The 144,179-nt window shown below is 41.0% G+C and overlaps 6 protein-coding genes and 1 long non-coding RNA gene across 13 annotated transcripts in view; 2 read left to right on the top strand and 5 right to left on the bottom strand.

Annotated features, from left to right (window-relative positions):
* ankdd1a (ankyrin repeat and death domain containing 1A) overlaps positions 1-9,240 on the top strand; it is a 37,418-nt gene extending 28,178 nt beyond the window's left edge. For 5 of the 6 annotated variants that reach the window (XM_085409349.1, XM_085409332.1, XM_085409323.1 and 2 more), the window contains 5 exons: positions 92-190; positions 2,520-2,615; positions 5,812-6,004; positions 7,637-7,768; positions 8,417-9,240. In XM_085409349.1, coding sequence (XP_085265475.1) covers positions 92-190; positions 2,520-2,615; positions 5,812-6,004; positions 7,637-7,768; positions 8,417-8,679 — 783 coding nt within the window. In that variant the 3' untranslated portion in view covers positions 8,680-9,240. Of the gene's footprint in view, positions 1-91; positions 191-2,519; positions 2,616-5,811; positions 6,005-7,636; positions 7,769-7,962 lie in introns of all 6 variants that reach the window. The other variant, XM_085409339.1, reaches the window with a different exon arrangement.
* LOC146679225 (uncharacterized) lies at positions 3,570-5,803 on the bottom strand. Its single transcript, XM_085409378.1, has one exon. It carries the CDS (start codon positions 4,559-4,561, stop codon positions 3,593-3,595), a length of 969 nt encoding a protein of 322 aa, XP_085265504.1. The 5' UTR covers positions 4,562-5,803; the 3' UTR covers positions 3,570-3,592.
* A 362-nt stretch (positions 9,241-9,602) lies between the features above and the next one.
* LOC146679223 (hatching enzyme 1.2-like) lies at positions 9,603-21,069 on the bottom strand. The gene is made up of 10 exons (XM_085409390.1): positions 20,944-21,069; positions 20,667-20,697; positions 20,392-20,457; positions 20,089-20,238; positions 18,784-18,901; positions 18,473-18,651; positions 16,737-16,818; positions 15,903-16,027; positions 10,132-10,180; positions 9,603-9,820 (listed from the first exon to the last, which is right to left on the bottom strand). Exons 1-9 carry the CDS (start codon positions 21,004-21,006, stop codon positions 10,137-10,139), a joined length of 858 nt encoding a protein of 285 aa, XP_085265516.1. The 5' UTR covers positions 21,007-21,069; the 3' UTR covers positions 9,603-9,820; positions 10,132-10,136.
* Positions 21,070-65,897: 44,828 nt separating this feature from the next.
* il16 (interleukin 16) lies at positions 65,898-81,606 on the top strand. Its single transcript, XM_085409303.1, has 9 exons — positions 65,898-65,950; positions 66,751-66,847; positions 71,061-72,161; positions 73,481-73,626; positions 73,861-74,026; positions 77,346-77,447; positions 78,924-79,155; positions 79,477-79,605; positions 79,762-81,606. Exons 3-9 carry the CDS (start codon positions 71,259-71,261, stop codon positions 79,926-79,928), a joined length of 1,845 nt encoding a protein of 614 aa, XP_085265429.1. The 5' UTR covers positions 65,898-65,950; positions 66,751-66,847; positions 71,061-71,258; the 3' UTR covers positions 79,929-81,606.
* Positions 81,607-81,935: 329 nt separating this feature from the next.
* stard5 (StAR related lipid transfer domain containing 5) lies at positions 81,936-97,557 on the bottom strand. Of its 2 annotated transcripts, XM_085409432.1 has the most exons (6): positions 97,102-97,557; positions 94,349-94,398; positions 92,537-92,669; positions 89,023-89,140; positions 86,263-86,356; positions 81,936-86,177 (listed from the first exon to the last, which is right to left on the bottom strand). In XM_085409432.1, exons 1-6 carry the CDS (start codon positions 97,189-97,191, stop codon positions 86,027-86,029), a joined length of 636 nt encoding a protein of 211 aa, XP_085265558.1. In that variant the 5' UTR covers positions 97,192-97,557; the 3' UTR covers positions 81,936-86,026. The 2 variants fall into 2 exon arrangements, with proteins under 2 accessions (XP_085265558.1, XP_085265549.1); XM_085409423.1 differs by having other exon boundaries at positions 92,537-94,398; positions 97,102-97,196.
* A 405-nt stretch (positions 97,558-97,962) lies between these two features.
* On the bottom strand, positions 97,963-140,905 carry tmc3 (transmembrane channel like 3). Its single transcript, XM_085409455.1, has 22 exons — positions 140,726-140,905; positions 138,204-138,350; positions 132,376-132,451; positions 131,487-131,568; positions 130,503-130,609; positions 127,197-127,295; positions 126,722-126,864; positions 126,147-126,294; positions 125,997-126,040; positions 124,456-124,603; positions 123,350-123,459; positions 122,811-122,889; positions 119,960-120,214; positions 119,268-119,396; positions 112,120-112,187; positions 111,629-111,757; positions 108,139-108,249; positions 106,958-107,083; positions 106,705-106,783; positions 103,325-103,367; positions 100,700-100,973; positions 97,963-99,155 (listed from the first exon to the last, which is right to left on the bottom strand). The coding sequence occupies exons 1-22, from the start codon at positions 140,845-140,847 to the stop codon at positions 98,153-98,155; spliced, it is 3,522 nt and encodes a 1,173-aa protein (XP_085265581.1). The 5' UTR covers positions 140,848-140,905; the 3' UTR covers positions 97,963-98,152.
* Positions 140,906-142,702: 1,797 nt separating this feature from the next.
* LOC146679219 (uncharacterized) lies at positions 142,703-143,379 on the bottom strand. Its single transcript, XR_014912593.1, has 2 exons — positions 142,955-143,379; positions 142,703-142,868 (listed from the first exon to the last, which is right to left on the bottom strand). It is a non-coding gene; the product is annotated as an uncharacterized LOC146679219 (long non-coding RNA).
* Between the last annotated feature and the right edge of the window lie 800 nt (positions 143,380-144,179).

Raw genomic sequence — 144,179 nt, 5'->3', positions numbered from 1 at the left:
AAAGTTCCACAGCCACATGAACACAATGCATAATAAAATGTCCTATAATACAGTAATTTTACTTAATGGTTGTCTGTCATGTGGGCGACAGAGGCAGCAGACTGCACTACACATTGCCTCAGAACATGGCTGGCATGACCTGGCTGAGATGATGCTGATTTCTAGAGTTAGTCTCAGTCTAACTGATAAGGTACCACACACAGCTTCACACAGAATATTATGTACACTGCTCAAAACAATAAATGGAGTACTAAAGTCACACATCAGACCTTAAAAAATATTCATGTTACTTTGACGTACGTTTTGAAATTCATTGAAAACAAGAAGGGGTCAGGGGTCACAAAGGTCAGTGAAAACCATAATCATCAGCCTTTTGAAGGCTGGATGAGATGGTGGATGGTGGTGGGGGGATCTCCTCCCAGATTTGGATGAGGGATTCAGGTGTGTGAAACATGAGGGCCAGGCAGTGACATCAGTGTCTTCATCATTATATAATTGCCAGGTCACTGGGTATTGCCCTGCAACACAAACCCAGGACCGAGTGCATTAAGACAAGCTCTGAGGATTTCATCCCAGCAGTACAGGGTACTGTTGGCTAGCATGGTTAATGATAAAGGAGCTTTACACAACATAATTTACCAATTCAAACCTGCATACACGCAATTCTATCTAGCATTCACACTGCGATGAACTTTCAGCTCTGGCCTGTCTCCTACTATCTGCTCCTCACTCTTCAGACTGTGCTGGGAAACACAGGCTACGTCCACACTAAAATTTGAAAATGGCGTTTTTGTCTGAAAACGCTCCGCGTCCACACTATCGTTTTCAGTCGTTTTCACAGAGTTGTGCGTCCACATTGAAACAGCCGAAAACGCTTCCGTTCCAGTCCTGCGCATGCGTGAAACGCAAGAAGATTCGGCCTGCCTCATTTCCGTCTGCCATTTATTTACTTTTCCGGCTCTTTGAAACGTCGCGGCAAATGTTGAGGAAAAGCACCGAGTTTTTTAAATGGACTAACAATGAGCTGGAGTTGTTGCTGCGAGTAACACAAAAGTACAAAGTTGCAAAAGCGAGTGAGAGTTAAAGAATTTGAAGAAAAGCTCTGGAGCACGTACAGACTGATATTAATCTTTAATAGCGCTGTCAAAACTGAGAGCAAACAAAACAAACGCTGTATAATGCCCTCCGCTATCTTAGTTTGATTGGTCACATGACTGCATCACATCACTAAAATGTGTCATCGTTTTTGAAAAGGCTCGGGATTCGCTGTCCACACTGCAACACGAAAACGGCTTTGGATAGCGTTTTCAAAACGCTGCGTTTTCCTTCACCGAAAACGGCGTCTCAGTGTGGACATGGCCACAGTGTAACCTGGATGTGCTGCAGGTACTCTCTCATCAAACCAGTACTGACGAGGATATCAAAAAGCAATTCTAGGAGAGAATAATGGTCTGTCCCATCACCTGCAGAATCATTTACTTTATGGAGATTGTCTTGGAACTGTAAGAGCAGTTTGGCGAGGAAGAACAGCTAGCAGGTCCAGCGAGCATGTGGTGTGGAGGTTAGCTGGATAACTCAAAGTCAGTCAGTTAAATCGAACAACACATTTATTTGATGTTAGCAACATAAGACCATACAAGCCAAGTCTCCACGGCTCTACTCTGTCCGTACGTACATGTGCGGAGATGGGTAGTCACCGGCGCCAGCCCGTTACAAAGGTATGGTTTCTCTCAGAACAGACACACAAGCATGTAATGGCTGCCACACTATACTCACACACCCACTACGAGACTCCCCCAACTACTACAGTTGTTAAAAGTCCGCTTGTTCATTGTAACTGTTTATACTACGTTACCCATGATGCACCTCGGTATCTGTACAGATGAGAGGTGTGTCGGAGGATAACGTATTTACTTGCATTCCTGTATGACCACACACACCCATATACACACTCACACCCCCTTTACCTGCATGTGAATACTGTAATGCCTCCCTACCAACGCTGTACATCCTGTTGATGTCATCTGCCACCTCCTTAGTAAAGTAGGGCAACCCCCTCTAGTGGTGCTATAACACAGTAAGGTTTGTCTTGGAACGTCTTCAGTACACCTGTTTGATTTGCACCAAAAAAAGGTGAAATTAATTGATTCACTTACACTTCCGAAGACGACAGCTTGATATCCGTAAAGTTTAACTTGTGGTTGATGATCAAGTGTTCCTTTACTTTTTTGAGCTGTGTATTTCACATTGTACACTAACAAAAACAGTTTTCAGTTGGTGCATTGATCCTTCTATATCATATTAATTAAGATCTTTGTTACGCTAGTCTTAAGTAGAATATTTATCTTTTTTCACACCATTTGAAACCTTGATGCGTAGTTCACTTTTTCTTTGTCCGGACAAAGTTAATCTTGTAGCACAGCATCATGATAACTGTTTTAGTATAGATTCAGATCTATGACACTCATAGCTGTGTCTTCTAACAAAGCAATGCTTTTCTGGCCATCTAATGTACACAGCAGGGAAAAACATGTCTGGAAGTGGCAGCAAGAGGAAACCATGTCGTCCTGGTGGACATGATAATTAAAGCTGACCGTTTTTCTAAATGGGAGAAGGTAAGTGTTGCTAACGCTATATTAATACTAAATACACTCTCCTTATATGAAATCTGTGCTCATATTCGATAAATACATTTTCACTCTTTTCCAGCGTATCAGCACCCATGTCCTGTTGAGTTTTTCACATTATATACATATTAATTGTTTTGGATTTTGTAATAAAAAAAAAATCCTGGCATACAGGCATAGTTATAAAGAACGAGAACAACTCAGAGCATACACTATGACTAGGTCTCCAAGATGCTTAAAACATAAGAAATCAGGAAGGGGCATGTAAAGGAATTTCTTTTACTTATGTATTAATCACATTATTTTATTGTATGATGCCTTGGTGCCACTGGATTTTAACATGTCTCACACTCATACAGTAAGACAAATGGTGGGGGTGTAGTAAGGAAGTTGGGGGAAGCAGACGACTCCACAGGAAGAGTCTTTTGTCTCTTTGAGGACTCTGGGAGGCAGCAAGGGAGTGTGAAACAGCTGTGTACTGCCTTTTGTTCCTGGAGATATTTAACTGAGAGCCATGCTGGGCTCAGACTCTGCTGACCGTCTGTCCCGCGGTCATGCAGGGACTTCATCAAGCTTGGTTGTCTGTTCTTTGTGTGTTTGATTAAAGAATGTTAGCTACCGCTCACCGCTCGTCTGCAGGCTTTATTTAAATGGAAAACTTCCACAACAGGCAAAAAAAAGCTTTTTGCTAAAAAAAAGATTCAGAGCAGAAGTTTTTTGCACTGCATTTTAAAATGAAAACATATTGCATTTATTTACAATTAAAGACACAGAGCAGAAAGTGTGTTACTGTTTTACATCCACAGACACACAAGAAAAGAAGCAGGCAACATGAGGTCAAGTTATGGCAATTTTATTTGTGCATTTCAGTTTTTAAAAAACAAGCAAACGTCCCAAGAAGAAGGATGGGGTGAAAGAAAGGTGGAGAGAGGGGGAAGGAGGAAGAAACTATTGATGCTGCTGAGTCAGTTCTTTCTCAGCAGTCTGCTCCAGAATCCCCTCCTGTCCTCGGCTTGCTTTTCTTTTTCTTTTGCCTTCAGTTCGTTTAAGGTTTTGTTGAGCTGCTCCTCGGCATCTTTAAATGTTTCTTTCAGCTGCTGTTTGGCCAGTTTCCCTTTGTGTTTGAGGAGCTCTTTAGCTTCCTTTTTGTGCTTTCGCATTTCTTTCAGTGCGTCTTTGCAGTCTTTCTTGGTCACCGTCATTTCTTTCTTGAATACCTTCACCTCAATTTTCTCTTCTGCAAGTTCTTCTTGCACTTTCATCAGTTCCTTCTTCATGTTTTCAGTGTGACTCTTTGTATCTTCCATTTCTTTCTTTGCTTCCTGTATTTTAATTTTCTCTTCCTCCAACACTTTTTGAGCTTCCAACAATTCTTTCTTCAAATTTTCAATCTCATTTTCTGCCTCATCTTTACGTCTTTTCTCCTCTTCAAGTTGTTGCTTTACATGCAGTAATTCCTTTCTTAGTGTTTCAGCTTCAGCTGTTACATTTGCAGCTTCTTGAGTTGCCAACTGCATTTTCCTTTTTCCCTCTCCAAAAGCTTCCTGCACCTCCTGTAATTCCTGCAGCACATTTCCTGCCTCCTTCTTTGCAGTTTGATATTTATTTTTGGCTTCTTGTGCTGTGCTTTTCTCTTCCTCCAATGCTTTTTGAGCTTCCAACAGTTCTTTCTTCATCTTTTCATTCTCCTTTTCTGCCTGTTGTTTTCCCATTTTCTCTCCTTTAAGTTTGAGACCCACATGCAGTAATTCCTGCAATACTACATCAGTTTCAAACTTTGAATCTTTAGCTTCTCCTCTTGATTTTTCTGCCTCTTCTTTTAATTTGATATTTTCAGCCTGTATCATTTTAAGTTCTTCTTGCAGGTTAATCAGCTGTACTGAATTGTGAGGTGAAGCACTCGCCGATCCTCTTCTCGTTCTCCCCTGATTCATTTTGGCCTTTTAAACAAAGGAGCCAACGTTTTGTAGAGGAGTGAAGTGAAGTTTTCGATGTTTCTTCGTCAACTGTCGTTTGTCCTGCACAGAGATGCTGCTGTAGATGTGTCTCTAGCTGTGTCTGGATACAATGAAACATGCTGGAACTAAGTGCTTGTGTTGCACAGTTCTACTGAACATTCCATTTCATGCATGCTCCGCCCACATGGTCAGGAATGTCAGGTGCTGCATCGCCAAATGCTGCTCCCGTTGCCTAGCAATAACAGCTGTTTACTTTTGGGGTCTGGTTCATTATTTAATAAAGAAAACATGTCCAAGTATTGGGTGCTGAGGCTCAGCGCATATTCTAGCCTGCTGTGTGGGTGGGCAGCTAGAAATCACTGGTGGGCAACATGAGTGAGGAGAAAACTGGAGCAGCCAAGCAGGGAGCTACAGGTTGCTGGTTTGAGTCTCTGTTCAGATGCTGGTGTCTCCTCTCTCTGAGATGTCTGCAAACAGTCCCAGATAAAACAATAAGGATAATAAACAAACACGTGACTAAAATAACAATTATGACTCTGATGTGTTTCATGTGTAGCAGGATGGCCTCTATACAGCAGTCGCTGCAAGCATCCACATCGCCACACTCACTTTTCTTTAAGCAGGCGTGCTGGGCTCCTCCTAAGGAAAGTTTGAAACTTCATTTCCTTCATGCTGGTGAACTTTTTACCAAATATTTTCATCAAAGCTTCTCCATCACTGACAGGGATTGTTTGGATCTTCACACTCATCTCCACCAACCCTAAAAAATGAGTCTCACTTTGCTCATATAATGCCAGGAGTGTCTCCATATTCCACAAAAGTCTGTGCAAACATGTAACAGTATCCCATATTCATATGAATATTATTGATATTATAACAAAAGCTGTCACCAACACAATTGTCCCAAGTGCTTTTTTTATTAGTTATTGCAAATGCTTGATTGCAGTTCTTGCTAGATGACAAAACCACTTATTAGGTTTAGAAGGAAATGACTTTTGGAGGTAGCAAGGGAGTGTGAAGCTTAAGGTGTAAAACAGCTGTGTACTGCCTTTTGTTCCTGGAGAAGGTATTTAACAAACCAGCTAAGTATCTTGTAAATTCTTTGTGCTAGTTTTAAAAGCAAGAGGTACTGAGAGTTTGTTTTCTTTGTACATCATATGCATAAAACGTGATAACATCCTTTTAACTTCGAACGACTCACAAAACTTTCTCCCTGTTGAATTCAGGATCACGGGGGATGTGAGCAGGTAAGAAGACCTCTGAGCTTAAAACAGGACCATCAGCCAGAGACACAGCACTTCCGTTCTGTCTTATGGACCCTCGCCACAAAGCATCTGTGTTATGGGGAGTGGAAGATTCTCGCTCAGCATTGGGACTTTAGTGAAGCACATATACAAGCTATAGAACAACAGTGGACAGGTGAGCAGTGCTGAGTTCCTAAAAAAATTATTGACAGTTTTATTGCTATTTTTATTACCTTTTTTGTACTTGTTGGGTTTTTTCATATATATATATATATATATATAAATCTTTACACAGGAAATCATACAAGTTTGAAAAACTGTAATATAAGGCCTGTAATGTCCAGAACCATAGAAGCACTGTTTCATGGGTCCAGTGATTTTATTGAAAATAAATTCTCAAATTTGGCACTGACTGATTCACTCTACAGCATTCTGAGTACCTGAGGTGATTAACTCTGGTCTAGGTCAATTTTAACCCAGATCAAGAATTCTTTCTACAATTCTACTACAACAAATGAACTACAGATCTATTTAGAATATATGGATAGTCTGACATGAGTAAATGGATGCTTAATCCTTAATATTTCAGAGAGCAGATGGTGTTGTTTTTCTTTTGGTTTTTTTACAACATCACTTTTTTGTAGAAAAACGTCTATTATCATACAATATCTTGTCTTATAATGATGACCTGAAGCACAACTACAACTGCCTATACCTGATACCTGAATCTTGGTTAACCAGAGAGATAAAAGCCAGGAGAATAAACCAGATGTTCTCCACTGAACTACCCAAAGTATAGTCTGAATGGCAGCAGAACAAAATGAGAACAGCCCCGCCAACGCTGGAGACAGAGCAATACTGAAGAGTATATGTAAGAAGGATGCAACACATAACAGAAATGCTCAGTGCCTAGTGGATCTAAGAGCAGACTGCAACAACCTCCCTGAAAGGATCCAGTAACCATCACAGTGGCAGACATGTCAAGCAGAGGGATTGGACAGCACCATTCCCTGCCATGTTTAACACCTACTGGATAGGGAAGCTAACAAGCTAACTCCATTAGCATCCTGCAGCACAAATGAACCAGGTGCTAATGGTTGAGACCCACCCGGAATGTCTAACCGAAGGCTGTCCTGATCCCCAAGGATCCCAAGAAGGGGCCGGTCCCATCCAACTACTGGCCAATAACTTGGCTAAACTGCCCACCAGATTGCCCTCCTCCTGAATGGTAGATACTGTACCTCCGTCCATCCAAACCCACACTTGTCCTTGTTGGACATAGTTGGATATAATTGCTAATCTTTCTCTTTGGGTAGATTGGTCCTCCAACCAAGAGCAGTCTCTCCAAGATGACAGCAGTTTGCAACATGGATTGTAATAAGTTTTTCAGCTTTTGTACACTGTTGCAAGAGTTACATTCTGGGCACAGCTTTTTTCTTTAATTCCAAATGCCAGATCTTTGACACCTTGCTTTTAAACTCTATTTGACTTTTAACCTGTTGAACCTTTTTTTTAATTTAAAGTTGAACTTTAAATAAAATATTAAATTATATAAAATAAAATATTGTTTCATTTTGTTGGAGCACTTAAAATGTAAGATATCAGGATGTCATTCAGCTTTGCTTACTGGCCAAGTACCTCGCTTGCTTAACGCTGGTCTGTGGTTACAATACAGACCCAGTGGACTATATGAACTAGTTAGTTACTGTGATTCTATAAATGTTCTGATGGTATAAGAACTGTCTACAGTGACTGTGTTTAACTAAAAGTTCAGATGGATAATGCTTGATATAAATCTAAATTGAAGGTAAGAAAAGCTTCAAAGATCATGGTCACCGGATGCTGTTAATCTGGCTTCATGGAGTGCTCGTAGCTGGAGAAAACCCTACCAAAGGCCTCTATGAGGGGTTGGTGGAAATCTCCCGGACAGATTTGGCAGGTGAGCTAATCAGGGAGGTCACTTCCTTTCACTGGTCAGACTATTTGTCAGTTTTAACAGTCATACAATATTAGTTAACAATATTTCTCCACAGAAAGACCAATAATGCCGTAAGACTGTTTTTCTGTTTGTTCACTGGAATGTGTCTACTTTTTTTTCTTTTCTCTGTTTTCCTCTTCTGGTTTGTTATCCAGAGTTCATCCGACAGAAGGCAAACTCCCAGACCAGCTCTCCTAAAATGTGCTGCGTAATGTGACGGCAACAAGTTTATGCTTATCATCGAGCTATTGTGTTAGCTTTGTTAAAACTTTCTTTATTTAAAGAAATAAAAATGTTATTTTCTATAAATAAAATTACATGATTTGAATTGTGAGTCACATAATGGTTTACATTTTTTAATGAAAGATAGGTGTGTAGCAGCCAGGGGAAAGTTGCTCTCTATTTATTTCTTTTTTTTTTGCCGTGCAATTTTGTCAGGTTTTCTCTACTGCAGCACTTGAACTGTGTTTACCTAGAAGGGCTGTAACAACAGCCTTGCACTGCTGCAGATTTCCATGTGCTGCATCCCATGCCAGTTATCCACACACAAAGAAAGGACAAGACAAGCTGCCCCTAACCTACCCAAAATGCCCCACGCCTGCTGCTTAGGTGTGGGATTTTGCTTCCTCCAAAGGTCCTTGAGGTTCCTGAGATTCCCTAAAGCGCAGATCGTACCTCCCAACATGGGCCAGCTCGCTCCACATGATAGTGCATCCGAGGAGGCGTGGACCCCCCTGCGGAGGCGTGGACCCCCCCTGCGCATGGAGAGACCAAACCATGAAACTGGCGACTCCGGGCACTGGTGCTCCATACTCCTTGCAGGCCCCCTGCATCCCAGACCCCAAACCCCAAGACCCTCACACCAACACTAGTTCACTGGATCTAAGACAGAGCCCAGCTCCTAACAAAAAGCGCCCCTCACAATGATGCTTTACAACACTGCATCTGATGTTTTGTGTTGCACTGGATGGATGCAGCTGCTTGGCCATATAAACCCATTCCATGAAGCCCTCTATGCACTGTTGTCGAGCTAATCTGTAGGCCACATGAAGTTAATATTTGCCTCTCTGCCCTTTGTCCTCCCCTCAAACTGGCTGTCACTCCCTAAGCCGTGGTCTGCTGGAGGTTTCTTCCTGTTAAAATGGAGTTCTTCCTCCACACTGACTCCAGGTGCTTGTTAACAGGGGCTCATCTTACTGTTGGGGTTTATTGTAGGGTCTTTATCTTAAACATAAAGCACCATGAGGCGACTGTTGTTTGGATTTGGTACTGTATAAACAAAATTAAAGTGACAGTCCAAAATAAAGTCATTTTAATGAAATTCTTATTTACTCATTGTGAATAAAGTACAGCAGTACATAACACATTTGATTGATGATTGGTGGTTGATTTATTTAAACTAATATAATCATCCTGCTGCAACCAGGTTTCTGTAAGTCAGAGTAAATCAATTTGTTGATCAATTATTAATTCTTGTACTAACAGAGAGAGCAAACCCCAAGTTAGCAGTTCAGTCAACAGTAAAGCAACATGGAGCGAAGGCGGTGTGCATTTCACTTACTCTTTTGACTGGCCTTACTCTTACTTTGAGGAGAGTAATACTGGGAAAATAATATTGTTTTTCTCACTGAAAGCCATTTCCACTCTGTTTGACTGTTACTTAAGTAGATTAACCTTTGGTTTTATATCTTTTTGTCAGGAAAATACTAGTACAAGACTGAGTTCATATCTTTACTTGTTAAATGTGTATTTTTGACCTGTAGACTTGTAGGATTTGTGGAATAAAGAAACAAACTTACTAGAAATGAAAATGAACGTTTATTTTTGTTCATTTTTTAGTATTTCATACAGCTGACTAGCAATTACACAAGCGTGATTGGGATTAAGTCAACGGACAGGTGAAAAGTATAGACAATGATACATTTTCATTTCTCATTTTAAACAAAGCTATTTCAGGCAAATTTGAAAAGCATAAAATTCAAGCTGCATCAATCTCTCCCATCTCTTGGTTGTCTGTGGAAACAGAAAGAAGATGTTACACATATGTAGTATCTGCACAAAAAAATCACAAACACAGGCTGTAAATTGAGGAGATGTGTTCGTCTGGTGTTCTGGTTTATATGCCTTTCACTCATCCCAGCTACATGCTTCTGACCCTGATCAATTAAAATATATGACATTTCATTGTTTTTTGTTTTAAACCAAATGTTTCCACTAAAGTTATCCTGACAAAGCTTTAATTGGTAAAATAAATGTATAGGAACATGATTTTCTATTATAATGAAGTAAACAAAATTCGAAAACATCCGAACTTATTTACTTACTTTTTCTAGAACAACTTGTTCCTTTGCACAGGTATGGGCACATTTGAGCCTGTCAAACAACAAACAGAGAGAAATCTTTAAACGCTGCTGCATTTCTTTAAGACACCACATGAACATCTGAGTTTGATGAACAGTTTGATGTACTATATCTATGTTGGTGTTTACTAGTCTCCATGATTGTTCTGTGAAACTAGTGGAGGTAGAAAAGTAAGCCGGGGGCTGAGCAGATAGGTTGAAAGAATTTAAGGTCTTCAGCACACAAAGCAGATAATTAAATAAGCATGCTCTCATGGTTATGATATTCTGAAGCATATTATTATCTATAGACAATAATACCAAACAGAAATTGCTTCCTCTTCCCTCCATTTTGCATCACCCAATGTCAGTTTTGTGTACATATTTGATCTTCAAACACGTTTTACCCCAGTGACGTTGGTTTTTCTGCTTGTTTGTTAACAGGATTCCAGGTTTTTGTGCTTGTCCCAACTTTTTCTATTTATATAATTATTATTTGAGGAGGAGACAGCTTCATAGTACAGTTACATTTTGTTTGAATTTTGAAAACCTCTCAACCTTTAAGCACAAATGGGTGCAGTAGTAGGTTTGGAAACTAAAGGTGGTGCAGAAAAACGGCAAGTAGACTGGCACTTATACAGTGTTTTTGTGCTCTGATTGAGCACTCAAAATTCTTATTAGCCAGTCGCACAAACATTCATGTAAATGCTCTTTCTTATACTTAAGTACCAGACACACATTTGCACAAATTTATCAATAGCGACTCAGAGTTCAGTATCTTGCTCAAGGTCATTTCAAAATACTTCTTGGTGTTGTCTCAGTCTGGAGTATCACTTCCTGTTCTATCTTACAGTGGTATTTTTGCATTGCTTATCTGTGTAGCCAATTTAATTAAAAACTTATAGATAACGTCTTATTTCATAGTGTAATCTTCCTGCGCTTTATCCAAAGCACACTCTGTTGAATCACCCACTAATTATATTTACAGTGTTCAGTCACTGTGTCTTTAGGGATTCGCTAGCTTAGCATTAGCTCTTCACCTGTCTCTCCTACTCTTTCCTGCTCAGATGTTTAGTTACCCCTTGGCCTACTTTACTAATAACTATACTTGTTATAAATGTAGCTTGTTTGTAGCTCCGGAGGCCCCGTCAGTTCTCTTCCATCGGATTTTCCCGAGCAGTTGGGAAAACATGATTGCTGAGTGATGGTGAGGAGGAAGCGTAGTCCTAAATAGAAGCCCCCGGTACACTACCAACCCAACCATGTGTTGAAGCATTTTTCCCCACATGGCGACACACCTGGAACATCTATACATCCATCCATTTTCTTCAGATTCTCTGGGGCCGGGTAGCAACCTAAGCAGAAAAGCCCAGACCTCCCTCTCCCTAGCTCAGGGGTGGGCAACTCCAGGCTTCGAGGGCCGGTGTCCCTGCAGGTTTTAGATGTGTCCTCGAACCAACACAGCTGATTTAAACGGCTAAATTAGCTCCTCAACCTGTCCTGAAGTTCTTCAGAGGCCTGGTAACGAACTAATCATGTGATTCAGGTGTGTTGACCCAAGGTGAGATCTAAAACCTGCAGGGACACCGGCCCTCGTGGACTGAGAATGCCCACCCCTGCCCTAGCTGCCTCCTCCAGCTTGTCCAGGGGAACACCAAGGAGTTCCCATACCACCCAAGAGATATTATCTAGAGTTGGATGTCTCGAGACTGGTCTTGGTCTCGAGACCACTTTTACGTGGTCTTGGTCTCGACTGACTTTGGTCTCGGTCTTGGTCTCGCTGTTTCGGTCTTGCATTCTCAAATCGACATAGTGTTCGGGAGATTTGGAGTCAACCATCAGCGGAGCGGGGGGGGTGGCTTACTGGGCTTAAGCCCGGGTCATTTTTTCAGAAGCATGGGGTCTTTTGGAGTGTAATTTGTTAGTTAGATGCCTGACTGACAACTGTATAAAACAAAAACAACACACGAAGTTAGAGATGGACCGATCCGATATTACGTATCGGTATCGGTCCGATACTGACCTAAATTACTGGATCGGATATCGGAGAAAAATAAAAAATGTAATCCGATCCATTAAATATCACGAAAGCACCTCACAAAACTTGCAACGTGCCGTAACTCACCTCAGAACGTTAGCACGTCGGAGCAGTATGCATCACGTGATAGAGCAGCTGTGGCATGCCGGACCTGTCGGTGGTCTGGATAGCATGTGGAGCTTCGCTAGCAACCCGGCATTTCATCTCCGACAAAGTTATCCCCGAGAGAAGTAAAGCAAGTGTGTAAGTCCATCTCTGAATGTTTGTAAAGCATTCCCACGTTAAGCTTAACAAGCGACTGCCTCCTCTTGCTGCTACTTCAGTCATGAAACTGATCAATGATCAGCTGATCGGCTTTTCTGTCGGGAGTCCGTCTCTCTTGTTTGTTTTTGGCCCACTTTGCACCAGAAAGAGGAAACCAGCGGCTGAACAACAGCAGCACGTTTAAGCTTGATCAGCTGTTGTTAGAATGTATTTAATATTACTTTCTACTCGAGGATCTTTTTCTACGTAGCTGACGCTGGTAACTGTGCAGGGGCGGAGCTAGCAAAGTTTAGCCAGGGGGGCCGATAGGGCATTAACAGGGAAAAGGGGGCACAAAGACATACTTTTCTTTCTTATTCTCATTTAAAATGTCTAGCTTTTAATAAATAATTATCTGACACCCAAAGTTTTAATTTGATGTAAAATGAATAGAAGTCAATTACTGTATATAGTGACTATTAAGTCTAATATATACCCTAGTAAGCTATAGTACTTTTTACTTTGGGAAGGTACCATCTGTGCAGTCTGCAATTTTGTTGAAGAAAGATGTTGAATCTATTTAATATTTCTTGAAAAATAATTGATTTCTGTGCATTTTTTTTCACACTGCATCAAATTAAGGTTGATTACGTCGATTAAGCATCATGAGGTGGCGCGTGAGGGGTGGTTCCCTATTTTTTATTTATTTATTTTTGTTGTTGCTGGGAGTTGGAACCCTATTAGTTAGGTTGCTTAATATTTACGCTAAGTACTCTTTAAAATACCAGAATAGGGAGGATGGTGTAGGTCTAAGTTTATTAGATTGATCAGTATTGCTGAACTATGAAATATTTTTTTTGTATACAGGTATAACAGAATAGCTTTAGTGTAGTTGTTGTTTTAAACTTGAGTATGAACTTGCAGACTTGCAAAATGCAGCAAGATATTTTAAAAAACAGTTTTGTTGATTAAAAAACACTATATCGGATTCATATCGGTATCGGCAGATATCCAAATTTATGATATCGGTATCGGACATAAAAAAGTGGTATCGTGCCATCTCTACACGAAGCACAGAGCGCACCGTCGTAAATTCCCCCTAATTTTGATATGATCCGAGCTCAGGCACTAGGCGACTGAGCACAGCACACATGTGAGCGAGAAGCTGCTGCCTGCGAGTTTGCTGCAGACAGAGGAGAGCTTAAGTTTGACCAGGTACCAAAGCAAATCATTCATACTGAACTAATAATGTAAATATGACGGTGTATCACAAAAGATTGATATCAAACTGATCACTTGGTTGCGTTACTTGCTCTTCGAGTGAATCAACAAATAGACAAATAAAAAGCTGAACAGCAACGCTGATTTTTTAGAGTCTTAGCTTTCATTTCATATTTTCAGTTGTTTCCCTCCACGGCTAAACAAACCCTCTCAATCGGTTTCAGTTGTGTACTGATGAACACAACAATGGACATAAGGAGCTTCTTTCAAAGAAAAAACTCAGGTAGATGTTATTTTATATATTATGCTTTGGATGTTGTTCAGTATATCTATGCAAAACAAGAGGGATTTCAATACACAGCAGTATATTCACAGTTGAAACCAGATGTTTACACTTTATGGAAAAAACATAAAAACTTTTTTTTACTGTTAAACATCAGTTTAGAGTAAACTTCTGTTTTAGATAAATAAATATTGAAATATCTTTCGAATTAGTTAAATGTCAGAATAAAGAGAGACAGAGCTTCTATTTTTATCACTTTCATCAAATGTAGGAGTACATATACACTAAGTTTATTGTTAATTAATAAGAAAACTCCAGACGATTCCATTCTGAGCTGAAGAAGCTTCTGATAGGTTCGTAGAGTCCATGTGAGTAAACTGGTGGCACAGCTGTGGATGCATATAAGGCAAAACACAGAGCCTGTTTCTGTGACATGGGAAAATCAAGAGATGTCAACCAAAACACCAGGAACAGAATTGTGGAGCTCCATAAGTGTGGCTCAGTTTGAATACAATTTGGTGCCATTTGCAATTAAGAAATACAGACAGTTTGATGCAGCCCCGACTTTGTTCTGCCTTGCTGCTTAATTAAAAAAATAGTTTAAGGTGTCCTGCATATGTGATTTTTTTTTCCTATATGAAGTCATTCTTTTTTGAACAAAACTCAAAATAGAGCCTGATAATCTTTCAGTCATTTCTACCCTCACCTAATTTCCTTAAATTCCTGTGTGAGAGCTGCTCGGCTCTCACACAGGGGCTCAGCTATGCTCCAATCCCTCCATACTGCGGCCAATCACATGCGAGGATATAGGATAATATCATTATGTGAAAAACAGAGAGGGTGAGAGACGCGACAGTCACGTGGAGCGTGCGTCTGTCCTCTCAGTGAGTAAGATAGTGGACAGCGGTGAGGAGGGCTGTGTGAAAGCAAAAACACATAAATATGCCTGACACCCGTAAACGAAACAGCATCTGGCTGCAGTTTAAAGACTTTTTTTGTCTCGGTCTTTGTCTCATCTTAACTTGGTTATTTCTTGGTCTTGGATTAGGCGGTCTTGACTACAAGTGTAATATTATCTCACCAGTGGGTCTACTCCAGGGCTTGTCCCAGTGGGACATGCCCAGAACACCTCACCCAGGAGGCATCCTTGTCAGATGCCCGAACAACCTCAACTGGCTTCGTCCGATGTGGAGGAGCAGCGGCTCTACTCTGAACCCCTCCCGGATGGCTGAAATCCTCACCCTATCTCTAGGGTAGAGGGCAGCCACCCTTTGGAGGAAGCTCATTTCTGACGCTTGTATCCACAATCTCATTCTTTCGGTCACTACCCAAAGCTCGTGACCATAGGTGAGAGCAGGGACATAAATCCACCAGTAAATCGAGAGCCTCAGACTTGGATGTTCTGACTTCCTGTCTGTTCACACTCTGGTGCTAACCACTCCAAACAAAATCAAACAAAATTGGTGTCAATCAATTGTGCTACATTTCTGCTGGTTTGTGCTACAAAAATTTTCGTTTGTGCCGCTATCATTTTAAAGATATTATCTAAAGTTTTTAGAGAACTCACACATGCACTGATAAACACAGTCCCACCCACATTCCAAGGATTCCCTCTATAAACCACCACTGTGCAATAACTATTTATATGTAAATACTGTCCAATACTGTCCAAGTGCTGCAGAAACTAAAACTCACTTCCTGCAACCTCCATCCGGTCGAAGCAGATGGCTGCCATGACCTCTGTTTACTTGTTTATAAGACAGGAGGGAGGTCTTTACCTTACAATATAAAGTGCTTTGAGGCAACTGTTGTTGTGATTTGACGCTATAAAAATAAAATTGAATTAAACTAATTGAATTTAGAGTGGAGTAGCCAAGAACTGAACCACTGACCTTCCAACTGTTAATCCAGCTTCCTTTTTTCTTTATAAAAAAGGAAAGAAAAAGAAACGAAAAGAAACGAGGTACATACTGCAGGTATAAAGGCGATTCACTCGAAGGATGTCATTGGCACTCATCTCTGTAGCTCTGCCAATGGCTACATTCTCATCGGGTATGGGAACGATGGTTGGCTCCCTGTCTCTTGAGAAGGCAAACCTGGGGTGCAAACACACAGTAGTAAGGCAAATTGTGATTGTAGTCTCAAACAAGTGTCATTATAACAACTACAAAGAGAAGGCTAAAAACATGAAATTATAATATGGGCTTCAGCTTGAGCAATGCAGCAGGGAAAGGTCAGTCAAGAGGATTATCTACCTAATTATTACCTAATTGACTCTGCCAAACAGAGTCCTTATTGCCATTTCAGACATTTAACAGAATGGGATATAAATGTTTCAAGGTTTATCATCTGCCCAAAAAGAGCCCAAAGGCAAAGTCCTGCACGCCATTATTGTCCATCATGTAGCATTTGCTCGTTAGGCAGCAAGCTAGCACTCTGTGACGAGCTAATGTGGCTTTTGTCTATAAATGTGTGCGTTGTAGGCAGCTGCAATATTATTACTGATAATAAAATTATCATCATTATTATTGTTATTATTATTATTGTTATAGCACTCAATGTGTAAACTGTTTCATTGGTTACCACAGCTTTATACTGGTTTGAATTACTGGTTTTCTCAATGGCCAGTGTGGTAAGAGAAGTTGATTACAACACACATGTACACAGGATGTAGAAAATTAAAATCTTGAAAATGAAAGGACTGAAAACAGATAAAACTGTGTCAAATAAAACTGTGTTATTATGACATAATTTTTAAATAAATATACATTTGAAGCATGTTCAGGGAGTGAACTGATATCTTACCTTCCATAGTGCATAACAGAGTTGTAGTCATAGGGAGTATCAAGGTTCCTTGTGTTGATTTTCCTAAAGTTATGCTCCATCCCTGTGGGGGTTCAAACAACTCAGTCAATGTTTGTCTCTTACTCCAGGCTGAGCATTAAAATGTCACAAAAGTTCAGTTCACCCTACAGCTGTGTGAGAGCACCTGGGTAACTTTTTTCCTTTGCACAAAAACAAAGAAATCTATTGATTTGTGTCCATGGACACAAGAGCTTTCCAGCTTTAAAGAGAGAGCTCTCCATATGGACATGGGAGGGCTGGGACAGTTGTAAGTCATTTCACCTTGCGCTTCCACATAGTGACTTGTGCATTTATTTTGATGCTACTTTTACACTTAAGAGGTGTGACTTCTTTTGCTGCTGACTTCCATTTTGAATAATGTTTGCCTATGTTAACCCTTTCACGCATGGTGGTTGCTACAGTTTACAGCTATTTAAAGGCTGTGTTCTTGTATTTGTGTCACTGCTGATGGTATACTTGCAAAATAAACCATTACACACTGATGTGTCACACCCACTGGTCGTTTAATGTTACAATAGATGTATGAAATGTTTCATTGTAATTTTATTATTTAACCCTGTCATGCATGAATTATGACAAACTCAATCAGGATTTATTTGTGTTCATCTTTTCATGCCTAAAGATGAATACAAATACTTAAGAAAATAAATCCTGATTGAGTTTGTCATAATTCATGCATGACAGGGTTAATATACAAAAACTACTCAGGTTTGGACAATAAAATTACTTGGTTAACTTTAATACTTTTTGTTAATATTCAATTCAATTTTATTTATACAGCACCAAAGCATAACAAGGCACTTTATATTGAAAGGTAGACCCTCCAATAATACATACAGAGAAAAACCCAACAATCATATGACCCCCTTTGAGCAAGCACTCTGGCGACAGTGGCTCAGGGAGGGGCGCCATCCGCCGTGACAGGTTGGGGTGAGTGAAGGAATGCAGGTCAAAAGACTAATATACAACACATATCCATCCATCCATTCGCGTCCACTTATCCTTTTCAGGGTCGCGGGGGGCGCTGGAGCCTATCCCAGCTGTCATAGGGCGAGAGGCGGGGTACACCCTGGACAGGTCGCCAGTCTGTCGCAGGGCCAACACACCGGGACAGACAACCATTCACACTCACATTCACACCTATGGGCAATTTGGATTAACCAATTAACCTATCCCCACAAGCTGCATGTCTTTGGACGGTGGGAGGAAGCCGGAGTACCCGGAGAGAACCCACGCAAACACGGGGAGAACATGCAAACTCCACACAGAAAGACCCCAGCCTGATGGTGGAATTGAACTCAGGACCTTCTTGCTGTGCGGCAGCAGTGCTAACCACCGTGCCACCGTGCTGCACACACATATACATACATCTTTTTTTGAAAAGCACAGAGGAACAAAACATTCTTCCAATTCAAATAGATTAGTCTCAAACTTATAAATAAATTTAATAAATAAATAAAAGAATTCCACAGACAGATTTGATTATTGTGAATGTTTCACATTTTGCCCTACATTGTTTGTACTTTGGGTTGTTTGAAATATTCTAAAAAAACATGATTATTGCTCTACTGTTGGTAAATGAACTGTCATTTATGTAGAAGTTTTTTTTGTCATCCTGACCACTTGAAGATTTTTTCTGACTGTTGTTTCTGGCTGTTGTTTGTCATGTGACCCACCTGGGATGACGTTCTCTAGCAAGATGCGTACATGTTGGTCTCTGTCTGAACGCGTCTGTTCATGGTCGAAGCCCAGGGCATGGAGCACCTCGTGTTGGACTATCTGGTGGAAAACACAGCCCTGGCGACTCAGTGACACTATCTGGCCACCCCCACGACGCCCAACAAAAGAGTAACACCTGAAAAAGAGCGGTAAATAAAAATTTTATGACAAACCAGTAAAACAGCTTCCTCACTCAGAACATCCTGCGTTAGATGAAAAGTGTGCCTGTAGAATTCAAGTATAAATGCCTACTTTGTGTTGGACTTACCCATCACGAGACTGAATGTCCAGAAAGTCTCTTTCTCCGCTCTGGGGCCTAAAGCTGACGCACGTGGCTGCTTCAAATGACCTCAGACCTTGCTCGATGACGTTACGTTCCCTGCGGGCTTCACAGAAAAACATGTATTGTGGTTCTAGTTTGTTGTGGCATTATATTCAACTAAGACTGAGCACAATGCTGCTACTCCTGAGTAACTGCTTACTACTTACACTGGCCTATAAATCAATCAAATCTATGTTACTGCCTCAAAATCAGCTGATGTTTTTGTACAACTTTAATGAATTTATAGAAAGCATAAAATATTCTTCATTATGTTGGCTTGAAGCTTGTAAAGATTGGTCATAACATTGAACTGCTCCCCCCCAGTATCTTTGATGTGGCATAGCTAACAGAAATTTTCAGGGTAAAATACATCTGTCCCATTTTATCTACATATCTTAACTATAACTAACTTTGAGTGTTATTATATTGGGATATATCATAGGTTCAATAACAAGACACCCCCAGTGTAATGTCTGTGGCACTCTGGATGCTTTGTCAGGTAATTCCCTGGAGAAAACTTGTCAAACTTGCCAAAAAAAATAAATAAATTTTTTTTGATTGTGACACTGGAAGAAGGTGTAAATTTTATTTGTAGTTTCCTCTAACTAGTTCCTGCACTTTTGAATTAAAGAGCGCCTCTTGGGTTGGATTGAGCCAAAAGCACAATGGAAGGAAAAAGGCATTAGAACCGAGAAAACAGCAATTTTATCTGCAACATTAAGGTCTTCAAAATTGCGACTGAATATCTTGTATCAGTCTCCATGCTAAGCTTTGGCAAAGCTTTATATATAATTTTATATTACATCTATCTGATACAGATTGATGTATATTTAGGTTGTTTTTTTTATATATCGGAGGAAATTTATGTGTAACTGACTAATTCCTTTTTTAATAAACTGTCCTTTTCAGTTTCCTTGGTAGTATTTTTAAACTCTTTGTATTCTCTGTACACAAAAACCTTTCTGTATGTCATTAAAATACTTGTTTAGTGTTTAGTCTTTTGACCAAACAGCTGTATTTGAAGCCCTGAGATGAGAACCCGTTGATTTCTCTTTGTATTTAGAGGACACTAAAATGTGGAATCTCAGAGGGAAAAGGTTTGGGAAGCAGCTTTGCCCACTAATGGAAAAACAAACAAACCCCAAAACAAACCCTACAGACGGAGAAAATCATTCTATTAGTTTTCAGTTAAACCTGAAAAATTAGCAGAAAGCTCAATAAAAAGGAATGTTTCCATGTATCTAGACTTACAGTACTGGTCGGAGATTCGATAAGGTACAACAACTCTGCCATTGTTTTTAGGCCACAAACAGCCTCGAGCCGTACACGGATCAGCGTTCTGTAGACCTGTTGGCACTGCTATGTCTCCAAATATGACCAGAGGTTCATCCAAGTTCTTTCCTGTAAAGTATGGAAAGAAAAACATATTTTCCGTGTACTTTCGATGGTTTCATTAACACATCAACTCAGTTTTTAAGGTTAGCCCTTGGATGTTGTTACTAAAGCTGTATATTTACTACTGATGAATAGGAACTGAAGTGAAGTTGAACATACCAAGATTAGCATTAGCCTTCTCCAGCAGTGTCGAGATACTGAAATCATCACCCTCAGTGTTGTTTCCTGTTCAATATGAAGCACATATGTTTGACTGTTCTATAAGGACAAGGTCACATGTTACAACATCACAAAGACATGTCAAGGAGTCAGGCAAATCCAATATGGACCAATTATAATAAATAAATAAATGAATACAAATCAACATGAATAAGAGCATATCTCATAGTGTGATGACATACAAGTGCTAAATGTAAAAAATAGCAAAATCTTACCGGAGTTTTCAACACTTTTTTTAAAAGGTGCCTGTAATAAGATAAAAGGGTTTATAAGGACTAGTATTTGATTTGTTTGCAAGTTCAAAAATGCTTGAAGATTAAAATTGCAAATTCCAATTTATACAATAAATTAATAAAATGAAAAACAGAAGTATTCTCTTTGTGTTCTTATGTTTTGTTTTGAAGAAAGCTTGTATTCCATTTTAACAAAATAAAACATCTTGGTCAAATCAGAGAGGAAATCTACGTCTGCATACTTAACTACAACGCTTACCTCTATAACAAAAGTGTGGGCGAAGCACAAGAACACGCTGAGCACAGCCGCCTGGAGGATCATGGCTGGTTACTGAAGAAGAGCAGCCGACTGAGAAAATACCTGCTGAAAACACAAGTGTTCGGCTTATATAGTTAGAAAGGCCAGCTGAATTCTGTCCTAATATGGCATGCTGTTCAACCAGTACTCATTACTCAACTGAAAATGACAGTTGTTACTTAAACACGTCTGTTTCAACATATTATGAAATTAGACAAAAAGGCTGTTGCTGTCTTTATATTATGTCACAGTCCAAATATTATAGTTACCATCAATGTATTTAAATCTGTCAAACATGGTGGAGGAGTGTTATGGCACAGGCATGTATGTGCGGCTGTTAGTGGCACGGGGTCAGTGTTCACTGAAGATGTGGTTGCTGATAGAAGTTATAGGGTGAATTCTTAAGTTTACAGCCTTATACTCTGCTAACATTTAGCCAACTGCTTCAAAACTCTCCTAGTGACTAACCAGAGCATGCTGTTCATTTTCTGAAGATGAAATTGGAACAGCCTGAAGACAATCTCAGGACAAAAACCAACCTCCCAGGCTGCAGGAGACTTGGGGTGGGTGAATGACCTAAATAAATATTTTAATAGGTTTGATCAAACGCCCACCACAGCATCGTCCCCCCTGCTGCAATCTCCTTCATCTTCAGGGACCGCCTGTCCTTCATCTCAGGACTTCACACCTCTCAGCTCCCAGCCATCACACCCACCCCAGGCTTCTGTGGACTCCAACATACACACCCCTCCCCCAAAATCCACTCTTTCTATCTCAGCACTTCAAGTGAGGAATGAGCTTCGCAAGATCAAGGTGCAGAAGGCTGCAGGTCCAGATGGCGTCAGCTCCAGGCTCCTGAGATGCTGTGCAGATGAACTGTGTGGCATCCTAGGATATCTGTTCAACCTGAGCCTGTCACTGGGGAAAGTACCACAGCTGTGGAAGACCTCCTGTGGTACCGGTACCAAAGACCTCCCGTCCCAAGGACCTCAGCAGCTACAGGCCGGTAGCCCTGACATCGCATCTGATGAAGACCCTCGAGAGGTTGGTTCTAAACCATCTGCGCTCCCTGGTGAGGTCTTCATTGGATCCGCTGCAGTTTGCTTACCAGCCTGGCATCGGGGTGGAGGACGCCATCATCTACCTCCTGCACCGAGCTCTGACTCACCTGGAGAAGCCTGGAAGCTCTGTGAGGATCATGTTCTTTGATTTCTCCAGTGCTTTCAACACCATCCAGCCACGACTTCTGAGAGACAGGCTGGAGCTATTGGGAGTGGACCACCACATGTCCCAGTGGATACTGGACTACCTCACAGAACGTCCACAGTATGTGAACATCCAGGGAGTGGACATTGAGATAGTGGACTCTTATAGGTACCTGGGTGTTCACCTGAGTAATAAACTGGACTGGAGCCACAAGTGTTGTGCCCTTCCTGTAAAGAGCGTCAGTGTGATGCTCTTTACAGGAAGGGTCAGAGCAGCCGCTACCTGCTGAGGCGGCTGAGGTCATTTGGAGTCCAGGGAGCGCTTTTAAAGACCTTCTATGACTCTGTGGTGGCATCTGTCATTTTTTACAGTGTGGTTTGTTGGAGCAGCAGTTTATCTGCAGCTGAGAGGAAGAGGTTGGATAAACTCATGAGGAAGGCCAGCTGTGTTCTGGGATGCACCCTGGACCCAGTGCAGGTGGTGGGAGACAGAAGGACTGTGGCCAAAATAGCATCTCTGATGGACAGAGTCTCCCAGCCCATGCATGTAGATGTTGCTGCAGAGCTGCTTCAGTGACAGACTGCTGCATCCTCGATGCATGAAGGAGCGTTTCTGCAGCTCCTTCCTCCCTGCAGCTGTCAGACTGTACAATCAGAACTGCTCCCAACAAACACAGATGTTCACATCTGCGCTGTAACTGCAATAAGTTAATTAACCGATTCGCAGTACAACCTGGTTTGCCTCTTATCTGTAGTTATTTTTATTTTATTTAATAACTGTACAGTACTCTCTGTATATAGTAACCACTGTCCTTAATGTAAATATGTAAGAAAAATTGTGTATGTTTCTGTCCTGTGTACTGTTTGTTTGTATATGTGTCTTTTTGGCCGCTGTTACAACCAAATTTCCCCTTGTGGGACAATTAAAGGATTATTCTATTCTGTTCTATTCTAAATTGGAGGTGTCTGCAATAAAGGCACTGACATTTTCATTGGAGTAATGAAAAAAATCAGATTTTTCCTGTTGCTTTTGAGTCTCTGCTCATTTCAGAGACTGCCATTCCTAAACAGTCAACGCAAATGTTTTGTTAAACCCCTTAAATTAAAGTCTTTGCTTCAGTCACATCTTGATTGTTTAATTTAAACTACAAAGTGGTGATGTACTGAGGTATAAGTACAAAAACTGCCCACTGATGAAATTCTTCTGAGGGCAAAACTTGCAAAAGCCAATTTTGTGTTTATATACTTCTCCAAATTGTGGGCACAATTGCATTGTGTCCTGTTTACACATAGTTTTGCAAAAGCAGAAGCAGTGAATATGAGAAAACAGCCATTGCATGCACTACGAATCAGTACACTAAAAAAAAAAAAGATCCTTTGAATTAATTAAATTTTATCCTGCCACCATATTTCCATCTAAAATTTTAAGTTTGCTGCAGGTGTCTCGATTAGTTCAATGAACATGGCATTAACATGGCACGCTCACCAGTTAAATTTCATTTGGTTATGTAGCTTTAATTTATTAACCTTTCATTGAGTCCAAATATTTGGTTTTAGAAAATCTGTCAAGATTTGTGTTAATTTACTGAGCATCAGTGAAAAATACATCAAAGCGAAAACTATATCAACTATTATGTACTTTGTGTCAGTGTCAGTCTTATTAAATGAATTATTAAACAGAAAACATGATGAATATCAATGTTGTTTCGATTATATTCCTTTACTTAGATATCAAAGTTTACCAAAGATAAAGTGCATTATTAATACATCCAAAGAAAAGTAACATTTCTTCTGCAATTGTCCAACATTGTTGTTCGAACTAGTTCTTCCTCTTTCAACCCATTTCTTCAGTTGCTGGTACACCCCACAAACCACAGAATTAACTAAGAGTCATTTTGTGCTGAGGATGTTCAGCACTGTCTTAGATTTGTATCGTTGTATGCTGGTAAAGCAACACTCCTGGCTGTTTCCATTACTGCTGTCTGTGGAGGGGTGAATTTAAGTGCTAAAAGGGGCGAATCAGGATTTGTTAACATGAATATTTCACAGTTCATGAGCACACAAAAACTAGAAAAATGTTGCGTTAGTAAAAGTCACCACATGTAGTATTTTACTCTCCGTTTGGAAAACTTTGTTGAAGCAACCAGTTAAAATCAATATTTGACTCAGTGTCCCACTAAATCTGTTTTAAGCAACACGTAAACGCTAATTTTATTTTTCCTTAACGTCTGCATCATTGCTATACTTTTTTGAATGTTATAAAAATCCCAAGTTAGCCACTTTTATACATAAGCATTTCACGCAGTACTGAAAAATGAAATACATTCATTTTTTACAGCCAATTAAAAAATACAGTTTAAAAATAACTGATGTTTTTATATTTTTTATAACATATTTAATATACCCCAGGCCCAGATGGGCTGCCGACAGAAATTTATAGGGAATTTAAAACTAAACTGCTGTCCCCTCTTTTTGACATGTTTTCGGATTCATTTGAAAAGGGAATCCTTCCGGTCTCATTAAGAGGAGCCCTGATAACTTTACTGCCCAAACCTGGTAAACCGTGCAATAAATGTGGTAACCTAAGACCGATAAGTCTCCTTAATGTGGATCTAAAGATACTTTGCAAAATTTTGGCTCGAAGACTGGAGAGATTTTTACCTGATCTAATTACCTGTGATCAGAATGGGTTTATTGCGGGTAGACAGGGATTTCATAATGTGAGGAGAGTGTTGGATATTCTTCATAGTCAGGAGGGAAAACCGGACACTGCTCTACTATCATTAGATGCCGAAAAGGCCTTTGATAGAGTTGAGTGGCCCTATTTATTTGAAATATTAAAAAGATTTGGCTGTGGGGATAATTTCTGTCGGTGGATTAGACTTTTATATAATGAGCCATATGCTGAAATACTGACAAATGGAATTATATCTAAACCATTTGAAATCAAACGGGGCTGTAGACAAGGGTGCCCTTTGTCCCCTTTATTGTTTATTTTAGCAATCGAACCGTTTGCCATTGTGGTGCGGTCCCATAAGAGCATAACTGGTCTATCAGTAAACCAACAGGAACACAGAATTGCTTTATTTGCAGATGATGTTATTCTCTTCTTGGAAAAGCTGAAGGAGTCTATCCCAGCCTTGTTGGATCTACTACACGTATTTGGACGGATTTCAGGATATAAAGTGAACAAAGAAAAATCTTCACTAATGATACTTAACTCAGAAGAGAGAGAGGGTGCTGGAAATTCTTTCCAATTCAAAATGGTAGACTGTTTTACCTATCTGGGGATTAAGATAGTGCCATGTTTGAGAGACATTGTTGGAGCTAACTACACCCCTATGGTAGACTCAATCACCTCATCCCTAGATAGATGGAAGCCCTTGCCCTTGTCACTTATAGCGAGAATTAATGTTCTTAAGTTAAACATAATGCCCAAACTTTTGTACCTGTTCCAGAACATCCCATTGTCACCCCCTGCTAACTTATTTTCACACCTGAAGACAATTTTTGTACGTTTTTTGTGGAATGATAGACGACCAAGGCTCCGTTTATCACTCTTGTACTTACCGTATGAAAGAGGAGGCCTCAAATGTCCCAATCCACTTTGGTACTATTGGGCAGCCCAATTGAGGACTATGATGTATTATTTTACAGATAAATCCCCCCCGCCTTGGACAAATATGGAAAACAGTTCAGTACCTCTTCCCCTTCCCCAGTACCTATACTCAGCAAAAGTCAAAATGTTGAAAAAAAAGACAAAAAATCCTATAGTCAGAAATATGATTATGATCTGGTATCAGGTTAAAAAGTACCTGGGTGAACCCACCTCTTTCGCACGCTTTAGCCCAATATGGGGTAATCAATTTTTCCCTCCAGGCAGAGCAGACCCTGGTTTTGGGAAGTGGGCTGACAAAGGCTTAAAGACAATAGGGGATCTCGTGGGATCAGAGGGTGAGATTTTGATGTCATTTGAGGAGTTGATTTCCAAGTATGATATCCCATGCAAACACCGATTTAAATATCTACAAGTGAGAAACTTTATTAGATCATCTCAAAATCAGTGTTTGTCAATCCCTCCGCTTTCCACTTTGGAAACAGAAATGAAAAGAGATTGCTTTGGAAAGGGAATAATCTCCAAATTATATAATATGTTAGTAGGGGGTTCCCCTGAATCTTCTTTAGGAAAACTTAATGCCTGGAGGGAAGATTTACAGGAGGACTTATCCTCCGAAGACTGGGAGGAGGCATGTGCTGAAGCACAAACACAAACTACCAATACTCGTCTCAAAGTATTGCAATATAATTGGCTAATGAGGACGTATGTGACTCCAGAAAAGCTTAATAAGTATAATGGTGATATCCCAGACTTGTGTTTCAGGTGTGGAGAGGAGAAAGGGACGTTTTTCCACTGTGTCTGGGAATGCAATAAAGTACAACGGTTTTGGAAAGAGATTAAACAAGCTCTGGATATTATATTGGGTACACAACTAGCTCTTGACCCTAAACTTTTTATTTTAGGGTTATATCCTGATGGACATCTTATGTCTAGAAAGGTAATTACCGCCCTGGACTTATGTCTTTTTTTTTTTTTTTTTTTTTTTTTTTCCTAAATGACATCAGAAACAGCAGTATGCGACATTACGTGATGGCAGAGCTTCAGTTCATCCTTTGTCATTTTTTTTTTTTTTTAATAAATAGGACAGGGGGAATGAATGAGAGAAAGAGGGGGAGAGAAAGAAAGAAAACCAAAGGGGAGAAGAGACGGTGAGAAGGGGGGGGAAGAGAGAAAAAAAAAAGAACTCCTGGGTCACCTGTATGGAGAAAAAAAACAAACAAACAAACAAAAAAAAACAAACAGAGGAGACAGCAAACAACAAAGAGCAACATAATAATAGAGAAAACAAAGCACCATCACAATAAACTAGCTAGTCATAGATATCAATATTTACTAAATAATAAACGATATTGTGCAGCACGCAAGATAGACAGCGCACAGTGTGCTTTGAGGTAGCAGCCAAGAAAGCTTTAGTCCGCGTCTGTGAATACCCATGTGTGCATACCTGTGTGGATCAGCATGCTTGCATTCCAAAGGTTTCTCCATGTAATGATCTGCTAGGGAGTGTGGGGGGGCCACAGCCCCGTCCTCCAGGGTGTGAAGCGGGTATGGAGGAGATCAAAACTCCAGACATCCAGAGGCCCCCAGAACACAAGAGACCATGGAAGACCAACAGAGGGGCAGCCGCGCCACTGTTCCAGTAAGAGCTGAGGAGAGTCCCAGATGAGGGCTCACTCAGCAGCCGCGGAGCAGAAGTCAGGGGGGGTTGCAGTGACGCGCCCGTGAGCTCCGCCGGCCCCCAGCTGTGCCTGAGTGACCGAGCCCCAGGCCGAGAGGCCGGGGGCACCCCACCTCCAAAGGGGCCCGAGCGAGCCCCAGGCCCCAGGCCCCGACAAGCGGCCGCCAAGGAGTGAGCCGGTGTGTACCCGGACGCCCACCCCCAGACACAAAGAACCACCAACACACCGACACCTGAGGGAGTCCGCCACCGGCAGGGGAAGTGGTGGTGGGTGGAGATAGGCCTCCAAACCTTGGAGGGCCTGAAGTGTCCCCAGAGAGGTGGCGTCTGATACCCAACCTGACATATAGACACAGACATACAGACACACACAGACACAAACATCCATTCCCACCCTCATGCTCTCATATGCACTCACTCCACACTCAACCAACGTGGAGACAGACATAAAGAGACGCTGTACACACAATCACACTCCCCAAGCGTACTCTACAAACCGGGTCTAGGTACCCTTGCCCCTGGAGGGGGGAATTGCACCCAGACCCAGGTGGTGTTACCCTTTTCCCTGCGGTGGGGAGAGGCAGACCACCCCGACTCCGCAGCAGCAGGGAGGCCCCACACCCCAGACCGCAGTCGGACGGCCAACTCCTCCTACTAGCCCTCCCGCTCCAGCAGGCCGCAGAGAATGGGGGTGGGAGAAGACTCCAAACCTCCCTCCACCCGCTCATTGTAGTGTTGATGCATGTGTGTTCTAAGGTGCAATTAAAACCCAGGAGGGCATGGAGCTACCTGCCAAGGAGCAGCAGGTAAGCGCATAGTCCCTCCTGCTAGCCCTCAATGACTAAGTGTATTTAAAATTGAGAGGTGGGCAACGACGTCAGGGGTGAGGTATACACCCTGATGGTAAATTGGACTCCGTGATTGTGCCCACCCCCAAGATCCTATATGTATGTGTAATGAGAGTGTGAATAATGTGAATGTCTAAGTTGTGGGATAAAATTGAGGCAGAGGCAGCCAGAAGGGGACAGGGGGGGGGGGGGGGGGTAGCCTCCTCTGCACCCTGGTGACATACCCCCACTCCAAGGCCCTGCATGTGTGGGTGGTTGTGGAGGAGCGGGAAGAGGGAGGCAGCTGGAGATGGGGAGGGAAGGAAGGGAGGGGCAGGTAACCCCTCCCTGGGGCCAGCTCCCCCGCTGACCCCAGTAGGCACTCCCACCCTCCGCGACCCGCCAGGGAAGGGGGGCCCAGGCCCATCCAGACCGGGGCCCAGTGCAGTAGCGCCCCCCGGCTCCACAGAGCCCTGGACAGTCCACCCAACCCCACCACAGAGAAAACTGCACCCACCCCACCATCCACTCATCTTCCAGACTACATAAGACGGTAAACGCCCAGGCTGAGATCTTCCTCCACCTCTCCTGTATCTCCCCCTCCTGCAGAAAGTTCCTGAAGAGAAGAAAGCTCCTGCAAGATGTGACCATCCCCCCCACCAGTTGAAGAGCCCCCCAGGCGGCTCGACGCACCGGCGGCACCCTGCTCCAGGGCCGGGCCCCCATGCACCCACCCGCCCACAACCCCGGCAACACACCAACCAGGACCCAAGCCCCCGAGGCCCGGCCCGGGCCCCAACCCAGAGACGGAGCGCCCCCAGAACCTCACGCCCATCCCGGACCCACCCAGGGGCAGCCAGGTTGCCAGGTCAGTAACCCACGTCCGTCAGCACAGACCCTCCCCTAGCCCCGCTGCACGCAGCCGCGAGGAAACAGTCACCTGAGAGCCAACAGAGCCCCCAACCGGACGTGACCGCTACCCCGGGTTGAGCCCCCCAAGGAAGATGTCTCCGGGGAACCCCCCGACGCCCTAAGCCTGTCCCTACCCCCTCACCAATCACAACAGTGAAGGCGGGACCAAACTATGACCCCCCACCCCCACTAGGTGATGGAGCTGATAAAAGGGGCCCAGAGCAATTGATCTAATGTGGTGGCAGAGGCTGTATCAAGACTAATGTAATCTAATAGATAATTTCTATATTGGTTAGAATTAAGATTATTTTTATTTTTCCAGTTCATGAGGACAGTTTTCTTGGCTATGCATAGGGCAGTGAAGATCATATGGGCTATATTCTTTTCTGAAGTGACATTATCTAAGCTGCCCAGTAGACACACTAAGGGGGAAGTTGGGATGTTACATTTCAGACACTTTGATAAGTCTTCACATATCTCGCGCCAAAACTTTTGCACTGGTGGACAGAACCAAAGAGCGTGGATGTAATTGTCTGGTGTATTGCCTTGACAGTGTGAGCAGTTGTTGGAAGATGTAAAGCCCATCTTGAACATCCGATGACCTGTATAGTGCACTCTATGAAGTATTTTGTATTGTATTAATTGCAGACTGGGATTTTTAATTAATTTAAAAGTTTTTAAGCAAATCTGAGACCAGAAGTTTTGGTCTAAGCTGACTGATAAATCTGCTTCCCACTTTGCAGTAGGAAGGGATATTGATTCATCTAATTTAGAAAGTGTTCTGTATATTTTAGATAATAATTTGGGGGATTTAAGAGTAAGAAAATGTGCCGCACTTAGTGGTGTTTGTAATTCAACTTGACTGAGGTTAAATTTCTTTTTTACTATGGATTTAATTTGTTGATATTCTAAAAACCTTGTCTTGTTGATCCCATATTGTTCAACTAGTCTGTCAAATGGAATAAATTCTGTTCCCTCTAATATATGTTCTAAGTATTTAATTCCTTTACAACTCCATTCTGGGAAATTAATCATATTATTGTTTTGTAATATGTCAGGGTTATTCCAGATAGGTGTACGTTTGCATGGGATTAATGAAGACTCCGTTATTTTTAGAAACTCCCACCATGCTGTTAGAGAAAAGCTGATGTTGATACTTTTAAAGCATTCATGTCTTTTGATGTTTGAGCTAATAAATGGTAGGTCTGAAATCTCTAGATCCTTGCATAGTGCCTGTTCAACATCTAGCCAGGGCTCAACTAAGAAGGTATGTTTTAACCATTCTGAGATGAACTGAAGCCTGTTGGCTAAGAAGTATTGGTGAAAATTAGGCAGATCTAATCCTCCTCTATCCTTGGTTCTTTGTAGCGTTTTTAAGCTAATACGCGGGGGTTTATCTTTCCAAAGGAATTTGGAAATATATGAATCCAGAGATCTGAACCAATCTTGTGATGGTTTGCTAGGGATCATCAAAAATAAGTAATTTCTTTTTGGCAAGATCATCATTTTTATAGTGGCGACCCTTCCCATGAGTGATATGGGTAAAGATTTCCATCTAGTCAGATCGCCTTCTACTTTCTTTAGAAGTGGGATGTGGTTTAGTTTAGTTAAGTCTGAAAGCTTAGGAGAGACATTAATACCTAAATATTTAATATTTCCGGATTGCAGTGGGGCAGAGGAAGAATTATGGAAGGAGCAGTTAATGGGGAGAACTGTAGATTTTGGCCAGTTAATTGAATAATCTGAAACTCTTGAAAACCAGTTTATTAAAGTAATTACCTCAGAGAGGTTGGTTTGTGTGTTTTGCAGAAAAAGCAACACATCATCCGCATAGAGACTGATTTTATGTTCTATGTTCTTACATTTTATGCCCTTAATTGTTGTAGCCTGTCTAAATGCTGCTGCTAGAGGTTCGATAAAAATTGCAAAAAGTGAAGGGGAGAGTGGGCATCCCTGTCTGGTGCCCCTCAGGAGACAGAAGCTGGAGGATGTCTGGTCATTTGTTCTGATACGAGCCGTTGGGGAATTGTATAATATTCTTATCCAGTTTATGAAAGAGTTTCCAAAACCAAATTTGTGTAAAGTTGCGAATAAAAATTTCCAATTAACTCTGTCAAATGCTTTTTCTGCATCTAGAGATAATATTATGGCTTCGATGTTTTTATCGTATGAGTAGTCTATTAAATTAAGTAATCTACGAGTGTTTGTTGAGGAGTGCCGACCTTTTATGAAACCAGTTTGGTCAGGATGAATTAAGAGGGGGGTCATTTTCTCTAATCTTTTTGAGAGAGCTTTGCAGATTATTTTAAGGTCTACATTTAAAAGAGAAATTGGACGATAGCTTGAGGGAAATAAAGGGTCTTTGCCTGGTTTTAGCAGGAGACTAATGTTGGCAGAATTCATATTTGGTGGAAGTCTGCCCTTTTCCTCGATTTCCTGCAACATGCTGTGGAATACTGGTGCCAGAATTGTCCAGAATTCTTTGTAGAATTCTGCAGGGAAGCCGTCTGGACCTGGAGCCTTATTATTGGGCATACTTATCAGGGCTTCCTGGAGTTCACTTGGCGTCAGTGGCGAATCCAGTTCCATTGCTTGACTGTCTAGTAATTTTGGAAGAGTTACGTTGTCAAGAAACAGATCAATTTCATTTTTAGATGGGTTTATTTGTGGTGAGTATAAAGTTTCATAGAAATCCCTAAAAATGTTGTTTATTCTTCCAGGATCATATATTGTGTTCCCCGATAAATCTTTAGCAGCACATATAGTTGTTTTTTCTTTATTTATTTTTAGCTGGTTAGCTAGAAATCGACCTGATTTGTTACTGTGTTCAAAATTCTGCAAGCGAAGTCTTTGTATAAGGAATTGTGTTTTTTTATTAATAGTTTCATTTAATTCTAGTTTTGTTTTGCATATTTTGTTCAATGTTTCCTGATCTTGGTGGGACGCGTAGGCTTCTTCTAGTGATTTGATGTTTTTTTCTAATTCCTGAATATTTTTGTTTTCTTCTTTCTTTTTGTGTGATGAGAAAGAAATTATTTTACCTCTCATCACAGCTTTCCCTGCTTCCCATAGAACAGAAGCAGATATTCCGGGAGTGTCATTAAAGTCTAAATATGAAGTCCATTCCTTTTTAAAGTATTTAATAAAGTCTTCATCTTTAAGTAGTGATATATTAAATCTCCAGTTTTTACTTGGCGTAGTATTATTCTTGTGCATTAGTGTTAAAGATACAGGAGCATGATCGCTGACAGCTATAGGATGAATCTCAGTGTCTGAAATGTCACACAGCAGTGAGCTGCTGACCAAAAAATAATCCAGACGAGAGTAAGAGTGATGAACATGCGAGAAAAAAGTATATTCCTTACTGGTGGGGTGAAGAGAGCGCCATGCATCGCAAAGACCAAAGTCACTCATATACTGTTTGATTATATTTGTGGACTGCCAATTGCGCTGAGTTCCTGTTGTGTTGAGCCTATCCATGTCTTCATTTAGTCCAAGGTTGAGGTCACCGCCAAGAATGAGTGTGCAATCAAGGTGTTCAGAGAGTGCACTAAAAAAACCGTGGAAGAATGAGGGTTCATCAACATTTGGACCATATATACTAACAATACATAGTTTTTTGTTCAATATTGATAGTTTAATAATTAGAAATCTACCCTCTGGATCTATAACTGTATCGAGTACTGTAAAATTAACATTTTTATGTATTAAAATTGCTACTCCCCGTTGTCTAGAATTATAACCGGCTGCAAACACGTTAGGAAACTCAGGTGTTTTAAGTTCATTTAAACCTGTGACAGGTTTGTGAGTTTCTTGTAATAAAACAACATCTGCCTGTAGTTTTTTAAGCTGGTTAAATATTTTTAACCTCTTTCCTCTGGTGCCAGCTCCATTTACATTCCATGTGACAAACCTCAGCATGCCCTTAATTGTGCGTGTATGTCTAATGATGTATGCTGGGTGTTTCGTTTAGACAGGTGGAGAGAGTGTGGAAACATCCCTTGTCTACTGCTGGCAAAAAGAGTCATAGCACTCTCGTGGAGGAAGACCAGTAAACCAAAATACATTAACTGGATTAAGGAATTGTCCACAACTTTGCCTATGGAAAAAATTACTTAGATTATCAAGGGGAAACTACCACTTTTTCAAAACATCTGGGGTCCCTTTATGCAATACATGGGAAATGTGGATCTTGGCAGTATGGTGGATGGGGCAGATGGGGTGTAAATGTTGGTGGTCCTCTGCAGTTTCCTAAATTAATCTCTTTTATACTTGATCTTTAATGCTGTGTGAATTGTACATTTGAGTTTGTAACTTTGAACCATGCACAATAGTGTAACCGAGTTGATGTTGAGCAACCCTTGGAAATAGAGAAGCTTATTATTATTATTATTATTATTATTATTTTTTTTTTTTTTTGGGGGGGGGGGGGGGGTTGTGTTTTCCTTTCCCTTTGTTTGACTAAGTTATTATTTACAGGTCATATAGTTCGTACTTCCACTTAACTGTTGCTCTCTAACACCTTATAAGTGTCTGATTTGCAAGGGAGGGCGATTGACTGTTATACAATAATTTAGCTGCCCTGGATGTCTCCTTTGCTGTGGAAGTACTCCAATTTCTGTATGTAATTCTGAAACGCAATAAAGATATTGTTGGAAAAAAACCAAAAAAAACCAAACATATTTAATATAAATTAAAAACTAAGACGCATAATTGGGTTTGTGAAATCCCATTTCTAAACCTTTAGATTAGCATTTGCAGCTTTGGTGTTTTGAGTCTGGCTGTAACTGCACACTCATTTGCTAAAATCTTGTTAATCACCTGTCATTAGCCAATGATATCCCAGATTATCCTGTTTTCTGCAACATTTTCTGCTGCACTTAATTTCAGTCCAAGGGATTCCTTCTGTTGAATCTATTAAAAATGCCAAAAATAACAGTCTGACAGCATAAAGTTGTATTTTTGCTCCAACAAAGAGCTTTTAGCTGAAAACCTGGTACATCTCAGTGTGCAGTGTGTTCTTAAAAAATCAAAGGAAACTGAACAAGTGGAGGATATATGTGCTATAGTTTACAGCAGATACTGTTCATCTGCTGTAAACTATCTACAGCAGATGAACAGTATCTCAAAGTCATGTCATTGCCCTTCAGCTGATCCATCGACTATTCACTGAAGCCTCATCAGAAATGGTCTCAGTGGAAGGGTGGCTATCAAGAAGCCATACTTAAGGAATACAAACAGGGAAAAAAGGCTGAGGTATACCACGTTACACAAGAACTGAACTGAAACAGAGTTAACGATAAACACGATTAAAAAAAACAAACACTAAAAACTGATAAAAACCCTGAAAACCATGAATTTCACACCCGAGTCTCAACTCTCGCGGCCCGGTACCAAACGACTCACGGACCAATACATGGCCTGGGGGGTGGGGACTGCTGTTGTAAGCTAAAGACCCTACGGTAATACAATAAAACAATGAGAATCCCAGAAATCATATGGCCCCTATGAGCAAGCGCTTTGGCGACAGTGGACAAAGAACAGGAAGAAACCTCCGGCAGAACCAGGCTCAGGGAGGGGGGTCATCTGCCATGAGCGGTTAGGGGTGAGCGGATGAAGAAAGGACAAAGATGTTGTAAAAGAGAGACAAAAATTAATAATAACTAATAATTAAATGCAGAGAGGTGAATGAACAAAAATGAACATACAGCCAATGAAGAGAAGCCAGCACAGGAGAAATCTGCTCTCTTTCTAGTCCCTGTCAGGACTCTTGCTGCAGCATTTTGGATCAGCTGAAGGCTTTTCAGGGAGTTTTTAGGACATCCTGATAATAACGAATTACAGTCGTCCAGCCTGGAAGTAATAAATGCATGAACTAGTTTTGCAGCGTCACTCTGAGACAGGACATTTCTAGTTTTAGAGATACTCAGCTCTTTCTGGGACAGTGGCGCGGCTGCCCCTCTGTTGGTCTTCCTTGGTCTCTTGTGCTCTGGGGGCCTCTGGATGTCTGGAGTTTTGATCTCCTCCACACCTGCTTCACGCCCTGGAGGACGGGGCTGTGGCCCCCCCACACCCTCTAGCAGATTATTACATGAAGGAACCTTTTAAAAAAACAAGCGCGTCCATGCTCACAGGTGTACACACGGGTGATCACACCCACAAACTACACCCTTTTTGGCTCCTACCTCAAAGCACACTGTGTTCTGTTGATCTTATGTGCTGCACAATAATGTTTAACATTTAGTATTTACTGTCATATTCACATATATCATTGTGATGTTGTTTATTATGTTGCTCTTTTTTTTTCGTCTGCTTGTTTTCTTTTTTCTTTCTCAACAGGTGATCCAGGTGATCGATAGATGGATTTTTTGTCTGCTTATTTTGTTGGTTTTTGTTTTTTGCCCCTTATCCCCGTCCCTCTTCTCCGCTGTTTTTCTTTCCCTCTTTCTTTTCCCCAGTCAAGTCTGTCCCGTATTTAGCAAGTGAAAATAAAATAAACAATATAAGGTGAATCAAATAAACCATTATGGCAAGGCTGGGATGGTCCATTTGGTAAAGTAAATCCGTTGGGCATCTTTGTTTGCCTTTAGACAATAATTCTGATGGCAAACGGGACAGGCAAAAGAAAGAAAAAAAGATACTGAGCAACTGGAAGAAAGCAGTCCTACATAATTGTTTAATTTGTGCATTAAAGGACATGTCCTGGTCAAAAATGACTCAAAGGTTCCTCACAGCGTTACTGGAGGCCAAAGTAATGACATCCAGAATAAGAATCTGGTTAGAGACCAGATTTGTAAGATTTTCAGGGCCGAGTACAATAACCTCAGTTTTAACTAAATTTAGAAGCAGAAAGCTTGAGCACTGGGAGTGCTGACTCCCATCAGGCTTCTTCAATGAAAGTTCAGCTTATCCAAAAAGCTTGGGATTGTTTAAAAATCATGCAACGTGATATCCTTGATTTCTTTTTTACATTCTGTCTCTCACAGTTGACGTATACCCACAAACAAAAAAAATGTCATGGCGACTAAAACAATAGAAAGAAACACTTTCTAACTTAAAATCCCTTAATGGCTCTTAGTTTGGCCCTGATAGCTAACTGATAACAGCAGGATTGCATTTCTGGCTTTGACTCCAACTGTACTTAATGCTGCGACTAATAAAGTTTAATCACTGAAAAACTATTTATTGTTTTCATCTGATCATTTTATAGATTGCACATTTTCCCAACCTCAGTGTAGTTGAACATCTGAGGGCTAAAGTTGCAAAAGCCAGTTTTGTGTTTATCTACTTCTCCAAATTGTGGGCAGAATTGCATTGTGTCCGGTTTACACAAAATCAAAGACCTTGCTTCATTCAGTTATTAGTTTTTATCACTCTCTGGTTCTCTTCTCTCTTCTTTGTTCTGTCTTCCTCTGCTCACCCCAACCGGTTATGGCAGATGGCCCATGTGATACTGTGATGCAGTACATGAATAAATATCCCTAGTTAAGGATACACAAACTCATAGTGGCTAGCAAAAAAACAAGGGTTAAAAAAAAGACGGTAACTAAAATAATACAAAGGCTATCTAACTCCAAACCCCCCATTCAGTTTGGCCCTATTAACTGATGACAGCAGGATTGCATTCTTTGACTCCAACTGAAGTGTAAACACTATGGAAATGCAGTTTAAACTCTATGCATATACATCTCCTTCACCAAGTCCACAGAGACTTAAACAAATCTGTTTTACCAAGGCATTTTCTAAGTACGTTAGCTGACTGCTTTTAGCATTTTTTATTTTATTTACTATTTTATTTATTTATATTTATATTTATTTTTTATTTAAAACCTTTTTTTTAAATGGAGAATCTGGATCAGGTTGTGGCTGAGGTGGTAGTGGTAGTTATCAGAAGGTTTATGAATTGGCCCAGACTCCTCTCTCAGACTTGTAGTAGGAAGTGCTCTGAGTGCTGTGCAGAAAGGGGCTACACAAGTGCCAGTCTGTTTGGACTGGCACTTGTGTAGCAGCTTTACAGTCTGTTGAGGAGCTGAGGATTGGCCCATCAACCACTCAGTTAGTAGATGGCTCTGTATTCTGAGCCACAGCTGCTCTCTAACAGTTAAGGACTTGTCTCCATGATGAGAATGTTTGTAACTTGCAGTTTTATGCTGTGTGTTTATATCTAAGGCCAAGCAACTGGAACTTTGTAGTCCACATAAAACAGGGTTTGGCCTGTGATGCTGGCAAGAGAAAAAGACCACAACTCACTATGGTGCCTCTCAGGTGCCCTCTAGTGGACAAACCACAATTGCACATTTCTGGGAAAGTGTGTAAAAGGATAACCACATTGGCACAACACTGCTAGGTGCTCTATAAAGAAGCAGGTTTTTAAATAACAGCAGCAACAGCCTTAATGAGTTTACCTGAAGTGACCAAAATAAAGGAAAGTGGGAAAAGAGAGGAGCAGTAACAGATCAGTCAATCACTCACACACAGAAATAATGTTTCATCCTTCCACTGATGTCACAGAAGTATCCTCAAGTAGAGTAACTGAATAAAGCGATTTTGAAAACGTACTTTTGTTGACGATGTATTCTCAGACTGATCCTTCATGTTGACACTGCTCAGACCAATTCAAGTCAGTTTTATTTATATAGTGCCAAATCAACACAGCCATCCACCCACTACCTCCTGGATTACTATCTACATCAGGGGTGTCAAACCTTGACGCAGTTATGTCTGGCCCGCAAGATAATTTTATATGTCAGTTATTAATGGTGCGTCTGTATGTGGGAGTTGAATCTTCAACACTGCTGAGAATCCATCCAGGCAGAGGTGAGACATTATTTCAATCGGCACACAATGCGGTGAATCTCATGCAAGTAGACTTGGATCATACCATTACCATACCAGTGAAACAAGGAAGGGGGGATGACGTTTGGAAGACAGCCAGCGTAGCGATACAGGCCAGGTACACCCTTTCATGCATAGTGGTCTCTACAGTTACAGCTATTCAAAGGCTGTTTCCGTGTATTTGTGTCAGTGCTGATGGTACACTTGTACATAAACCACTACATTGGGCACTGATGTGTCACTGCATACCCTGCCACACATTAAAAACACGCTGTACACCTAAGTGGACATGCAAAAAACTCTTTGAAAAGTACATGTTTAAAAAAAATGAAGTTCAAAAATCTTTTTTCATGCATAAATATGAATATTGAAAAAAATCTAGATTGAGGTTGTCATAATTCATGCGTGAAAGGGTTAAGAAGAGCAAAACATGTTTATGTTTACAAATTAGCCAGATGCAAGTAGCATCTGTTTATGAAAAGATGATCATTGTAGAGGAATTTTGTTAATTTTGTAATTGCAGAGGAAAAGAAAATCAAGGCCGTCTACCTATAAAAATACATAATGTGGAATAAAAATCCATAAGGAAGGCGGGATCTTTAATTAATTATCTATCCAGTTAATTTTGAAAGTATAATTTATTGTGGTAACATCAAGAAAATGTGGTCCAGAAATTTCATCATCAGTCATCATTCATCAAGATTGATTGTTTCAGAAAATGAGTCCAGGTATTCCATACAAAATCTAGCAGAGCTTTATCTGTAGTTTCACATATATGAGGGATTATGGATGCTAGTCTTAGGATTCCTTCAGCCTTTGATAGTAAAAACCTTCCTTTTAATTTCAAATCTCATAGAAGTCACGAGTTTAATCTTTGTTAGTTTTTTCTAATATGGGATTGAATTTATCGAAACATTGCTGTGATTCATGATGTTCAATATTAATGCCTAGAAAAGTAAGTGAATTTTTCACAGGGATATTTGAGACAGGATCAGCATTACACTCTTTAACTGCTTATAATTCACGCTTTTAAAGATTAGGACAAAGACCAGAAGCTTTAGAGAAGGATTCTAACAGACGAATTGCAGAAGTCTGTGAGTTATCTTTTAAAAACGATGTTGTGTCATCAGCAAGGTGACCAATAAGAATTGTCCTGTTAGTGATAGAAATGCTGCTTTATTTTATATGGGAGCAAAGCAGCTGAGCAACAAGAAGAAAAAGATGTGGTGCAATTGGACACCGTTCTCTGATGCCCCGTTGCACATCAAATCTGGATGAATAGAGCAGTTGGCATTCTAACAGCACTGCAAAAAAACTCCCCAAAGCAATGTCTGTTAAATAAATGGTGTAAAAACAAAGATAAGTGCCAAGATGGAATCATCAAGCAAATCTATTTTAGGTTTGAGAATTAATTGTCAGTAATCAATCCTCGAGTCATACTCCAGGGTAATGCACTAACTGATAGGCATTCATTAAACAGTTGTAATAAAACAGGAGCTAATTGAGGAGCTAATAATTTAAAGACTTCAGATGAGAAGCCATCTGTCCCTATTGATTTTTTATTTTTCAGCTGTCCTTTAGGGTAATAATGAAACATCACATAGATCCTCATCTCAAATTCAAATTCAAATTCAAATTTTATTTGTCACACACACACAACCATACACAGTATGACATGGGGGTGAAATGCTTGTAGCTGTACAATGCCCGACCATTAAATGACAGAAGAAAAGTTTTACAATATTTACAATTTACTACAAAAATTTACAAATTAACGTAGGAATTTACAGTAAAGAATGTGCAAATAGCAGAAGAGATTATAAAGATAAGGATTATAAATTATAGGAATTATAGGATTATAGGAAATGTGTGGTGGTGCGTGTGGTGACGTGTGTGAGAGTCCAGTCCTACACCTGGTTCAGGGCCCGAATAGCCTGGGGGAAGAAGCTCCTCCTCATTCTCTCTGTTTTGGCCTTAAGGGAGCGGAAGCGCTTCCCAGACCTCATCTCAAGTTTGGGAGTGTTTTGTAAAGAGTTTAGAAACGCCAGATGAGTACTTGTATTCAATTTTGTATAATACTTTTCTAACTTATCAAGTAAGAGGAATTCTGCTCTGAATTGAACTCAGGGTTGCTGTAGTCAGACCTATATGGTCAGGACATACAGCAATATGAACAGACTGATGATCAGTTAGGGCAAGGAAAAAATTTTAACAGTATAATATTTTTAGAAAGCAAGTAATAGTCTAGTCTAGAAAGTCTTGTATTGTCCTTATTACTCCATATTTCTATTAAGTCAAATCTATCACTGAAAGGTAGTGCTGTCAGTTTTAATCTCGTTAAAATGACTACTGAAGTTTAAGAATCTGAATCAGAATACTTTATTAATCCCCAAGGAAATTATGTGGTTACACTTGCTCCAAGACAGTAGGAACAGAGCAAACTAAATTAAATAATAAAATATAAAAGTTTAGAAAATATGATTTTATTGCTCAAATAGCTCAATTATAAATTTCCAGAATGTTACAGAAATGAAATATATATGATCAACATTTTACTCTAAACTGTAAAACTTGTTCTTTGTTATTTTCACTGTGTGCAAAAGGGTGTAGCTGTTGCACTGTGTACTGTGCATTAGATGGCGGAGTTGTACAAGGAGCAGAAGTGATTTCCTGTGCTGCTCAGGGGTGCATTTGGGTAATCTCAGTCTCTCACTGAACGTGTTCCTGTGACTGGCCAGAACGTGATGGAGTGGGTGGGAGGTGTTGTCCTAGCATTGTCCTTACCTTGGACAACATCTGCCACTCCAACACCACCTTCAGGGAGTCCAGCTCCATCCCCACAGTATTACGGGCCTTGCAGATCAGTTTGTTGAGTCTGTTGGTACCCTCAACATGCGGGCCTAGCATGCAATAGCATGGCATTGGCCACAACAGACTGAGTGTTGTCCAACAGATGTTAACAGACCTCAGCCACCTCAGAAAATTGAGACAACTCTGGCCCTTCCTGTGGACAGTGTTGGGAAGGTTACTTTTAAAATGTATTCCATTACAGAATACAGAATACATGCCCCAAAATGTATTCTGTAACGTATTCCGTTACGTTACTCAATGAGAGTAACGTATTCTGAATACTTTGGATTACTTAATATATTATCGTGCTTTTTACAACAACGTGAATGTACTATTGCTGTGTGATTTATTACTGTTACTGAAGGTCCGCGACTCCGAACTGTAGTAAAGGGACCTCTGACTAATACGGCGGGGTCCCTGTCGGCTCATAGCCGAAAAATAGCTTTACTTTGTTGTGTGGGTCAACTTTTCTTGCGAGAGACAGAGAGAGGCGTTGAAAGGCTGCTCCAACGGAACTTATTGTTTTTGGAGGAAAACAGGAACACGGTGTACAGTCGAGTCTTAATAGCTTACTTACAACTGGGCTCGTCAGGCTCTCTTCTTGGCTGAAGTGGTTATTATTATATTTACATGCTTCCAGCTCCCGTTTTTCCTCGATGACAACTCGTACCTTTCCACTCCCCTTTTTCTCCCTCCTCGCGCTCACAGACACATAACGTGTATGGCAGTCCATTCTCCCTGCAACACGGACTACACTGCCCATGATGCTACATTCTTTAGAGCTATGCTTGTAGCATTCTGCCTGTTAGCTTAGCACAACAACAACAACGAAAAGGCGCTCTCTCACCCAGGAAACACACAGTCGCAGAGAGAGAGAGAGAGAGCGTCGCCCTGTAACCTTGACAACCGTAACGCTGCCGGCTGGAACAACAGAACGTAGCTGTCAAACAAAACCCAAACAGTCCTGACCCGCCACAATATGAAACAGGAAAGTACTGCAGTGTAATCCATTTATTTCAACAAAGTAACTGTATTCTGAATACCACCTTTTTAAACGGTAACTGTAACGGAATACAGTTACTCATATTTTGTATTTTAAATACGTAACGGCGGCACATGTATTCCGTTACTCCCCAACACTGCCTGTGGAGTGCACTGGTGTTTTTGACCCAGCCCAGTTTGTTATCAGTGTGTACTCTGAGGTATTTAAAGTCCTCCACACTGACCTCCTGGATTGAAACAGGGGACACAGGTTTCCTGGTCCTCCTAAAGTCCACAGTCTTTTAGGTCTTTGTCAAGCTGAGCTGCAGATCCTGCTCACACCATGTGCCAAAGAATCAACCACAGCCCAGTACTTCATCTCATCACCCTCACATGCATCCAACAACCGTGGCAGCAGAGTTATCAGAAAACCTCTGAAGTGGCAGGTCTCTGTGCAGTGGAGGAAGTCTGTGGTGTAGAGGGTGAAGAGGGAGGGGGAGAGGACAGTCCTTTGTGGTGCCCCTGTGTTGCTGATAACCTGTCAGGGAACTAGTGTTGAAGATGCACACTGTGGTTTTTCTGTAAAGCGATCAACAATTCAGGACACAAGAAAGGCATCCACCTGCATGTTGTCAGCTTATCACCCAGGAGTGTCAGCCTGGTGGTACTGAGTGCACTGGAAAAGTCGAAAAACATGACCCTCACAATGCTCACCAGCTGGTCCAGAAGGGCGGAGACAAGGAATGTGTTTCTACTATTGCAGATAGGTGGCAATCTATCCATCATAGCATTGAGGGTGATATTAAAGTCTCCTGGAACTATGACTTGAGGTTATTTCCAGTAAAGTTTATCAGCAAATAGCTGAACAATCATAAATGACCTTTAGGATTTGTATATGTGAGCAAAATGCCACCATTAAAAGTATTTTTTTTAATATTAAAACACCTGCTGAATGCTCTGAACCATGAGAAAACCACAGATCATTACCCCATTAAGTTCTCCAAAAGTTAACATCTTTTGAGATAGAATAAGATTCTTCACAAAAATAACAAGAATATATTTTAAATAGGAAACTTAAATGTATAAGACATTATGCTTTTACAGACATTTGATTCTGTGTCACCTGATTTAGCAGGTGAGTTCCTGTCCAGTGTAATATGCAGCCTCACCTTCAACCCGTGCCTTCATGGCCGCTGGCCACAGCTGCATCTGGGACTTTATCACCTGCTGTGACAGATCGTCAGCAAAGCGGAGTTTGTTTCCGCTTACAGTTGGATGGTTTCTTACAGCTAAATAACTTTCTTGTACGTCATGGTATCAAAACTTGGTTTAGAAGTTTGAATTTTTTCACCTGGTGGTGCAAATCTACTTTCAGTTCATCATCTTCACAGGGTCTTGTAATCTCATTGCAGGTTGGTTTGGGAAACCAAAACGGCATCCAGAGCTCAAACTCATGTCTTTGAGTGGTTCTGTTTTTGCACTTCTGTTACTTGTTTGTACAGTTCATGTTGTGTATGTGGATCAGGCAGCTAAACTGTGATGTATTTGTTTATAAAATCCAAAACAGTCTGATCATCATCCACAAGAACACCTTCAGAGAAAGTGCATGTACATGAAATGATCTTGTGGGCTGGATATAATTGAATGTGACCCGCAAGATATATTTGACAGCCCAGATTTTAAGGCTTTTGCAGCATTTAACAGCTGTGTTAAATTATGCTGGAATTAAATTGTGTTTCTATCGTATTCAAATTTTACTAATCTCTTGTATTACTGTATTACTAATATTCCTACACTTACCAGCCAAAGCACCAAAGGGATCAGATTTCTGGGGAGATGACAAACCCATTACACCATTTTATAATTCAATCAAACTGACTGAGGAGGCTCCAGCAATGTTTATCTCTGAAATGGTATTCATATCAGGTTGTGCAGCAGAAAGCAGGACCCAATCACAGGACATGCTGAATGGTAACAGTGAGTTTATTTACAATGCAAAAAACAACAAGGTGGAAACAGTTCCAATAAATCTTGAATCCCTCTGTGATGACAATCCCAGCTCCAGATGCAAACAATCCATCTCTCACACAGATTCTCCTTCATTCTTACAGAAATATTTACAATGTGCTCACAGCTCTCTCCAACACTCTCCACAGTTTCCTGGATGCAACAAAGCACAACAACGAGTCTCCTCCAACTTGGCGAAATAAAAAAACTGACTATTGCCACTTAATGATCCAGTGTTGACTGAAGCTCAGCCACTCTTTTAAATAGTGCTCTTGTGATCGGTTCAACAACAAGGTGTGGCTTTAGTGCAGGATCCTTTTGGCACCTGACGCTACACAAAGAAGAGGATACAGACACACACACACAGATAGGGGAGGGAGACACAGTGAGGTCCAGGATGGAGGAAAAGAAACACAGAAATGGCAAGTTCAGCCAGCGAGGACAGAGGAACCATTGACCATTGTGACAACCATTATTATTGCATAGGACTGCTAGGGGTTGTCCTCCCATTAGTGTAGTAGTGTCATGGTCCTGGGTCGTTGACCCAGTGTTTTGCGTTTTTTCTGATCTGTATTAGTTTAGGGTTAACCTGAAGTTTGGTGTATTGTCAGCCCTACCTGTGTCTGTCCTTGGTGCTCTGTTCATGTCCCCGTGTTGTGTTGTACATCAGTCTGTTTCCTGTTTTATTTTGAAGGCTCGTGTTCTGGATTTCCTGTTCTGTTCTGAAGGTCTGTGTCTGTTGTTATTGTGTTCAGCTTGTCTCCTCCGGTCCCCATGTGTATTAGGTTCAGCTGTTCTTCCCTCCTGTGTGTGATTACCTGATTACCTTGTGTGTGTATATTTAGTGGGTGTCGGTCTCTGTTCGTTGTCGGCTCGTCTGCGTTCCTCCGTGTATCTCTGCGTTCTATGGTGTTCCTGTCTCTGCGTCTCTCTGCCCCGCACCCCTTTTGTATGGTCTCAGGTTTGTCATTTAGTTCTCCCAGTTTAGGTTTCTTCAGTTGTTTTGTCATGCCTCACTGCCTGTTTCTGCCATTGTCACGTTGTAAATAAACATCACTCGTATCATCAGTCACTGCTGCATTTTGGGTCCTCCCTTCCCTTCACACCACACGGCTCACTCCGCCAGCCGTGACAAGTAGTTGGAGAGTGTCCTAGAGTGAGTGCGCCAGTACCCATTACAATTAAGCATGCTGCTTTTCACACACCTGTTTTAGAGAGACCTTACCATTGTAACAGGCTGGTGCTACCTGGTAACTACCTGTACATGTATGTACATATAGTGTAGAGCCATACAGACCTGGTTGTATGGTCTATTGCCAAATAAAGGTCTGTTGTTCTATCTAACTGACTGGCCTACGAGTCGTCTGGCTAACCTCCACGCTGCATGCCTGCTGGACCTCCTACCTGCTCCAGACTGCTGTTATACTATGACAGTTTATCCATCTATCAGAACATCCTGTTCATCAGTTAGTCATTATAATTATATTTAAAATATATACAGGTAAAAAATGAATATATGTATTAATACAGTTTTCTGTTCCCACTGTAACTGCATCAGCATGACTACAGTCGTGCCAAACTGGCGATGGTTGAAGTAAATGGTGAGAGCTCACTGACGTCATTTTTATCAAGCTTCCCCACTGATGCATTCAAGTGATATGATTATCATCATTATGAGATTCCTAATAAATTCAATTGCCTTACTTGGCCTTCAAACTGGCTGTAGTTAAACCTTTACTCAAAAAGTATCTCTAGACCCAGCAGTCTTAGCTAATTATAGGCCAATCTCCAACCTTCCTTTCATATCAAACATCCTTGAAAGAGTAGTTGTAAAACAGCTAACAGATCATCTGCAGAGGTTTATTTGAAGAGTTTCAGTCAGGTTTCAGAGCTCATCACAGCACAGAAACAGCTTTAGTGAAGGTTACAAATGATCTTCTTATGGCCTCTGACAGTGGACTCATCTCTGTGCTTGTCCTGCTAGACCTCAGTGCAGCGTTCGATACTGTCGACCATAATATCCTATTAGAGCGATTAGAACATGCTGTAGGTATTACAGGTACTGTGCTGCAGTGGTTTGTATCATATCTATCTAATAGACTCCAGTTTGTGCATGTAAATGGAGAGTCCTCTTCACACACTGAGGTTAATTATGGAGTTCCACAGGGTTCAGTGCTAGGACCAATTCTGTTTACATTATACATGCTTCCCTTAGGCAGCATCATTAGAAGACATAGCATACATTTACACTGCTATGCAGATGACACCCAGCTCTATCTGTCCATGAAGCCAGATAACACACACCAATGAGTTAAACTGCAGGAATGTCTTAAAGACATAAAGACCTGGATGACCGCTAACTTTCTGCTTCTTAATTCAGATCAAACTGAGGTTATTGTACTCGGCCCTGAAAATCTTAGAAATATGGTATCTAACCAGATTCTTACTCTGGATGGCATTACCTTGGCCTCCAGTAACGCTGTGAGGAACCTTGGAGTCATTTTTGACCAGGATATGTCCTTCTGAGCCGGTTCAATGTCTACAAGGCTGCAGGTCCTGATGGCATCCCCGGGCGTGTTCTCAGAGCGTGTTCTGGGGAGCTTGCAGGAGTGCTCACAGACATACTCAACCTGTCCTTGGCCCACGCTGTGGTACCGGCCTGCTTCAAATCCACCTCCATCGTCCTGATACCCAAAAACTCCAACCCATCTAGCCTCAATGATTACCCCCCAGTAGCACTCACCTCCATCATCACTAAGTGCTTAGAGCAGCTGGTCCTAGCACACTTCAAATCCTGTCTCCCCCCACCCTGGACCTCCACCAATTCGCATACTGCCAGAACAGGAGCACAGAGGATGCAGTCTCCATCGCACTGCACTCTGTCCTCTCACACCTGGACAACAACAACACCTATGCCAGAATGCTTTTTATAGACTTCAGTTCAGCATTCAATACAATCCACCCCTCACAACTCACAACTGATAGACCTGGGCATCAGTTCCCTCATCTGCAAATGGTTACTGGACTTCCTGACCAACCGCCCCCAACATGTCCGGCTGGATAACCGCTGCTCATCTACCTTCACAATGAACACCGGTGTACCACAAGGCTGTGTGATGAGCCCTTTCCTCTACTCCCTCTTCACCCACGACTGCAGACCTGCTGATGGTTCCAACACCATCATTAAGTTTGCAGATGACACCACGGTGATTGGCCTCATCAGTGACAACGATGAGGCTGCCTACAGGGAGGAGGTGGATCGTCTGGCTGAGTGGTGCGACACAAACAACCTGCTGCTTAACACCAAGAAGACCAAGGAGCTCATCGTGGACTACAGGAGGAATGCTGATCCACATCCACCCATCCACATTAAGGGGACGGCTGTGGAGCATGTGAGCAGCTTCAAGTTCCTGGGAGTCCACATCTCCGAGGATCTCATCTGGACGACCAACTGCTCCAAGCTGGTCAAGAAGGCTCACCAGCGCCTCTTCTTGAGGACTCTGAGGAAGAACCACCTGTCCTCAGACATCCTGGTGAACTTCTATCGCTGCACCATCGAGAGCATCCTGACCAACTGTATAACAGTCTGGTATGGGAACTGCTCTGCCTCGGACCGGAAGGCGTTGCAGAGGGTCGTGAAAACTGCCCAGCGCATCGCCGGAGCACCACTTCCTGCCATAAAAGACATCTACAGGAAGCGGTGTCTGAAAAGGGCTGGGAAAATCATCAAAGACCCCAGTCACCCATCACATGGACTCTTCACCCTCCTGCCCTCTGGGAGGCGCTACAGGAGCCTCCAGACTAAGACCACCAGGTACCGGAACAGCTTCTTCCCCACAGCTGTCAGACTCCTGAACTCTGCCTCCTGACATCTGACCCACGTTAACACATGGACTGAACATACACACACCCACAACCACCTGCACACACACACACAATGGACAACTGTACCCTCAAACACACAATAATAACATGGACTGAACCACCACTCACAACCACCAGCACTTTATATAGCCTCTGTAGGAATTATATCTCACTTATCTTAACTGCACTACTGTATAGCTCTGTGTAAATAGTCATTCTGTACATACGATAATTTTAAATCCTACAACTGTTTATAACCTGCATAGTTCACATTTCTGTATAGCTGTATATCTCAGATTCTGTATAGTTTTTCATATTTATATCCTGTTCATAGCTTGTACTCACTACAGCCTGTACATACTTATAGTTATAGAATATTCACAACATACTTCATACCGTGTACATTATAACATACCATAATAGACCCATTTCTGTAATATACTCACATATCTATACTATTGCTAATATATATTGTAATATATCCATATCATGGCTAAAGCACCTCTGTGTCACGGCGGGGTGCGCCGATGTGAATGGAAACAAAACCAAAAACAAAACACCAGAAGCACACAGGCCAAAAAAAACAAGGGCACAAAAGACCGAGACCCAGCTTCAGGAGGGCGGCCACGAACCCGGCAGAACAGGAGCGAAAGGCGAAGCGGTTCAGGCGGCCGTCCCGGAGGTCGACAGCAAAGCAAAATAGAGTCCAAAAGTTCGGGAGGTCGACCAGGAGGCCAACGGTCCAGCAGGCCAAAATCCATGAGTTCCGGGGGCCGACCCGGAGGTCGAGAGCACAGCAGGCCAGAGATCAAAAGTTCAGGGGGCCGACCCGGAGGCCAATGGTCCAGTAGTCCATAGCCCACGAGCTCAGGGGGCCGACCCAAAGATCGAGAGCACAGCAGGTCACAGGTCAAAGATTCAGGGGGCCGACCCCGATGGCAATGATGTCCAGCAGAAGGCCCGGAAAGCGGCCGGCGATCCCGAGGGGCAAAACGAGGCTCGGGCAACAGCAACACAACCGCAGAACCAGGCGAGGCCGACACAGAAACAGAGGCCGAAGCTGGACCAGGCGGAGGCGAAGCAGGAACAAAACCGAAGGCTGGAACTGACGACAGCGAAACAGGAGTCGAGGGCGAAGCCGGACCAGGCGAAACACAGGCTGAAGCCGGACCAGACGAACCAGAAGCAGAAGCCGAGGCTGGACCAGGTGACAGCGAAGCAGGAGCAGGACCAGGCGAGGCAAAAGCAGAGGCCGGACCAGGTGACGGCGAAGCAGGAGCAGGACCAGGCGAGGCAGAAGCAGAGGCAGGACCAGGCGAGGCAGCAGCAGAGGCCGGACCAGGCGAGGCAAAAGCAGAGGCTGGACCAGGCGAGGCAGAAGCAGAGGCTGGACCAGATGAAGCAGAAGCAAAGGCTAGAGCCGGACCAGGCGAGGCAGAAACAGAGGCCGGAACAGGCGAGGCAGCAGCAGAAGCTGGACCAGGCGAGGCAGCAGCAGAGGCAGGACCAGGCGAGACAGAATCAGAAGCTGGACCAGGTGAGGCAGAAACAGAGACTGGACCAGGCGAGGCCGAAGCAGAGGCTGGACCAGGCGAGGCAGCAGCAGAGGCTGGACCAGGCGAGGCAGAAGCAGAGGCTGGACCAGATGAAGCAGAAGCAAAGGCTAGAGCCGGACCAGGCGAGGCAGAAACAGAGGCCGGAACAGGCGAGACAGAAGCAGAAGCTGGACCAGGCGAGGCAGAAACAGAGACTGGACCAGGCGAGGCCGAAGCAGAGGCTGGACCAGGCGAAGCAGAAGCTGAGGCTGAAGCTGGACCAGGCGAAACAGAAGCCGAGGCTGAAGCTGGACTAGGCGAAGCACAGGCTGAAGCTGGACCAGGCGAAGCAGAAGCCGAGGCTGAAGCTGGACCAGGCGAAGCAGAAGCCGAGGCTGAAGCTGAACCAGGCGAAGCAGAAGCTGAGGCCGAAACTGGACCAGGCGAAACAGAAGCAAGAGCTGAGGCTGAAGCTGGACCAGGCGAAGCAGAAGCGGAGGCTGAAGCTGGACCAGGCGAAACAGAAGCAAGAGCTGAGGCTGAAACTGGACCAGGCGAAGCAGAAGCGGAGGCTGAAGCTGGACCAGGCGAAGCAGAAGCAAGAGCTGAGGCTGAAACTGGACCAGGCGAAGCAGAAGCGGAGGCTGAAGCTGGACCAGGCGAAGCAGAAGCGGAGGCTGAAGCTGGACCAGGCGAAACAGAAGCAGAACCAGGTGACAGCGAGGCAGGCGCAGGTGGTGGCTGGACGGGCTCCTCGGGCCCCCCAGCTGACGCAGCAGGAGGCTGTGTAAGTTGCAACAACACACAGTCTATAGTGGGTGAAATGAGTTTGTATGAGTTCTTAGCCAGAGGTGTGGCAGAACCAGGCAAGGCGTCGTCCTGCAGGCTGAGGCGCAGAAGCAGCAGGCGGTGGTCCTGCAGGCGGCGGCACGGGAGCCACAGGTGGTGGCACTGCAGCCACAGGTGGTGAAGCAGAAGGTGGCCGGACGGGCTCCTTGGGCCCGCCAGCTAACGAGGTGTGAAACTGGACGGGCTCCTCAGGCCCTCCAGCTGACGTGGCGTGAGGCTGAATGGGCTCCTCGGGCCCTCCAGCTGACGAGGCGTGAGGCTGGACGGGCTCCTCGGGCCCTCCAGCTGACGAGGCGTGAGGCTGAACGGGCTCCTCGGGCCCTCCAGCTGACGTGGTGTGAGGCTGGACGGGCTCCTTGGGCCCTCCAGCTGACATGACATGAGGCTGGACGGGCTCCTCGGGCCCTCCAGCTGACGAAACATAAAGCTGGCTGGGTTTTCCCGAACCTCCAGCAGACGAAACGTGAGGCCGGACGGGCTCCTCGGGCCCTCCAGCTAACACTGAAAAAGGCTGCACAAGCTGCACCTCCGTCCCCGGCTCCAAACCGGCCTGGATTGCAGTCCCACAACAGCTTAGCTGAGCCTGATGGCTAGCATTTCCTGTGCAAACAGTCTCTTTACAGCCGGGCTCATGAACCGGAAAAGCAGTGTCAGTTTCCCTAACCTCCGGAGAAAAAACATGAGGAGCCAAAACATAGTCACTCCCTTGCGTTCGTGATGCGGAGCGTCGGTGGTGCGCACGCCGTTTCTTCTTGGGAGTGGAAGACGGCGGAGCGATGGGCGGAAGTCCCTGGTAACTCCGAGGTCCCCCGAGAACCAGTCGAGTTCCCCGGAAAGAGGGCTCGTGCTCCGGAATGAGCCATGGCTTCCACCGGAGCTCCTCCTCCAATAGAGCGCAGAATATTGACTGGCGCTCGTTGTGGTCCAAGTCTATGGTGTCCAGTGCTTTCCCGCACTGGACCGTGGCAAGAGCATGGCGTGATTGTGACGAGGGCGTGGAAACTGGTGAGCTGTGAGGTGGGGACGCTGCAGCGAGTCTCAGCGAGCCGACACGAACTGTCTCAGGCTCGCAAGGCGGCGGCAGTGATTCCTGTTCGCAGTCCTGATGTTGTTGTAGTGAAAAAACAGTGCGAACGAAATCCTGCACATCCTCCGACAATTCTGCCGTGTAGACAGGGTATGCAGACAGGATCTGGCGAAGCCGAACTTTAACTGACTCCTTCTCACTCTCCTGTCTGCATACAGAATAGATGTTCCATTGTCCCTGGAGGATGGTCACACGTGCACTGAACTCAAAAAAATCCTCGCAGATAGCCGCTGGGTCCATACTGTTCGGTTCGTTCTGTCACGGCGGGGTGCGCCGATGTGAATGGAAACAGGACCCAAAAGCAAATGATGACGAGTAGTGTAAGTTTGAACAGAAAAGTGATCCTTTATTAGATGACGGCAGGAGTAAACCAGGAAACCAAAGTAAACTGACAAGACACTAAAAAACAAAATACTAAACGGTACTGAGACCAAAACCTAAACTATGACTGTGGTGGAAAATAACAAGCAAAGACCATGACTAGGCAAGGCAAGGCAAGGCAAGTTTATTTGTATAGCACAATTCAACAACAAGGTGATTCAAAGTGCTTTACAGAGACATTAGAAACAAGAACAAATAAAAAGCATGATTTAAAATTGATTAAAACAAGCAAATAAACTAACTAACTAATTAACAAACAAACAAACAAACAAACAAACAAAACAGTATATAAAATCAAAACAGATAAAATCAGAACAGTAGATAAAATCAGTAGTTAAATGTAAGTTTTGAAATTTAAGCTTAAAGTGTGGATTTGGTGCTTTATTCAAATGCAGCTGAGAACAGGTGAGTCTTCAACCTGGATTTAAATAAACTGAGTGTTTCAGCTGATCTGAGGCTTTCTGGGAGTTTGTTCCAGATATAAGGAGCATAAAAGCTGAATGCAGCTTCTCCGTGTCTGGTTCTGACTCTGGGAACTGATAAAAGACCGGATCCAGATGACCTGAGGGATCTGGAAGGTTCATACTGGGTCAGGAGGTCATTGATGTATTTTGGTCCTAAACCATTCAGAGCTTTATAGGCCAGCATCAGAACTTTAAAGTCTATCCTCTGACAGACAGGCAGCCAGTGTAAGGACCTCAGAGCTGGACTGATGTGGTCCACTTTTTTGGTCTTAGTGAGGACTCGAGCAGCAGAGTTCTGAATGAGCTGTAGTTGTCTGACTGATTTTTTAGGTAGACCTGTAAAGATGCTGTTACAGTAATCAAGCCTACTAAAGATGAATGCATGGACTAGTTTTTCCAGGTCCTGTTGAGACATCAGATCTTTTATCCTTGATATATTCTTGAGGTGATAGTAAGCTGACTTTGTTATTGTCTTAATGTGTTTTTCTAAGTTTAGGTCTGCATCCATCACTACACCCAAATTTCTCGCCTGGTTTGTGGTTTTTAGATGTATAGATTGAAGTTCTCTGGTGACCTGTAATCGTTTTTCTTTGGCGCCAAAGACTATTACTTCAGTTTTGTTTTTGTTTAGCTGGAGAAAATTGTGGCACAACCAGTCATTGATTTCCTCAATGCATTTACCAAGAGCCTGTACAGGGCCTCGGTCTCCTGGTGACATTGTGATATATATTTGTGTGTCATCTGCATAGCTGTGATAGTTTATTTTGTTGTTGTTTATAATCTGTGCCAGTGGGAGCATGTAGATGTTAAACAGAAGGGGTCCCAAGATGGAACCTTGGGGAACTCCACATGTGATACTTGTCTGCTCAGATGTGAAGTTACCTATTGATACAAAGTATTTCCTGTTTTCTACGTATGTTTTGAACCAGTTTAGTACAGTTCCTGAAAGACCTGCCCAGTTCTCCAGTCGTTTGAGTAATATGTTGTGGTCAACTGTATCAAATGCTGCACTGAGATCCAGTAAAACTAGGACTGACATTTTTCCACTGTCTGTATTCAGACATATGTCATTAAACACTTTGGTCAGAGCAGTTTCAGTGCTGTGGTTCTGTCTAAAACCTGACTGGAAGGCATCGTAGCAATTATTCTGTTTTAAGAAGTAACTGAGCTGTTGAGAAACTGCTTTTTCAATGATCTTACTTAAAAACGGGAGATTTGAGATCGGCCTGTAGTTGTTCATTTGTGTCTTGTCAAGATTGTCCTTTTTCAGTATAGGTTTGATTACAGCAGTTTTTAGTGATTCTGGAAACACACCTGATAATAAAGAAAAGTTGACGATCTGTAACAGGTCTGACTCTAAAGTCTTTGAGACCTTTTTGAAAAAACTTGTTGGCAGGACATCTAAACAGCAGGAGGAGGAGTTCAGTTGACCTAAGATGTCCTCCAGGTCTTTGCTGTTAATAGGTTGAAACTGTTTCATGGTGTTTAAACAGTTTTTTGGTGGACACAGTACATATCCTGGATCTGCTGTTGATGTACCAATTGCTTGTCTAATTTTTTGGATTTTTTCAGTGAAGAATTTGGCAAAGTCATTGCAGGCCATGGTCGAATGAAGTTCAGCTGCCACTGACACAGGAGGGTTTGTTAGCCTGTCAACTGTAGAAAATAAGACCCGAGCATTATGGCTGTTTTTAGTGATGATGTCAGAGAAGTAGGACCTCCTTGCATTCCTCAGTTGTAAATTATAATTGTGAAGTTTCTCTTTATAAATGTCATAATGAACCTGGAGGTTTGTTTTTCTCCATCTGCGCTCAGCTTTCCTACACTCTCTTTTTTCATTTTTCACCAGTGTGGAGTTTCTCCATGGAGACTTTTTCCTTCCAGAGATAACCTTCACCTTAATGGGAGCAATAGTGTCCATTACATTTAACATGTTAGCATTGAAGCTATTGACGAGCTCATTGACTGACCCTCTGGGCAGGTCAGGTGTTAATGGGAAGACCTGGTTAAAGATCTCACTACTGTGTTCAGTTATACACCGTTTTGTGATCACTGTTGTTGATATATTTGTGTGGGCTGAGATTTTACTTTCAAAGAAAACACAGTAATGATCAGACAGGCCCACATCAGACACAGTAACCTTTGAAATGCTCAGGCCTTTGGAGATCAGTAGGTCAAGAGTGTGTCCTCTATTATGTGTGGCCTCTGTTACATGCTGAGTCAGCCCAAAGTTGCCCAGAGTGTTACTCAGGTCTTTAGTCCCTTTGTCCTGAGGGTTGTCCACATGGATGTTAAAATCCCCAGCAATAATTACACAGTCAAAATCAACACAGATCACAGACAGCAGTTCACTGAGGTCATTAAAAAAGTCTGTGCAGTATTTGGGAGGCCTGTAAACATTAAGAAACACAACTTTGGATGGGGCCTTCAGCTGTAAAGCCACATATTCAAAAGACTGAAAACTTCCAGGAGATAGCTGCTTACATTGAAATGATTCATTAAATAAGACAGCAACCCCTCCTCCTCTCCTGCTCGCCCTGACCTCACTGATAAAACTGTAGTTAGGAGGGGTCGTCTCGATGAGAACAGCTCCACTGTTACTTTGGTCCAACCAAGTTTCAGTTAAAAACATAAAATCAAGGCTGTGCTCAGTGATTAAATCATTAATTAAAAATGTTTTCCCAGCTAGAGATCTAATGTTTAATAAAGCCAACTTAAGTGTTTTAGAGGTATTACTTGTCCCCTCATGTTTGGGAGCAGTCTGTGGCACACAAGGTATGTTTACTATGTTTAAAGATCTTTTAGAGTGCAGCTCTCTGTGTTTTGACCAGGCCACATGTCTCCTGTCACCTAAAAGTACAGAAATTTTAAAACCTTCTAGTAAACAGGGTCCCAGCTTCTCCTGGGAAAAGTCATCACTGCCATAATCCTCACAGCCCGGACCCTCCACACATCACGCATCAGACTGCGGAGACAGAGCATGAAGAGGAACTAAGGGGGGCGAGGCTGGGCAATGTGACTTCAATTGCTCTGTTGAGGGTGGGGCTCGATGGCGAACCTTTGGCCGCTCTGGTGGGGGGTTTATGGGGGACAAAAAGGGATTGGGACGGGGGGTAGATCTGAGCCCAGCATTGACCCGCTCCATCATCTCCTCAGTGAATTTCAGGTGTGGGGAGGAGGGAGAAAGGGAGGGGGAGGAGGGTGATGGCCTGTCAGGGGTTTGGGGGACTGGGGAAGGTCGTGGTCCCTTGTCCTGGTCGTTGGTGTTGTTGAGAGAGTTGAGAGACTAAGACTAATAATACATAACAGACGAAAACCGTAACTAAGACTGAGGTCAAATAAACAGACGAACCGATAAAGGCAAGCAGAAAACAAAAGGCTTAAATACAGACATGAGTTGATCAGGGGAAATGGCGACACCTGGGGGAACAGCTGACAAACATAACCCTAATGACAGGACCAAGAGAGAGTGAAACTAAATACAATGACCAAAGAACACACGACACTGTCAGAATAAAACAGGAAACACTGAAAACTAAACATGACAACACAATAAGACAGACCTAATACGTGATGAATGAATACAAAACCCCAAACATAAAAAACCCAGGAACAATAACCAATAACTGCCCAAACTAAAGGCAAAATAGGAAATAACACAAAAACTAATAACATATCAAAAAATGAGAAAAAAACAAAGAGAACTCAGAGTGCTGGGTCGGAGACCCAGCCTGTGACACTCTGGATGGATGCAAACTGCATTTCGTTGCCCTGTACCTGTGACATGTGCAATGACAATAAAGTTGAATTCTATTCTATTCTATTCTATTCTATTCTATTCTATTCTATTCTATTCTATTCTATTCAACGCACATATTAAACAAATATGTAGGACTGCTTTCTTCCATTTGTGCAACATCTCTAAAATTAGAAATATTCATGCATTTATTACTTCCAGGCTGGACGACTGTAATTCATTATTATCAGGATGTCCAAAAAACTCGCTGAAAAGCCTTCAGCTGATCCAAAATGCTGCAGCAAGAGTCCTGACAGGGACTAGAAAGAGAGAGCAGATTTCTCCTGTTTTGGCTTCCCTTCATTGGCTTCCTGTTAAATCCAGGATTCAAAATCCTGATTCCTCACATACAAGGTCTTAAATAATCAGGCCCCATCTTATCTTAATGACCTTGTAGTACCATATCACCCTATTAGAGCACTTCGCTCTCGCTCTGCAGGCCCCTCTTCTGTGGAACCAGCTTCCAGTTTGGATTCGGGAGACAGACACTATCTCTACTTTCAAGATTAGGCTTCAAACTTTCCTTTTTGCTAAAGCATATAGTTAGGGCTGGACCAGGTGACCCTGAATCCTCCCTTAGTTATGCTGCAATAGACGTAGGCTGCCGGGGGATTCCCATGATGCATTGAGTTTTTCCTTTTCTCACTCACTATGTGTTAACAGACCTCTCTGCATTGAATCATATCTGTTATTAACCTCTGTCTCTCTTCCACAGCATGTCTTTATCCTGTCTTCCTTCTCTCTCCCCAACCGGTCGCAGCAGATGGCCCCGCCCCTCCCTGAGCCTGGTTCTGCCGGAGGTTTCTTCCTGTTAAAAGGGAGTTTTTCCTTCCCACTGTTGCCAAAGTGCTGCTCATAGGGGGTCATATGATTGGTGGGTTTTTCTCTGAATCTATTATTGTACGATCTACTGTGCAATATAAAGCGCCTTGATGCGACTGTTATTGTGATTTGGCGGTAAATAAATAAAATTGAATTGAATTGAATTACTACAGTCCAACTCCACATATAACCGACACAGATGTGTCTGCATGTAAACAGTTGAGGCAAAACAGATCCATCATAATCATGATCAAATGAGAGGAAACAGAATTAGGATAGTTCTTACTGCTAGGCTGATTTTCACGTTTTCATGTAATTGTTCATTTGCAGAGACGCATGTTTATCTGGACAACACTATAGAAGTGTGGGTCTAAGGCAAACACCAGTAAATGTGATGATTTAACATTCTAGCTGCTCAGCTGATATTCAGCCACTTATGTTCACTCATTAACGTTGGCTTATGTAACGACTCACACTCATGTCACTATGCAAACTTTTCTTCATGCTGAAAGAGAGAAAAACTCATTGTGCCTTTGTTGTGCTTGTTTGGGCCACACAGGGTATGTTACAGAGGGTGGGTAGCATTACCAGAATGGAAAGTTCCTCTGCAGTTATGCTCTAAAACACTTTACATATTACACAGTCAAATTCTGAGAATCAGCACCTCCAAATCTGAAGCCATGGTCCTCAGCTGGAAAAGGGTGGAGTGCCCACTCCGGGTCAGGGACGAGTTCCTGCCCCAAGTGGAGGAGTTTAAGTATCTCGGAGTCTTGATCGCGAGTGATGGGAGAAGGGAGCCGGAGATCAACAGACGGATCGGTGCTGCGGCTGCAGTAATGCGGACGCTGCACCGGTCCGTCGTGGTGAAGAGGGAGCTGAGTGTAAAAGCGAAGCTCTCAATTTACCGGTCGATCTACGTCCCTACCCTCACCTATGGCCACGAGCTGTGGGTAGTGACCGAAAGAACGAGATCGCGGATACAAGCGGCAGAAATGAGCTTCCTCTGAAGGGTGGCTGGCCTCTCCCTTAGAGATAGGGTGAGAAGTTCGGCCATCCGGGAGGGGCTCAGAGTAGAGCAGCTGCTGCTCCACATCGAAAGGAGCCAGCTGAGGTGGTTCGGGTATCTGACAAGGATGCCCCCTGGGCGCCTCCTGGGCGAGGTGTTCCAGGCATGTCCCACCGGGAGGAGGCCCCGGGGCAGACCCAGGACACGCTGGAGAGATTATATCTCTCGGCTGGCCTGGGAACGCCTTGGTGTTCCCCCAGATAAGCTGGAGGAGGTGGCTGGGGAGAGGGAGGTCTGGGCCTCTCTGCTTGGGCTGCTGCCCCCACAACCCGGGCCTGGATAAGCGGAAGAAAACGGATGGATGGATGGATGGACAGTCAAATTATGCTTTACTAGTCTCCATTTTACAGGTTTCTCCAAGTCTAACAGAGGACAGAAATATTAGTCTGTGCACTGTGGTTGTTCATATGGGCAGAAACACTGCACACAATAAACAAACGAGGATAGGTGGTCTATTATTATGGCTGCATAAATAGTGGATCAGTGACATTTAAATCAAGCTTTAATTCAAGCTTACACCCACAGACAGTCTGCTCCTATTTTTATTTTCTATCTGTGTGTATACAGTAGATTCATGTGTGTTACACTTTTGTTTTCCATGTTAATCAGAATAAGAAGCATAAATAAACATCTGTTACACCTTATCCAATATATAAATTTAGTTAGCTAAATACAGTATTCCCGCGCCAAATCGTAGTTCACCTTTCGAGGACACTACATCACGGATTTATTTGTAAATTTATATCTGGTTTCTGTGGCCTGCAGGCATTTAATTTAAAATGTATAATATAAATACAGTCTTATCGTCAAACATCATGTCGCTGATGCAGCCTATGATCAGGGCGTTATTTAGGTTTAGTTATTTATTTAATTTAGGCTTTATATTTGAAATGCACCACCTGGTCGAGGTTATGAACTTTTCACTGAACACGTAAGGATGTATCTCAAAAGTGTGTGGAGGATTTTTATGGCTTAAAATATGTAAAAATAAAACAAACATAAGGTTTCTTCTTTGAGGGGTGGCCCCAGAACGTAACCCCCGCTTTAATCACGGGAAAAGTGTATTACTCATTACTCATATCAACTCTTGATTACACAAAGAATAATTCAATTCAGTTCATTTTCATTTACATGGTACCAAATCACAACAGTCACCTCACGGTCCTTTATATTTTAGGTTAAAGACCCCACAACAATATAAAAAGACCCTACAATAATGCAAGTTATAGCAGGGTTGCTAAAACCTTTTTTAGATAGAAAGATAGTGGGCAGTAGACAGGAAAGTAGGGAAAAACACATGGACTGGACTCGAACCTGCTGAACTTCAGCCTTGTGTCATGATTCAGGTGTGTAGATATAAAGAAAGAGCCCAAATGCAGGACTACAGAGGATTGATTATGAAAACAGAAGATGACAAACTGAACTGAACTCAGCAACTGAACTACACTGAGATGAGAACACATGTGAGGGATCGACAATGACAAGACCATGGACGGGAGGAAACTAAGGACTTAAATACATAGGTTAGTGATGATGACAAGACACACGAATTTTGTGCAAAATAAGTGAATGTACCATGTTTCCTCAGCACAGAGCTGCTGGAGCTTCTGTTTACCCTCAGAATGACTCATCTGATTTCAAATTGTTTAACAGCGTTTAAAAGGAGGGACTGATGGACACTGGGCAGCATAGAAACAGGCCATACGTTTAAGGAACCAGGCACAAATACTTAGAAGGCCAATAAGTGCTCTATATATTTCAACATAGGGCATATGTCCTAGTACATATGGGGGGGGGGGGGTGCAAAACAAATGCAGAACCAGTGAAACCAACTGCTGCAAAGGGTGAAGTCAATCTGGCAGCGAAGGAAACATCAGTCACATGGTAGGCCAGCTCTATAACTAAGAGCAAGTGTTCTCAAAATGCTCTTACTCATTGCTCATGTGTGTCATGTTGGCCAAACACCCTGCACTTAAATAATCTGTTGATTACAAATATTTATAGTTGTGTCCTGAAACAAAGAACACTTTAGGTAACTAAAAAACACAATATGAGCCAACCTGTTGCTTTAATTAGTGTTTGGTCTATTTCATCAGTGTTCACTGATGGTCTGTTCATTAACGGGGGATCTGCCACCTCTTGCTTCAAAATCATGACTGCCAGCTTTAAGAAGAAATTAGTTGCAGAGATACAAAAACATTAAAGTATTCAGAATAATCAGTGTTGTGTAATTGAACTGACCAAAGATGAAGTCGCTTACTTTACACGTGATTAGATCAAACGAGGTTACATCTTCTTGATGTAGATGACACAAGGTGGCACATGACCAGCGTGGCAATTTGGCACCTCGGTTTCTCATGAAAGCCCTGTTTGATACAGAGCTTGTGGTTCTTTAAACATATCCATCTCCCTCCAACACACACAAAGACTGTGTACAAATTCAGGGGCTGCATCTTTCAAAGGACCCAGCCTACCCAGTCTATGTAGCCTCGGTCCTTCATAGGCCGAGTTCCTCGTGGACCGTGAAGGCTGGAATTGAGAGTGAAATTGGATGCTCTAGCCTTCGATCTATTCCCACCCTCACCTGGGTTTATCTCCTGTCGCCTAGCAACCGTTACAGTGTGAAGCACAGGCTTGTAAAAATGGAGCTCGAAATCTTGCTCAGTTTTTTTGAATCTCCCAGGACCTACAGCAGTTGCACTGTTGTCACCAGCATGTTTTGTACCTCAGCTACGAGATAATCCTATCCAGTTAAAATAACTTTGTTTAATCTACAAGCTTTTAGGAATTACATGTTACCTTTAGTTAGTTTCTGGATAATTTCTGGGACTGAATTTGTATACATTTACTACAGTATATAAACTAGTATGTAATATATATAAAATGGATCCCAGGCCTGATTTTCAACTAAGCAGGGAGACTCTGGCAGCGCTGTCTCCTGAACCAAGATTGGAAACATGGTTGGGGTGCCACAAATGAGACCTGCTGGGATTTATTTTTATCTGTAAGACTAATATCTCATAATTAACACCACATATTTGTGTTTTGTACTTTGTTGCACACAGTGTAGTTTTGGAAGCAGTCTGTTACTCTGATACAACAGACAAGACTAAGACCCTTTACAGGAATGTGGACGCTCTACAGGCCTGACAGAGGCCATGAGGTGGCTGTCCTGGTGATGGTTGAAGTGGCGTCTCGACATAAGGGGATGCCTAGGAAGCTGCAGAAGAAGAAACCTGAGTGGTGGATTTCACCCAAATAAGGAGAAATGTGGCTTTCCTCCAACTTTTGATCAATAACCTGTTTATCAAACATAAGGAAAAGCATTACCTGTTTTTTTTCCCAGGAGTTACAAGTATTATACTATAGTAGTGATACTTTATTCACCATCTCCTGCTTGCATATTTCTGAATACATCTTAGCCCTGCAAACCCTGTTAATGGACGATGCTGTAGACAGTGGCAGGAAGGTTCCTAAAGCACTCTTTGCAGACCACCCTGTGTAATGCTCCACTCGTCAAACAGAAAAGATATGCTGATGTGCTCTTGAGCCAGCCACACCTTCTGCTGATGGATCATTACCTGGGCACTATCTAACAGTGTAGCTTCAGTCGATGCTGGAACGTTGCGTGACAACAGTCAGTGAACCCCAACTTGTGCTTCGGTGAACAGTGTTGGGAAGGTTACTTTTAAAATGTATTCCACTACAGATTACAGATTACATGCTCCAAAATGTATTTTGTAACGTATTCCGTTACGTTACTCAAATGAGAGTAACGTATTTCAAATACTTTGGATTACTTAATATATTATCATGCTTTTTACAACTACATGAATGTGATTTATTACTATTACTGAAGGCTACTCTCCACACCAACACCAACTAGATGTTTAAATCTTAATATAAATGAGTAACAGTAGGTGCACATTAGGTAAGGCTGCACTTTTTGCAGCGATCTCGTATAGAAAACTATTCCTCGCCTTATAGAACATCACATCAGTTACAATGATGATGTAATTTATAGTTTACAAATGACAAAATGTTTACACAAAATCATGACAGTGTTTACATGATATCACCCACTACTAACATTACTTTATTTACTGTATCTTTTGAAAAAATACAGCAATTTTAACAACACAATACTTAAGAATATTTAACAGGAGCAGGTTTCATTTTTCCCTGGTTTTATTATCACACTGTTCACCAAACCCAGCAAACCTTCACCGTCTTATCCAGGAGGGTCACCTCTTCACCCTCACATGGAAGAAGTAATCTGATTGGCATGGTGGTATGTTTGAAGCAGGTCCCTTGTGTAGCGCTGGGACCCAGTCACAATGTTTCATCCATTTCATCGGCTGGTTTGCTGCAATAATGCCAAATAATTAGCAAGTCTATAAATAGAAGGTAGTTCTGCAAAATCAGTCAGTAGGATGTTTGTTCTAATTTGCTATGAGCTCAGAGCGCATTGAAAATAAAACTAATAGGCTATAAAGATATGAACATATTTAGAACTTACCGGAATGAAAATGTCCGGAGCACCAACAGATATTTGGAGATGGAAGAGAGCTGCACGTCAGCTCGTCTCACAGCTGCTATCCAGGCTGGACGCCTTCGTTTGGTAACATCGATACACGAGCTGCGTCATGTTGCTTCCGGGTTGGGAAAGAATTAAAAGATAAACCCTTTTCAAGCTTATTCTCTTGCCGGTCGTATGATCGAGCATTGCAGCCGACCACACAGCAAGAACGAACCATGGCTGTTGTGTGTGCCTTCGCTCCCCCTTCACTTGCGCTAGACCCCCAAAATGGCGGATCGGGCCAAAATCCTTTCCACGCCCACCCCCGTGACATCACGCTCCAAAGCCCTATAAAACAGGTCTGCGGCTCCGAACCGTAGTAAAGGACCTCTGGCTGATACGTCGGGTTCGTGTTGAGCTCGTAGCTGAAAACTGGCTTTACTTTGTTGTCTGGGTCAACTTTGCTAGTGGGAGACAGAGAGAGGCGTTGAAAGGCTGCTGCAACAGAGCTTATTGTTTCGGAGGAAAACACGAACACAGTGTACAGTCGAGTCTTAACAGCTTACTTACAGCTGGGCTCGTCAGGCTGCAGTGGTTATTATTATATTTACATGCTTCCAGCTCCCGTTTCTGCTCGGTGACAGCTCGTACTTTTCCTTTTTCTCCCTCCTCGCTCACAGACACATCACAGGTATGGCCGTCCATTCTCCCTGCAGCACGGACTACACTGCCCATCAGGCTGCATGCTTTAGGGCGATGCCTGTAACACTCTCTTATTGCCTTCATATTTAATAATTTGTTTAAATATTTCTTCACGTCATTATGATTAGATCCTCTTATTGCGTGTTTGTTTGGGTTTCCAATGGCGTGGAATTACCAAAAATAGAGAGAGCATAGCCTAACATATCAAACAGGAAAATACCGCCGTGTAATCCATTTATTTCAACAAAGTAACTGCATTCTGAATACTCAGTTACTCATGTCTTGTATTTTAAATACGTAACACTGGTACATGTATTCCGTTACTCCCTAACACTGTTGGTGAATCACCATTTCATCATGGTGAAAATAACATTTTTGGCAAGTAGTGAAACTAACGACTGTGTCTTGTGTCTTATGTTCAGGAAACCGTGGGGCCAGCACGTGAGGAGAGTCAAGTGGTGTTTTGTAAATATTGGTGTGGGATTTGAGGAAGTTGGAATTCACTGTGAGTCACAAGGATCACGTTTTTGGAACTGTTTTTCACTGTGCATCGATTCACTGTAAATAAATCCCATCTGCCTGAACAGTACCACTGTCACCATCGTGGTGAAGCGAGAGCTGAGCATAAAAGTGAAGCTTCTGATTTACCGGTCGATCGATATCCCTACCCTCACCTATGGTCACGAGCTTTGGGTAGTGACCCAAAGAACACGATCCCGGCTACAAGCAGCAGAAATGACCAGAAATGCTTCTCTGCTTAGGCTGCTGCCTCTGCGACCTGGCCCTGGATAAGTGGAAGAAAATGGATGGATGGATGGAATGGATAGGTTATTGGACTTCATGGCAGGTCCATGTTTTGGCCGACTGCTTCTCCTCTGCTTGAGATGAGAGAGGGGAACACTCATTCACCAGTCTCACCATCGGTCTGCTCTTTGCTACTGCAACCCTGCACTGCCATACCTGCTACCAACTCACCAGCCTCCACACGTGCCAGCTCTTCTCCATTGCTGCAGCCTACGTCCCACGCCGCTCAGCTCTTGACTTTTGATATCCCCAGTGAACCCTTAGTTCCCTGTATTCCCAGCGAACCCAGAGCCTTCAGTGACTTCAGTGCCAACAAACCCACAACCTGTAAGGCCTCTTGTACTTGCAAGATCCCAAGCTCTTGGTTCCTCACTGTCTGAGGGTCCTTACTGCGAATAGGTCCCAGAGCCTGTGGGTCATAGTCCAGCTGAACCTGAGCCAGAGGGGTCCCTGTGTCACTGACCTCCAGTGGCTCTCCAGTGCCATCCCTGTCAGCATTAGTAGGTCCCCGCTGACACCGAGTGCCTGCTCAGCCACAGGAGGATCAACAACATTCAGCAAAGCGATGGGAGCTTGTTTTCTCTGCCTCTGGCCTCCCGGGTCAGCACCCAGAGTTGCTCTGTCTCCACCGCTGGCCTCTCAGCTGGACTTGTGCTAAATTTGCTGTTAGTCTAAAAGCTAGCCCCCACAAGGCCCCAAATCTCCCAAATCCATTCTGGGTGCTAGTTCCACCAAAGAGGGGCCTTAAAGCTGAAGCCTCTGCCTCCCATTCTACTTTTAAATATCATAGAAACCACGAGTAAAGTTTAAGTCTGAGAGCAAAGTGCTCTTTTGGGGTGATATTGTACTATGAGGTTAAGATAAGATTAGCCCTGATCATGAAACACCTTGTATGGGAGGAGAAGGGTTTTAAATCGGATTCTGGATTAAACAGGGAGCCAATGAAGAGAAGCCAGAAGAGAAATATGCTCTTTATTTCTAGTCCCTGTCAGGACTCTTTCTGCAGCATCTTGTATCAGCTGAAGGCTTTTAGGACATCCTGAAAATAATGAATTACAGCAGTTCAGCCTGAAAGTAATAAATGCATGAACTAGTTTTTCAACATCATTTTAAGACAGGATATTTCTAATTTTAGAGATGTTGTATAAATGGAAATAAGAACTCCTACATATTTGTTTAATATGCATATTGAAGGACATGTCCTGGTCAAAAACAAAACCAAGGTTCCTCACAGCGTTGCTGGAGGCTGAGGTAATTCCATCCATTGTAAGCATCTGGTTAGACACCATGTTTCTAAACATTTTAGGGCTGAGCACAATAACCTCAGTTTGATCCAGATTTAGAAGCAGGACATTAGAGGTCATCCAGGTCTTTATGCCTTTGAGGTTCCCTCAGAGGCATAAACTAAATGGTGTGATTTCTGGCTTCATGGACAGATAAAGCTCGGCATCATCTGCATAACAGTGAAAATACATGCTGTGCCTTCTAATAATACTGCCTGAGGGAAACATTTATAATGCAAACAGAATTGGTCTTAGCGTGAAACTGTGTGGTTTCTAAAATTAAATTTAGTATGTAAAGTGCGCTCTGCACGTAAAAACATTTATGTGAACAAATTGGAGACTATTAGAAAGATATGATTTAATCTACTGCTGATCAATACCTTTAATACCTACAGCATGATCTAATCTCTGTAATAAAATATTATTGATCAATATCAAATGCACACTGAGGTCTAGCAGGACAAGCACAGAGATGAGTCCACTGTCAGAGGCCATAAGAAGATCATTTATAAGCTTCACTAAAGCTGTTTCTGTGCTGTGATGAGCTCTGAAACCTTCAAGCTTAAATTGGGTGCTTTCTGTGTTTAAGAAGCAATTTGAATGATGAAAGCTGAGAGGGACACACTCAGGCAAAGCGTTGTTGTTTTCTGGTTTTGCTGTATTGGCCTTCTGCTTTGAGACATCCGTGTCTCATCGTTCATGTTTGTTTAGCAAACAGTGTCTAAGCTTAGTGCCCATATAAGGAAGTTGAAAACATGCATGCGAGATGAAACTGACAGATCACAATCGTTTCACTTCCACTCTAAGTTCCTACCCTGAAATGTATCAGCAGAAACGGCTGCCATCGTACTGTGCTGCCTTTTCTTAGCACGCTAAACCTGTGTAAGTAATCATGTTTCTCTCAGTGCACTAATGATCCTACAGATGCAACGAGTGACCTACCATGTGACTCACTGCACTCCTCACGCCTCCTGTAGCTCTTTATCAGTATATAAAAACCCTGCAAAAGATTCTGGGATTACTCTTAAGAATTGTATGTGAAGAAGTGTGTGGTTCGCTGTGTGGTTCGGCTTTTAGAAATGTGAGGAAACCTAACCCTGTCATTTAACTTAATTACTGTATTAATATCATTTGGCAGTAAAGTGCTTAATATCTACACTTTTACATCTGCCTTCTAATAAAGCAGCCTTTATTTGGTTTGTTAGTTGGAACTCATTGGATTATTAAGCGAGTGGGCTGACTCTCGTGTAGAAGCTAGAGAAGGTCATCCACTAATGGTGGTCTGAGCCGTGGCTGCTGCAGTCTGTATGCCAAAGTATCCCTGGGCAAGATATCAAACCCTCAGTTCAGTTTATTGCCCACTCTGACAAACCTAGTGTGCTGCTCAAGAGTGTGAAAGGTAAATATGATGGTTGTTGCTTTTCTACTCGAGTGCTGTGCATAACAACTACAGCACAGTTATAGTTAAACAGCATTGTGATTTCCTTTTATTAATTCATTTAGTTTTTGTATCGATATCGCCATGTCTGTGCATACATATGTGTGTGAAGGTATTGATTCGAAAAGTCAAGTAACAGTTGCTCAGCTGAATGTCTGAACGGAAGTATGGTACGTTGTTGCACCTCTCTGTGGTTGCTGCTAGAGAAGTTCTTGTGATACAATGCTTCCTGTTTGTGAAGCAGGAAGAAGAACGTGAACACTCGAAGACGAGCAAGGCTTTCGCTCAGGCAGACATTGTGCTGTGCAGCGACAACAGTCGAGATACAGGACGGAGGCAAGGTACTGTTACCTATTATTTATCCACATAAATGCAACTATAGAACAATCTGACAATGCAATTGTTCCAAAAATGTTACAGCAAACTCAGCCTGGTACTGCGGCGATTAGCATTTAATCAGAAAGTAAAAGACTGTTCATTTCCTTTTCAATACAGGATTTGTCTTTCTCTGTATAGTTTGCCATACAGGATAAATACATCACAAAACACACACAACATCCACACACCCATAAGCACCAAACAAAAAGAAAAGGTGTGACTTTATCCAGGGCAGCAGCAGTGCTCCTAATAACAGGTTGGAGCTGTACTAAAATTGTCAGTGTTTGTCAGCTCCTTTCATTCTTCAAGGAAGAATATCAAATGAAAGGAAAAAGATGAATCCTTGGACCCTGGTGTCCTTTTCTGTTCACTGCTTAGCTGTCAAAAAGTGTAATAATAACAAAGCAAAAGAGGAATGATGATACGTGGGTATACAGCTTGGAAAAAATTAGTCTTAACAGCATCATACATACTTTCCTGATGACATCACACAATGTCAAAGATGTCAAGTAAGGTTGGTTGTAAACACTTATGTACTCTATCAGTTCTGCTTGACACAAATCATGAGAATTAGTGAGAATCATTAGAATCACCTAATAATCACACAGCGATCATCATATTAGACAAAGCATTTCAGTAGAGCTGGACAATATGGACAAAATATTACCACAACATTGTTTTTCTGCATTGCATAAATTCATATTAGTATTCTAAGCTAGCATCTCTCTGGTTTGATACAAACTGAAAGAACATGTTACGTTAACATTTTTAATAACTAATAAGATTTATTTTCAACAACTGACACAAACCAAATACACAATTCTCTTAAGTATTGTTATTTGTATACATGTTTTAAAAATACACTCAAATTAACTGGCAATCAAACAATGTGCAGCATTGTTAATCAGTGCTGCACTGTACTGAGTACTGATCTGCATTGTTTTATCAAGTCAAGTCAGACCAAGTGGCTTTACTGTCATTTCAACCATGTGCAGTGGTACAATACAGAGTGAATCGAGACAACGTTCCCCCACAACCATGGTGATAAAATGTGTAGGACCAGCATTGTTTTGTGTTTGTGCAAGAATAAAACAACGCAAATCCAGGAATGGCTGATTACTAGATGCAATTTCTTTTCTATCTCGTATATTTCTTCAAATAAAAATATGAGGTAGGCAGTAATTCAGTCTAACAAATACATTTTCTCAAAATGTAGATGTGTTTTGAAAAAAACTACAGTTTAACAGTGAAAATATGTCATAATATTAACAAAAATGTGTAATGATGTGTGCTTATTTTATCCCTGAGATAATGAAGAGAGAGATTCCTGGTCAGTCTGAGATGCCATATTTGTTTTCATTTACATGCTGAAATACAGAACAGAACTCTGCTGTCTTGGCTTATATAGTCTGTGTGTACCGTGTGTGTGTGGGTGAGGTGTGTGTTTCTGTGTGTGACTATATTTCACTGTGTGTGTGGATAGGTGGGTAAGAAAACCGCCTTGGTATTTTTGAAGGTGGTGAAAGTGGTTTGTCATGTTAGCGGACTTTATAAGGACCTGTCAGTGTAGATTTCCCTGCAAACTGGTTTTATCTGGTGGCTCTAGCTCAGTAGGTCGCTGGTTTGATCCCGGCTGCATGCCAAAGAACCTTGGCCAAGATACTAACCCCTGTTGCTCTCTGATACGTCTTCTGGAGTATGAGTGTAAATGTTACATAGAAAAAAGACTTTGTGAGAATGAGGTGAATAAAGTGGGATTTATGATCCTACAAATGTGTCTGTCCGTATATGCTTTTTGATTGGGGGAGAGAGGTTTTCACCCACGTGAGACACATGGTGGGACTAAGGACAGAGTCTGTCTGATAGGGGCCACTGTATGGGGCCAGTTTTTTGGAAAAAAGACTATCTAAAGTATCTTTAAAGTGCCTTTAACAGATAACCACACTCTCTAACTTTGAGTATAATGTGAAATTAGGGAGCTTTTGTAATGTCTGTGAACGTTCTCAGAGCAATTGGTGGACAGTCCCAGATTTTAAGACCTATTGGGAGTGTCCAAGCCATGCTCTAAATAGTGTCCTTAAGAGGGATGGGTCCAGGACTATCTTAGGGACACTCTCAATAGGGCTGAAAATCTGGGACTGTCCACTAATTGCTTGGAACTGAAGAAGCTTCCGAGATGAGAGGTGAAATGTTTTTAGATGCTTCCAAAACATTTGACAGAGTTAATCAACTGAAGATGTTCGTTAAATTGCAAAGCAGAGGGGTCCCTGCATATCAAATGGATAAAAGATTTTACACTTTTGGTATTTACATCAAACTATGCAAGTTAATTTGGGTACAGAGGTATCTGAACCTTTTTCTGTATCTACAGAAGTCAGACAAGGTGGATTATTGTATTTGTATGTTGATGATCTTGATGATCTTTCTGTCAAGTTAAATGATTGTACGACTGATTGTATGGTGGGCAACCTTATTAATCATTTAATGTACGTTGATGATGTGGTCATTTTGTCCCACCACAGTGCTGATTACTTAAGAGTTTGTGCTAGTTATGGTGCCCAGTATGATATTGTGCTTAACCCTAAAAAAAAAAAAAAAAAAAAAAAGAGTGTTATTGTGATTGCTACAACTAAGAAGCATAAGACCAACTCCCTAAGGCTTCCCTGTACCAGTGTGAGGCTGTTGCCTTGAAACTGTGTAAAACATCCTGCAAAAATGGTCCCAACAAGGGCCCAACAGACTTAATAAGGAAGTCTGTTAGGAAGCACTTTTGTGTCCTTCCCTCCTTATTATTTTACACAGGTGTACCAAATTTCATTCTTGTAGCTCATGCTGTGTTTCCTTAGGACTTTCTAAATGCATAAGGTGCCATTTTGAAACTCTTATGTATGAAACCAATAAAATATGTCATATATGGCATATCAATCCGGATTCTCATCATGTCTGTCAAGTCTGCTGGAGTTTGCAGAATCTGTCACTGAGTTACAGCAGACTCGTTTTAAGTGATCGTAATTTGGTGTGCTGCCATGACAATGTCCTTTCACAAAAACCTCAAAAGCTTTGCATTCCAGCCATTCCGTTCACTGAAGATCACGCTGATCTGATGAAATCCCTACAAGGAGTTTGTTAAAGTACGAGGTCCAGAAATGGCGAGATATGTAGCCAAAATTAGTCAGCAGACTCAACATGGCTGACTTCCTGTTGGGTTCTAAGAGATTCTATGAGATGGCTCTAAGAGACTGTTTTTTATATGAGGCTGTCAAATTTCAGATTTATAGATTAAACATAGTGCAGGGGCTGCTTTTTTGTTTTGTTTTTTAAATGTTGTAATTGTTTGTAATTTTGCAGTTTTGTCACTTTCCAACCAAAATTCACTGAACCAGCAGCAAAAGAAGACCAAGACTGCACTTCATGTTACTTTGCAGTTTTGCTTCCACCAGAATAAAATCCCATTTCCTGCACAGCTCTATCTCTCGGTGTACGTTGAGGCCAGTTTCCCATGCTTATTATGCACTGGTCTGCTGTTGTGTACAGTGTTGTCGGCTGCTGTTTTTGTTTTGTTTGTTTGTTTTTTCCCTAAAAACCACCTCTGACAAGAAAACCTAATTCCTGCTGTTCAATATGGGAAAAATATCTACTTTCACAAATTATAGCAAATTGCAAATCCTAAGCTATGTCTCCAATAAAACCTCTGTAACGTTCTGTTTTCACTTTCTACTATAGAAATTTCATGTTTCTTACAACAGTTAAAAAACAGAAAAAGAAGAAGTTCAAAGATTCGTGCTGACAGATTTCTTTATTTACCACAGCAGCTTTTTCTTTATTATGTAGAAAAGCAGTTAAATATGTAACTTCTTTAGATTGGTCAGGCCCACTTGAGAGCAAAGTGTGGTGTATGTAGCCCATAATGTAAAATTAGTTTGACACCCCTGAACTAGATATAACAATTCAAATGAAGTCTTATACAATTTGACATTACAGTGTCTACAGAAAAATGCCTTACAAAGAAGTTGACATACCCTAACTCTGATTCCAACCCAAGAGGTCTTTCTTAAGCTGGTGGATTTTAAGATGCATCCACCTTTAAGTTAAAACTATTTAGATTTTGAGTTTGTGACATGAAATGTTTCAAATGCACAATAAATTCTTTTGTTTTTGTCTGTGTCTTGTGTACAGGTAGTTCATCAGCTGTTCACTGCTCACAGCCAAAGAGAAAAACTCTAAAGAGACAGGCCTGTGTTGGTCACCCTATCCAAGAACAGCTTTGGGATCCCTGGGTTCACGAGAACACCTCCTCTGAAAAGCTGCGAGAATCACTACCCACACCTTACAGACAGTAGAGTTACTGTTAATGTACACGGCCTTTCTGCTACAATGAATGACGAAGAGAATGTCCTTGAGGTCGATGACACACTCGCAATGACTCCTGAAAATAAATCTGAAACTCCTTCAGAACTTAAAAAGGCGCCTCCAGTGGCACCCAAACCTGCCTGGTTTCGCCAGAGTCTGAGGAAAATTAAGGATGAGCAGGACCAGAAGACGCAAGCAAAACCATCAGAGCAAACATCTGCTGCAAGCTTCAGCAGAAACTTTGGCATCAGATCTGCATCATCTGCAACCAACCAATCAATCAAGCAAAGGATTCACTCTTTTGAGACTTTTTCCAGTCCAGAAGCTCCAGAAAAGGGGAGCAACAGAAGACCATTGGCTCCTTCAACAACCCTCTCTCCAGTGGAGAAGGGATCCCGAGCCCCTTGCTCTTCCTATTCTGCCTCAAATGGAGATAATGTGAAGAACAAAACTGAATTTTCCAGAGAGATCCAGTCCAGAGATCCAGCACCTAGTAAGGAGGAAGACAACATACCTGCCTCTGTTGCGCCCTGTGCCATTGCCTCAGCCAGCAATGAAGCTTGTCAACAAACAACAGAAAAGTCCTCTGAAGATGAAACTCATTTTAATCAGTCTACCACTGATTCCATGTATTCTCAGACTATCAACACTGATGTGGAGTCAGGGATAAATGATTATCAGTCTGCTCCAGTGCATGACAGCAGTGAAGCCTTACCCACCAACCTGGAGTCTGAGCTTGTGGATTCTGAGTGTTCTGAAACATCTATGAGATCCAATCAAACTGAAGGTCAAAATAGCTCTGACTGGACAGAGGAGGAAGGAAAGCTGTCAAGGACTGCTCGGAATGCTGCTCCGGCCACAGAGAGTAACACCGTGAGCAACCCAGAGAGTGAAAGCCTGGGGAAAATAATTACCTTCAGTAATCAGGTAATCTCACACATATATTGTGTTTATTTTATATAGTCAAGGCTGAATATTCCCACGTTTGGGAATATTCAGCCTTAACATTTATCAGTACAATATTATTTTGTTCCTCTACCAGCTTCGCTTACATGTGAAAATGGACAGATACACAAATCAACAATCTTTTTGTGGTGTTTGTGAGTAGGAGTGAGTCTCTTTGTATTTTTGTTTGTTACGAAGTGTACTTGATAATGAGGGGTGGGAAGTTATTATAGCGCCCCCCAGGAGCCAGAGGCAGACAGAGAAAGATCCGGGCCATCCATAGCCCCAGGAGTACAGAAGACATAAGACCACACATACTGGCTGTGTGTCCATCCCAGCAGGAAAAGAAGGGAGGCCCCAGATGGGTTACCCACGGCCTAAGAGTGAGAGTCTCAACGAACCACAGGCGACAGGCAGCTGAACCCATCCGAGGCCCAACACCCTGGCACGAACCACCTGGCACTTTCTACAGGACTGGATATAAAACCATTCTGTAAAAGTCCAGAGCCTCTGCGCTTTATCTGAGGATGATGGGAAGTGACTCTACCATCACACAAAGCAAACATCAGTATAAGAGTGCTCCTAAAGTGCTGGGTTTGTTCATCTACAGTAGAGAAGGAGATTTCTCTCTGAGGGAGCCCCTGGTGAAGATTATGATCCTAGTTGATCCCTGGGATGAGCTCGTTTTCCTGATGTTTCTGAAGTGATTCCTCTCAGTGGGTCAATGGAACATCTGACACAGGGCAGGTGTGATTAAAGAAAGGGAGGAAGTTTCTTCAACCTCTGCACCCAACAAACCCAGCTTGGTTGTAATGGTCTCCTTCACTCGTTTTCCTGCAGGGTGAATGTATGTTGTGTATCTGTTGTGTGTGCTGCTACACCCCAGCCTAGAGAAAGCCAGAGAGCAACACAAGAAGACATTGCACCTGCTTCCTGGTCCCAGGGGAGGACCAAGGCTGCCACAGAGTTTCCAGTTTTACAACAACCAAATATTTTATTAGTCTGGTGGGCATCACCAAAACAACAAAGAAAAAGCTCTAGAAATAAAACAAAACTAACTTACCCATCACGAGGAATCCAAAAGAAAATCCAGGCCTCTTACCTGTCTCCCTAACCTAAACAGAAGAAGGGGTTTTGAAAGAAAAAGGCTTCCACATAAATCAGCAAAGGTCGATTTACAATCTACAGATTCAAAATATTTGTTGGACTTTCCGATGTAATTCTCTTTGTATGTTTACAGTTTCCCCACAAAAATAACATGATTTTAAATTTGTGTCTGATTTAGTGTGTTTTTGTTACAGGTGTCACAAGCATTGATGTGCTCTTTGACCGTCTGTGGAGGTAATCCTTCCTCCACAAACCTGCAGGACACCTCTTCACTGGACTCCATTAACCAGCAGGAGTCTGATCTAGCCTTGGACATGTCAGACAGAGGATTCTCTTTCAGGTATCACTTCAGTTGAGACATGTGGACATGCAAAATGCACTGCTTTGTTGTTTAACTTTTGTTCTCAGGGAATTTGGCTTAAGTTAACAAATACTCCCAGTTTAATCAAAGAAGGAGTAGTTAATTTTTAAAAACATGTTAAATAGAGCACAGTTCTATACTTGTACCTATGCTTGCGCTCATGGGTACCTGACACTCGTCAGATCTAATGCCTTTCTGTCTCCATAAATACAGCCTGTTCACTTTGAAGGAGTGCATCACTGATCGAGGGGAGGGTGGAGTTCACAACGAGACTGCTTCTGTTTCTGCTTCTGCGCACTCTGTCATCACAGCTATCAATTCACAGGAAATACAGAAGATGATTCAGGAAGTTGAGGCTTTAGATGAAGAAACACTGAAGGTAAAAAAACAAACATGTCGTATATCACAGTTCCATTAATTCACAACATCTTTAGAGACAAGTTGTAAAAACTGTAAGAGATGCTAAACAACAACTGAAAGGAGCAAAATCCTGTGGAGACCGGGGACATCTCCTGCACTGCAAACAACAGAGGGTCTAACCAGTGATCCCATTTGCATACATCCTCGTCAATGAACTTAGGAAAAATTAACTTTAAAGTTTTACTCAGAAATGGTGCGCTCGAGTGCTTGCTCCAAGGGGGTCATTTGATTGATGTTGGGGTTTTCTCTGTATTGGGTCTTTATCTTACAATATAAAGCATCTTGAGGCAACTGCTGTTGTGATTTGGCAGAATATAAATGAAATAGATATATAAGTGAATACCTGCAAAATAAATTTCATGACAAATGGTAGAAATCTGCCATGATGCCACGGATATGCCTTTCAACAAAAGCTCAAAAGCATCATAATTTAACATCACCCAAGTATTGGGCCAAATATTAGGCTGGTCTGATATGTGAAAATGTGTGACCACAGGAAATGATAAAATTGGTACTAAAATGTTATCTTTAATTCAAAATGGTGGACTTTATGTTGGGTTTGGGTCATTGCATCCAACCTGCCATATTACACATGTGTACGAAAATTCATTAACATTTACATAACATTAACATTTGCTGCCATGATGCCAGGTCTCTCTTGGAAATGAGATTTTTAATCTCAATGAGATTTTACCTGGATAAATAAAGGACTAATAAACATTGCTCACTGTGTGCTACATGTCTGTAGTACTTTGATAAAGATGTTGTAAGTGGCACTATTGAGCAATTTTGAAATGCCCTTGTCCAAGACCAATAAAGTGCACATATTTTCACCAGACATGTTGAAAGATAGGTTGAGGATTTAACATTTCTCTTGAACAATACGTTTGTTACTTGTGTGCATAAATAAAAAAATATTTTATTTATACAGCGCCAAATCACCACAACAGTCGCCTCAAGGTGCTTTATATTAAGCACGCTTTATACACTCAACAAAAATATAAACGCAACACCTTTGTTACTGCTCCCATTCTCCATGGGATGGACGTAGAGACCTAAAATTCATTCCAGATACACAATATAACCATCCCTCCCAAACAGTGGTCACAAATCAGTCCAAATGTGTGGTAGTGGGCACATCTGCTATATTGAGATAATCCATCCCACCTCACAGGTGTGCCACATCAGGATGCTGATCTGACATCATGAGTAGTGCACAGGTGTACCTCAGACTGCCCACAACAAAAGGCCACCCTGGAATGTGCAGTTTTTTGGGCTATTGGGGGTCTGGGGACCCAGAACCGGTCAGCATCTGGTGTGACCACCATTTGCCTCATGCAGTGAAACACATCGTCGCATGGAGTCTATCAGATTGGCAATTGTGGCCTGTGGAATGTTGGTCCGCTCCACTTCAATGGCTGTGCGAGGTTGTTGGATATTCGTGGGAACTGGTACACGCTGTCGTATACGCCGGTCAAGCACATCCCGAACATGCTCAATGGGTGACATGTCCAGTGAGTATGCTGGCCATGCAAGAACTGGGACATTCTCAGCTGCCATCTGCCCTGAACAATGTGAACCATGATTCATCCGTGAAGCGCACACCTCTCCAACGTGCCAGACGCCATCGAATGTGAGCATTTGCCCACACAAGTCTGTTACGGCGACGAGCTGGAGTCAGGTCAAGACCCCGATGAGGACGACGGGCATGCAGTTGAGCATCCCTGAGACGGTTTCTGACAGTTTGTGCAGAAATTGTTTGGTTGTGCAAACCAATTGTTCCAGCAGCTGTCTGGGTGGCTGGTCTCAGACGATCTTGGAGGTGAACCTGCTGGATGTGGAGGTCCTGGGCTGGTGTGGTTACACGAGGTCTGCGGTTGTGAGGCCGGTTGGATGTGCTGCCATATTCTCTGAAACGCCTGTGGAGACGGCTTATGGTTGAGAAATGAACATTCAATGCACGGGCGACAGATCTGGTTGACATTCCTGCTGTCAGCATGCCAATTGCACGCTCCCTCATTGCTTGTGGCATCTGTGGCATTTTGCTGTGAGACAAAACTGCACATTCCAGGGTGGCCTTTTGTTGTGGGCAGTCTGAGGTACACCTGTGCACTACTCATGATGTCAGATCAGCATCCTGATGTGGCACACCTGTGAGGTGGGATGGATTATCTCAATATAGCAGATGTGCCCACTACCACACATTTGGACTGATTTGTGACCACTGTTTGGGAGGGATGGTTATATTGTGTATCTGGAATGAATTTTAGGTCTCTACGTCCATCCCATGGGGAATGGGAGCAGTAACAAAGGTGTTGCGTTTATATTTTTGTTGAGTGTATTTAAGACAGACCCCACAATAACACATGCAGAGAAAAACCCACCAATCATATGAGCCCCTATGATCAAGCACTGTGGAGACAGTGGGAAGGAAAAACTCCCTTTTAACAGGAAGAAACCTCCGGCAGAATCAGGCTCAGGGAGGGGCGGGGCCATCTGCTGTGATTGGTTGGGGTGAGAGAAGGAAGACAGGATAAAGACATGCTGTGGAAGAGAGACAGAGGTTAATAATAATTATGATTAAATGCAGAGTGGTGTGGGATGAGGGATACTGAAAAATGTTAACAAATTATTCATGATTGATTTTGTTACGCTGTGCAGTTTGTCTTCTGGAGATTTTCTTTACCACACAGTATCATACATGCTCTAAATATTTTTGCAGTGTCGTAGTTTACTGGATTCTGCTATATTGTGTAGGATATTGTAGTTGGTGTTTGGAACAAAATGACAAGGATGGTTGTATTTCAAACCTGTTTTGAACCTTTTAAATTGGCCTCTGACAATGTATTATATTATACATATTTTAATATTAAATTATACCCTACAGTGAATCTTAACAACTTTCCTGAAACTAAATATTAAAAAAAACCCCTCAAAATTCAAATAAGCAAGTGCAACATTTCATATGCATAAATATTACATAAATATTTATGTAATAAATATTACATATACACGTCCCTACACACTGCTCCCCGGGCGCCCAATGGCTGCCCACCGCTTCACTGAGTGAATGGGTTAAATGCAGAGAGGAATTTCCCCACGGGGATCAATAAAGTATACATTATTATTATTATTATTATTATTATTATTATTATTATTATTACATGTAAAAATATTACATTTGAAAAACATGATCCAGAAAATAGAAAAATGTGTGGATTACTGTTGAAAAAATGCCTTAAAAATGGCCGCTCAAGTAAACCTACATCTTTCCACAGCAACTAGTGGACATCCATGTTGTGATTCTTCATAAAGACGAGGGAGCTGGGCTTGGCTTTACCATTGCTGGAGGGTCTGACCTGGAGAACAAAGCTGTTACTGTAAGATACACACTACACATTTATATTACTGAATTCTAATCTATTTTTTCCAAAATGTTATTCTGTCTAATGTGAAATAAAAAGCATTGCAACTGTATTCACTGAAAAGTTGGCATTAGTTTAAAATGCAGTATAAAAATGTGCAATCGAACCCTGTGAATATCCACTGAAAATAATGTTTAAAAGAAAACATGAAACAGTGATTGACAGCAATCACAGCAAATCAGGTCATCGAATTGCAAGCCCACATCAACTGATTGCTCAGCTGATATTCTGCGACATATTCAGTTGGCTTCACCAACAGATATATCCGTCACATCTGTTGGTGATAATGAGCCATACCATCCATCCATTTTCCTCCGTTTATCTGGGCCTGGATCACGTGGGCAGCAGCCTAAGCAGAGAAGTCCAGACCTCCCTCTCCCCAGCCACCTCCTCTAGCTTGTCCAGGGGAACACCAAGGCATTCCCAGGCCAGCAAAAACATGTAATCTCTCCAGTGTCCTGGGTCTGTCCCTGGGCCTCCTCCCGGTGGGACATGCCGAACCACTGTACCCAGGAGGCGCCCAGCAGGTATCCTTGCCAGAAGACTGAACCACCTCCACTGCCTCCTTTCAGTGTGGAAAAGTAGCAGCTCTACTCCCATAGATGCTCCCTGCCAATCTCCTGCTCCCCTCACCCCTCACTCGTGAACAAGACCCTCCTTCACTTGGGCAGCAACTCGTCACTGACCCAAAGTGGGCACTCCACTCTTATCCAATCCAAGGCCTCAGACTTGGAGGTGGTGACACTCTGCTCCGAGCCACTCCAGTGTAAACTGGAGGGAAGCACCTGATGAAACCAACAGAACCACACCATCTGCAAAAAGCAGAGACGAGACTCTGAGGCCACCCAAGTGGAAGCCTTCCATCACGTGGCTATGCCTAGAAATTCTGCCTGTAAAAATTATAAACAGAATTGGCGACAAAGTGCAACCCTGGCAGAGTCCAACACCCACTAGGAACAAGTTTGAGTTATTACCAGCAGCTGCATAAGAACTGAAAATGCTCATTTAAATTTTGAGTCTAATAAAAAATGTAATGAGGTAGTGAAGCTGTCATTTCAGGCTCTACTTTCTCTGATCCTTAGTGAAGGTAATAAGTGGTGTTGGGACTTCTCCTTATCTTGTAATTCAGCATTAGAAGTTCTTTACTAATAGATTCATGTATTCATATTCAAGTAATCGAGTAAACAAAATCTGTTCATCTGTTTACCAGTACTCCGATACTTACTCCAATCTAGTCAGGATTTGCGTTATCCACAGTGTGTGGGTCAAATCTGGCTTTATTCATTTTTATACCAATCTAACAAAACAACAATAAAACAAATATGAAATCAACTTCTCCCAAACTGTGTTAAGGCTAGTTCTACCTGATCTCTGAATTTGCCGCTGTTTCCTACTTGTGTCTATGTGTCTCACTGATGATCTTGTGTTTAGGTCCACAAAGTGTTTCTCAGTGGCCTGGCAGCTCAAGAGGGCACAATTCAGAAAGGCGATGAGATATTGTCTATAAATGGACAAACACTGTGGGGTGTCACGCACACTGATGCCACCACTGCTCTGCGTCAGGCCCGGAATCTGAAGCTGGCTGTCGTTGTCATCTGCAAGAGAGTCGTGGAGGAGGGAAGAGAGGAAGGAAGCTGTAGGAGCGAAGAGCCAAATCCTGCTGGTCAGTCAGACAACTGGGAATACATTTATTATCCCCAATTTATTTTAGCAGAAATCACACAACCATCAAGCAAAATGCAATACTTCCAAAGAATTGGGGGTCTGTGCAAAATAAATAAAAACAGAATGCAAAGACTGCAAATATCATACACATATGTTTTATTCAAATATTCACAACAGAACACAGAAAACATCAAATGTTTAAACTGAGAAACATTGACAAAATGCAGACATAGCTCTGTAGGTTTGTCCAGGTCAGAATAGACATTTTTATTATAAATACTATGCAGGCTACATATACTCTGTGTCTTTGCTGTCGCAGTGGAGGAATGGGGCGCTCCAATGAGTGTGGAGCTGGAGAAATGTGCTGGTGGTGTTGGCTTTACTCTGGAGGGAGGAAAAGGCTCAATCCATGGAGACAGACCTTTAGTCATCAACAGGATCTTTACAGGTGCGCTCACGAAGCTGGCAGTATTCACAAAAACGTAATCACAAGTGTTTCTTTCGTAGTTTATTTTGGGGAAAAAACGAATTTGATTCCAAAAAAAAGAGCAGTAATCGTAATATTTGGACAGTTATTAAAAAAAATGTCTTTTGGATATTTCAGGGGGAGCGGCAGAGCAGAGTGGTCTGCAGAGTGGAGATGAAGTGTTGCAGGTCCAGGGAATAAGTCTGCAAGACATGACTCGATTTGAGGCATGGAACATGATCAAGGCTTTGCCTGAAGGACCCATCACAGTGGTCCTCAAGAGGAGGCTGGGGGGTGCAGAATGACCGGCACAGCTTATGGGCACTGATTGAAGTAAAAAACAAAAAAACAAAAACAAATACCCCAGGACAAACAAACAAAAACAACAAACAAAAAAACAGCAGCATACAGCAGCAAACAAGGACACAGATGTTGGACTTTTTCTCTTTTTTGTTTTTTAAAAAATCTCATCAGGTTAATAATTCTTTTAGTTTTATACCAAAGACATTGCAATTTTTTTCATTTTTATGCAGTAATTTTGCATCTACTTACTTTGAATTTCAGAAGAAAAGAGTGAAATTTCACAAGCTGTTGCTTTTCAATCTTGTGGCGAGAAAAAGGAAACATCCCACATATGCAAACAAGACTCTAAAACTGTCAAATTGGTTAAAGAAACACACAAAACAATATTTCTCAGAATTAAAGGACAACTGCACATCTCGAGAAATAATACAAAACCCAGTTAATTGGCAAGGGTTTGAACACTGCAAGGTTCGTTTTGCTTTAACTTGCTTGCTTAATGATATTTGTACAGTAAAAGCTTGTAATGTGGCGACAAACAAAACCAATTTGGAATCTGGAGGCAGCTCAACAGCTGCAGGTACCTGTGCCTGCCTACTGCTGCAGTAGCTTGACACTGAATCTTATTAAGAGATTCAATTAATTACAGAAATTGATATACTAGATTGAATTTTATTTTTAAATTAATATTATTAAAAAGAGTTTCTGTGCTCACAGTCTAAGTCATGTGCCTGAAATAACAATATTAATGGTAATTAATGGTCATAGAGATGATTAAGATGATCACTAGTGTCTTTGCAAATTTGTGAAGACATTTTTTTGCTCCATGACACCTACAAAGTTATGTAGCCTGTGTTTGTTACATCTAGAATGACAAGTGTCACCATTGTCCAAGCATATATGCAGTACATGAAAACCTGAAATTAGACACTGGACTACATTTGAAGTATGTGATAACAAGCAGTTTTACTCCCTCTGCCACCAATCAGGTCATATGAACAACTTCCTGTATCTTCAATAAATGGCTTTAGTCACTGGGATTCAGGTGATGTCTGATTGTTTTCACTCCTACTTGCTACCACAGCTGCCTTTGAAATTGACAATCATTTGAGATTTTTGATGAAAGAGATTGAAAAAACTACAGAAAACCGCCACAAAAAAAGAAACACCGTTAACGATGCAACTGACCACAGCAGTCCTGTGCTGGGCTGTTATAGTGAAATTTGTCATGTTTTAGGTAAAGGTGTTTTTAATGTCTGAAAAACAATTATGCAGTCATAAGTAACAAATGAAAGGAACACCTTTTTAATGAAAGTATAGCACGAAGTCACTTAAGCTTCTTGGATTTTGATCTTGTCAGGGGGTTTCAGCTGTTTGGGGTTGATGAAATTAACATCAGGTGCACTGGAGGGGCAACAATTAGATGACCCCCAAAATAGGAACGGTTTTACAGGCGGAGGCCACTGACATTTTGTCTTCTCATAGTTTCTGTTTTGTTTTTTTACCAGTTTTGCATTTTGCTAGGGTCAGTGAAACTATAGTAAGTGTGAAGTGAAACTTGGACCCTTGCACAGCTAGTCCAAATCCTCCAAGCACATCAATACGTGCCATAGCCAGAAGGTTTGTTCAAGATTATGAAGGAAATTCCAGGAGACAGCCAGAGAACTGGACAGGTCCTAACGCATCAACAGGACCATCATCTGCTTCTTTATTCAAGGAGAAGCAGGATGAGCACTGGAAGAGCCCTACACAAAAATGTCTTGGATACTGACATTCACACCAGCAGGCCAATGGTGTGAATGTCTTTGACAAAACAATCAATAGCAGATTTCACGAGGGTGGCCTCGAGGCACCACAGAGCCTGAATGTGTTGGAAAACGTGAGAGCTTGAAAAATAAAAAGTGCAGAAAAAAAATGTTCTTGTATTCTGACATTTTCACTTGAAAAATATTTTCATAACTTTTTATGATATACAGTTACAGAAAAAATATTCACAAATGTGTTGATTGACGTTTTCACAAATATACTGAGAGCTGCATTCAAAGTTTACTCATATTCATTTATTTTTACTGATTACAACCACAACTCTGTGATTACAACCTCTCAAATCAGTGAATACAGTGGGGACTATTATACACGTGTTGGTTTGAACTTGGTTCATTAAAGTGTTGATAATTGTAGGTAATTGATCATAATGGGATTTTATTTGTCTATGCTGTCAGTTATGGTTCTTCGAAAGGAAATCCAAATTGGCAAAAATTGTCATAATGCTGAAGAAATAAAAATTCCTAATCCATGTGTTCCATCAATAGAATTTGAAGAAACAAAACACTATAAATTAATGTGAAGCTCCAGTAGCACTTTATAGTGTCACACTATTAAGCATTACCTATTAGCAAGTACTTATTTTTTTATATGTAATTAATCCTCCCTAGTATGTGGTTTTGTATACGGACACCGTGTACAGCAATCACTGACACTACATCACTGCTAGCAATAATCATAGTCATGGTCATATTCATAATAATATAGCTATATTTATAAATGGCATAATACAGTGTAATGCAATGTAAAAGGTGAATTAAGCTCTTGCTAATACCTTGATAATGCTTAGTATGACACTATTATGCATTATTATTAAGTGCTAGCAAAGTCCCCCACTCTGTCTTGAAAATGAAATTAGATTAAATTAAGATTAAAATCAGTGCACTTCCATTCAGAAACGTACGTTTGTCTTTAGGATTTACAAACTGTAACCCCTCCCCGTAAAAAACCCCAAAACACTGCAAATAGACTACTGTAGTTTCTACAGATTCAATTGAATGTTTGCTTACTTGTTAAAACAGAAAAAGATGAAATAAGCTCTTACCCATATTCAGCTATCCTCCATAATGGGTCAGCCAATCAGAACAAAACTTTGTCCAAATATCACGACGCGTACAGCGTTTATTAACATCTGTGATTTTTATCTCTTATATTCATCTTATAAATACCACTTATTTTTATTTTCTGTCTCACTTTCATTTCATCATTATGTTTGTTTCACGTGTGACGTTTACCGTACCTTGCCGATACTTCACCGTAGGGCTGCTCGATTATGGCAAAAATGATAATCACGATTATTTTCACTGAAATTGAGATCTCGATTATTTGACGATATTTATTTAACAATAACAATGTGTTGAATAATGACTTTAAAGACTGTCAAAAAATAATATAAAACAGTGCAAATACTGATAACAGTGCAAATGTTTGCAATGTAAAAAATAAATGAAAAATGTAAACATCTGTGTTTAGTGAACTTCGCAGTGTTGCTCTGTGGTGCAGCTACGACACTGTTGCAAAGTTTTCACACTGTGTCTACTTGATCCACGTCTGACTGAACCCATAATGTTTCCACACCACTGAAGTTTTTTTTACCTCTCTTTTCAACCAACGGCAGTCACTCTCCTCTCCAAATAACTTCTGCTTAGCTTTCCGAGCTTCCCTCGGGTCCTCTTAATCAGCGGTCCCCAACCCCCGGGCCTCGGACCGGTCCCGGTCCGTGAGTCGTTTGGTACCGGGCCGCGAGCGTTGAGGCTCAGGTGTGAAATGTGTGGTTTTCAGGGTTTTTATCGGTTTTCAGCGTTATTTTGTTATCGTTTTTATCGTTTACTCTGTTTTCCTGGGTCTGTTCACGTGTGTTATGAATAAATCTTTTTTTCGGTACCGGTACTAGTTTTATTTTGTTGTATTTATCCGCGACACCTTAAAGGCCGGTCCGTGAAAATGTTGTCGGGCATAAACCGGTCTGTGGTGCAAAAAAAGGTTGGAGACCGCTGCTCTTAATTGTTGTGACACGTGTTCGAAATGCAGAGAGGTGCGCTCGATTTGCCACACGGAGCAGCGCGAGAGTAAAGCACGAGGGAGGGGCTAATAATCGGCTCAGTCATTTTTAATGATCGTTGAAAGCCCAGATCGTAATCGAGATTAAAATTCGATTAATTGAGCAGCCCTACTTCACCGTCACCGAAAATTTCCTTTTTCTTTTGAATTGGGTTGTAACAGTTTGATATCTTAAGCCAGTTACACAGCAGTTATTCTTATCATTCTGTCTTACACACGCAGTTACCTCATGCCACTTAAAATAGTTATTTTTCAAAACTTTTTACATCAAATCTGTCAGTCGTAGTTTTATAAATTGGTATAAAATTGACAACAACAAAAAAGAAAAACCTTTTTAGGTTTTCCTAAATGAAATATAATTGATTTGGTCATTACTGAACCAGTCTACCAAAGTTCCACTGAATGGAAACTGTGCTTCAGAAAACACAGCCATGAAAGTCACAGGAAGACGCTTCTGCTCAGGTGAACAGCATTAAAAATATCCAATTTAAAGGCATTTTAGGTTCGCCAGAAGGAAAAAAAAAAGTTTTGCTTACAAGGGCTCCCCACGAATTCCAATGTATACTTCATCGTTTTAGTATAACTGATAAAAGAGGTAGATATTCATCGTTTGCAGGTGAACAAAACCACAGGAATTCAAGTACAACACGAACAAGCAGGTAAAATAAGTATAGAAAATGTCACTCATTTTTTAAGTAAATATTTGTAACAGTGCTACTGTCATGAAATTCTAACAGATGTCAGTAACAGCCCATCCAATCCACACATGCAAAGAAATCAAACCATAGATGTCAAAAAATGATGTGTAAGTATTGAACATGGTTACTGAAATTTATCCAGAAGCCTTTGTTGGTGATGGCAGCTTCAAGATGAAGAACTATGCATTGCTGGGAGTTGTGGCCCACTCTTCCCCATAAACAGTCTTTAAGCAGCAGATTCTTATCAAGAATGTCTCCGTACACTCCCCACACATCCTTCATTTACTTATGTGAAGCATGCCAGCACCCTAAGCTGAAAACACAGCCCCACACCTTGATGTTCCTGTCACCAAACTTCACCGTTGGTATAGCGTTTCTTGGATAATATGATGATGATAATAATTTGATAATTTTCCATAATTTCCTTCGGGATTAATAAAGTATTCTGATTCTGATGATCTCTATTATGGCATCAAACAGTTCAGTTTTGGTCTCATCTGAACAGACTTTATTCTCCCAGCATTTGTTTAAAAGTTCAGCAAACTTTAAACGTATTTCAACATGCTTTTTATTCAGCAATGAAGTTACGCATGGTGAACATGGATACAGGCCATGGGGGTGGAGTGCATTCATTTTTTCTTTGAAATAACAGTACCTACTGATCCAGGTGTTTCTGTAGCTTTCTACAAGTGGTCCTTCACTGCTGGAAAACTCCTCTGATTATTCTTTTCACTCCTCTGTCTGAAATGTTGCAGGAATCACCTGGTTGTGGCTGGTTTTTGGTCAGATTATGGTCCCAACAGTGCTCACTGGAACCTTCAGTATTTTAAAACCTCCTCTGTAACCAGTGCCATCAGTATCGTTTGCAACAATAAAGTTGCTGCAGAGCATCATGAGATTCTTGTGTGACACCTTGGTAATGTTACTTTTTATAAGCCATCAGGTGGGACTGAACAAGCTCATATTAATTTGCACTGAGTGGCAGGATTGCGTTCTAATTACAGATGGATTTCAGTTGCAGTCATGACTTTCTTCACGTGTTTAACCTCTGCCCCTTTTTGTTATTATAAATAACTTTATGAACCTCTATGGTTTGATTTCTTTGCATGTGTGGATTAACTGGGTTGTTACACACATAGTAAAAATTTAAGGGTCAATAGGAACTTTAGAAATATATTTACTTGAAACATCGGTGATGTGTTTCATACTTCTTTTACCAGCTGTAAATGTGAGGTATGAAGTTAAAACCAATAAACGATATCAGCATACGTTGACTAAGAGCCGTGCAATGTGCATGTTTACTATACACGCAAGTAAGAAGAGGAAATGTCTAATGCCACACTATTCTCATAAAAAAGGAATGTTTTTCATGCTTTTAACACGTGTACAAATACGTCTATGTTCATGTGATCATCTGATAATCTGAGCTTGTTCGTTACTGTTGACTTAGACTGTTAAAAATGTCATGAACATCTGAACTACTCGTGAGCAGCCCTCAGGCAGGAATTGAACTCTTTGTGTCAAAAGTCCTTGAGTGATTTAACAGACTTGGCCAGGTTGCTGTAGAACTCCGCCATGCTGGAGGGGAAGAATGAGTCAACCACAGAGCGAGGGAGGTAGCCTCCTAGGTCGGTTTGGAAAAAAGTCAGCACCTGGGTTTTGTTGGGCTCTCTGGAAAAAACAAGGGGGAAAAAGAGAGAAACTTTTAACACACACACAAACACACACAAATGAAATGCATTGTTTAGTTACTCACCCTGAGACGGGGACACAGATGCAACCACAGGGATGGTTGAATCCTCTCACGTAGCCAGACTGGGGAGCGCAGCTCGGGTGAATTGTATTGGTAGCTTTTTGATATCACACAAAAGATACAAGCACATAACCATATGAGTCTATTTATACCGGTCCATGTGAGAATAAATCAAAGATTCATAACGTTTTTGAGAATATTAGATTGTAACAATGTAAACGTGCACTTTAACCTCATCACAATAAAAATGCTATTGCATGTCTCACGCATATGAACAGTAACCAGCATATTTTGCATCAGTTTGTTGCATTGTAGTTCCTAACGCTCCACTGATCACTGAAACTGATGGCGTCTTCAGAACAGGCAAATGCTTCTGATAATATAGTGATTTTACCTCAGTTATTTTCTTCTATACCTTTCTCTGACGAATGTCCTATTCATTTATTTATTATGTCTGTTTTTGACCAGGACATGTCCTTCAACGCACATATTAAACAAATATGTAAGACTGCGTTCTTCCATTTGTGCAACATCTCTAAAGTTAGAAATATCCTGTCTCAGAGTGACGCTGAAAAACTAGTTCATGCATTTATTACTTCCAGGCTGAACGACTGTAATTCATTATTATCAGGAAGTCCTAAAAACTCCCTGAAAAGCCTTCAGCTAATCCAAAATGCTGCAGCAAGAGTCCTGACAGGGACTAGAAAGAGAGAGCAGATTTCTCCTGTTTTGGCTTCCTGTTAAATCCAGAATTCAAAATCCTGCTCCTCACATACAAGGTCTTAAATAATCAGGCCCCATCTTATCTTAATGACCTTGTAGCACCATATAACCCCATCGCTGTCCCTGTCATGTGCTTCCTGTTTTATTTTTGATAGCTCTGTTCTGTGCTCAGCTTCTGTCCCAGTCTCGTCTGCCTGATTATTTCCAGCTGTGTTTCCCTCCAGTCTCCCATTCCCTGATTTCTCTGTTGTGCATTTTAGTCCTCTGTCTTCGCCTGCTCGTTGTCGCGTCGTACCCTCAATATGCTGTTTTTCCTTCTGTGCTCCTTGTAGTTTCTAGCTCTGGTTTCCAGTGTCTTAGTGTATATATTTACGTTGGTATTTCTAGTTCCCTGTTTTCAGGTTGTTTTCTGTATGAAGAGTTTTACAGCCAAAATAAAGCTGCCTTCTTCAGTTCTCTCCTTCAATGTCCGTGAGTCCTGCATTTGGTCCAATCTCCTGCCTGCCACACAGCGATTCACGACAAAAACTGAATTGACTTTATGGCCAGGGAGTAGGTCAGCTGCTTTAATCATCCAGTTACAGCCAGTATTTTCAACTCCACTGTTATCATGTCTTTTACAATAAAGTCGACATTTGTGATATCACTGTCAGGGAGAAAGTGTCCCAGACTGTTCATGCGCTGCATTGTGCAGGTAAAAGTCAACTGTGCATTGCACATGGACAGCACTGCTTAAAATAATAAAAAATGACTCATAAAGTTAGTTGTCTTTGCGTATACCACTCTGCTTCTTTGTCATACATCTTTACATCACCAAGTGTCGTCGTCTTTAGAACTTGGGCTGTCTGTCAGAGTGCTGTCGTACTGCTCTCACTTTACGAGCGTACTGGTGTATACGGCTGCAGCAGCCCAAACGGCACACACACTGCTCCTGGCTGCTCCTCCTAAGGCTGTTTTATGCTCACCGTGTTGCTTGTGTCACATGGCGATTTTCACATCACATCCTGCGTTGCAAGACATCATTTTTGTGGCACGTCGGCCGGTCTTGCACCATTTATTTATTTATTTTTTTGCAGCCTGGTGCGTTGAAGAGAAGTGTACGATCATGCAGGTTTTTTTAACCACCGTTTTCAGAGATACACTGACACACAGAGGAAGATGTTGCAACCATTTACAAATTTGAGTTTGTGGAAGGAACTTTGCAAAAAGCAACCACTTGACAAAGTCCTGGCTTCTGGTTTTGACTTCTTCTCGACTTTATCAGCAAGTATGATGCAATATTATCTGAGTGGCGATACCTATCATTTAGGAGAAAACTGCAGCGTCTTCTTGTGCCTTATCGGCGGGTATAAATGACTGCATCTGTGTGATGACTGTGGGGCGGCGAGCGAAGCAACCACTGCAGAGGGTATATGGGCACCTTAAAGGCCACAGTATACTCGCTGTAATGGTCGCGTTGCCCTCTGCCGAAACCTCATTTCACAGACACTTGTATTTATACCCACCATTACGCTGCAGAAAGCTGCTGCGGTATATAACAATATAGGTATAACCATAAGTGTCGCTACTCAGACAGTATCACCACATAAGCTTTGATATGTTGTTATGGCCGAGGCTCGGGCCTCCATCTGTGTATCTGTACGTCTCTGAGCTTCTTTGCTAAAATGTAACTAAAATGGTGCAAAAAACCCTTCAAGATCAATCACTCGTTTCTTCAACCCAGCTTACAAAAACTGAGAGGTGGACGACATGTTGAGTGGCACCGTAAACTGTGTGCCTCAAACTAACCTGACTTGGCTCTGACTCTAACCACATGATTGGGTCAGCACGGTGCTGAAGCAGCCAACGCTGTTCGTTTCTGTGCAAGTTTACAGGCGATCAGATAATTATTTCTCCCACGATTTATCCCAATCATCATAACATCTCAAAGAGCCATGGAAGTAAAAACGGTGCTTAAGTGCGCATCACAATCAACCTTAGAGAGTAAAAAAAGACAGAAGTACAAGAAGAGTGAGAGACAAACATTGAGTCATTACGCACCATTTGAAGAAATGCTGCCATCTTCGTATTGCTTAATTAAAATAACATCTACAAAGTCTCGTGGTGCTATGATGCCCATAGCTGCAGAGGGCGTGACTGTTCGGCAGATCGAGATGTCCTGCACAAGAGTGGACGACAAGGGGACGTACTCAATAAAGCTTAACAAAGAACAAATATGATCCACATTTTGATATCAGTTCATCCAGAAAGTATTCGCAGTGTTTATCATGTTTATCATGGTTCAACCTTATTCCAAAATGAATTAAAGTATTTTTTACCCCTAACCTCCACACACAACATCCTATAATGACAAAGTCAAAAAGTTTGCTTGAAATTATTGCAAATTTACTCAACCCTCTGTTTGCCAACCCTGCTCCATCTGAGATGTTAAGTCTAATTGTTGAATGTTGCCATTGTGTTTCTTAAATTTGTACAGTCTTAGTTCAAGCAGTAGGATCAAAGCTTTGATCCTGACCACCTCTCCAACCACTCTGTGCTGGGGGAGGTTTTATTGTAGATACATCCTATCTGAAAGATCTGTTTCTTTTGATGTAAACTTCCTGGGTTTACGACCCTTTGGTCAGCAGGTCTCACGCACACACACACACACACTCTTACACAAGTCCACACATATACATAAAATGCTTTGTCTTAGAACCAAGGGGGCGTGGCTTTGTTCTGACGTGTTTTGTGTGAACTGTCTCCCAATAAAAGGTAGCAGGAGGTGGTCAGATCTGGGGGTCACTTTCGTGGTGGACACAGACGAGGCCTCCCTTGTGCAAATAATCGATCGATCGACTGTCTTGTTTTCTTCATGATGAATAAGTCTCTAGAATTAGCGGGACTTGTGGAAACACAGACCCAACATGAACATTTGCCAGTGTTCCTATGCTCAAGCATTCCTCTCAGTCACACCAGTTATCAGTAGCTCTCCTCTAAATCCGTGCACCTGGTAACCAACTGGATTAGGATACAGTGGTCTGGAAAAGTAGGCCCCGAATAGAGCAACCTGTAAGAAGCAGTTAACTATGAGTAAAATCACATACACCTTTGGATTCTGTGTTTGATTCTGTCATTTTTGACTAAAATGAAAGATGATTCACTAATAGCAAACTGACACACAGATAAACTCTGTATCACCTGTAGACATTAAGCACTTTTACCCTCTCTCAGATGTAATGAGAGGTAAACCAGGAGCACTTCAATATCTTTCAGTCCCATCTGTCTCTTGACGGTTGACCAGGTGATGAGCGTGCCATGTTTCCTCCAGATATGACATTTAGCATTCAGACCAAAGAGTTAAATCTTTGTTTCATCGTATCAGAGAATCTTGTTTCTCTAATCCAAGTCTTTCAGGTGCCTTTTGGCAAACTCCAGCTGTCATATGCCTTTTACAAACAAGTGGCTTTCATTCTCTCTCCACATAGCAATGCTGGAGAGTGAGTGGACTGTCACCTCCTTGACTAAGGATCAGATTGCTCTAGGAAGATAACTGGTGGTCCCAAAGTTCTTCCATGTACAGATGATGAAGATCACTGTGCTCACTGGGACTTTCAATGCTGCAGATTTCTTCCTGTACGCTTCTCCAGATCTGTGCCTTCATACAATCCTGTCTTGAAGGTCTACAGACAATTCCTTGGATTTTATGACTCGGTTTGTGCTCTGACATAGACTGCCAGAGGATCTTAGATAGATGTGTTCGTTTCCAAATCACGTCCAATTAACTGAACATGTCACAGGTGGAGATCTAAAAAATGATCAGTGGGAACAGGATGCACCCGAGCTCAGTTGTACCTGTCACGGCAAAGACTGTTAAGTTACTTTTGTTTTTCTATTTTTAATAAACTTGCAAGAATTTCAAGCCAACATTTTTATTTTATTTTCTTTTACATTTCATCATTATGGGGTGTTGTGTGTAAGATAAGATAAGATAAGATAAGATAAGATAACCTTTATTAGTCCCACACGTGGGAAATTTGTTTTGTCACAGCAGGAAGTGGACAGTGCAAAAGTTATGACGCAAAAATTGTGTAGAACTCTGAGGTGAAAAATACATTTAACCCATTGTGGAGTGCGGCTGTAATGTGAGCAAATGTGGAACAAGTGAAGCGCATAAGCACTTAAAACTGCACCAGGCAAGAATTTCATTTTAAAATAAAGTAAGTGACTTTTCCTAATTGGTCCAATTTATCAGTTTTCATTAACAGACAAACACGTAACCATGGCAAGAGATGTGAGAAGTGCTTTCATTCATACTACTTATTAATAGATGCTGGTTAATATAAGATTTCCAAATAGTTTTGAGGAAAGCAAAAACAAAACAAAACACAAAAAACTGATGCAGCTTTAAATAAAATTAAAAATTGAATGACTTGATGGAACTTTAAAGAATGTGAGGGGAAAACTACAGTGGGGCAAAAAATGATTTGATCCCAACTGCATTTATAAGTTTATTCACAAAGAAATGAACAGTTCCTAATTTTTCTGGTGGTTTCATTTTAATGAAGAGAGAGACAGAATAGTTACTCAGAAATGCAGAGAAACAACACATTACATAAAAGTTGGAAACTGATCTGCTTGTTATTGAGGGGAAAAAGTATTTGATCCAAGCAAACACGACTTTGTAGTGAAACTCTTCCTGGTTGCCAGGTTTGCATGCATCTCAGGACGGGCTTTGGCCCACTCCTCTAGAAACTCTCTAAATTTGAAGTTTCAACTCGTTCCAGACTTTCTATATGAAAACGGGTCTGGAGACTGGCTGAGCCAATCTATGACCAAGTGCGTTTTGTGTTAAGTCGCTCCTTTATTGCCATTGCAGTATGTTTTGGATCACCGTCATTCTGGATGACTCATTTTATGGTACACAGACCTGTCCATTGGCCCCTCAATACAGTCAAACTGTCCTGTACCCTTAGCAGAAAAACAGTCCCAAAGCATAATGCGAACAATGCTGTTCTTGATGTCATGGTCCCCTAATCTGTCTTAATCATTAACAAGTTTCTCCCATGTAGCTGTGAACTGGTCCAGCACCTTTCTCATGATTTACCCATGAGGCAAGATCTTGCATGGACTCCCGACTAAGAGAGACTTGTTGTCATTTTATATTTCTTCCATTTCCAAATATTTGCACCAACAGGTGTCATTTTCATCGATCTCATTTCATCAACACGTTGAGATCAGTAGTATGTTGTTGGATGACTAATCTGTGGGAGACTGAATTCTGATTGATCAAATACTTATCTCAGTGAAATTCAAAGGCATGCAAATCAATTTATAACCTTTATGTGATGTGTTTTTCTGGATTTTTGGTTGATATTCAGTCTCTTGTTATTAAAGAAAACTACTGTAAATTGAAAAAAAAAACAAAAAACGTTTGTTTTTGTGCAAACTTCAGCTTGGGATCAAATAAGTATTTCCCCCAGTGTACATGAAAACTCTATGGTTAAATAAATAATAATAATGAAAATAATCACAAAACATTGTTTGAACAGAAAGGAGACAAAAAATAACACACCTCTGTAATTTGTTCCAGAACCTCAAACCTTTTGACATTGTTGTCCCATTTGACTCTGAGTCCACTGGGCACCGGTTTAAGACATTCCCACACTTTTTCAGGAGTGCCGTTGACAATCCCGTCACCCTTATAACTGCCAGTGTAATCAGATAATGGCACATAGTGAGGAGAGAAGATTATGAAGGCAGGACTACCACACTGTTGTATAAGAAAACAATTTGACCTACGCACACAGATAACAGAAGCAAAACATTCTGTTAGAAATGCCACTTGCAAAAACATTCGCATGCAGGTGATGCACTGAGCATTATTAAAGCTCTGCATTTAAGTATGTAAAGTGGACTCACTAGCTTTTCTGAAAACTGCAATGGCTCCAAACTGATTCCTTTAAATAGGAGCTATGAAATGATCAATTTAAAAAAAAGATATCTAATTAGAGAGCAGCCCATTTTTACCCTCAGTGTCTTTCCTGAGTGCAGTTTTTCCTCCCACTGTAACCAGTTTCTGGCTTAAAGAGGATTATTGGATCATTTTGTAGGGTCTTTACTTTATGTTGTAAAGAACATTGAAACAACTGTTGTTGTACACTTGTGCTACACGAATAAAAGAACTCAGCATAATAATACACTCTGATTTATGCAATGCAGTTCAGCTATATGCCAATTTTTAGGTTCATATCGTCATCAGACATTAGGATAAGTAATAATGATCTGCTGTAACTTTACAAGCTTTCATTATGAGGCCAGTGTAATGAAATAATTTATATTCTACACATATTTAAGCTCCTAAGACCCAAACTCTTTCATTTCGTTTTTCATTTCTCTTTGGGACCTGATGAATGTAAAAACAAAGAATTAGATGTTTTGGCTTTTTTTAATATTTGTTTCTGAGAAAGATGAGATCCACATATGAGGACATTCGCTTTAAATTTCAAAAGAACAGTGGTAGTTTTATGTCCTCGTGCGTGGATATCAGGCCCCAGAGCAAAACTTTGTATTTTGGTCTAGACAACCCAAACTGTGATGTCCACATATGTGCACGCCAGGTCCTAGCTCTGCCCTCAAAAACAGACACAGATGTAAAACTTGTCTATGTAGCTGGACTTAAGAAATAAACGTGCTTTAAAAACTTGAATCACTTAACGCCATCTTGTGGCAGAACAGAATGTGACATCATTGGGTTTGTTGGCTGGTTGCAGTCAACAGACTTGCACTGGTTTCTGTTAGCTAACTAGTAACATAACTGATAACTTGGTGGAAAATAAGAACACTAAAACTAAAAATCAGTCCCAGAGGGTCACTTTTGTGCTGCCCCTGGCAGTAACAAGGAGTTAGTTTTATCTTAAGAAACTGAGTATATGCTGTCCACTATCTGTGTCTCTTAACCAGTAAATGGGTTCCTTATCGTTTGGCCAGCTGCACTGAAAAGGGAATTTCCACCATGAACTGGTAGATTCCCCTTGATACCTGCACTTTAAAGTCAAGAACACACACTACTCTATTTTTTTTTTATCTGAGTTAAACTAGAAGTTGAATAAAATCCTCCACAGATAAATGTATGATTACAATTACTGATGAACAGAAGTGCAAAAAACCAATATTCCAGGAACCCCAACAAGCACAAACGTTTTTCTGAGGCATTTCTGCTTTGATATGTTTAAGAAGTCACTATTATCCTTAATGCCTGTTTTTATTCTTGCACCTGCACAGCAATGTTTTCTCCAGAAAAGCACTAATCTGTATATTTGATGCGTGCTTAATACTTCAGGAAACCAATAGTGCAAAAGAAGTGAAAAAAGGACAGATTCCTCACAGATTCCCCGGGAACTCAGACGAGGGTCGCCACGACACAATGACATCGTTCTGCCAAAGAAAACGGAACAATAACTGTGAACAGCATTTGGTTATACTGGACCGTGTCAGGTCTGTTGAAAACCTATGCAGAGAAATTTGCATGAAAAGAGTTACACATGTATATGATACACAAGTGTGTAAGATTTACAAGTGTGCACAGTGATTTGTGTGTGACCTTTGGGTACACACAAATGTGTGCTTCAATTCACATACAAAAAAAAACAATTTTACAAATGTGTCCATCCAAACTTGATGCACACATTTAAAATAAACAGCGATCATCTGTGTGCAACTTTTTTAATTGGAGTTGCACAAATCGAATCATTTTTCTTTTTAAAAGCTTCTTGTGCATACATGTGTCTAAAATACATGAGATCCACAAATGTATGTTATGTTCAAGTCCCATAGGAAAACTGTGACATCTGGGCTTCCACTCTGTTCCCGTTTCATTTTCTAAATAAACAGACCAGTTCATCAACCCTCTATTAGAAAACATAGATTTACAAGTTACAAACCCCACAAATACATTAACCTCTAAAGGTTAATGTTCTTCAGTCAGCGCGTAGCTGCAGATGGGGGAACACTACGGTTGAATATCCCTGTGGCTCATCCTCTGAACTAGGTATATGCAAACGAATCTCTGTATATTTGAATATGGATAAACCAGGTAGTGTGGAACACTTTGATGTTGATCCTACTCTTCTTGGATAACAGCAGGCTAACACTGATATCAGCTTAATAACTAATGATGAAGTTTGTCATCTGAATTCATCACTAAGTTAAACGTTTTCTGCTCTCAGCTAGCATCAGCTTAAATAAACCCTGCAGATGATGATGAATTTCTACCAGTAGACTTACCCACCAGAGACTGCTAGCAATCTGCCAGGTCTCTCCTAGCAGAGAGATTTACCTCAGTGTTACAAATGCATACATGTAAGATTTACGCATGATAAATGGACTGGTTCTTATGTAGCATGTTTTCTCTTTTTTTCTATATTTAACAACTTTCTATCTAACATTCACGCACATTCACACATCGATGTGCATCAGAGAATTTGGGGTTAGCATCTTGTCCAAGGATATTTGGCATGCACCTTGGAGCAGCCAGGTATCGAACTGCCAAGCTTTCGATTAACAGATGACCTGCTCCTGACCTATAGTCATGTACTGTACAGTGTACAGTGATTTCTGTCTAACTTTTGAGGACTCACAAATTCCAATCCACATACAAATACAAAGCAATTTGACAGATGTGTAAATCCAAACCTGAATTGTGATCATTTAACCTCAATTTTTAACTTTTATACAAATGTCTAAAAATAGAAGTAACAACTCACTTACAAAACCTTAAATGGATGTGCATGAATCGCCTGCTACTAGGAAACCATGACATCTGGACTTCCTCTGTATTCCTGTTTTTTTCTTTTGAATTTTTGTTAAATAAAGTAGAATGTCACCGCCTGCCAGAAAACAGAATTCATTTTGATTCGGCAGGCTCCTAACTGAGAGATGTGACCTGGAAGTATCTGTGTGGCAGCCTTAACAAGAGCTGTTCCAATTCTCCAAATAATAAAGAAAGGAGTTTCAATGCTTCCATTAGCAGAGGGTACACTGGACCATCCTTTATGAAAAGGTGGGAGAGAACAGTGTCCCATAATTCATTGCAACAGACATAATAAACAATTGCTCAGATCACGGAAGTCATAGCATAAATTCCTGATATATTTAGAGTTTTTAACAACAGTTTGTTAAAGTCACAGCTGAACTCTGAACATCACGTTGCTGGAATAAAAACTGCTTGTTGAGTTGTTTCTCCATCAGCTGAAGATTATGATTTACATTCACTGATAAAAATGTGCTTAACGTTCTGTATAATCAGTGTTCATTGGTAACGCACTTTATTGTAGTTTTAGTCTTAGGATTTATTTTTTACTTCAGTACAAGTCAGCTGGGATCAGTGATGGATGGAGGGGATTTTACTGCAGTTACAGAAACTCTTAGCAGGGAGGAGGAAAGAAGTTCCACTAAATGACAAAAGAAAAATATGAGAAAATAAGATTGATCTCATTTTATAGATATGGGACAGATTTACTATGTGAGGCAAATTACTGTCATGTCGCAATTGCAGGATGATCTAACAATGCACTGTAACTTCTGTACAGAGATGCAGGTAGTTCACTTCAGTGAAAACCAGCATTGTGACGGGAGAATGTGAATTAGAGACTCAAAAATTCAATGCAAACTAAATTGCGTCTCTGAGAACAGCGAGGCAATTCAGATAAATGAGGCTGAAGGAGAATCGATATAAGAAATAAAATTCACAGAGTACTGTGCAAAGGGTTCAGAGGATTGGGACTCAGTACAGCTTTATCCAGAGGAGAGCTGCAGTAGGAACGCTTCCATACTATAAACCTACCTGTGTGAACAGCTGACCTGTACGAGTACGGAAAGTCCGGACTCCGGTACTGACAAACCACCAATATGTATTCTAGTCAGTAGTAAAACACACGTTTTACTTCTCTGTGGTGAATGAGTGGGATGCAAAATGTTATTAGCGAAGCTTTCAAGTTAGAAATCCCAAACTAACGTTTGTGAACTTTGAACTACCGACGCGGGCCACGTCAGTTAACCCACTAGACCAGAGAACAGCATGTATCTGGAAAACGTAGGGAAATAGTGTTGAGCTCATATGAGGATGTAAGAAACATTTACCGATTTCTTGCAGACTTTCCATCCAGACTCATCCTTCCTGTAGCTCATCAAGCAGTCGGCCACTGCTTTCGCTTTATGTTCAAAATCCATTTTTGGGAATAACAATTAATGTTGCTCACCTAATCCAAACGAGACTGATTAAATAGCTGACGGGAAACACAAAACTGAAGTCACGCTGGATCTTAACAATACAAGTCAGGTCCAGCGGCTAAAAGTACCTAACGAAGGCTAGAAACGCAAACCCTGGTCAGGTTAGTGTGGACCACCGCTACAAAGCTAGCGTTAGCCAGAATGAATGAGACGAGCTGCGCAGCGGCCGCATCGCGGAGCAACTATCTTCCATTGGCTTAGGGTGGTGTGACTTTTGTCCCTGCCTGATTCAAAGCATCAAAATTGTAATTTTGCACAATTAATTTCCCCAAAGTACAAACAAAGCACCGGAATCAGTTACTGAGATATCGCGTCATCAAAAACAATAAACTTCCGGTAGCTTTCAAAACAAAACACCTTTAAACCTTATTTAATTACTTTTCATTCATTCATTAAACGTTAACAAATAGATTTCAGTGAACTTTTAGAAAACGTGATTCCAGTATTCCCATGATAAAAAGCCCAGTGGCTTTTAATAAAGTGATATACTTTTGATTTAGGGAGAGCAAGCTCACATCTATCATATTTTGAAGTCCCTCAGTCCTCATAGAAATTTCTCCAGCTTCACACGCACCCGTGAACACCCTCTTCCGTGATTACAGCAAATTAAGCTGGGTATTTTTAGTCAGCTCGGATACAATTTTATCTATCCATCTATAATAAAAGGCAACCAAATGTAATTATTTAAGTTGTTTATGTTTTTATTGCTGATGTTACACAAGTAGACACATTCTTCTATTGTTCTTTGCACTTCCACAATAGCTAGTGCAATTATTTAACAGCATCAAAAGGATATGGAATCACACAAACACAGAAAGGAAATGACATTTTTGTGTGCTTTCAGTGCAGAGTGTCAGTTAATGCCTAATGCTACATATATTATTTAACAGAAACCAACATTTCAAACATTGGAGCAGACCAGATCATTTGATTCAGTGATTTTTAGATCAAAGCTGGTTTTGGATTTCTTTTTGGCCATTTGTCCTTGCCTGGCTCCAGACTTCAAATAGCGCTCCTTGTTGTGGATAACCTGAATATACTGGTCATTGCTGCTATTCTGCTGGTCACTGCTAGAGGCCAGGGAAGCTGAGTCTGACTCAGTCTGCACATTCTCCAGCTTTTGCTTTGTCTTGGACTTCACATGAGGCTCAACATGTCTGGCCCGAGTTTGAGACAGATACTGTCTTCTCGGGGAATGAATGTGACATCTGGTTTGCAGAAGAAGAGGGTCAACTACTCTCACATTAGCCTGTGACTCAGAGTGTGACTCTTCATCTCCACAGGCTATTTCTCCTACTCCATTCTCCTCTTCATCTACGTCTTGAGCCCCATATCTTCCTTGAGCTGTGTGGTTTTCTTTAGATATAGTTATGTAGGTTTCTAGACGGTCACCAATGTAGAAATGTGCTGGCTGTTGGAGGTTAGACGGTGAGCGGGCCCGATGAGTTTTCCCTAGTGACATCTTTCTCCTGCCTTTCCCTTGGTCTTCCTCCTCATCCTCTTCACTTGGATGTTGCTGTGATGCGTGGGACTGGTAAGGACGTGGTTTACTGTGAGCATTGCGTGGTGTGTAGCGTCTGACATTACGTGGGTACAGTTCCATGATCTCTGTGGGTTCCTCCATGAAATAATGGCGTGGGATCCGTGTGGCTGAGCGCAGCAACTTTTTCCTGGGTTCATGCTCATTGACAATCACATAGCGGGTGGTGTGACCACGGCGTCCTCTATAACTCTGTGCAGTAATGATCCCAGCAGCTTCAACTGGATGAACAGAATGTACAGTCTTCCTGCACAAGGGGTCAGAGTGAATGCTGTCAGAACAGTGAGGTGGAGAATTGTATACCATGTGATGGTAGGACTTGGATCTGCAGGTACCACTAGGACCACCAAGAAAAGGTGGAGGCCTATAATGAAAAAGGACAACAATAACAATCAGCTTTTGTGTTACAGCAGATTACATTTCGTTGTTTTCCATGGATTACAAATGTCAGTGCTCTCCACAGAACACTAGTGTTGTCGAACAGGGGAAAATGATACTGTCTTTACATATCTCTGCCCCCTGATAAAATGCTGATTAAGGATTATTTAGCTGCAAATTGGGGCTGAATGTTTAATCCTTGTTATATCAAAATCAAGAGGCACTTGATTGGCAGCCGTTTGTAGTCAATGATTGACTAAAGCCTGGAACCCATGGACGATCAGTTTGGCAGCATTTCGTCGAATCTGCGTAGTATAACTCGGTTCCCTTTGCCACAATACAAACTTTGTCTCTACCATGTTTGACAGATAATTTAGCATGTTGTGGATCACGAGCTGTTCCTTTTCTCTGCCACACATTTCTCTTCTCGTCATTTTGGTACTAGTTAATCTTGTTCATCTGTCAAACATTTTTTTTTCAGAAATATGTTCACTCTGTTAGATGTTTTCTGGAGAAGTCCTGGCCCTCTTGTTCTGGTGTAACCAGTGGCTTGCACCTTGTTGTAAACCCTCTTTAATTTTGGTGTCTCTTGCCTTGAGAGTGTTCTTGACTTAGCTAGACGTTATGCTTTTGTTTTTCTAAACCATGGAAATCATTTTGTCATTGTTCACTTTCATTGTCTTCCTGTGGCCTTTCAAGTTTCTTGGTGTTGTGAGTGCCTTCATTCTTATTTGATTGTACCAAAGTGTTGATTTGACCACCCCTAAACTTTTGGAGTTCTTTCTAATATTTGTATTTTGTTTTATCGGCCCAGTGATAGTCTCCTGTCTTTGGCCCTCATATTTAAAATACAGTTAAAAGCTTTGAAATAATTTGAAATTCACTACTATGGTGTACAGAGGCAAAACTATAAAAGAATTGTGTCAATGTCCAAATACTTTGGGGCCTGATATATACATATTATTAATAGTATCTCTATATACATGTTAATAAGCTGACTTTAGGGGATGTGGAAGAGGCAGAGACACATACTAGCAGGATGCCATAGTCATGACTTAATGTTTTATGTCTTTGCATGAAAAATTATAGACCTATTTTTTTAGATTATAGTGAAATCTATACAGATTACAGATTTACATAATGGGCAGCATGAGAGAAGTTCACTTCTGAAATGTCATAAGTTAGAAATAACAGTTAATCTTTTAAATATGTATAAAAGAAACTATTTGAATTGCTTGATCATTTTTAATTTACGTTTTTTTCGTTACCAATATTTTAAAGTGGACATCAAAAAGAAACTTTCTCAACAGGCTGTATATGTTTTACCAGGTTTGACCAAGTCTGAGTTCTTCCATTGGCAAACTAGACTGAGACTTTATCAAAACATATCATTAGGCATCGCTCCTGGCTATAATTTCATAGTGAATATATGATACAGGAAATTTATAACACAGTTTCACTATATTCAGCCTTTAAGAGGTCCCCTAAAGTAAACCTGACTGGTTAAAGCAACATGTCAGTGTGTGAGACCTGTTAGGAATGTGCTCCAGCCAATGTTTGGGCAGTACGGTTACTGCTGGACTTCTGATAGATCCGGCCACACCTCCTCTGTTCAGGTCTCCTCTAGATACTGATTTCGTGATGGTGCGGATGCAATTCCCACGATGAACAGGGGATTCAAAGTTTGTGGTGCTGCTATTCTGACAGGGAGATGGGGTGTGGTTAGAGGACTCTTGGCTGGCGATGTTGTTTTCCTCATGATCTGACTTTTTGTCTGCAGCAGCCTCTGGAATCTGTAGTCTCGCTGTAGAAGAGCGATACAGTGGTGTGAAAAAGTGTCTGCCCTTCCTGATTTTGTATGTTTGTCACACTAAAATGTTTCAAATCATCACACAAATTTAAAAATTAGACAAAGATAACACAAGTAAACACAAAATGCAGTTTCTAAATGAAGGTGTTTATTATTAAGGGTAAAAAAATATCCATACCTGTATGGCCCTGTGTGAAAAAGTTAAGCCCTTAACCTAATAATGGGTTGGGCCAGCAGTCAGCTGGGCCTTTATTGATGCCTCGGGACTTGCTGTGATAAATGGAACCATGATTTCTGCAAGTTTTGAAAAGTCCAGCAGCGAGTCCATGGCGTAGAACAGCGGTGTCCAACTCCAGACCTCAAGGGCCGGTGTCCTGCAGGTTTTAGATGTGTCCTTAATCCAATGCAGCTGATTTGAATGGCTAAATTACCTCCTCAACATGTCTTTGGCTGTATCCCAATCCAGGGTCTGCAGCCTTAAAGGCCGCATTTTAAGGCCGATTACGTCACAGCAACGCGACGAAGGCTGTCCCAATTCAAAGGCTGCTCGAAATGCGGCCCTCAAATGCGTCCTTCATTTCACTGAATGTTAAGGATGTGGCGGTGCAGACTTTGTGGCCCAACATATCCCAGACTGCATAGCGCGGCGGTGTGTGTGGATAATTTTGCCAGAAAAAGAGGGCCGGCCGAAGAGTAAACTTTCAAAAGTAAGTACTGAATATTATGTCACTTATTTATGTGCGAGTGTTTAATAACGAAGAACATGAAAACATTACTGTTGGCCACATGTCGGCAAAGTTATGTGACATTAGTGACGTTTGGGCAGGGATAGCTCAGTAGGTAGAGTGGTGGCCCCATGATCGGAAGGTCGGGGGTTCGACTCCACTGAACGGCTACCCTGAGGTACCCCTGAGCAAGGTACCGTCCCTACACACTGCTCCCCGGGCGCTGCACTGGTGGCTGCCCACTGCTTCACTGGGTGAATGGGTTAAATGCAGAGGAACTATTTCCTTATGGGGACTAACACGCACACTTTACTTTACACTTTGTACTAACTTGGTTTTAAAGCCTTTACTTTAAAATAAACGCCGTTCAATAGCTGAGCTTAATCTCACAGAGAATGTGATGATTCTATGGATATTTAAAGTCAGCACTGAGACAAATTTAGTAATGCCAACATATTAAAAGAACAATATTTGTCTCTCATATATATAACACAGTTATATATACAGTGTCAAAGAAACCTGTCTTTGAGTGAAGATTTAAGGTGACAGGAAATATAAATGATATAAATAAATGCAGCTTGAATCTTTACTGAAGCTCAGTATTTGAAACAGAGTCATTCACTGCTGTGATAACTAATAATGATTAAGATAATAACTATCATATTGGCCATATTATATTTACATTACCAAAGTAAGATGACTTTAGTCTCATGAACAACATGAGCTAATTGTTATTTACTAGCTAATCTTAAAATGACTGTTCAGTACAAAAATGAAGCCCAACAATCATGTTTTACACTCGTGTGGTCTCAGCCTCAGATACTTATCACATCACACAAAGCTCATGTAGAAACAAATGAACAAAATATGTTCTACTCCGTTTCTGTCAAACAAAGCTGTATGAAACGTTTCCCGCTTTTAGTATAACGGTTGATAGGCAACCTGGGCAGCGCGAGGGAGGCTAGACCGTCCCATTTCACAAGCCTCTCACTTCCGGCCTTAGCGGTCTTTGAGTACGTGGCCCTTGAGGACCGTTAAGGCTGCAGACCCTGAATTGGGATACAGCCTTTAAGTTCTCCAGAGGTGATGAACTAATCCTTTGATTCGGGTGTGTTGACCCAGTATGAGATCTAAACCTGCAGGACACGGGTCCCTGAGGTCTGGAGTTGGACACCCCTGGCTTAGAAAAAAACAAAATGAAGACTTTGGACAGGCCTAGTTAAAGTGCTGACCTGAACATGACTGAGATGCTGTGGCATGACCTTAAAAAGACGGTTCATGTCGAAAACTCTCCAAAGTGTCTGAATTACAACGATTATGCAAAGATGAGGGGGCCAAAATTCCTCCACAGTGCTGTAAAAGACTCGTTGTCAGTTATGGCAAACATGTGATTGCTGCTGAGGGTGGCCCAACTCGTTATTAGGTTTAGGGGGTAATCACTTTTTCACACATTGGATTTTTTTCCCCTTAAAAATAAACACCTTTAGAAACTGTATTTTGTGTTTACTTGTGTTTTATTTTTAATATTTTTATTTGTTTTATGATCTGAAACATTTAAGGGTGACAAACATACAAAAAAAGGTCATCAATAAGGGGGCAAACATAGAAGACGAGAGATACCTGCAGCCATCTGGAAGACTTTCTTCTTGTCTTCAGTGCGCTCCTGAGAAGGTTTGAAAAAACACTGACTTCAGACGCACACCATTATACTATCATTATGTAATGGCCAGTTTAAGGCTGCACTATATATATGCAGTGACATGACAAAGTATTTGCTCCCTCCCTTCTTTTGCATATGTGTGAGACTTAAATGTTTTAGGTCAAACAAATTGTAATACTGACAACCTGAGTAAATACAAAACACAAATGCGTACAGACAGTATTTATGTTTACAAAATTAAAAATGATAAACATTTCCACTCCCCCTGTCTGTGGTCTTCATCCTTCTAGCTAAGGCCCTCTAACAGAGACCTGGGAGGTTGACGGTCCTTCACAATATCTTTGTTCCTTCCCAACTGAGGGTACTGCTCCTTGTGGCTGTTTATCTTGTAGTCAAATATCTCGCCAATGATATGTTTACTGCCTGAATTGACACCAAAAAAGCCTGAATGCTGCACACATCAGAATCAGAATCAGAAAGACTTTATTTATCCCCAAGGGGCAATTAAGAGGATACTTAATTATGGATACTAGGGTGCTTGGCACTTTAAAAGGCTAACAGTGTACTTAATGGGACTTTGGAAGACAAAGTCAAAGACAATCACAGAGGTCACCATCAAGTGTGGGCATACCAAGGTGATGCCCACTTCTGGATAGGCCTCAACCCTCTAAAGCAGTTTATCAGTAGGATTGGATAGGAATATATATTTAGGTCTGGAGTGACCATCAGCCATCTCCTGTACAAAGAAATTATGATGTACACCAGGAGATCCACTTCAGCATCTACTGTGAGGACATCGTGATTTTATTCGAACTGGATAAGTTTGGTTGAAAACAGAGGAAAGGTGATGCAGACTATTAAGCCAGAAAGGAGAATAGCAGATACAGTGGGGCAAAAAAGTATTTAGTCAGCCACCGACTGTGCAAGTTCCCCCACCTAAAATGATGACAGAGGTCAGTAATTTGCACCAGAGGTACACTTCAACTGTGAGAGACAGAATGTGAAAAAAAATCCATGAATCCACATGGTAGGATTTGTAAAGAATTTATTCGTAAATCAGGGTGGAAAATAAGTATTTGGTCAATAACAAAAATACAACTCAATACTTTGTAACATAACCTTTGTTGGCAATAACAGAGGTCAAACGTTTACTATAGGTCTTTACCAGGTTTGCACACACAGTAGCTGGTATTTTGGCCCATTCCTCCATGCAGATCTTCTCGAGAGCAGTGATGTTTTGGGGCTGTCGCCGAGCAACACGGACTTTCAACTCCCGCCACAGATTTTCTATGGGGTTGAGGTCTGGAGACTGGCTAGGCCACTCCAGGACTTTCAAATGCTTCTTACGGAGCCACTCCTTTGTTGCCCGGGCGGTGTGTTTTGGATCATTGTCATGTTGGAAGACCCAGCCTCGTTTCATCTTCAAAGTTCTCACTGATGGAAGGAGGTTTTGGCTCAAAATCTCACGATACATGGCCCCATTCATTCTGTCCTTAACACGGATCAGTCGTCCTGTCCCCTTGGCAGAAAAACAGCCCCATAGCATGATGTTTCCACCCCCATGCTTCACAGTAGGTATGGTGTTCTTGGGATGCAACTCAGTATTCTTCTTCCTCCAAACACGACGAGTTGAGTTTATACCAAAAAGTTCTACTTTGGTTTCGTCTGACCACATGACATTCTCCCAATCCTCTGCTGTATCATCCATGTGCTCTCTGGCAAACTTCAGACGGGCCTGGACATGCACTGGCTTCAGCAGCGGAACACGTCTGGCACTGCGGGATTTGATTCCCTGCCGTTGTAGTGTGTTACTGATGGTGACCTTTGTTACTTTGGTCCCAGCTCTCTGCAGGTCATTCACCAGGTCCCCCCGTGTGGTTCTGGGATCTTTGCTCACCGTTCTCATGATCATTTTGACCCCACGGGATGAGATCTTGCGTGGAGCCCCAGATCGAGGGAGATTATCAGTGGTCTTGTATGTCTTCCATTTTCTGATGATTGCTCCCACAGTTGATTTTTTCACACCAAGCTGCTTGCCTATTGTAGATTCACCCTTCCCAGTCTGGTGCAGGTCTACAATACTTTTCCTGGTGTCCTTCCAAAGCTCTTTGGTCTTGGCCATGGCGGAGTTTGGAGTCTGACTGTTTGAGGCTGTGGACAGGTGTCTTTTATACAGATGATGAGTTCAAACAGGTGCCATTCATACAGGTAACGAGTGGGGGACAGAAAAGCTTCTTACAGAAGACGTTACAGGTCTGTGAGAGCCAGAGATTTTCCTTGTTCGAGGTGACCAAATACTTATTTTCCACCCTGATTTACCAATAAATTCTTTACAAATCCTACCATGTGGATTCATGGATTTTTTTTTTCACATTCTGTCTCTCACAGTTGAAGTGTACCTCTGGTGCAAATTACTGACCTCTGTCATCATTTTAAGTGGGGGAACTTGCACAATCGGTGGCTGACTAAATACTTTTTTGCCCCACTGTACAAGTGCCTGGGTATCCCACAGGCCAGTGGGAACCATGATAAAGATGCAAAAAGGTCAGGCACAGCCAAATACCTCCAGAAGGTAAGATAGGTGCTGAGAAGGCAGCTAAACAGTAAGAATAGGATCCATGCCATCAGTAGAGATTCCCTACCAGTTATCTGAATAAAAAGCTAGCTAAAAGAGGAGACGGATGCCGCTAATGTGAAGATAGAAACATTCCTCATAATGTCCATCCAATCCACATGAAGTCCAGGACCTTGAGGCTCTATGAGCAGTAAAAAGAGCGAGTGAGGATTAGTGACTATCAAAGTCACCATCCAGGATATAGCATAGAACATATGCAAATAGATCAGGCCCATCAAGACAGACAGTGATGCAGAACAGGACCAGGAACCATTATAGATGACCAAGCTTATGCATGGGATGTACCTTTGAAAGGCGGAGGAAGTGGCTGACATGAACAAATCCCACAGTTGCTGGGAAAAGCTGGCTTAAAGGACAGCACAGAGGGATGGTGGTGGTAGATCCACAGGAAGAATCTACTACAGACAACAGGACCCAAGTTAGGGTCTGCAAAAGGTACTTGAGAGACAATCCAGCAGATAGTAGCTTCCAGCAGATCCCAGGCACAACATCAGATGTCTATGTCCAGAAGGACCCAGTCCCAGGAAAGATACCATATGTTTAAAATGCTATCTGGAAAATCATTTGTTCTGTTAAATAGCACTTGGGAAATTTTTGACAAAAACTTTAAATTTCATAGAGGGGCTAATAACTTTGTCCTCATCTGTAAATGCCTTTCTCGCTCTTATTTTTATGTGAAAAAATGCTGAAAGTGATTCAACTTACAGTCTGGAGCTGCATCCTTAGCTGGTTGTTGGTGAATTTGAGGGATCTGGCGATAGACTGGAGATAGTATATCAGCATGCTGAAACACAGTTGAACAATTCACAAGTCATGTAGGATACAGATGTTTGCGTATTTGCATATTGTGAGTGTATGTGTATATGTGTGTGTGAGAGAGAATTAGAGAGAAATTGTGAGTGAGAGAGCGCATGTATACGTGACAGATATATGCAATATGTGTCGTGTGCAGCCTCACAACAGCAGCAGCAGTGCTGGCAGTACGACGACAGGACTGGTGATGTAACTTATTACTTTACTGAACCACACCGGGAAGTCAGTGGCCACTGTCTCAGAGATGATGTCGTAAATCTTCTCTTGACCACTGAAACACAAATTTAAGCATTTTTCTTTGTCTGAACACTGAAACACAACCACACAAGAAGGGGAAAAACAAAAGAGCTGCTAACTTCCACATCGATGGAAGCAAAAATAATGCTGAATAAAATATATACAGCTGCATGACAACATATATTGCCATCCAGTTGACAACTTCAGGGAAGGCTTTGCTTATTTCAGCAAGACAGTCCAGAACATTCTGCATCCATTTCAATAGTATAGCTCCAAAAGGGACAACAATGGGCATCGCTTTCAAACTGCAGCAACTCGTTCCAACAAGGAGACACAACACAGAAGGAAATGGAGATGTTTCCTACTGTTTTAATGTGTATCTGGCAATGGAGTTTAATCAACATTTCATATGAATTGAATGATATTTTTCAATTTCAGTTATTTAATATGATCTTTCTGAAGTATTTAAATATAGTCTTTAAATGGTATGAAAATTACTACATTTTGATTTTATTTAAATACCCTACCAGCCTTTTTGGAAACAGGATTTGACTTTGTATACTATGCAAAGAAAGATCTTTTCCAAACTATGATGCTACGCTCGTAAATTAAAATATGTCCCGTTTCAAAACACACATAAATATGTATTGTGCAGGCTGAGGATGGAAGACACCAAAATTGGGAATTCTCTAAAATATGCATATATCCCTCATTGGTACATGTGGTAAAACATCCACTTCTGTCTTACATTCTCAGCACAGTAAATAAAAAAGGGAATCTGTTCATTAAAAACAAGAAACAGTCAGAGGCTTGCTTCCCTGAGCAGTATTTACTTTAGGGAAATAGTATTGTATTTTGCCTGCATTATCACTTTGACCTTTAGGTCAATTTATTGACCTTTGGGAGAGGTCAGAGGTGAAACGTGACACGATATTCAAAATCTTTATACAGTGCGTTCTACTGTATATGTTGACACCAAAATTCCAAGAGTCATAGTTTCCATAAAGTCTTTTGTCAGTTTCTCACCAATAAATTGTTAAGTTGACCTTGAAGGTCTCGATGGATGTAAGATAAATTTTAATTCCTTACCTGAAAGGTCCGCAGTGTTGTGATGGTCTGTATCTCACTATAGCAAAGATGGTGGGCAGCATACACAAAAACAGCATGAAAAGCAGCATAGCCAGGTAGAAGTTGTTTGACCTAAAAAAGCAACGTGAGAACATGGATGTGTTGATATGATTCATTTTTACATTACTGTCTTTCCTTCATGCTCCTGAGCAGTTCAGTAGAAAATTACAATTCATGTGAATCAACTTAGCAGAAGTATCCCAGAGTATATCTGCAAATATGCTCTAAACAGTTTGTCATCTTCAAAAGGTGAACATTTTTTTCTTTGTTTTTTCTGTGTATCTGACCACATATCTGTAACATCTAACTGAAAATTGACAAAGTAACTAGATTAAGTGTTGTGACTATTCTACTTGCCAAAATACACTGCTCAATAAATAAATAAACTAAGGAAGATTTTTCATCAAAGTATAGCATCGAGTCACTTGAACTTCTGGGATCTTAATCTGATCAGCTAAGTAGCAGTGGGCGTTATTACAGGAGAGCTGACAGGGCTGTAAAAGGTCCCGACCTATCAGCAGAGCTAGAATCTGTTCCTTTGTGCAACGAGTAACAGGATAAGCACTGTTCCCTTTTTGAGCAATAAAGATCATAGAAAAAAATATTCTGACAAATCTTGAACGAATGGTGAATCATGAGTGGCTGCTAAGTCCAAATAATACTCAGGCAGTGTTTACTCATGACAGGATCATTTCTTAAAACACACCAAATAGTGTGTGGTGCTTAAATCTAACTAGCAAGTGAGACTGTCTAAATTTTTTCATGTCTTGACTTTGACTGGCCTCTCTAAAGTCTTCTTTTTTATAGTCATTCAGAGGTGGACTTGCTGGTGTATTTCGGATCATTGTCCAACTGCAGAACTGAAGTGTGCTTCAGCTGGCGGTCAAAAAGAGATGGCCAGATATTCTCCTGCAGGAAGTTTGGTAGACAGCAGAATTCATGTATGTTTGGATTTGTTCCCCCTTAATAATAAACACCTTCATTCAGAAGCTGCATTTTGTGTTTACTTGTGTTATCTTTGTCTAATATTTAAATTTGTTTGATGATCTGAAAAATTTAAATGTGACAGATACAAAATATAGTGTCGCGAAATCAATCAATGCAGAGCAGTGTCACAAACCACGGAGGCCCCAGAAAAGTGGAATCAAACGATGAGTTTATTAACAGCCCGGAGAAAACATCAACATATGTCTTCTGACCAAAATACATGTTGTGGATACTTATAAAGCAGTGGGGTACAAGGCCCCCCATGGCGTCAATGACAGATTAAAATAGGTTCCAGACATTAGTCACAGTTAATCGTACATCTTTAATAGCTATAAGCAGACATAGAACTTCTCTTTTCTATAACACCTTCCATACAAGGTAATAAACTTCAAGCCCTCAGGGTCTCTGAGGCTAATTATTGACTCTGGTCGTCTGTTACCAAGTAGAGTAAAATATAGTAAGACACCAAATGAGTTAAGGCCTCAGGCCGGACACATTCCTAGATTATATGTATTATATGTACTGTAAGCATGCATTGCAGCTATCCTTCTATGTTCTAGTTTCCCTCAGCATGGATCACCTGGACAGTCACACCAGTGAAGCTTAAGACCCTTAATGAACCGAACATCAACTCAAAATAAGCTCAGATATGCAATGTGTATAAAATACTTCTAACCGTACTTGTAATAAAAGTTAACATAATGGAAGGATCCTCAAATGGACATCTTCAATAAACAGCTGTAATGCAGTATCAATACTGTGAGAAATATTATTACATGAAATAATGCTGTAAAGAATGTTATTAATGCAGGTATAATGATGCAGATTATATGGCAGCAATAAAAGAATTTCTGTATCTCCACAATAGGAAATCAGGAAGTGGACAAAAACGTTTTCACACCACTGTATTTTCCTTTTACACAGTGAACTGTCGATGCTATCGATATGCACATGTGTCTTGTGTGATTTTCCACCACATCTGGGAGTGGCTGATAAGGACTGAAAGAGGCAATCACAGCTTTTTTTTTAAAAACTTAAATCAGAGTAGCCTGACTGAGTATATGTGTGTATAAATGCTGCAGCAAGAGTCCTGACAGGGACTAGAAAGAGAGAGCAGATTTCTCCTGTTTTGGCTTCCTGTTAAATCCACAATTCAAAATCCTGCTCCTCACATACAAGGTCTTAAATAATCAGGCCCCATCTTATCTTAATGACCTTGTAGTACCATATCACCCTATTAGAGCGCTCCGCTCTCGCTCTGCAGGCCTACTTGTTGTTCCTAGAGTATTTAAAAGTAGAATGGGAGGCAGAGCCTTCAGTTTTCAGGCCCCTCTTCTGTGGAACCAGCTTCCAGTTTGGATTCAGGAGACAGACACTATCTCTACTTTCAAGATTAGACTTCAAACTTTCCTTTTTGCTAAAGCATATAGTTAGGGCTGGACCAGGTGACCCTGAATCCTCCCTTAGTTATGCTGCAATAGACGTAGGCTGCCGGGGGATTCCCATGATGCACTGAGTATTTCCTTTTCTCACTCACTATGTGTTCACAGACCTCTCTGCATTGAATCATACTTGTTATTAACCTCTGTCTCTCTTCCACAGCATGTCTTTATCCTGTCTTCCTTCTCTCACCCCAACCAGTCGCAGCAGATGGCCCCGCCCCTCCCTGAGCCTGGTTCTGCCGGAGGTTTCTTCCTGTTAAACAGGAGTTTTTCCTTCCCACTGTTGCCAAAGTGCTGCTCATAGGGGGTCATATGATTGTTGGGTTTTTCTCTGTATCTATGAAGCGCCTTGAGGCGACTTATGTTGTGATTTGGCGCTATATAAATAAAATTGAATTGAATTGAATTGAATTATACGTAAGTTGCTGCACAGGCTGATAAGTGAACAGCCTTAAGAAAAATACCCCCTTTGCTGACAATATACTGTACAAGCCTTTGGTGGCAACTTTAAATCTTTGTCAAACTGCAAAGAGCCAAGGATGTAATATAAGAGAATGTCTGGACAAAGACATTCTTGGTGTTTTGATGGTGGTTATGAAAAGTGCTGGGCTGCACCTCCCACTGACCTTGATTTCTCCATAGCGTTTGCACCATTTATGCCTTTTTGCAGCATTTTTAATGGATTTTGTTTTAACAAATTGTGCTGTAAGGAAAAGACAGTCCAAAAGGTTTGTGCTTCAGTTTTGGTGAGTGAAAATTTAATATGTAATTAGTCCATTATTCAGTAGCATCACAGCATTAAACCTGTGCAGATAAGATTACCTGAATTTACCTTTACTTTCATCCAGATGTGGGAAATTCTGTGTTCAAAATGCCAACACGGTGGTAGAAAAAACACTAATATTTAGGCCAAATAAAAGTCATCAAATGATTTTTTTTAACTATACTGGAAATTTGGGTATGTTTCATCTGTGTGTGTGTGTGTGTGTGTGTGTGCGTGTGTGTGCGTGTGCGCATCTAACCTGGATGCTCGAAAGACCTGCTGATGGGGAACATTACAGGTAAGTACAGCCCAGCTCCTCAGATACATCAGACCAATCAGCTTCAGCACATTAAAGGCAGGAAGACAGGGAGAAAAAAATGCCCCCATCCTGAAGGAAAGAAAGAGATAGACCAGCCACACACACACACACACACACACACACACACACACACACACACACACACACACACACACACACACACACACACACACACACACAGGCAATAAGGTCACACTTCATATAAAAGATATGACATTCAGTGGCTCATGATTTCACTTCATTACATTTATTGCTGCAAGGAGACGTTTCTGAAATTAGATGAGAAAATACAATCAAGAGGTGTAGTGGAAAGATTACAGAGAGCTACAGTCCGTTAAACAGGGTAATGGAGACCTGTCAGCACCAGTCAGGCCATTAGCTCTGAAATAGGTCCTGTGGTTCTGGAATTGTAAAATGTTTTTCAGACTTACCAGATCATTCCTTGGTTATAAATTAGATGCAAGACATTCTCGGCTATTTTGAATTCTCCATATTCAGGCTGAAAACAGACAAAACAAAAGTAATCACTGCAACAATCCTGAGTCAGACAAGAGTCTCTCAGGGTCTTTATTGTCTTTTCATGACATGCCAAATGTTTTCAGTTACTGCAAAGGTCTGGTTTGCAGGGATGCCCGGTCATTACCAGGACTCCTGTGCTATGAAGACATACTCTTGTAAAAGATACAGCATTAGCATTGTCTTAGGTTAAAATTTGCAAGGTCTTCCCTGAAAACGACATCTGGATCAAATCATATATTGCTCTAAAATATGCATATAGACCTTTGAGCTTTCATGGTGGTTTTGTAAGCACCAACACAGTATGACAAATCCAGCTTTTGAACCTGAACCAGCTTCCCATCCCTACTGGGTAGTGACCAAAGGAATAATACTGCAGATATAAGCGGCAGAAATGAGCTTTCTCTGAAGATTGAATGGCCTCTCTCTTTGAGATAGGGTGAAGAAGTCGGCCATTTGGGAAGGGCTCAGAGTAGAACCACTGCTCCTCCACATTGAAAGGAGCCGGTTCAGGTGGTTCAGGCATCTGACCAGGATGCTTCCTGGGTGGAGTGTTCCAGGCATGTCCCACTGAGAGGAGGCCCCAGGACACCCTGGAGAGATCATATCTCTCACTCGGTCTGGGAATGCCTTGCTGTTCCTCCATACATGCTAGAGGAGGTGACTGGGGACAGGGAATTCTCAGCTTCTCTACTGAGGCTTAAGAAAACGTGGGATAGATTTAATCAGAGGTGGGACCAAGTCATTGTTTTGCAAGTCTCAAGTAAGTCTCAAGTCTTTATCCTCAAGTCTCAAGTCAAGTCTCAAGTAATGTCAGGCAAGTCAGAGTCAAGTCTCAAGTCACTGGTGTAAAAGTCCGAGTCAAGTCACAAGTCTGAAACTTTGAATTTCAAGTCCTTTCGAGTCTTTAAAAAAAACGAAAAAAGCATGTTGCAGTTATGCTAAATGTAAATATTAGACCATGTAATTTTAAAATCTGTGTTTTTCTCAACACATACAAAATGGTGAACTTAGAAAATATACACAAATTGTGAAATTGCACCTCTTTAAAATGCAGCTCAATTAAACCTAGCTCCAAGAATAATTTTCACCGACAGTTCTGAGATAAGCTGCATGTTATTCTTGGATGCGGTTGTAGGACCAGCTTTAAAATCGCATGACAAAAATATCATACACATTAAAAAAAACTGCATCACCAACGTAGCCTGGACAACATTTGCTAGTTAGATGAAGTCAGCTATCTCATCGTAGCATATTTATATGCATATTTATAATTATACGGTTCTTGTGAGCGCATACACTCATGAAGTTTAGTAACTTCAGGACACTGCAACAAGCCCAGGTACAGTTTACCGACGGATGGGTGCAGGACCTTGAAATGCACGTGTAGAACGAAAGACCATCGTACGTATCATAAGTTTACCAGTCTCACAAATTGTCGTCATAAATACACATTCGTTAACCGTTTATTAATAGGACCTTTGAGCTCAACGGTAATTAATTAGTAGTGGAAATAATTTCTGGTTCATCACAGAAATGTAGCAGTGACAATAATACTGTATGCTGTAATCGTACTGGACAATTAGTGATACAAAAAACCTGTTTTATCCTGTGAATAAAAGTATATGTTTTTGTCAATGTACCATAATAACAGAAGCGAAACGCAATATTGTGTCAGGACAATTCACTATTTATGCACAATAAACAAAGGAGCATAGCGCGACAATTTCTGTTCAGCGCCAGACTTGCTTGTAACCTATATCACCAATTATGTTATGAAAATGACGCATTAACTACAACAGCAGACTGACCTTCGTGTAAATGCTTGGAGCAGACTAACCTGTGAGCTGGAGAGTTCTGGGACGTTATAATTTGTCTTTGAATGGCTGCAATCCAGGCCATCCGTCGCGTCTTTGTTACTTCGGAAACATGGCTCGAACAATTTCTCTTCAACGACGTAATCCGATAACAACCGATCTCTTTACCCGTCGGCTTCCCGTGGCTGTCATGCGACCGGCTATTGCAGTTAATAATACAACAGCTTCTTGACATTTTTTGTGTTTCTTTTTATCGCTGTGTGACTGATTTCAATTAAAAGCCTGCGTGCGCTAGTACCGCTTGCCACGAGTTCCCAGAATCCTTTGTGGTTCTACCCCAGAATGACATCACATTTTCAATCTCTATATAATATGCATGTTACATTTTATATTTGGGGTAAAATATCAAGTCTTTTCAAGTAAACCGGTTCAAGTCCAATTCAAGTCCCAGGTCATTGGTGTAAAAGTCCAAGTCAAGTCACAAGTCTTAGAACATTTTTTCAAGTCAAGTCTAAAGTCATAAAATTAATGACTCGAGTCTGACTCGAGTCCAAGTCATGTGACTCGAGTCCACACCTCTGGATTTAATGATAGTTTTTTCCTCTCAAACCACTTTTATTTTTAACATTTTTACTATATTTTATCATAGCAATCATATTCAGCATTTCCATTAGATTTCCCCCAATATCAAAAATATTTGTGTTATCAGCAAAAATGTGTATTTTTAATAGATCACATACCCTTCAAATGTCATTTATTTAAATAGTGAATAGTTTTGGATCCGGGACAGAACTCTGGATAACATCCAAACATGAGGAGTATTACTCTCCCATCTCACAAATTGTTTCCTGCTGGTCAAATAATTTTTCACGCAATGTAGTACAACCCCTCTGATTAAATATCGTTCCAGTTTATTAATTAATATTTCATAATCACTTGCATCAAATATTGTAAGATTTAGGAATACTCCGGCTGCATGTCGTTTCTACTGTGTAGCATTTATACCCTCCCAAAAAGACAAAAAACAAACTAAAAACCAGCAACAAGCAATTTAAACACAAACAATCACAAAGAAAGCCTGATGCTTAGCCTCATCCACCCCAGCTGTCAAACTCAGAAACCAGTCTTACTTGTTATCATCTATACACCTGGGCCTTACACAGAGTTCTGATTTCTCAGACTTTGTATCTGATTTAGTTCTCAGCTCAGATAAAATAATTATTGTGGGTGATTTTAACATCCATGTAGATGCTAAAAATGACAGCCTCAACATGGCATTTAATCTGTTATTAGACTCAATTGGTTTCTCTCAAAATGTAAAAGAACCCACCCACCACTTTAATCACACTCTAGATCTTGTTTTAACATATGGCATAGAAACTGAACATTTAACAGTGTTTCCTGAAAACCCTCTCCTGTCTGATCATTTCCTGATAACATTTACATTTACAATAATTGATTACACAGCGGTGGAGAGTAGACTTTATCAAAGTAGATGTCTTTCTGAAAGTGCTGTAACTAAGTTTAAGAATATAATCCACCCACTGTTATCATCTTCAATGCCCTGTACCAACACAGAGCAGAGCAGCTATCTGAACGCTACCCCAACAGAGGTCGATTATCTTGTTAATAATTTCACCTCCTCACTACGTACGACTCTGGATACTGTAGTTCCTGTGAAAACTAAGGTCTCTAATCAGAAGTACCTGACTCCGCGGTATAATTCTCAAACACGTAGCCTAAAGCAGATGACTCGTAAGCTGGAGAGGAAATGGCGTGTCACAAATCTAGAGGATCATCATTTAGCCTGAAGAAATAGTTTGCTGCTTTATAAGAAAGCCCTCCGCAAAGCCAGAACATCTTACTATTCATCACTGATTGAGGTAAATAAGAACAACCCCAGGTTTCTCTTCAGCACTGTAGCCAGGCTGACAAACAGTCAGAGCTCTGTTGAGCCAACCATCCCTTTAACGTTAACTAGTAATGACTTCATGAACTTCTTCACAAATAAAATTTTAATCATTAGAGAAAAAATTACCAGTAATCATCCCACAGATGTAATATTATCTACAGCTACTCTTAGTACCATTGATGTTAAGTTAGACTCTTTTTCTCCAATTGATCTTTCTGAGTTAACTTCAATAATTACTTCCTCCAAACCATCAACGTGTCTTTTAGACCCCATTCCTACAAAACTGCTCAAAGAAGTCCTGCCATTAATTAATGCTTCGATCTTAAATATGATCAACCTATCTCTAATGATCAGCTATGTACCACAGGCCTTCAAGCTGGCTGTAGTTAAACCTTTACTCAAAAAGCATCTCTAGACCCAGCAGTCTTAGCTAATTATAGGCCAATCTCCAACCTTCCTTTATATCAAACATCCTTGAAAGAGTAGTTGTCAAACAGCTAACAGATCATCTGCAGAGGAATGGCTTATTGAAGAGTTTCAGTCAGGTTTCAGAGCTCATCACAGCACAGAAACAGCTTTAGTGAAGGTTACAAATGATCTTCTTATGGCCTCTGACAGTGGACTCATCTCTGTGCTTGTCCTGCTAGACCTCAGTGCAGCGTTCGATACTGTCGACCATAATATCCTATTAGAGCGATTAGAACATGCTGTAGGTATTACAGGTACTGCACTGCAGTGGTTTGTATCATATCTATCTAATAGACTCCAGTTTGTGCATGTAAATGGAGAGTCCTCTTCACACACTGAGGTTAATTATGGAGTTCCACAGGGTTCAGTGCTAGGACCAATTCTGTTTACATTATACATGCTTCCCTTAGGCAGCATCATCAGAAGACATAGCATACATTTACACTGCTATTCAGATGACACCCAGCTCTATCTGTCCATGAAGCCAGATAACACACACCAATGAGTTAAACTGCAGGAATGTCTTAAAGACATAAAGACCTGGATGGCCGCTAACTTTCTGCTTCTTAATTCAGATAAAACTGAGATTATTGTACTCGGCCCTGAAAATCTTAGAAATATGGTATCTAACCAGATTCTTAGTCTGGATGGCATTACCTTGGCCTCCAGTAACACTGTGAGGAACCTTGGAGTCATGTTTGACCAGGACATGTCCTTCAACGCACATATTAAACAAATATGTAAGACTGCGTTCTTCCATTTGTGCAACATCTCTAAAATTAGAAATATCCTGTCTCAGAGTGACGCTGAAAAAGTAGTTCATGCATTTATTACTTCCAGGCTGGACGACTGTAATTCATTATTATCAGGAAGTCCAAAAAACTCCCTGAAAAGCCTTCAGCTAATCCAAAATGCTGCACCAAGAGTCCTGACAGGGACTAGAAAGAGAGAGCATATTTCTCCTGTTTTGGCTTCCTGTTAAATCCAGAATTCAAAATCCTGCTCCTCACATACAAGGTCTTAAATAATCAGGCCCCATCTTATCTTAATGACCTTGTAGTACCATATCACCCTATTAGAGCACTTTGCTCTCGCTCTGCAGGCCTACTTGTTGTTCCTAGAGTATTTAAAAGTAGAATGGGAGGCAGAGCCTTCAGTTTTCAGGCCCCTCTTCTGTGGAACCAGCTTCCAGTTTGGATTCAGGAGACAGACACTATCTCTACTTTCAAGATTAGGCTTCAAACTTTCCTTTTTGCTAAAGCATATAGTTAGGGCTGGACCAGGTGACCCTGAATCCTCCCTTAGTTATGCTGCAATAGACGTAGGCTGCTGGGGGATTCCCATGATGCATTGAGTTTTTCCTTTCCAGTCACCTTTCTCACTCACTATGTATTAATAGACCTCTCTGCATTGAATCATACTTGTTATTAACCTCTGTCTCTCTTCCACAGCATGTCTTTATCCTGTCTTCCTTCTCTCACCCAGGGGCGACTGTGGCTCAGGGGGTTGGGAATTGCATCTGTAACCGGAAGGTCGCCGGTTCGATCCCCGGGCTCTCTGTCCTTTACCCTACCGCCTACTGGTGATGGCCAGAGGGGCCGATGGTGCGATATGGCAGCCTCGCTTCTGTCAGTCTGCCCCAGGGCAGCTGTGGCTACAACTGTAGCTGCCTCCACCAGTGTGTGGATGTGAGAGTGACTGAATAGTGGCATTGTAAAGTGCTTTGGGTGCCTTGAAAAGCGCTATATAAATCCAATCCATTATTATTATCACCCCAACCAATCACAGCAGATGGCCCCGCCCCTCCCTGAGCCTGGTTCTGCCGGAGGTTTCTTCCTGTTAAAAGGGAGTTTTTCCTTCCCACTGTTGCCAAAGTGCTGCTCATAGGGGGTCATATGATTGTTGGGTTTTTCTCTGTATCTATGAAGCGCCTTGAGGCGACTTATGTTGTGATTTGGCGCTATATAAATAAAATTGAATTGAATTGAATTATAATCTGCTCGACTGATCCAATTAATGCCCATGCAGTTGAATGGTTCAGTCTGAATCCATACTGACTGTCAGATGTTTCTGGTTTTCTGGTTTTCCCCTGGTTGTGGTCTCTTGTGATTACTGTCAAACTGCAAAAACTGGAAAAAAAAAATTATTGAAACTATTATCAATTAGGGTGGCACAATAAAGTGTAATTCTGTTTGGCCTAGTGATTTTAGGATAGCCCAACTGTTGTGTTAATTCGTTCGTTTTTTATGAGTTTTTTTAATTCAACAGGACAATGTTAAAGTCACCACAGATAAATATATCTGATTTGATATAATTTGAATGCTAGACCCTGGTGCTTTATATATACAGCAAATATTAGAACATTTTTTTATATTCCTTGCAAATTTCAATTGTTATACATTGACTAATAAGTTATCAAACACAGTTATCATAGCTTCCACCACCTTGTAATCTATTTTTTATCCACGTACACAGCCCCCCCCCCCCCCCCTTTTCCTGGGTTGAAAAGTCCAGTTGAAAGTCCATCCCTGTTTCTGCATTAATCCATATTTCAGATACAGCAATAATTTTGAAAGCTTTTGTGAACTGATTTAAATATTCTTTAACGTTATTGATCATTTATCATTATCATTTAATGGTGTGATTAAACTGTTCATCACTGTGGCAGCAACAGCTGATGTCTTCAGTATTGGAGAAGAAATCATTCTCTGGGTCTATTTCCTTTTTCAGGTCTGAAACATTATGACCTGTGTATTGTGTATGTATACAGAATTCCATTCAATAGAATAAGAATAAATACCTTAATTCTCATGTTTAGCATTTACTTGCTAAATTTTGTAAAAGCAAAAGCTTGCAACCAACTTACAAATTTGCTCTCTAAATCCCAGCAGCAGCAGTCACTGAGGTAGCGAACCACTAGACCTCTGATGAAGTCAATGAGCAGGATGCTCGCCACTGTGAAGATCATGTCAATGATGGACAGCTTCAACATCTCCTAAAGACACAATATACACATATTCATCAGGGAAATTTACAAATACTATATACAAGTATTTTATTTTACATACACACACACACACACACATACATATATATATCATATATTCCAGGCAAAACATTATGACCACTGACAGGTTAAGTGAATAATACTGATTATCTCTCCTGCTACTGGGTGGAATACATTAGTGAGCAAGTTAATATTTTGCCCTCAAAGTTTGGCAAGCGTAAGGATTTGAGCAACCTGAAGGACTGGTTCAGAGGAGCTCCAAAGCTTTTGGGGTGTTCCCACTTTCACAGTTGGGAACCAGCGACAGGGTTATGGGCTCGTGTGGCTCATTGATGCACATGGCGAGGAGAGCTTGCCTACGTGTTCCGATCTAACAGATGAGCTACTGTAGCTCAAGCAATTCTGAAAAAGTGGTTCTGATAGAAAGGTGTTAGAATACACAATGCATCACTATCATTTGATGTTTTGGCAACAGGCAGGTGGTCATAATGTTTATATATATTTTTATCATTTCCACAAATATACACCGTTATCCAATCAGAAAGCAAAACCTGTCCAACATAGGTCTCCCAGCACTGATCCTGTTGTCGGGTGTTCTTTTCAAACACAGCTGTCTGGTTGTAGACGTCCCCTGAGCTGCTCCTGCTGGTTACAGCCAGCACTGTGGCGATGGTTGCTGTGGTGCTGTTGTGATTCTTAGAGAGGGAGATATCTGACACTAGGGTGGAGAGGCTGTTTCCCTCAGGATGAGATATTGTGGCCAGAAAGGAGCTGGACTCATTCCAGTTACTGTTACTCACGTGGACCTTGAAGACAGATCACAATCCATACAGCTGTGTGCTATGCTTTAATTATATGAGTGACTTCAAAGGTATTTCTTAATTCAAGGTCTGCATCCTTAGAAGCTCCATGATGACCGAGAAGGAGCTTCTTCTCTTTATCACAGCGTATTTGTGAAAAACAATGCACAAACTATAGTTCCTAGTAAGTCTAGGAAAAGATACACAAATTATAATACAGACAACTATTTTAATTGTCAGCGATGTAGTGTATTGATTTGTTAGATAACATTTACTTGTGATTAATGGCAGTTTCCACCAATTAATGGTTTCTGTTAATAAATGAGAATAACCTAAGTTATGTGTGAACTTAGGTCAAGAAAAGATGTTTAAAATGCTAAAGATACTAAACTCAATTTATATATATATATATATATATATATATATATATATATATATATATATATATATATATATATATATATATATATATATATATATGTATGTATTTTTTATATATTTATATGTTTTATATATTTATACAGCGCCAAATCACTGCTGAAGATGCTGTAGATTCCCGTCAGTAACACTTTCGGTCCGCTAGTAAAACGTAGTTCTATTAATCTGCGCTCATTACTCTCGAACCGGAACCGGATGTAAGTCCCAAAAAACTGAATTGTAGAACTGAAACTGAATGGTGAGAAGTGAATCTGAAATTATTCAAGAACTAAATTTTTAAAGGATAAAATACAGTTTCAAAGCAAATGAATTCAATTTCAAAATATAAAATTCAATTTCAATTTAGTGATGATCCTTTTCAAACCAATAAATTGAATTTCAAATTAGGCTAATTCAAATTCAGTTTTTAAAAACATTTATTCAAGTTACAATTCAGATTCAATCCGAGCAATTCAAATTCAAATTTAACTTATTCAACTTCAGTTTCTGATGGCACAGATTTCAGCCCGTAGAGATGCCCTGTCTCAAAGTGAAGCTGAAAAACCTGTTCGTGCATTTATCACTTCTAGGCTGGACTACTGTAATTTGTTATGTCAGGATGTCCTAAAAACTCCCTGAAAAGCCTTCAGTCGCTCTATTCCACAGCATGTCTTTTGTTCCGTCTTCTCTCTCTCACCCCAACCAGTCACGGCAGATGGCCCCGCCAAACACTGAAGCATATTAAACTTCACACCACTAAACAGACCCAGCTTTGGTATCAAAACTGAATTGTATGTGCAGAAGATTTTAAAAGTTATACACAACTGAAGGGAAATCTGGATTTATTTAGTATCAATTTTCCATAGCATCTACACAAACTCTAAAACATGTAAGTTGGTTTTTTGACTGCTTATATTTTAATGTAAAAGCTTTAAAAGCATCACTAACTCGTTACACATCTGAAACTGTAGAATTTTGACATTTTAGACTCTTGTTAATATTTTTGCTACAGGATATTTGAGTGAGATAAAAACAATTACATTTGAGTTTATTCCTTGACTGCATTCCTTGGACCATCCTTTTCAAAAAATATTCTAGAACCACCAATGCGCAATGAATCTTGGGATAGAGTGGGCCACCAAGGTTCCGCCTCATGGATCCTTCAGATCCCGGGAAAACAGTCTTCTTCGCATTGCTGTGACATAATCAGCCTTCAAATGTGGCCTTTGAAGGATGCAACCCCTGAATTTAGACGTCTAAAATGTAGGACTGAGCATTGTAGCATATTAGCTTATTTAGCCTACACAATTAGCATTAGCATTAGTATAAAGATAGTAGAAAATAATTCCAAACTAGTTAGTTTATGTGCATAAAAAGTAAACAGAATACCTGGACACATTTTAAAGACACTGAAGATAGAATGAACTGTGTTTACCTTCTTAAAGTCTCAACTTTGGCTTTAAAATGTAGCAAAGTAATACCACTGGAATTGTGTTGTTAGCATAACAAGTTTACCAGTTATTTTCTGTCCAATGTGTTGCTCATGTCAACATTAAAATAACCTACATACTGAATTTTCACTTGAATGATATGTATCTCAGTTTAACTGTTTAAAGCCATATGTATTGTATTTGATGAGATTTTGTGAGTTAGGGACTTTTACATCAGTGATATTTCTCCCCTTAACAATCAATTCCACACTATATTTTTAAATAATAAATTGCAACAAAAAATAAATAAAATGCCTGAGTCACAATACAGATTTAAACTCATATTAATATTCATCAATATTCGCCTCTGTCAGTGCGCCCCAGGGTGGCTGTGGCTACAATGTAGCTGCCATCACCAGTGTGTGAATGTGTGTGTGAATGGGTGGATGACTGAATGTGTAAAGCGCTTTGGGGTCCTTAGGGACTAGAAAAGCACTATATAAATACAGGCCATTTACCATTTACTTTTTTAATTTCATCAGAAGGTCCACTAAATACTGCATTTTCAAAACATGATTTTTGTAGCAATTCTTCCATGGTTAAATATTTGGTAACTTGTTTGTGCTATTTTCTAGTAACTGTGGCAAAATGAATGACCAGCAAATTAAATTATTAATCTTATATTATTTTCTAAATAGTGTTCAAATTTGAAACTAGATAACAAATTCTTAACTGGGGCTAGTTAACATACTCACAGCAGAGCTCATACTGTTGACTTTATCAAGGAGAGCAATGATGAGACTGTAGAGATTCCCAAGGTATAAGACAAGGACCCTGTAAATTGATGAGCATTGTAAGACCTTTCAGTTATTATATAAATACTGCTCCAATGAGGGCTCTCATCAGATCTTGATGAATGAAATAGTCAAAGTAAAAATTGTTACTGACAAACATTGTATAATTTGTTGAGAACAAAACAACCTAACCCACAAACCAAACTAACTTTGGTTAGTAGAAACTATATTATTAATACCAGTTACCCATAAAATCACCACAAACTTTAAAAAACCATAAAACCAGTTTTTGTACTACTTAGGTTTTAAATTAAAGACTTTAAAAACATGCAGGGCCTGAGTAAGTTGCAACTCGTATCACTTGTCACATAACTAACCAAAGTTAAGGGAAAATTTTAACTTAGAATTTTTGGCATAAAAGTGTAAGGGTTCCATTCATTTTCTGAATAGTATAGTATGCCATTATTGTGTCATTATAGGCTGTGGTTAGACAATGGTACCTGGCCAACTGGAATCGCAGTGAGGTTCGTGGGTGGTACATCTCCAGCTGAGCCACCAGTTCAAAAGCAGATGGAGCAATCATGGTGATGAGAGAAACCACTACACTCACCTGGAATGTAGATGGATACATAAGTAACTGATGGGTAGTTGGTAGTTGGAGAAAAGTTTGTTATTTTAACTGAAATGCATGTAACAAATATGTCTCATTGTTTCTAACAATTTCAGTGATTTCCGAGGGTCCTAATTAATTGATTCATTGATTAATTCATTCATTGAATGTTTATAATAACTGAACATGCTCATTAGGTGCAGTTTTCAGTTATGCGTGTGTGGCAAGAAGTTCGGCTATAAGCACCCAAGTGGCAGTGGCAGTGTACTTTTCACCACTACATCAGTCACTTTAGTGACGTAATGCTTGGATACAGCTGCTTGCCCATGAAAACCTATGAAGCTCTATGCAATGTTCCTGAGCTCTGATGGCCACTACATCCCACAGTATCCGCTGACCCCGCTTTGCAATTTTCCGTGCCTTTTTCAGTCACTTCCAGTGTGGCATAATGCCACTAGCGGTTGACTGCGGAGTATTTGATGGTTGCACGGTACTGCAATGCCCTCTCACTGAGCTCCTGAGAAAGAACGATTATTTCACAAATGTTTGTATAAGCAGTCTGCATGCCTCTACAACTGTGACCATGAAAGTGATTGGAACACCTGAATTCAATAATTTGAATGAATGAGTAAATCCTTTGGGCAACAATGTGTGTTATAAAAAACAGGTCAAAAGATGTAGGCATGTAGCAGTTTTACAGCTTCTGTTGAGAAAAAGAAATTCTGTATGTGTGTATGCACACAGAGTACACATGTACGTGTGTTGCACAGTTGATCAGCATAGCTTACACATTTTGTTGTGAGAGTGAGCTGGTTGCTGTAAGGTGACTAAAGCTCTCTAAACCTGGCAGATGGATATATACATTTAGTAGTTGCCTTCCACTGGATCCATGTCAAGTCTCCACTTTCAGTGGTTCCTTAGAACTGTATTGTATATTGGATTATCCAATTAAAATAACTGATGATAAGGATGGTGACGTCCAGTCTGTTCCTGTACCTCATTCTTCTCCCATAGCGTCAGCTCCGGCTTCTCCTGCTCCAGTTTCTGAGAACGATCCACCACAAAGTAAATGATGTATATGCTCCCTGCTAAAGAGAGGAGCACCAGGATGTTGGCCAAGATCCGTAGACTGATCAGAACTGCACTGAGGGAAAACACAGTGTCATTGGCAATGATCAGTTAGAAAAGTGGATGTAATTGTGATGCACTATTCTTAGTAGACATCTGAAGTGTATGTTGGATGTTCTGAACAACATACACTTCGGATAAGGTGTCACTGCAGCCTCTTTTTGCTATTGCTGACTCTTTCATTATTTACATAGACTTTCAAAAGGACCACCTTCAGCCATGAGTCTGTCTGTAGGATTTTAGCCTCCCTATACCAACACTGAACCTAGAATATAAAATGTCAAGGATTTGGACATGTATAGATTTTAAACATTAGAAAATCTTTGGGTTTAATCAACTTAGACTTCTGCCTAAAGTAAAGTATTGTAGCTCAGTGTCACCAATGATTTACATGTCACTGCCATTTTCAGTTTCAGGACATGCACTTGTTTTTCAAGGAATTGTGGCTACTTAAAGATCTGTATCCATCCATCTCCTGTCATTTATCCAAGCACAGCAGTCTAAGCAGAATTTACCTCCCCTTCCCCAGCCACCTCATCGTTATCTTCTGAGATAATCTAAGAAATCTCTTCAAGTCAAGTCAAGTCAAGTTGGCTTTATTGTCACTTCAACCATATACAGATAGTACACAGTGAAGTGAAACAACGTTCCTCCAGGACCAAGGTGCTACATGCAACATAAATTTACAACATAAATTAACAGAAAACACTAAACTAGCTAACTAAGAGGCCTAGTTAGCTGGCTAGCAGAGACAAGACAGACTGACCTAACATAAATTACAACATAAATAACAAAAACTAACTATCTAAGGAAGACTTTTTTTTTTGTTAACAGACAGCAGACAACAAAGTGCACGTGCAAATGTGCAAACAAGAGCAACAAAGTGACAGTGTGACAAAAAAACACACACAACGTAACATAATAATAAGGTTTTATGATGATGAGTTGAGGTAGTGGAGGAACAGTAAACATTCCTTAGTGTAGCAGCAAAAGGCATCTTTCAGCATGCCTTGAGCCTAGCCTGAGGTACCTGCCCATCTTACAATGCTGTGATTGCAGCCATTCACCAAATCAATGGTTTTTGATCAATGAATATCATGAATATTTGCATATTAATGATCATGAAACTGACCTCATAGCCCATTGTTCATTCTGTGGGCTGGTTTCAGTCATTATGCACTAAATGTACTGTTTATAAGGTTGGGGAAACCTGCAGTCAGCTGAGGCTGAAAAAGTCACTTGGCTGAGTGACGAAACGCTTCTGCATTGAACGCTACGTCCAGATGAACAGAAGCAACTTCTTGGGGTAGTAAATAAACAGTCACTCACCTATAGCTTCAATAGACTGAGCTGGAGGAAGCTGGACAAACAGAAAACATACAAAACAATGCTCACAAACAAGCACTTACAGACTGGTATCCTTCTTCTTTTCTTGCTCCTCGACAATGGCTTCCTGTGCAGAAAAATATTGATAGTCACTTGTGCTTAGGTCATAATTTAAATATCTTGTTCTTAAAAAAGAAATTAATTGCACAGTTCAAGTTACATTCTTCTCTGACCCTGATGTTGTTAACAATGGCAGCTCCTTTGCTCTCTGCAGCCTCTGGGTTTCCTATCAGGTAATCCCAGGCACAGAACACTCTCCAGCAGAAAGTGAAGCTTTCATCAGAAGCACTGGCCAGGCTCAGGCGTGAATTCTTTGCCATTCTGCAGAAATATTATTTTTCAGGGCATGTTATCAGACGATATATTTTGCACATCTTGTTTTTATTTTAATAATAACAGTCCTTCACCATCAGTGAAGCATTAACAGCAACAGGGAGAAGAGAACAATGTGATGCCTTGTGCGATGTTATGCTGGGAAACATTGGGTCCTGACCTTTTTATTTTATATTAAGTTGCTGATTATTAAATGTTGCAAAGATTGGAAATTATGCTAAACATTACTCTGACCATGTTATTGTGAAATGTTATAGATTCAGTAGGGATAAGTAAAGATTAGATTAACTTTTAACTCTTTTTTCCCAGTTTTTCCTCAATTTTTAACAAACTTGAAATCATTCTAAGACATCACATTGCTAACCCATCAGATAATTATAGCATCAGTATAAGTTTTAAAGAGCATAATGATTACTTTCGCAACAGAATGATGAAACTGTAGGCAAAGACAGCCATTCCAACCAGGAAGTAGGCAAGGGGTAATCGGTACCCTGCACTGCCGATTTTCCTCACCCTGCCATAGTAACCATAGAATAACACAGAGTACTGGAGGTAGCCCTGTGAAGAATCAAAGACAACACATTTTCACAAACACACATGGCAATGCACACAAAGAGATAAAAATGGTGAAAAGGAAAACAGTAAAGGAAATCAGTTGGAGCATGATCATTAGTATCCATTAGATGAAATGTTTATATAGGGATGAATGAATTATGTCTTTACTTGCTCAGTCCTATATTCTAACTCTAATGCAACTTTTGGACTGGAAGAGGTTTCGATCGGTTTTATCTTAATTGGTCAGAAAGGGAGTAAAATAATGTTTAAATAATGTTCTAGTCTATCTGTAAGTAATGTGCTATTGATAGAACAGTAAAAAGAAAGAAGCTTGCCCCAAGAGACCAGATGGTGTCCAGGTCCTGGGCTGAAGCCAGGTGTTCCTTGGGAATAGTTTTACTTCTTGTTGTTCCAAATGGTGCTCCAGCCAGCAGCTAGTGCACACAAACATAGTTCAGTGCACTGTAATTGTAATAAATAAAATGCATTTCAGTCATGTTATCTACAGGTGACCATATCTATTTGGTGGTATGACTCTTCTGGGACTTCCCCTTCCTTCATCCAGAGCCAGAGAGCAATAGCAAGACTTGACAATTCGTACAAGGACATCAGTTTCGCTGACAGCTGAGCTGAGCTGATATTAAGATCGCCTACTGATCTGCAGCTGGACTTTGTAACATTATGCTTGATTTTTTTAGTCCATGCCTCCTGGTTACGGTTTTGCTAGGTTTAGGCACATGGCAGCGTTAGTGTTAGGTAAAGGTCAGTGCAAGGTTACAGAAACTCTGTTGTGATTTTTAAAATTAAAAAAAACTTGGTGTTACTGTTGGATTTTTGATAACCCTTTCATCCCTCCATCCATCTACCTGCATAACAAGATAATTTAATACAATATAATAGCCCTTTATTGACATTGTACATGTACAACCTAACTGTTGGTGCTCCACAACAACTGTGCAGGTGTGAAGCATAAATAGTAAGACAGCAGGGATAAAAAGACATGAGAAATATATACAATAGAAGAACAAGTTGCAAAGGACTTGGTCTGAGTAGCCTCTGAGTGTGAGTGGCCCAAGTGATGAGGTTTACTTAGACAGTTGTTCAGGTGTTAACAATACAAATGGCCTAGCAATGTCAAAGCATCCCAAATGGAAAAGATATACAGTATATAAATCTTATAAAGTTTGTATCTGTCTTGTGTGAAACTTGTATGAAAAGCATACAAGAGTAAAAACAGATATAAGATCCCTTGAAAAATTATATAATGAAACTTGTATGTTTTGTATACTTACTAAAACAATATATGAAAGTAATGAGAAAGTGGCCACTTTCATGAGTAATCACATATAAGTTTTTACTATTTCTTTTCCATATGGGATGTGAGGGGTTGTAGATCTGCCTTTTGGAATGAGCTTAAAGATCGTCACCCAGAAGCTTTGTGAGTATTATTATTGTCAAAAATCAACCAACTGTTGGTGTGATTATTATAAAACAACAACCAGGAGGAGCATGTTAATGATTTAAAGGTAGTACCGTAGAAACAAAGAACACAATTTGAAGCACAGTGCGCCATATTAGATTGAAATCTTGCACTGTCCCCACAGTCAAATACGGAGGTAGAAACATTGTTACCAACAAGGGTTTCTCCACCATGTTTTCCCTGGGGATCAAATACTTATTTCAGTTGGCCATGCAAGTCAATTTCTAACTTTTAGCCAATATGTTTTCTACTGGGGTTTTTTTGATTAAAATTAAATGTTTGTTTTTTGGAGGATGTTAATTTCTTTATAAGTGAGCAAACCTACAGCTTCAGCAGCACAGGCTCAAACAAGCCTGTGTTCCACTGTGTGCAGTACATTGAACAACTGAACATTGAACATTGACTGAGGAGCACTGTAAATGTTTTTGAGAGTGTGTTATTAAAGAAAGACAGTGATAACTCCGGTGGACTGACCCTACATTCAAACTCTGTTGAATAATTGGTAAATGGACTGGTTCTTTAATACTCTATGTCAAACTTGCCTCATTCACACAAACACTGTTTTTCTGTACTCTTTCTATGCTAGTGATTTCTATTTAACATTAACATGCATTCATGCTCCAATGGATGCATTAGAGAGCAACATGGGTTTAGTGTCTTGCCCAAGGACATTTGACAAGAAGAGCTCAAACTACCAAGCTTCTGATTAGTAAGTGGCCTGCTCTGCTACCTGAGCTACGGCCACCCACTCAATTCCCAGTACAATACAGAAACATGAAAATGAGAACCTATAATGTTTGATAGCAAACAATATTATTCACTAAGCAAGGTGAGATAAAGGTGAGACGTGCAAATAGGAACAGCAGAGTGGTAATTCCAACAAACCATGAAGTGAGAAAGCAGAAAAATGGAGGATCAAGATATGCAGTGGGAATGACATTGTAAGTTATGTCTGAGAAAATTGCTTGTGTCTGCATGTCAGTGTTAGATATATATCCAGGTGCACCCCCATCCCACTATTACTGTCCGTGCCTTGCCTTGCAAATATTCTATAATCTGTACTAAAGGACAAATCAACAATATATTTACTGGGGTAAAAATTAAATACAAAACTCATCATTGACCATTTGTGTAGGTTTTATTATTTAAGATATTTAACATTTAAATTTAAAAGAAAAGAAAAGGACAGGATATGTGCTGAAAGAGTCCTGCAAGAAAATATTGTCAAACAGTACAGTACAACAAATACCTGAGGAAAACTAAGCGCTTAAATACACTCAAGGTAATTAGGGAGAGGGGAGGAAGCTGGGGAAGACAAGACACAGGTGGATAAAAGATCAAATCTAGCTAACGAGAGAAGGGCAAGCAAAACTAAAGACAATGCACACAACATTACCATGGTAACAAATGAAAACAGGACGTAACTAAACACAGGACACAAGAATGCAAACTTGATATGGAGAACACAGATGGGCAGAAAACATCCAACTATGAAAACAAAATACAACCTGAAAATATCATGGACCCCCCCGAAAAACAAAACAAAACAACAAAACAACAAAAAAAAACCCAGAAATTAAGGCTAGAATATGAAAATCCAAACAAGAATAAAGAGGGATATGCAGAGGGTATAATAACAAGTGCAGGGTCAAAGACCCCAGATCATCTGACAGATGACAGTCGATCCAGCCCGAACTATATGCTTTATCAAAAATGGATCTTTTTTGGTGGTTTTGGTGCAGACTCGTCAAACTCTGGACTTAAATGTAACTGATATCTGTAAAGAAGAGTGGAGCAAATTCCAGCAGGATGTGAAAGACTCATTGCCAGTTAAACTCAACATTTTCACAGCACCGTATGAGAAATAGAAGTTAACACGCATTTATGAATAGAAAATTGCTATCATAGATATCTCTAAGAGTCATAAATCTTGCAATGAGTCTGAATTAGTTGGCGCCAATGAGTGCAATTCATCTATGATATCTCTCTGTCCAGCAGGGGACTTAACTTAGCTGCTGCTAAGTGGTTGTATTAGGATTATATTCCTGTATAAAAGCAAGGTTGTCAAGTGCCTGTGTAGTTTTGCAGCTGGATTACCATTCTAAAGAAACTAGAACTTTCTAGTCCATCCATCCATATATGGTATGAGAGATTTTCTGACCTCTGGTAGGACAATGAAGGCTCCAGTCATGATGGTGAGAACAATGTTGATCCCAAACAACCAGCGGAGGAAGATAAAGTAGGAGGCCACGCCTGACCCAAAGTGACCTCAGCAAGTCAGAGGAAACATCAAAATAAGACTGACTAATACGTTGCACATAGTTCACACACAAACACTGCTGTAGGTGTACACCACTGACAGTAATGCATTTTAATGGTGCTGTTTGATCAAAAAGCTTGGTGGTTTCTTTCAAAGCTTAATCTAACTTAATAATAAACACAGCTCACCGAATAAACTTTTCACATTCATGGTGCCTGGAAGCAAACACTATTTGGTACATTAATGACAAAGAAATAAAAATTTGTTTTTGAGAAAAATATGTCAAATTAGGCAGTTGTACTGGGCCAGCTTACTGTGGTGGCCTAATACGCCATAACACGACTCCTCTCCGGACAACCATCCAAGCATATAACACTTTGGATATAACAGTCTGTTGGACTGTGTTCTGCTGTACCACAAATTTGAATAGCTTAAACACGTAACCAGCAGTATCCTTGGATCTGTTGTGCTGTTGTTCTTGATATGCATTTAAATCAGTGTGTTATTTTCTCTTGAATGGCCCCAGTTCACAACAACGTCTCTTCAAAGTCCATATGCTTATGGTAATGTGTTGATTCTGAGCTAAAATCACAAATATTTCTTTGTTGCTAAATCCAGTTTAATAAGGCCATCTAATGTTTGAATATATCACAGCAAAGCCGATGTGGAAAGCAATGACTTTCCTTGATGAAAAGATGCTATTTTCAAAGTTATTTCTAGCAAATTTCCCATTTTCTGTCCTGTTGAACATCATGAGTGATTTCTTATCCCCCCCCCCCCCCCCACACACACACACACACACACACCCTGCTCCTTTGTTCTTTTCTTTTTAGCCAGCAGATGTAGGAAACACGTTTTCATGAACAAAGAAAACAGATAACTCACTTTCAATTTTCTTGATCCTGACTTCCCAAGGAATGAACAGCACCACAATGTTGTAAAGCAAACGGGAAAGTTTCTTCAGCAGCTGCAGGAGAGAATCAAGCTGAGAAACACTGACAGAGGTTTAACAAAAAACTACTTCTACCATTGTTTCTGTGATGAAAAGCTCTCAGTAAAGTCTAAAATTATAACAGCAGTTACATTTTTTATTTATTGTGTGTTGATGAACTGTCTAATTTTCAATTTTCAGCATATAATAAAGTAGCAGACACCTGAGATCTGAAACAGTGTGGCTGTATCATTTTTAGAGTGCTGAAAGATAAGAAACACAACTAAGCTGTTAATTGTCAATCAAGAGAAGGTCAGCTGGGCCATTGATTCTGATTTTCAATTAACCGTGAGCCAAACTGTAGAACTGATACCTGATCGTCAGACTGCTCACTGAAAGTCAATTTATTCTAATGGGTGGGAAGCAGCCCAAACATTGAATTAACTGCGCCGTAACATGGGCTATAAATTCACTTGTGCTGCTCCATGGATTATTGCAGCACAACTATCTTTCTCACTGTCTGACTTAATCTTTTTGCAAATACGAATAAAGAGTTATACACATGTGTGTTCAGCCCACAGAGGAGAAGAGCCTTGAAAGATCAAAACTCAGCAGCCTTTATATAAGAAATCCAACACAATTTACTGTTTTGGCTGTAATCATCAGGCCACTGCAGTGCAGAGAAATAAAACTGCCCTGAAATAGCACTTTATCCTGTTGTGGACAAGATCTATAATGCACTATAAATACATTAAGCAATCTGTTTCTCCAATCTCCAGTCCAGCAGGATTAGATTGTTAGTGCAAAAAAAAAAGTCAGTGGATGAAAGGCTGGTGGACGTACATCAGCTCCTGCGGTCTGGTAACCTCTGGTTCTGGTTAGTCGGCCCTCATATCTCAGAACAATCTCTCTGGCCTGCCTGGGAATCACACAGATAAAGTCCACCAAGTACATTTATTTATTTAAACAGAAAAAGATCTTTCCATTCAGTTACTTGCATTTTTACAAATGAAAATTTTGTGAATACTTACGCAGTACACATAATCAAGTGCAATCAAGTAATCAATAACCAAGTGAGCATAACTCTAAATTAAATGAAATCTTAATTAAATGTTCTTGAAGTAGCCCCAACATTTTTACATCACAAAGATTTTCAATATATAAATATTATTTCTCTGATTCAAGTAATCAAACCTGTTTTTGTTATGGCACAAGGAACAACTAGGAAGCCACTCAGTACTGAGTGTGTGAATTGTATAATAATTTACAGACTTTCAAGGCTCAAAAAAGAAACTCCGGCTTTACAATAAATGCATGTTCATTTACAGGGCTGAAGAACAACTCGTGTCTGGAAATGTGGGTAAAAAGCACAAATTTGTGGTGTGAAATAAATTGTTCTTGCAGTGGAAATAATTACACTCACCCTGAGATTAAAGGGGGTTTAAAACTGCACGCTAGCATCCCATCCCTGATGATGGTAATAAAACCTCTGCGGTAATAGCAAACTGCCCATATAAAACCTGTTATTCATGGCACACACTCAGCACATCTCAGGAGCTCTCTATCTACTCCCTCTGTCTCTCTGTGGCTCAGCTTGTTCTCTGTTAGTAGTCTCAGTCGGTACTATTTGTTGATACTATCAAAAAAATTACATTTCCTTATGCAAAAAGATATAATTGGTGAAGGTAAAATTAAATGTGTCCCTCATATATGCTCTTTGTGTACAGTGATGTGAAAACCCTCCCACCTTCCTTTAGTTCCAAGGTTTTATGTACAAGGAAATAATTAAAAATAATCTGGTATTTACCACATTCTAAAATTACAGTGTAACGTGCCATGTAATTGCATGGCATATCACCCTGTGTGCGTGTGTATATGCTTAACTTGTTTCAGCCAGCTTAAAACAGGCTTATCTGTTTCCTGTCACTGGCAGTACTTTCCTCTCCCTTTGTCACCACATTGTTGCCCTAATCTGTGTCAAAACCTAGCTGCTTTGTTGTTTGAGTACTTACCTGTCTGGCCAAGTCTCTCACACACTCTCAGTTGCAAACTGTTCTAGAGGCTTTGACATTGCAAAGCTGGCCCTGTGGAAAAAGTGATATCCTGACACGTGAAAGAATTGTAGTAAACATTTTTGCTGGAGTCATTCTTGAAATTGTTCATTAAGCCCTGTAGAACCTTTCTCAGCTGCATCTGAGTCCTCTGAAACTTTGACAGTTCTGTAGTAGATTTGCTGGTGTGCTTGGGATCATTGTCCCAATTGCACCATTACACAATTTTGGCCTAGCTTTGCAACAGATGCCCTTATATTTGACTTTAGAATGCTTTTGTATAATTTGCTTGCTTTAATATGCACTATATTGCCAAAAGTATTCACTGACACATCAAAGTGACTTTAAGTGTTCCAATCCATTGTTGTTGATCAATGGTCATGAGAATTTGCATAATTATGACTGAGGAACTGACCTCCCAGGCCATTGTTCCTTCAGTGGGCTGGTTTCAGTCATTATGCAAATGTTCTGTTTATAAGATTGGAAACCTGCAGTCAGCTGAGACTGAAGACGTCACCTGGATGAGTGATGAAACATTTCTCCCACAAAACGCTACGTCCAGATGAACAGGATCAACTTTTGGAGTGTTCCAATCCATCTTCCATTTCAATTCACTTTTATTTATACAGCACCAAATCACAACAGTGCCTCAAGATGCTTTATACTGTGAGGTCGACCCTACAAAAATACATACAGAGAAAAACCCAACAATCATATGACCCCCTATGAGCAAGCACTTTGGCGACAGTGGGAAGGAAAAACTCCCTTTTAACAGGAAGAAACCTCCGGCAGAACCAAGCTCAGGGAGGGGCGGGGCCATCTGCTGCGACCGGTTGGGGAGAGAGAAGGAAAACAGGATGAACGTGTAACGTAATCAAGCCATGTAATAACAACATGTGCTGGAACATAATAGTGCAAAAGTAACATGACGAAACTCTCTTCAGACAGTGAATGCACTGATTCTTATATAGCACTTTTCTACTCTCCCGGATTACTCAAAGTGCTCTATACAACATGCCACATTCACCCAATCGCACACTTTCTCTAGACTGAGTGCTTCCTAACTATTTTCATACACAGACTCGCAGATTGGAGAAGCCGGGGATCGAACCACTAACCGATCAGTCGGCAACCTGCTCTACCTCCTGAGTTACAGCCAGCCACTGGCAAAGATGAGTAAAACCTCACTAGGTTTTGGATAAAGTGTACACTCACAAACCTGTCAAATCTGCATTTGAAACGTTGGCTACCATAGCAATATCATATTGCAACATGGCATTTGGGTCTTCTGACTGAAACAGAAAAATAGGAACATAAATAGTGCCATCATTACCAGACCTAGCCCACATTTACTTGGCATACACCCTGCCATGACACTAATCAGTCAGAAGTGCCAGTTTGATGCCAGATCCAGGGAAGACCTGTTTTCTATGAGCCTGGGCCACATAAATCAAACCACAATCGGGCCAGATGTGGCATGCCATCACATAAACAGTGGCGTCATTACTAGACCTGGCCCATATCTGGATGACATACGTCTTATCATGCCAGAAGTAAACCAGCAGTGCCGACTTGATACCAGATCCGGGCCAGACCTGCTTGCTATGTGGGTAGTGAGTGAGAAAGGTGACTGAAAAGGAAATACTCAATGCATCATGGGAATCCCCGGCAGCCTACGCCTATTGCATCATGACTAAGGGAGGATTTATGGTCACCTGGTCCATATACCAGATTTTCAGGGCCGAATACACTGACCTCAGTTTTATCTGAATTAAGAAGCAGAAAGTTAGCGGCCATCCGGGTCTTTATGTCTTTAAGACATTCCTGCAGTTTAACTAATTGGTGTGTGTTATCTGGCTTCATGGACAGATAGAGTTGGGTGTCATCTGCATAGCAGTGTAAATGTTTGCTATGGATGCATTGAACTATCTTACGGCCATACCATCCTAAGCGCGCCCGATCTCATCTGATCTCGGCATCTTCCATGGCTACAGCTGTTTAAAATCAAGCACCTAGGCTGCTACTAATGCTTCTGTGAAAGAATGATTCATTCTCATGAGCTCACTGAATTCCAATGTGGTACTATGATAGGATGCCACCTGTGCAACAAGTCCACTTGTGAAATGTCCTTGCTGGGTATTAAAACAAAGTGGGAATGATTGGGAACGATAGCAACTCAGCCACAAAGTGGTGGGGTATATAAATTACAGAGTGTGGTCAAGAGATGCTGAGATGCATAGTGCACAGAGGTTGCCAGGTTTCTGCAGAGTCTAATGCTACAGACATCCAAACTTCATGGCCTTCAGATTAGCTCAAGAATAGTTTGCAGACAGCCTCATGGAATGGGTTTCCATGCCCACTACATCCAAGCCTTACATCACCAAGTGAAGTGCAAAGCATTGGATGCATTGGACTCCAGAACAGTGGAGATGTGTTCTCTGGAGTAAAGAATCATGCTTCTCCATCTCCATCAGTTTGGACTTGGCATTTGCAAGGAGAACAGTACTTGTTTGACTGTATTATGCCAAGAGTAAAGTTTGGTTGAGCAGGGATTACGATGTGAGCTTGTTTTTCAGAAAGTAACTCTTAATGCTTTAGGATACCAAGACATTTTGGACAATTTCATGCTCTCAACTTTGTGGGAAAAGCTTGAGGATGGCCCCTCCAGTTCCAAATTGACTGCACACCAGTGCACAAAGTAAGGTCCAGAGACTGGACCCTGCTGTGAACCAAGCCTTGTGGTCCAACACTTGTGTCTCACCTCACTAATATGCTTCTGAAAGAATGGTCCGAATTCACACAAACACACTCCTGAACCTTGTGGAAAGCCTTCCCAGAAGAGTTCAAGTTGTTATAGCTATAAAGGCAACACCATATTAAACCCTATGGCTTAAGAATAGGATGTCACTCAAGTTCATATGCATGTGAAGATAGATGAGTGAATATTTTTGACAATAAAGTGTAGTGCTTTCCTAGTCCTACTAATCAAATAAAAAGTGCTATACAACAAATCAGATTTGATCTCCAAAAGTTGGTTCTGTTCATCTGGACGTAGCGTTTTCAGTGGGAGAAACGTTTCGTGCAAATGTACTGTTTCTAAGATCGGGGAAACCTGCAGTCAGCTGAGACTGAAGAAGGCACTTGGATGAGTGATGAAACGTTTCTCCCACAAAATGCTACGTCCAGATGAACAGAACCAACCTTTGGAGATTTACTTACCTGGATGATTGAGAATGCATCAAGATGAAATCAGATTTGAATTATACATCCATTGATATTGACTGATTTTATACACTTCAAGCACTTCATCTACCAAAAGTTAATGGCCAATTTAAAATTACAAATAACAATTATACTGCAAAGCTAGAGTACCCAGAGTTAAATGAAATGATTCTTATATAGCACTTTTCCACTCTCCCAGAGCACTCAAGCCGTTTTATATATGCCTCATTCACCTATTCATACAAGCGTTTTCTTCTAGGATTAAGGGCTTTTTATCTACCAATTACACACATTCATACTCCAGTGCATCAGAGAGAGCTTGGAGTTAGCCCAAGGATATTTGGAATGGAGACTGGATCAGCCAGGGATCCAACCACCAAGCTTCTGATCAGTAGATGACCTGCTCTACCTCTAGATTGTTGGATCAGCCAGGTGACGTGCTTGGCCTCAATTCGTTCTGTCTGCCTATTCATCTTACCCTGGAATAATCATTGTTTCTGTGCAGAGGTCTCCCTGTGTCTGGAACCAGTAAACACTAAGAGACTGTGAGTGTGAGCCTTAGGACCGCCTGCAAAACCTCAGCACATCAGTAACAGTGACATTTATTTTTATTATTTTAAGTAAATAAGGCTGTGTGGGTCTATCCTCCTCCCAGCTTATAACAGAAATCTCCATATAGAAAGGTGCATTTTAGGTTTTTATATTTTATGCTCAGTTTTCCAATAATACAGTTTTATTTGTGGCGAGGTGTTTTAATGATGTTTTATTGCTTCTTTTTGTTAAGAAATGGTTTGAAAAATTCCTCCACAGCTGGTCGTTGTGTGCTAATAATAAATAATTTTTGCAATTTAGCAAATATCAATTTAACTACAGAAGAAATAATATTTTACAATTCTTCAGCCAGGAAGGAGGCCAGAAATGTGAAGATGTCCGTGTAGTGTGCAGATAGGCAGCATAAATGTTGTGTTTTAATCTGATCCAATTTATCTTACTTACTAAACAGTGCTAGTTATCCTATGGAAGCTGTAAGGGTGCACTTAGTTTTTCGCACACTGCTTCTGAATTTTGGCTGAATTTTTCTGAAATAAGTGGTGTTGTTTGTGTGCGTATGATAATGCAAGGTGGCCATCTCTGTTCGCCATTCTGTAAAAGCATGCCACTCTTGTATGTAATATCAGAAACACTTTTAAATGTAATGCAGTCCTCTTCAAACCATACATATGTATGTATGTTAGTGACAGATAAAAGAATATTTAATTATTCATATGTCTGCAGTATGAGCATATATCTAGGAACCTATATATATATGGTATATATACCATATACACAGTACACAGAGAATAAGAAAAGCAACAGAGTAGCAGTCTACACAGAGATCCCAATCAAAAAGATGGTTACTTTAGGACTTTGAGTTTGCGCCTCATTGGCCAGGGCCTAGTCCGAATATTGGCGATGATCTCCTTCTGGTACTGAATGTTTTGGAACATCTCCTCTGGATCATTGCTGTCCACCCTCTCATCTACTTTGTCTTCTTCATCTGAGGAGCTACAGAATAGGACACATGGGCAAAGGGAAATATGGTTCTGTGTTACTCTGTTACAAAGGATGGATCTAAGAGGTTTCAGTGTGGAAAAAAAACATGGCTGCAATGTCTCTACTTTGAGATAATATTTTTCATTTGATGTGTCATATTAATCTATATTTCCAGTCAGGCTCACTTTATACAACCCCCGTTACAAAAATTGTTGGGAGGCTGTGTAAAATGTGAATAAAAGCAAATAATTTGAAAATGTCATAAAGTGAGAACATTTTTAAATGGAGCAAATGTAACATATAAAGGAAAGTTGTGACAGGGATACATCTATAGTTGTGTAGTATTTGCATTTTTTTAACGACATTCCCTAAACACCTGGGAACTTATGAGACCACGTGCTGGACTTTTGGGAGAGGAATGTTGTCCTATTCTTGTTTCAAAACTAATTCTAGCTGCTGAACAAGTTATAGCTAAGTCGTTTAGGAAACTCCCCAGACCACTGAGAACTTGTGGTCAATCCTCAAGAAGCAAGCAGACAGAGAAAATCCCACTAATTCTGACAAACTCCACGCATTAACTTTTCAAGAATGGGTTGCTATCAGACAGGAAGTTGATTGGCAGCATGTCAGGGTGAATTGCAGATGTGAAGCAGCAAATTTTAGAAAACCCAATACTTGTGTCACACTCAGATTTTCCAGCCACAACTGTACTTTTCAGCACGGATGGTGGTTTTCAAAATATGCAAGATATGCAAGCTGCCAATTCAATAAGAACTAATGAACCCCGAACAATCACAAATGGTAATTTTGGGCCCAAGAAAACCAAGAACCACCAGGTAAACACCCCCCTCTCCAGCCCACACAGAAGAGGCCCGAGCCACCCCAGACACAACCCCCAGGGGACCAGGTCAGAAGCCATGCCACGGACAGAGACAAATACACATAATGACATGCATAAAGACACACCAACCCACTAATGGATGTGCATGAGAACTGAGCGATGGACAGATCACAATCCTGTTTTTCAATTATGAATCATTCTTTTGCACATGTAGGTATTTCTAAGTTCAGTTGATTGGGTTACAATCTTGCCTCTATGATGGACTGCTGATATTCAAGAAATTGCTGATTTCATATTTTGAAAAAGGTTCTTGGAATTAATTTTTTTTTAGCCATTGCTCCCATCTCTTTTTGTTTCTGCCATTTATTAAAGCTTGATGAGGCAGCAGCCTCATGGCATTTCATATGTTTGGTTACTTTGAGCCATATGAGGCCAAGTTAGAAGCACCGGGAATGAGATTTAGCAGCTCTAAGTCTTGGTTGTCGCTGGTATTCTTGTACTTATGTTTATGTTTTCTGTATGTTGAGATATCTAAACTTATTTTAATGTGATTATTGAATTAAACTGAAACTGTGAAGTAGGTCGCAAGTAAATTATTCAGTTGCTGTTATTTCTATTTATTAATTTTTATTTTATTGAATTTTTTTCCTAAACAAAAAACACCCTTGTCGATGGTGAATTCAGAAGCAGTACATTGATTTTCCACAAAGGAGAGATTTCATATGCAGAAAACTATCTGACAAAAACTATGACCAATATGATTGTCAGATGCAGTACTTACAGCTTACAAATAGTGTATCTCTCTTTTTCTTTTCTTTTTTTTTTTTTTTAAATGACATCAGAAACAGCAGTATGCGACATTACGTGATGGCAGAGCTTCAGTTCATCCTTTGTCATTTTTTTTTATAGTGTATCTCCAGTGGTTTTCTACCATTAGATAGCCCATTAATACAAATGCATTTGCTATGTTGTTAATTGTTGTAGTAAATTTGTAGTTCACTTTTAATAAGAAAGCATTGAAGAAGACAGCTGTTTGCTGTATCTCCAAAAGGAGTGAATCTAATTGTTCTGTGTGTAAACACTTATGGTAATAAATGAGTAACATAAATTATTTTAGCTGAAATATGGAATGCAAAAGTCATGACTGAATATATCCCCATTACAGAAGAACAGCTCGATGCAAGCATTTCTATACACAAACAATATTCACTGTCACAAAGCTATTATGCAAATATGCATTACAATCAATAAGGGACGTCAAATGATGGTATTTTTTCCATATATCATTCATGCAGTACATTTCAAACATCAAACAAAAACTCATCTGTATGCTCTCTGTACCTCTTTGTGTTTGCTTTCCAGGAGTCAGACTCTTTAGTAATATTAATTAATGAGCCAAGCAAAACAAATGTATTTGTAGAGGAATGTAAAAATCTTTGCAGTGAAAGAGCAGCTATAAACAGATAGACAGAGAGATCCGAGCAGCGAGGAGTTCCACAAGTGCTGATAGTAGTAAGAGTGAAGAAAGAACAGAGAGTAGACTCACCCCTCCTGGTGGTCCTGGTAGGCAGAATAAATCCTCCTGGAGGTTTTCCTGATACTCTTGTGTCTCCTGGCTGCAGACAGAGACCTGCTGCTCCCATCTAGAGACTCAGACACTGTACTCATGCTGTCTCTACTCAGAGAATGTGCACGATTGTGTGTGAATAATCTGTGTTTGTGTGTGTATCAGGGTGAGAGCTCTACTTGAGCACCTGTGCTGTCTGCTGCTCTGGCTCGACACTACAGCAGTACAGGCTGAAACTCACTCACTCAGCTGGCCAGTCACAGTCTACACTGACTGCTTAAAGGGACAGTAACAGAGAGATGTGAATACTCTCACCAAACATATACCAGCTTTCTGCTGATCAACAATTTCTGAAATGGTTCTTAATTTGACATATGTTCAAAATTCTGATTCATTTGTTTTATTACTACTATATAATATAATAACAAATATATAGTTATAATCAATCTATGTCTGTGAATTGCTGTAACTTCTTGATTGCTGATCAACTATAAAGTTAATTGCTCATTATTTTTATTCTTGGAAAGAAAAGAACGTTGTTTTAACTCCTCCCCTTTAAGGCAACATTCTTCTGATTGGTTGCCCGTCAGAATCTAAATGCTTGAACAGTAACCAGGTGTTTGCTGCTGTGTTCGCAGCAGGACATCCTGTTCCATGGCAAAAATGAGAAATGCAGACCTGTAAGTGGTTTAAAAAATCTGTGTATCACAGGCCTTGAAGCTAACTGGAGTTTTGCATTACTGTAAGGTGCCAGCACAGTCTCAGGAGCACGGAGGAGATTCCAGGAGACAGGCATACTCTTGGAGAACCAGACAGGTCTGTAGATGGTTGTTAAGCCATCATCAATAAAGGTATCTGCTCCATTGTGCAAGAAGAAACAGGATGAGGACTGCTAGAGCTCTACAAATGACTTTGAACAGGCCTCTGGTATGAATGCCTCTGACCAAACAGAGAAACAGAAAAAACTGTGGCAAGAGCAAGAGGGTAGCCTGAGGGTCTGACATCCTATGTGTAAGATTATACCGAATCCAGACCCACACCAGACTGTTGGTATTTGACATGTGTTTATAAGGATGCACTCCAATCATGATTTTGATGCATCACAGTGAGTAAGTCTTCTTTTCTGTTCTCGGTTGTGTGAAAAAAACATACCATCTTTAAATTGCAGGTTATTATACAAATCAGGACATCATAAAAATAATCAGATCTTTAGCGTGTCCTAAAGGTTTGCCAGCTAGATGAACAGTAACACATGACATATTAAACTAAGTACACCCATACTGTTACCTTAGGAATCAAGAGGGTATGCAGCAGCCAGGTGCTGGTTTTTAAACATACTTGATTAATTGATCATCACCAGATGGCACTCTTCTTCTCTATACAACATGCCCCATTCACCTATTCACATCCATTCATACAAGCAGTTTTTTCAATGCTTTCCATCTAACATTCACACACATTCACATTTTGGATGCATCAGAGATCAACTTGACATTAGTATTTTCCCCAAGGATATTTGGCATGCAGATGGGAGGAGCCAAGGATTGAACTCTACCCTTCTGATTACCTGATGACCTGCTCCAACATGTGAGCTACAGAACTCCCTTTGAGACTGCTTCTCAAAGGGAGGCCCAGTCAAAGAGCAGACCTAAGCCTAACTGAACTGCACTCATCAGACCTTAGGAGAGCTGAGCATAAATAAACTTAAGTAAAGCTGTAAAGAAGAGTGGCCCTAAGTTCATCCACAATGATGTAAAAAACTGATCAAATCATACATGACTACTTAAAGTGACTTCAAGTTCTTTCTACTAAACTAGAAAGAATATAAAATGTTACAACTAAGTTAGTCCACTTTATTTCTTTTTATCATGAGTTAGTTCTTATATATCTGTTACGGCCGAGACCGTTTCAGACGAGTGACAGGACTCAAACGCAAGACGCCGAACAGCTCGTAAGTATATTTTAAGAATAATGTTTAATGTTTACACAAAATATTCATAAACAAAAGGTGAGCGTAGACGTTAAACTAAATAACGATCTGGTCCGGGTCAGAAAGGACAGCTATTCCGGGGATTGGACTGGAAAGCAAGTCACAAAGGGTCCAGGAAAAAGGTCGGGGTCACTGTAACAGAATGCAGATGTTCAAACATAGATAAGGAGGCATATGAATATGTTGTTTGGCTCAGAATCCTCCTTCGTACTGCGTACTTGCCAACGGAGGTCGGGGATGACATAGAGGGGTGAGTAGTCCGGGTGTGTAAATCCAAAAACTCCTGGCGTGGAGGCAGAGAGGCAGGTAGGTAATTTTGGTAATAGCCTGAGGGACTGCCAGAAGGTCCAGCATCCAAGTAGAAGCTCTTCGCCAGGGGTTGACAGTTAGGTGTAGCTGAAAAAGGAGGCGCACAAAAAACAAACATACAGTGAGGCAAGGTGATTCAAAAAAACACGTAGGGAATTTATGGTGGTGGCCTGCACTGACTGATGTTTAGCAGAGAATCTGGCGAAGAGAGATTGAGAACGCTGGCCTTATGAGTCCCCGGCTAATTACCCACAGATGTAAGCGATCAGCAAAAACACTGAGGCCCCTCCCAGGGGTGGAGACGCCGGCTCGGAGGGAGACACACTGGCACACACCCGGACCATGACAATATCACTTTTTCACTTAGGTACTCAAAGCACTTCACAACATGCCTCATTGAAAGGAGCACTTTTTAAAGGAGTTTTCTGTCCAACTTGGGGTCCTATATCTTTCCCAAGGACACTTTGGCATGCAAACTGGGCAGCTACCGATCCAATCACAGGGAAAGGAAAAAATTTAACTTAGGCGTTTCTCTTGGTTTTAATTGACCCGAGCAGTGGATTAACTTTTACACTCGTATCCAATTTTTTTGAACAGCAGTAATAAAGTAATTTGCTTCATTTTCAGTTGGCTCCTCGTTCTAGCAGATGTCTTGTTTAATTACTGACTCTAACTAGACACTGTGGAGTATTTTAGAACAGTGTGACACTCTCACTGAGGACAGATTGCAGTTTCTAAGCACAGAAAAAAAACCCTTGCGTATACAACTTAATCAGATTTTGTGAAAACTGTGAGAATGTACTATTGCACCAGCCTTTCTGCCTGTCTTACAAAAAAATGTAGTGTTTCATTACAGTGTGCAGATGTCACCATGAAGGTTTGTTACACGCACAGACATATACATAATGATAATAATAATAATAATAATAATGGATTGGATTTATATAGCGCTTTTCAAGGCACCCAAAGCGCTTTACAATGCCACTATTCATTCACTCTCACATTCACACACTGGTGGAGGCAGCTACAGTTGTAGCCACAGCTGCTCTGGGGCAGACTGACAGAAGCGAGGCTGCCATATCGCGCCATCGGCCCCTCTGGCCATCACCAGTAGGCAAGTAGGGTAAAGTGTCT

This window comes from Rhamphochromis longiceps, linkage group LG1 (genome assembly GCF_057381845.1).
Source record: "Rhamphochromis longiceps isolate RC_006_pf linkage group LG1, R_longiceps_female_GT1.1, whole genome shotgun sequence".
Lineage (NCBI taxonomy): Eukaryota > Metazoa > Chordata > Actinopteri > Cichliformes > Cichlidae > Rhamphochromis > Rhamphochromis longiceps.
Note: the sequence above shows the minus strand (reverse complement) of the source record. Positions and strands in the feature narration are given on the sequence as shown.

Bases quoted from the DNA above. Each gene is read 5' to 3' on its own strand.
- LOC146679225 (XM_085409378.1), bottom strand. From the start codon at position 4,561: ATGAATCAGGGGAGAACGAGAAGAGGATCGGCGAGTGCTTCACCTCAC.
- LOC146679223 (XM_085409390.1), bottom strand. From the start codon at position 21,006: ATGATCCTCCAGGCGGCTGTGCTCAGCGTGTTCTTGTGCTTCGCCCAC. The intron at 18,652-18,783 runs GTAAGTCCAACA...GCTCTTTTTCAG, and splicing joins GACATTCAGTCTCGTGATGG to GTGTTACTCTTTTGTTGGGC. The intron at 10,181-15,902 runs GTATGTACCTCG...GTTGTTTGACAG, and splicing joins GAATCGCCTTTATACCTGCA to GCTCAAATGTGCCCATACCT.
- il16 (XM_085409303.1), top strand. From the start codon at position 71,259: ATGAATGACGAAGAGAATGTCCTTGAGGTCGATGACACACTCGCAATG. The intron at 72,162-73,480 runs GTAATCTCACAC...TTTTTGTTACAG, and splicing joins TAATTACCTTCAGTAATCAG to GTGTCACAAGCATTGATGTG. The intron at 77,448-78,923 runs GTAAGATACACA...TCTTGTGTTTAG, and splicing joins TGGAGAACAAAGCTGTTACT to GTCCACAAAGTGTTTCTCAG.
- stard5 (XM_085409423.1), bottom strand. From the start codon at position 92,860: ATGCAGAGCTTTAATAATGCTCAGTGCATCACCTGCATGCGAATGTTT. The intron at 89,141-92,536 runs GTGTGTTATTTT...ACTCTTGTGCAG, and splicing joins TTCTGGAACAAATTACAGAG to GACATCTCGATCTGCCGAAC. The intron at 86,357-89,022 runs GTGCGTAATGAC...GATATCAAAAAG, and splicing joins TGGCAGCATTTCTTCAAATG to CTACCAATACAATTCACCCG.
- tmc3 (XM_085409455.1), bottom strand. From the start codon at position 140,847: ATGAGTACAGTGTCTGAGTCTCTAGATGGGAGCAGCAGGTCTCTGTCT. The intron at 126,295-126,721 runs GTAATCATTATG...ATATTTCTGCAG, and splicing joins TTCATCATTCTGTTGCGAAA to AATGGCAAAGAATTCACGCC. The intron at 99,156-100,699 runs GTCTCACACACT...TTTTCATTATAG, and splicing joins CTGGAGCACATTCCTAACAG to GCCTCCACCTTTTCTTGGTG.